The 144179-nt window shown below is 46.8% G+C and overlaps 1 pseudogene; it reads left to right on the top strand.

The window, feature by feature from the left end:
• Positions 1-24888: 24888 nt before the first annotated feature.
• On the top strand, positions 24889-131910 carry LOC142295599 (galactose-3-O-sulfotransferase 2-like; annotated as a pseudogene).
• The last annotated feature ends 12269 nt before the right edge of the window (positions 131911-144179 follow it).

Here is a 144179-nt window from a genome sequence, read left to right as displayed (position 1 = left end):
ATGTTTTTCCCATCCACTATAATCATGCAGGCTTCGCCCCCCACCTCCCCCCCTGTGCCACCCTGCGCCACCCTGCGCCCCCTGCACCACACATCTGGTCTTACCTCGGTTCCCGCTTCTACCATAAAGAACTCCAGGACACCTGGAGTTTCTTTCTGTTATCAGCCGCATTGTTGAGGCCCCGCCCCTTCTGATCACATGGGCGTGACGTCACCACAGGTCCTTTAGCTAGAGGGATTTACCATCAAAGTCTGTGGCCGCACAAGGGAGAAGAAGTGTCCTCCAATCATCAAAAGTAAAAAGCCCCCCAGCATGTGAGTGTGTGTCTGTGTGCATAGGATTGTGTCTGTGTGCATAGGATTGTGTCTGTGTGTATAGGATTGTGTCTGTGTGTATAGGATTGTGTCTGTGTGTATAGTATTGTGTGAGTGTATAGGATTGTGTCTGTGTGTATAGGATTGTGTCTGTGTGTATAGGATTGTGTGAGTGTATAGGATTGTGTCTGTGTGTATAGGATTGTGTGAGTGTATAGGATTGTGTCTGTGTGTATAGGATTGTGTGAGTGTATAGGATTGTGTCTGTGTGTATAGGATTGTGTCTGTGTGTATAGTATTGTGTGAGTGTATAGGATTGTGTCTGTGTGTATAGGATTGTGTCTGTGTGTATAGGATTGTGTGAGTGTATAGGATTGTGTCTGTGTGTATAGGATTGTGTGAGTGTATAGGATTGTGTGAGTGTATAGGATTGTGTGAGTGTATAGGATTGTGTCTGTGTAAAGGATTGTGTATGTGTGTATGTGTACAAATGAGGCATTTTACCATGTAAAGGGCACAGTGGTGGCATTAATATGTGGGGGGCACAGTGGTGGCATTATTATGTGGGGGCACAGTGGTGGCATTAATATGTGGGGGGCACAGTGGGGGCATTATTATGTGGGGGCACAGTGGTGGCATTAATATGTGGGGGGCACAGTGGTGGCATTATTATGTGGGGGACACAGTGGGGGCATTATTATGTGGAGGCACAGTGGTGGCATTATTATGTGGGGGACACAGTGGGGGCATTATTATGTGGAGGCACAGTGGTGGCATTATTATGTGGGGGACACAGTGGGGGCATTATTATGTGGAGGCACAGTGGTGGCATTATTATGTGGGGGCACAGTGGGGGCATTATTATGTGGGGGACACTGGGGGCATTATTATGTGGAGGCACAGTGGTGGCATTATTATGTGGGGGGCACAGTGGTGGCATTACTATGTGGAGGGCACAGTGGTGGCATTATGTGGGGGCACAGTGGGGGCATTAATATGTGGGGGCACAGTGGTGGCATTATTATTTGGAGGGCACAGTGGTGGTATTGCTATGTGGAGGCACAGTGGTGGCATTATGTGAAGGGCACAGTGGTGGCATTAATATGTGGGGGGCACAGTGGTGGCATTATTACGTGGAGGCACAGTGGTGGCATTATTATGTGAAGGGCACAGTGGTGGCATTATTATGTGGAGGCATTACTATGTGGGGGCATTATTATGTGGAGGCACAGTGGTGGCATTATTATTTGGAGGCATTACTATATGGGGGCACAGTGGTGGCATTATTATGTGGAGGCACAGTGGTGGTATTATTATGTGGGGGCACAGTGGTGGCATTATGTGGGGGCACAGTGGTGGCATTATTATGTGGGGGCACAGTGGTGGCATTATTATGTGGGGGTATTATTATGTGAGGGCACAGTGGTGGCATTATTATGTGGGGGCATTACTATGTGGGGGCACAGTGGTGGCATTATTATGTGGAGGCACAGTGGTGGCATTATTATGTAGGGGGACAGTGGTGGCATTATTATATGGGGGTACAGTGGTGGCATTATTATGTAGGAGGACAGTGGTGGCATTATTATGTGAGGGCACAGTGGTGGCATTATTATGTGGAGGCACAATGGTGGCATTATTATGTGGAGGCACAGTGGTGGCATTATTATGTGGGGGCACAGTGGGGGCATTATTATGTGGGAGGCACAGTGGGGGCATTATTATGTGGAGGCACAGTGGGGGCATTATTATGTGGGGGCAGAGTGATGGGATTATTATGTGGGAGGCACAGTGGTGGCATTATGATGTGAGGGTACAGTGGGGGCATTATTATGTGGAGGCACAGTGGGGGCATTATTATGTGGGGGCAGAGTGGTGGGATTATTATGTGGGAGGCACAGTGGTGGCATTATGTGGGGGCACAGTGGGGGCATTATTATGTGGGGGACACAGTGGGGGCATTATTATGTGGAGGCACAGTGGGGGCATTATTATGTGGGGGACACAGTGGGGGCATTATTATGTGGAGGCACAGTGGTGGCATTATTATGTGGGGGACACAGTGGGGGCATTATTATGTGGAGGCACAGTGGTGGCATTACTATGTGGGGGCACAGTGGGGGCATTATGTGGGGGCACAGTCGTGGCATTACTATGTGGGGGCACAGTGGGGGCATTATGTGGGGGCACAGTGGGGGCATTACTATGTGGGGGCACAGTGGGGGCATTATGTGGGGGCACAGTGGTGGCATTACTATGTGGGGGCACAGTGGGGGCATTATGTGGGGGCACAGTGGTGGCATTACTATGTGGGGGCACAGTGGGGGCATTATGTGGGGGCACAGTGGTGGCATTACTATGTGGGGGCACAGTGGGGGCATTATGTGGGGGCACACTGTAGGCATTATGTGGGGGCACAGTGGTGGTATTACTATGTGTGGCAGTAAGAGGAGCATGGTTTTGTGCACACAGCAGGTGCAGTAATAGGGACACACACGGCAGCAGCGGCTCAGTATTGGGGTGACAGCAGGATGAGGAGTTTTTGCAGGTTGGGATTAGATGGGGTACGGGACCGGAAGTGTGAGGAGTCGTGTCTTTGTGGTAATTTCTGTAGATGAGTTGTGGCTGGAAGAAGTTGTCATGTCGGTCTGGGCCAGATGGAAAAGACGGAAAAGGTGAACAATTCCATCTGAATGAACGTCAGCTGTAAGTCACCATCTATAACTGCACTGTGACCTCTTGTATGTGCTGCAGCACCGATATCTACCACTATATAGTCACCATATAGCGGTAATATCAGTGTCATCTGCCGAGGTTCCACTATACCCACGATTAGTCTGCGCCATCATAGTTATCATAGTTACCTGGTAAGGGGCCCACTCAGATGTTTTGCCCCCCCTGAGCTGAAACCCTAGCTACGCCACTGGGATAGGATCTTGGAGATGGAATACCCCTTTAAGTGCAGTTATCCAGCTGAATTAATGAATACTAAGCAACAGAGCTCGCTATTTAGATGTGTTTTCTTGTGGCGTATAACGGATTCTCATGTTTGGTAGTCGTTCAGCAGGGCAACTATAAAATCAAATGCCTCCATTTGGAAATGTAGTATATAGCTCTCCTGATCAACTATGTTCCTTACCTCATGAGCAGGGCATTGTAGATCAGAAGACAAAGCTGATCATTGCCTCCTCCTCAGCACAGCCAGCCCCTGCCAGAGCAGTAAGCCCCGCCCACCGGCAGTAAGCCCCACCCACTGGCACGGTGCTGCTGTGGAGTCTCAGTCCTGCGCAGTGTGTGCTGCAGAAATATGAGAGATGTCTGAGGAGAGTGAATCCCTCCCTCCTGCATGTCATCGCTCTGTAGTCGGCAGTAGCAGGAGAGGGAGGCTCCAGAGGAAACAATGCGACCAGAAGTGAGTACTGGAGCTCCCTGAATGATGTCTGTAGCCTCCGTATCCTCTTCTATCCTCCTATTTGCCCCTCACAGCAGCACTCTCTTGCCCCAATCCCCACTCCCCTATTCTCTCATTCACCTATCCTCCTATTTTCCCCCACAGTTGCACTCTCCTCCCCCACTGTCCTGTAGCTGATGATGCCTCCTTGCTGTCAGACATCCAACTTTCTTATTTCTTTGGGTATACAGTGTGTTTAAAAAATGCAGACATATACAGTATATAACATAAATATATAACTAATATAGTGTGTATGTCTGCATTTGTGTGAATAAGTGACTGTGTACATGCAACATTTTAGTGTTAAAATTCAGACATTAAAAAGCATAAATAATACTAAAAGCACCAAAAAAAAACCCACTTAAGGCCCTATGCGCACGCAGCATTTTTTGCCGTGTTTTGCTGCATGAATTGCTGCAGAAAATGTTCATAACAGTTCTGCAGTCCTTCCCCAGCAAAACCTATGGTAAAAAAAAATGCTGTGCGTACACTGCGGTTTTTTCACCTACAGGTTTTGCTGCAGAATTTCTGCAACAAAAAGAATGTGCATGTCACTTTTTTTCCACAGGTACCTGCGGTTTTTGCCATAGATAATGGTAAAAAAAACCGGACCCACCCGTGGTAAAACCGCATGCGGATTTCGGTGCGTTTTTTTGCAATTTTTGCGGAATTCTTTCACAGGGTGCGGAATTTTCTTAAGAAAATTCTATTTTCTAGTGCGCACATAGCCTAAAAACGGCAAAACTCGTGTAAAAAAAACAAATACTATTTTTAAATACTATTTTATACGTGTTTCGGACGTATGTGCCGACAGGGCCATTGACTGTAATGGAGCAGACTACGTTAGAACGTGTGCTCAGTTTTGCACCATTTTTGCACATACGTTTTCTGCAGACGGACACCCAAATGTAGTCGACTATGTTCGGGTGTCCGTCTGCAGAAAACGTATATGCACCAAAATGGTACAAAACAGAGCAGACGCTAACATAGTCTGCTCCATTACAGTCAATGGCCCTGTCGGCGCATGCGTCCGAAACATGTTTTGCAGGGTGGGGGAGGGGCGGTTCAGATGGATGCCCCGACGGGACTACTGAACGTAAGGCAAAACGCAGTGTAAAAGTAGCCCATGGCTCGTTCCCTCGTACCCAGATTCTGCATGTTTACTATACATTTGTCCCTGAACCCCACTTTCCCATGCTCTACTAAACATCTTTCCCTCAACACCCAGCTTTCCCATGTTCTATAACACATCTTTCCCTCAGCAAGCAGCTTTCCCATGCTCTGCTATACATTTTTCCTTCAGTACCCAGCTTTTCCATGCTCTGATATCAAGGGCAAGCTGGGTGCTGATGTATAGATGTACAGCAGAGCATCGGAAAGTTGAATGCTGAGGTAAAGATGCATAGCAGAACATCGGAAAGCTGGGTGCTGAATGAGAGAGGGATATCAGAGCATGGGAAAACTGGGTGCTGAGGAAAATATGTATAGAAGACCATGTGATGGCAGGGTGCTGAGGGAGTTCGGCAACCATACATTATCCCACTCAACACCTTAATCCCGGGAATAGGAGGCATTTGTATGATATTGGGTTATGAGCCAAATGTCCAGTTGCAGGGCCGACGTCAACACCCGGCACTCATGGGCAAATGCCGGGGTCCTGGACTGCTGGGGGGCCCACTTGCTGTCTTCAATCCCCGGGCTTAGTTCTGGGGACTGCAGAGCTTGGGCTGGTAGCCACACTAGCCACACTAGCCTGGATCCTTGATAGTGTGGTTGCCAGTCCTTTAATCCACACTGGCACACAGCATTCACTACTGAATGCTCCGTGCTCCTCCTGCATTGACGTTCATCATGGGTGGAGCTACCCGATGGTTTGCTCCAGTCCCACAGATGAAGAGGAGCCACAGCGCAGCTTCAGCCAGAACTCCAGCCAGCACACTGAGTACAGCGTATGACTTCCCGCACTGTATGGCTCCCCTCCACCTGAGTTGTATGTTCCACCCCCTCCCGATCTGTATGGGGCCCCCCTCCACCTGAGCTGTATGTTCCAGACCCCCAATCTGTATGGAGCCCCCCTTCACCTGAGCTGTATGTTCCAGACCCCCAATCTGTATGGGGCCCTCCTCCACCTGAGCTGTATGATCCCCCCTCCGATCTGTATGGGACTCCCTCCTGAGCTATATGTTCTGTGACGCCCTGAACCCCCAGGGGTCACAGAATAACACCACATACACACACATCCCCTCCCCTGGTTAGGTGACACCAGTCAAACAAAATCCTTGTTGCCACCCTCCAGGCTTGATGTCCACACCAGGTGGGGCGGAGTCAGGCGGTTGACCCCGCCCACTGAGGAGTTCACAGGCCTGGAGGCGGGAAAAGTAGTCAGTTAAGTGAGTGGAGTAGTTGAGAGTGGAAGTGTGAGGAGGAGAGACTGTGTGTATCTGGGTTGGAGCCCAGGCACAATCAGCAAGGTCGGCAGACGGTGGGGGCCGTCTGCAGGAGTTGGTGGAGGTCAGCAGAACCGTAGGATTGGGGTCGGGCGGTGGCCCGCCAGTACCGAACCAGGGAGAAGATTGAAGCCAAGCACCAAGGCAGGGTACTCAGACCCCGACTAGGCTAGGAGCCGCCGAAAAGGTCAAATTCTCTGATTGCGGTCTGGACCTCAGGGGTTCATTCCCAACCAAGTCCCGTCAGAAGGCAACAGCCCAACCCTTCCGGATAAGAGCCACCACCAAGGGCCAGAGATCCAAGGGTCAGCGCGTGCGGGCAAAACGGGCTCCCCCGACACGTACATGCCGGGAAGCGGACTACCCGTGGGAAGCCATAGGAGTCAAATACACATACATATGTGCAGGAAATGACAGCCACCATCAACCCGTCCGGGGAGAGTGAGAACACCACAGCCGGCTGTGATCCCCATCCATCCAGCTGTTTTTTTTTTCCAGAGACTCTGTCCTTCTGTGTCTGAGTGAGTACAACAGTGCCATCCGGCACCGCGCTGCATCGCAATATTGCACCCGCGCCCACGCTACCTCCCCACATCCGGCCCCTGCACCTGCACCTATACCTTCCTACCTTCCCTACTCCCCAACCGGGGCCCCGGGACCAACAGCCCATACCCACGAACGGGCCAACACCTCAGCTGCTCTCCGCCATCGCTCCTTGGAGAACCCCGTCATCAGCAGCGGTGGTGCCCACCATCATCACAACCCGTGGGTGGCATCACGACCGAAATCCCATCACAAACCTCCCCTTTTCACTCATGGGCGAGGAGGCGCTGCTCGAGCCCCGGGTCCGGCCCCGTGCTCGAGCCACCAAGGAGCAGAAAGCACCGGACCCGAGCACCAGTGATTCCCAGGCGAGCGGCGTTCCCAACCCCTCCACCCGCGACAACTTGTCACGAACAGGATACTACCCGTCTACTTACCAGTAGAAGTGCGCCTTGCAGTCCCCGCCGGTGGTGTCTGGCCGAAAAATTTGAAAATCCGCCATCTTGGGCACGAAAGTTCCCGCTCGAGTTGTCTTCCCCGAGCAGGGAAGGCGCGAAAGTGAAGCCCCGCCCCCAAGAGAAGAAGGTATCAGAGAGAACCAAGGGGGGGGCGAGTGAAGGCCTGCCTGATGTAACCGAACGGATAAAGGGCAGGGACACCAGGACTCTGCCACCCGTATTGTTCCTGGAGGCCGAGCAAGCAGGATGTCCGCCCCGTTAAGAAAACCCGCGCCCGGAACAGCGGCGTTGGTGGAAGCCCGGGTGGCGCAGCTAAGCCACAGGCTGCAGACCCGAATGCAGCTTCTGATATAGGGATGGGAGGCTGAAATGGCGGAAGTGGCGGCGGCCGTGCGGGCCCATGAGGCGGAGGCAGAGTTGGAGGAGCGGGTAAGTGACCCACGCCCCTGTGTCCTGGAGGGACCGGTTGCTGCGGCTGATGGGCCCGGTCTGCTCCCGCTCACCCGGCTGCGTCCCCCACAGCCCGTACCAGTCATCACTGCCCCGCCAGTCGGGCCGTTGCCCCGAAACTGGCAGCAGATATCACCGTACCCGCCTGTGAGGACCCGCCCGTGGACGCTGCCCGCGGACGACCGCTTGCCCGGCCGGCACCGATCCCGCTACCCTGGAAGGTGCCTGTACCCTGTGGGGAACCATCAAACCCAGGGGTGGTCACACCCGAAGAGGCCCCGGCAGTTCGCCCAGCCAGCAGCATGGTGGACGCAAACCCGAAAAGGGCCCGGAAGGTGCGGCTGGCTGCTCCCAAGCTCCAAGCCTCGGCTGAGGCCGCGGAGGGCTGTAGCTGCAAGGCAGCACGACAGGCCGCGACACAGCGGTGCTCCCCAACCCAGATGGTGCCAGTCATGGCCAGCACCGGGTAGTGCCAGCTGGGCCCAACCCCCGCGAGGAAGGAGCCGCCATTTTGGGAGCGGCAGCCAAACCTGATGGGCCGGGAGACCGAGGCTCGGGAGCAGGGAAAAGCCGCTGTATTGGCCCGCACCATCCAGGCGAAGGATAACCTCCGGAGGGCCCCTGTGAAGGCACGGGGCCCGACCTACGAAGGTCAGGTCCGGCAGTTCTGCCCCCGGCGTTGATGGGGGTTTGTCTACGAGCCGAGCCTGGGGGTCGAGGCATTCTTTTCCCGGAGGGATGTGCACCAGCAGTTGCCCCTGGGACACACGGACCGTGACCTGGAAGCTGGTGAACTGGTCACTTACACCTGCCACTATGGGGAGAGAGGCTGGTTTGCCCTGGATGTCCAGAGGAGGATGACCAGCAGCACTCCCGCACGGCCCCAGACTCCTCCCTCACCGTTCCGTCTGGATGTAGAGCTGGAGGAGTATGAGGAAGGTGACCTCAAATGAAGGCAACGGTCCCCCGTTGCAACAGACAGTTGTCCCCCGTTGGGACCTACAGTGTGGTAGCTCGTTGGCTATGAAGAGTCCGTCCCCGTTGGCACCCTAAGTTATGTGTTTTCCATAAAAGCCCTGCCCACATGACAAACTGCTCTTGAACATGGCCGAGAACTTGCAGGCCACCCACGAACTTGTGGGCTTGTAAATAATTCCGGGCTTGAGTCCCGTTAACCGCCTCCGGAGAGGCAGGTTGGAGGAAGGACCCGCAGCAGAGCAGGCTGGGGTCCGGTCACCACCAGGACCGATGACCGTCCTCCGGGATCAGGGGTTCCCCTGGACGTGGGGCCCCCTGAATGACAACCGGGTGCGAGACACCGTACCCGTTCCCTCTTGGGCGACCTGAACCAGGTTCTGTTTTCCGGACTGGGGAAAAGGGGTGCTGCCCGCTTCTTAGGGGCAGCATCAAGGTTTAGGTTGTTTGGGTGGGAAAGCGGAAGAACCGGGACCCGTCCGTTGTTATTAAAAGTGTTTTTATTACTGTTTGCAACATTTAAGTAACATGCCTCCCATCAGGGAAGATTTGACAAAAATGCATTCCGTTGTTTTTCCTTGTTATTTATCTTTTACAGAAAATAAAACCGGTGATGGACGGGCAGCCCACGGACGGTCTGCATTTTACCAAGGGGGAGTGTGACGCCCTGGACCCCCAGGGGTCACAGAATAACACCACATACACACGCCCCTTCCCCTGGTTAGGTGACACCAGTCAAACAAAATCCTTGTTGCCACCCTCCAGGCTTTATGTCCACACGAGGTGGGGCGAAGCCAGGCAGTTGACCCCGCTCACCGAGGAGTTCACAGGCCTGGAGGCGGGAAAAGTAATCAGTTAAGTGAGTGAAGTAGTTGAGAGTGGAAGTGTGAGGAGGAGAAACTGTGTGTGTCTGGGTTGGAGCCCAGGCACAATCAGCAAGGTCGGCAGACGGTGGTGGCCGTCTGCAGGTGTTGGTGGAGGTCAGCGGAACCATAGGACCGGGGTCGGGCGGTGGCCCGCAGGTACCGAACCGGGGAGCAGATTGAAGCCAAGCACCAAAGCAGGGTACTCGACCCGACTAGGCTAGGAGCCGCCGAAAAGGTCAAATTCTCTGATTGCGGTCTGGACCTCAGGGGTTCATTCCCAACCAAGTCCCGTCAGAAGGCAACAGCCTAACCTGTCCGGATAAGAGCCACCACCAAGGGCCAGAGATCCAAGGGCCAGCAACTGCGGGCAAAACGGGCTCTCCCGACACGTACACGCCGGGGAGCGGACTACCCGTGGGAAGCCAAAGGAGTCAAATACACATACATAGGTGCAGGAAATGACAGCCACCATCAACCCATCCGGGGAGAGTGAGAACACCGCAGCCGGCTGTGGGCCCCGTCCATCCAGCCGTTTGGTTTACCAGAGACTCTGTCCTTCTGTGTCTGAGTGAGTACAACAGTGCCATCCGGCACCGCGCTGCATCGCAACATTGCACCCACGCCCACGCTACCTCCCCGCATCCGGCCCCTGCACCTGCACCTATACCTTCCTACCTTCCCTACTCCCCAACCGGGGCCCCAGGACCAACAGCCCCTACCCACGGAGGGGCCAACACCTCAGCTGCTCTCCACCATTGCTCCTGGGAGAACCCCGTCACCAGCAGCGGTGGTGCCCAACCATCACCACAACCCGTGGGTGGCGTCACGACCGACATCCCATCACAAACCTCCCCTTTTTCACTCGTGGGCGAGGAGACATTGCTAGAGCCCCGGGTTCGGCCCCGTGCTCGAGCCACCGAGGAGCAGAAAGCACCAGACCCGAGCGCCAGCGATTCCCAGGCGAGCGGAGTTCCCAACCCATCCACCCAGGACAGTTCCATCCCCCAAATCTGTATAGGGCCCCCCTCCACCTGAGCTGTATGTTCCGCCTTCCCAGATCTGTATGGGGCCCACCTCCATCTAAGCTGTATGTTTCACCCCCTCGATCTGTATGGGCCCCCACTCCTGAGCTGAATGGGCCCTCTCAGAGCAGTAGGTGCCTCCCTTGAGCTGCATGAGATCCACAGAGCCATATGTGCTGCCACCCCAGAGCTGTATGTGCTGCCATTCCAGACATGTATATGCTGCGACTCCAAAGCCATATGTGCTGCCACCCCAGAGCCATATGTGCTGCCACCTCGAGCCTTATGTTCTGCCCCCAGAGCCGTATCTGCTGCCACCCCAGAGCTGTATGTGCTGCCACAACAGAGTCTTATGAGCTGCCCCCAGAGTCGTATGTGCTGCCACCGCAGAGCTGTATGCACTGCGACCCCAAAGTCGTATGCGCTGTCATCCCAGAGCCTTATGCGCTGCCACTCCAGAGCTGTATGTGCTGCCCCAGAGCTGTATGCGCTGCCACCCTAGAGCTATATGCCACCCCAGAGCCATCTCCACTGCCACCTCAAAAATGTATGTGCTGCCACCCCAGAGCATTATGTTCTGTCCCCAGAGCCGTATGTGCTGCCACCCCAGAGCATTATTTACTGCCACCCAAGAGTCATATGTGCTGCCACCCCAGAGCATTATGTGCTGCCACCCCAGAGTCGTATGCGCTGCCACCCGAAAGCCATATGTGCTGACTCCAGAGCCGTGTGTGCTGCCACCCCAGAGCCGTATGCGCTGCCACCCCAGAGCTGTATGCGCTGTGTGATACCAATGTGATATGACTGAAGAATGTGTGATTAGATAGGGATCATAATCAAAAGATAGGAGTGAGCCCAGATATTATTTGACCTATCAATAATTCAGTATCAAAGAGATCCTCTCTGGATAACCAATTTCACTATGATGACCAAAGAATACATGTCAAACAGATTTTATGATAATGAGGAAGTAACATTTACAGTTCCACTTACCGGAAACTTGTGCTTGGCTTAAAGACAGGTGTAAGGAAGCTTGCATATGAAATTTACGGCTCATTGCAATATTTCACTAACACTATGGTCAACTGTGGTCGGTCAGTTGTCAACTGGCAGGATGTACAAGTAAATGTGCAGGAAGCTGCTGGTGCCCACAGCAGTTTGTGGTCAAGTTACATGAACATGACTCAGCTGTCACATGCTGGTGACCATTTAAACACAACCTACAAAGTTTTCCTATAAAATTACACCGGACTCGCTTAATGTTAAGGGAAACCTTCCAGGACATTGAAGTGTACGCAATGTTCCTGTGATGCAAGATGCCATGTTGTTTCCTTATCATTAAATCGAGTTCCCTCCGATGTGAAAGGATTGCTACAACAAACGGTAATGTTGATGCATATTTCTGTTATTGTATAAGATTCTATGACTATAGTTCTAAATGCCTATGTACCATTAACTATTCATGTGCTATTAAAATAAATAGTATCTTGCTATAAAGAATATTAGTATTCGTGCCTGATTAGGATATCAGTGAGCGCTTCGTAAGTACGGGCTTTCAGCCCCCTTTTTAGTAGAATTTAGCAAGACATAAATTGGCGTAGTCGGCAGGATTACTTCTATAAGAAGTAATTAAACTAATTTTTGTAATTTAGAAATTAAAAACATATATTTGGCAAATTTCCAGATATATTTTTTCAATCTTTTTGCATAGTGTCAAAATGTTCAGAAAACGTAAGGATAATGTTAAGGAGGTTGTTGTGGAGATCCCCAGCTGGACTGAGGCTCCCTACAATCTTATAGCACATGAATTGGTCAATTGTGGATTGGCAGAACAATGGCAGAATAAGCTTAAGGGTTGTGTACCTACTGATGTTGTGAATGTACTCAGTGGTGCCCCTGTGAAAACAGGTGATGTAGTGTCTTGTGGATTGGCAGAACAATGGCAGGACAAGCTTAAGGGTATTGAAGCTACTGATGTTGTGAATGTACTCAGTAGTGCCCCTGTGAAAACAGGTGATGTAGTGTCTTGTGGATTGGCAGAACAATGGCAGGATAAGCTTAAGAGTAGTGAAGCTACTGATGTTGTGAATGTATTCGGTAGTGTCCCTGTGAAAGCAGGTGATGTAGTGTCTTTAGGACGGCGCATCTGGATTTTGGCAAGTGCATATAGTGTAATGCATGAGCGTAATCTAAAGATGCAGAAGAAAAGTTCCCAGATGGAACAAAAGATGATAGAATTAGGTTGCCTGAAAACAGTTCTGGAATGTAATACCAGACTGTTGAAGGATAAATTGGAACATTATCAGAATGTGGCACAAAAAGCTGCCATAAAAATTGCTCAAAATAAGTACAAGAAAAGAAGAGGAAAGGTAAATAAAATCCAAATTGCTCAAAATAAGTACAAGAAAAGAAGAGGAAAAGTAAATAAAACCAAAGCACCTAAAAGTATCGTCCCAGCTTCTATAAACTGGGATCCCGATACTTGGGATGGGGATGTGTGGGATTCATCTTCATCATCTGATGAGGAGGATTACCATAAAGGGAAGATTCAGGCTAACCCAGTAAGGAGGCGCCTAGAGAGGACAGAAAATGAGATCATCCGGGAACATGTCCGGGATGGTCAGGGGAATCTGCAATATGACGAAGATGGTAATGCCATCATAAATGAGAGAACGATTCCTCATGTAAAAAATCGAGTAACCATTGAAGATTACTCTCAAGGAGAAGTTGATAGCATTTTAACACAGTTTAGACAAAAACCAGGAGAAGGAGAAATTCCCTGGTTGGTCAGGGTGCACGATCTCGGAGGAGGTGGAGTGCACTTTGACGCCGGAGACGTGGCAAAATTTGTCACCATGTCTCGTGACCCAGAAATTCAGAGATCAATAAAAAATTATTTTGTTGATCATAATGAGCATGGTACTCAAAACTTAATCATGATCTTAGCCCATGCTTTTCTGGACAAATATCCATCAGAAGCAGACTTTCCTATCAATGATAAACCTTGGTATACCTTAAAAGATGGTATGGAAAGGCTGAAGGAAGAAGCAATAAGGAATGCTCTTCCTCTTTTGGGAATGGATGATGATTATCTCCAGTACCCATTGAAAGCCAGCATAAGAAATAGGCTGGTTAAACATGCTCCTCCAGCATACAAAACAGTTATTTTAACCTTAACTGTAGCGCTGACTGGAGAATCAATCGGTGTAGTTCTAGGGAGGATGAGGGAGTTACAGGATATGGGACAGTGGGATAAATCATCCCCTGGAGGCCATGTTGGTAACAGTAAGATAAACAATTCTGATTGGAAAGAGAAATCAGTAGGGGAGGCACCACGAGTGTCTCGCAAAGACATGTTCCAGGCTTTGCTTAAAGCCGGGATCAATAAGGAAAGGATTGATGGAAAGGAGACAGGAGAATTATGGAAGTTGTACAAACAGAAAGTTCTATCCACAAAGAAAGTGACCACTACAAATGTGGAAGGGGGTTCAAAAACCCCCAAGGTAAAGAAATCAGAGGGAAAAGGGGAAAAAACCCCAAAGAATGTGTCTTGGGAAGATTTTCAATCAGTTTATCCATGGGAAGAACTGGCTCCAGCCGTGGCCACAAAGGTCACGGAAGGAAGGGCTAATACACAGACTGAAGTCTGTGTAAATGAAAGTTCAGAAGGAAGTGATTTACCATAGGTAGCCAGCCAAGCCCCCCTATTGATAAAAAGGGACGAACGTCCCTACGTCAATCTTAGCATACATTGGAAAGGGGGAAATGTTCAAAGAGACCCAGCTTTGATTGACACGGGGGCGGAGGCTACTTTAATTCATGGAAACCCAGAAAAAATAAAAGGACCTCGAGTAAAAATTGCTGGACTAGGTGGTCAAGTGATCACCGGGGTTCAGACACAGGTAGCTTTGAAGATAGGTAATTTACCTATCAAGGAGTATACGGTACTGGTAGTACCTATACCAGAATATATTTTGGGAATTGATATCCTAAAATGGATGACTCTTAATCTAACCGAAGGAAAATTCTCCTTTGGGGTTATGTCTTGTCATAAGGAAATGCAGATTTCACATTATATCAATGATATAATGATACAAGGACAAGATGAGCAAAGTGTGAAAGATCAATTGACAAAACTGGTTGCTCATATGAGGAGTAAAGGATGGGAAATCAATGATGCCAAGGTTCAAGGACCGTCTCAGGTGGTAACATTTCTAGGGATTCAGTGGAACAAGGTGCACAGAGAGATCTTGCCCAATGCCAGACAGAAAATTATTAATTTTCCGGTCCCTAAATCCAAACAGGAGACTCAGTCTTATATTGGATTGTTTGATTTTTGGAGACAACATATCCCTCATTTGGGACAAATGTTGGCTCCTTTGTACAAAGTAACGAGGAAAAAATATGAGTTCCACTGGGGAGAGGAACAGCAAAATGCGTTTGAGATGGTCAGGGAAGTGTGGCAAGACATTGAAGGGATTATTCAATCTACCAAGACCACTGTATTTCATTTCGATGCTCATGTCTCTACTAACTCACTTGAACGTTTGTTTAATTCAGAAGCAGATAAAGCAGCAGCCATCAGACAAATCAGTCCAACAGTTGACAAGGAAAAAAGAGGCATGGTTGCAAGGTACAGCTGTTTGGGCACACCAGAAAGAGCGACACCTTATTCAGCAGGTTTAGACCTCAGTACATTGGAAACTGTCGTGGTACCCCCAGGTAAGGTAAAACCAATTTCAACAGGATTGGGTTGCCAGATACCAAAGGATCATTATGGTCAAATAGCCACTCCTAGTTTAGTGTTAAAAGGAGCCATAGTGGTGGGAGGGGTAATAGCTGCAGATTATCAGGGAGAAATCAAGGTACTGATGCTAAATTTGGGAAATGAACCTTTGATATTGATGAAACACCAGAAGGTGGCTCAGATGTTAATAATTCCAATAAACTTGTCTGAAATAAGAGAAGGAACTGCCCCGGCAGAATTAACAATACGGGGTACTAAAGGTTTTGGATACTCTAATATTACAAATGTAGGAGCAAAAATATGGATTCAAAATCTCCAAGGACCGCCCTCAGAGACAGAGGTAATAGCAGTCGGAAAAGATCTTACTCTCCTGATAACGAGACCAGGAGTGGAGAAGTGGGAATATGTCCCACAAGAAAAATGTTATTTACAAGAATAATAGTGTATCTTTATTTGCAGATGGTGTTGTAAATAAGCAGAATCCATGGTATCGGTTACTGGGAAGAGCTCGATAGTGATGAGATGGAGAAATTCCTGTGTTTGATGTTTGCCTCTCTGGTCGTTGGATGGACAAGTCTACATCAGGAGGAACCTATGGCGAATAAATTTCTGATGCACCATCACATTTTCAACACACAGATTGCTGGATCTGTACACATTCTTTGGTTACAGCCACCAGTATCCCTTATCTGGATGTCCCGGTATCGATGGAGGAAATCTTAAAGTAGAAAAGTTGTTCTGATCATCTTGCTGATAAAGACACTCGAAGTGTTCGTCTATAGAATACTACAGTACCCATTTCCATAGTGGGATGGATCAATCTTCCATGGTGGCAAGGCAATTTGAATGCAACAGTCACCAATTTGCAATATCTGGCTTTTAAGGGAGGAATTTGGGTACTAAGATATAAGACTGGACTGACTAACCTGGGATTCATCCCTATGGGGAATATAAAAATAAGTTTTGGGACAGCTATAAATACTGTAGATGCTTTTAAACCCAGCTTAGTGGAAAAGACAATTCATGATATGTTATGGCCTTATGCCAATATGTTCATAAATGGGACTAGTGAAACTTCTAGTAACATATCGGGAAATGTAATGTGTAATGATTCCTTTGAATATCGAGCAAATGCCAAAACACATGATATTCAAGGGAGCTTTTCAGATAATATTGCTTTTAGTTTTAATATACTGTACAAAGTAGTGAAAGTGATTATATTTGTGATTCAACGTTTATCTAAACAAACCAAGAAAACAAAATTTGTGGCAAACAATATTTCTTGGTCATGGTATGGTATATTCCGAGTGATCTTCCTCTAGTGGAATACTGATGATGGAAAATAATCCCTGGAATCAAGGACCGATTGTGATACCAATGTGATATGACTGAAGAATGTGTGATTAGATAGGGATCATAATCAAAATATAGGAGTGATCCCAGATATTATTTGACCTATCAATAATTCAGTATCAAAGAGATCCTCTCTGGATAACCAATTTCACTATGATGACCAAAGAATACATGTCAAACAGATTTTAAGATAATGAGGAAGGAACATTTACAGTTCCACTTACCGGAAACTTGTGGTTGGCTTAAAGACAGGTGTAAGGAAGCTTGCATATGAAATTTACGGCTCATTGCAATATTTCACTAACACTATGGTCAACTGTGGTCGGTCAGTTGTCAACTGGCAGGATGTACAAGTAAATGTGCAGGAAGCTGCTGGTGCCCACAGCAGTTTGTGGTCAAGTTACATGAACATGACTCAGCTGTCACATGCTGGTGACCATTTAAACACAACCTACAAAGTTTTCCTATAAAATTACACCGGACTCGCTTAATGTTAAGGGAAACCTTCCAGGACATTGAAGTGTACGCACTGTTCCTGTGATGCAAGATGCCATGTTGTTTCCTTATCATTAAATCGAGTTCCCTCCGATGTGAAAGGATTGCTACAACAAACGGTAATGTTGATGCATATTTCTGTTATTGTATAAGATTCTATGACTATAGTTCTAAATGCCTATGTACCATTAACTATTCATGTGCTATTAAAATAAATAGTATCTTGCTATAAAGAATATTAGTATTCGTGCCTGATTAGGATATCAGTGAGCGCTTCATAAGTACGGGCTTTCAGACCCCTTTTTAGTAGAATTTAGCAAGACACGCTGCCACTCCAGAGCCGTATGCACTGCCACCCCAGAGCTGTATGCGCTGCCACCCCAGAGCCATATGTTCTGCCACCCCAGAGCACTATGTGCTGCCACCCCAGAGCCATATGCGCAGCCACCCCAGAGCTGTATGCGCTGCCACCCCAGAGCCGTATGCGCTGTCACCCCAGAGCACTATGTGCTGCCCCAGAGCTGTATGTGCTGCCACCCCAGAGCTGTATGCGCAGCCACCCCAGAGCCATATGCGCAGCCACCCCAGAGCCGTTTGTGTACCGCCCTGCGCTCGACCGCAGCCGAGCCGCTCGGATCCGGGCTCGTGGGTTGGTGACTCAAGCGTCTCCGGACCGGGGGTCACGTCGCTCTGAAAGAGGGCTGGCGTGTTGATAAGGGGGATTTTGGATTAGATTAGAGTTTGTGACGCCACCCACGGGTTGTGGTAAAGGTAGGCACCACCGCTGCCGGTTACGAGGTACCCTGGGGGAGATGTTGGGGGCAGCTTGTGATGTTAACCCCTCCGTGGACAGGGGGTGGTGGCCCTGGGACTCGGTTGATGTGGTGCAGTGTCGATGCCTGGCCAGCAGGCACAATGGTACTCATTCGGACAAACACACAGGAGTCTCTGGTAAACCAGAGGATGGTCGGTGCCCGCAGCCAGTTGCTTCGGTCCCCAAAACGGTTGATGGTGTCCGTCTTTCTTCTGCATCTGTTTTGTAGATTTGGATAATCTCGCTTCAGCGACGGGAGTCCCGCTCCCCGGCGTGTACGTCGGGAGAGCCCGTTGCCCACAGGTGCTGGACTGTTGGATCTCTTGGCCTTTGGCGGTGGTCGTTATCCGTAATTGGTGGGCTGTTGCCTTCTCTCGGGACTTTGGGTGGTGAAAGGACCTAAAGTCCAGAACTCACTCTGTTAATTAACGGGGTCCGGTAGATTCGGGACCGCGTTTCAGGGTCTGAGTACCCCCACTTGTGCTCCGATTTCCAGCTGGTTCTCTGGTTCAGTAACGGCGGGCCACTACCCTGTCCCGGCTACCTACGGTTCCACTGGACTGTCTTCCCGTCTCCTGCAATACAAAAAATATATCCGGCACACCACAATGTAAGAGAGGAATCTTTGGTTTGGTTTGAAAAAATGTTGATTTATTGTGTATATACAGACAAGTCCGTCCAACGTTTCGATCCAGAAAAATCTTTTACAGGGACAATTGGACTAGTGAAAAACAAAAAAAGAAAAGACATACATAAAGTTAAAAACAGTATCAGTGATACACTGTTGTGATTACATGATCAAATAAATCATAATTATACAGAAAATGGCAGAAACTGCGCAAGCAGAAGCAACAAGAACACTTAAATCCATTAATTTCATAGGCACCAATGGATGAAGTATGGAAATCTCCATTAAGATATAAGTTAAATGACAATCTGTTGAGACATGAAAGAGACCATTAGAGGAGTGACCATACATGATAATAAGACACGTACCTAGAAGCATAAAGAGGATTGTCAAATCGTATCGGTACGGGTAATGATGTTCATCAAAAGTGTATCAGAAGAATGCGTAAGCAGTCTATGAAAAAGGTAAACAAGGAGATCAAGTTATACTTGAAAAAAAGAAGAGCAAAAAAAGTAGAGCAAAAAAAGGGTAGAGTAAAAAAAGAGGTCTGGTTACACAGGTCAAAAGGAAAGGGGGACATACCTCCGAATTATATTCAATGATATAGTGCTAAGGGAATGTCCATCAAGGACGTGTTGTGGTGTCGTGCACAACAGGGAGGAGTCCTAAAGGGGATAAAATAAGGAAGAAAAGAGAGATGAAGGATAATACTATGTTCCTAATTTATATGAGACACGAAATGTCAATATTATAGAGTATAAAAGGGACATAAAAGGAACCTGTATGTGTCAACCTACCGGGTCCGTGCTGGCCTGTTGGATCTCTTGGCCTTTGGCGGTGGTCGTTATCCGTAATTGGTGGGCTGTTGCCTTCTCTCGGGACTTTGGGTGGTGAAAGGACCTAAAGTCCAGAACTCACTCTGTTAATTAACGGGGTCCGGTAGATTCGGGACCGCGTTTCAGGGTCTGAGTACCCCCACTTGTGCTCCGATTTCCAGCTGGTTCTCTGGTTCAGTAACGGCGGGCCACTACCCTGTCCCGGCTACCTACGGTTCCACTGGACTGTCTTCCCGTCTCCTGCAGACGGCCACCACCGTCTACCTCCTAGCCAAAGTGCCCGGGCACCTACCCAGGACACTAACAGGTTTTCTCCTCCACTCCACTTCACTGTCAAAACTAAACTCTGTTTGTTTTCCTGCCTCAAGGCATGTGAGCTCCTGGGGGAGTGGCCAACCATCTGGCTCCGCCCCCATGGGGTAGACCTCAAACCCAGAGGGAGGTAACTAGGGTTTAATAGGTTGGCTGCTGTCACCTTATTTGGGGATGGGTGTAGTGCATGGGGCTAACTGTGACTACCTGGCTAGTCCAGGGCGTCACAGGGTCACTTGTGGAGATTTTCCACTCTTGAGGCACATAAGAGGCTCTACAAACATGACATGGCATCTGCTATCTATTCCAGACAATTTTACGCTACAAAATTCAGATAGCGCTCCTTCCCTCCCAAGTGCCCTAAAAGTAGTTTTCCACCCAATATTGAGTATCTCTGTACTCAGTAGAAATTGCACAACAAAATGTATAAATGTATGGTCCATTTTCCATTGTTGCCAATGTAAATTTGAAAAAAAGTGGGATTAAAATAACATTTTTGTGATAAAATGTATTTTTTCATTTTTATGGCTCACCTTTATAAAATTCTGTGAAGCACTTGTGGGTTCAAGATGCTCATCACACATCTAGATAAATTCCTTGAGCAGTGTAGTTTACAAAATGGGGTCACTTAACGTGACATGGTGACTGCTAAGGATTCAAGCCAACTTGTGTTCAAAAAGTCAAATGGTGCTCTTTCCCTTCCAAGCCCTGTCGTGCACCCAAATAGCAGGTTTCCACCACATATGGGGTATTGGTGTTGAAATTGCACAACAAATTGTATTGTGCAATTACTCCTGTTGCCCTTGTGAAAATGCATAATTGGAAGGCTAAAGCGGGCTTTTCACGCTGCAACATCGCTAGCAATGTTGCGAGCAATAGCACCCACCCACGTCGGTGGTGCGTCATGGGGTGATTGCTGCCGTAGCAAACAATATCGCTACGGCAGCGTCACACGCAATTACCTGTTCATCAACGTCGCTGAGGCCACCGAACAATCTCTCCTTTAAGGGGGTGGTTCGTTCGGCGTCACAGCGGCGTCACTAAGTGGCCGCCCAATAGAAGCAGAGGGACGGAGATGAGCGGTCGGAACATCTCGACCACCTCCTTCATTCCCATTGCCGGCAGCCGCAGGTACGATGTTGTTCCTCGTTCCTGCGGTGTCACACATAGCGATGTGCGCTGCCACAGGAATGACAAACAAGCTGCGTTCCAAACGAGGAACTATTTTTTAAAAATGAACGACGTGTAGACAACGAAAGATTTGACCCCTTTGTGCGATCGTTACTGATTGCAAAAAGGAGTCACACACAACGACATCGCTAACGAGGCCGGATGTGCGTCACCAACACCGTGACCCCGATGATATCTCGTTAGTGATATCGTTGTATGTAAATAGGCCTTAAAGTTGTCTTTGTGCAACTTGAGCCTTGCTCATTTTAGGCTTCCAATCTGGATAAATTGCCTGAGCTCACCACATACGCCTTGGGGATCTTGTCGTGTCCCGCAACCAGCGTTCTCTCGGAACGTGTCCTCAGTGCTGCTGGGGGGTTGCTGACAGATAAGCACACGCGTCTGTCCACAGACAATGTGGACATACTAACGTTCACCAAGATGAGGAAGTCATGGCTCTCAGAGGACTTTTCATCCCCTGTGTCATCCAGGGGAGGCGAAAGGCATGTGTATTTTTGAGAGTGCTTAATGCAAAGCATCTTTTTCATTTTGAAAATGGGGGTCAACTGATGCCAGTCAAGTGGGGTGTGTGTGGCCCAATTAGTGGAAACGAGGGAGACTGTGGTTGGAGTCCCCTCGCTTTTGAAAAAAGAACCAAGATGAACAAGTCATGGCTCTCAGAGGACTTTTCTTCCCCTGGGTCAGCCAGGGGAGGCGAAAGGCACGCGTATTTTTGAGAGTGCTTCATGCAAAGCTTCTTTTTCATTTTGAAAAGGGGGGGTCAACTGATACCAGTCAAGTGGGGTGTGTGTGGCCCAATTAGTGGAAACGAGGGAGACTGTGGTTGGAGTCCCCTCGCTGTGTTTTACATGATTTTCAAAGTGCATGATATGCCTAAGAGGTTTAGTTTCAGCATCTCAAACTTGTTAGCTACAGAAAGGCTGCCTTTACACCCTTTTGTCACCGAGGATTTTCGAGACCTTATGCCCATTGCAGTGCCCCAAGAGCCGATGGCCATTCGCCACTCCTTCTCCAAGAAGGAGTCTTGGTGTCTATCTCAAAACTCACCAAGTGTAAGGACTGCTTTTGACGCTGTTCCCACAGCAGAGTTGGACACTCCACACGATGCTGCTTTTGAGGCTGTTCCCACAGCAGAGTTGGACACTCCACACGATGCTGCTTTTGAATTGCAAAGACAAGTTTGACAAGCTGTGATCTTGTTAGTAATAGAGCTTGCAGGAGTTAATTTCTGAAAGTTTGTGGATTGTTGCTGTAGTCACATGTTGCAGAAGACCTATAACAATTGTCTCTGCCCTTTTTAAGATGGTGGAGCCTGTTCTCCCATGCCGATAATAGCTTAATGCAAACCTGGTCCTTGTGCTATGATATCCTGTTGCTTGTGAACTTCTGTGTGCTGTTTGGTGTGTTGTGGAAATACTCCTGTCTGATTATTTCCTCCCATTACTTTAGTTTCCTCATGATCACGTATTTTCTATACCCCTGTGAGTGATTGGTGTGAGTTTAAGTTTTGGGTTTTCGCAAGTCTGTTTATTTGTATAGGATTAATCACTCCTGGTGGTGGGAGGGGGGTCATTAGACCAGGGTTGTTCAGGAGCTAGGTTTAGGAAGGTGGCCCAAACATTATCACCTTCAGGGTCAGTAAGAGTTCTCCTAGCCTGAGGGTCAGTTTAGGCTTACCTGTTTCTAGTGATTCTTTTACACCCCATGACAAAAGTAATGTTTTCGTAAAAAAAGTCAAATTTTTAATTTTGTTGCTTCAGATTGATTTAGCTTCTGTGAAGCACCTGAAAGTTAATAAAAGTCATGGATGTGGTTTTGAGCACTTCGGGGGTGCAGTTTTTAGACTGGTGTCACTTTTGGGTATTTTCTTTCATATATGCCCCTCAAACTTATTTCAAATGTGATGTGGTCCCTAAAAAATTGTTGTTTTTTTTTTGTAAATTTGGTTGTAAAAATAACTATTCTAACTTCCTAACAAAATAAATTATATTAAAACATAGTGCTGATGTAAAGTAGACATGTGATAAATGTTATATTAACTATTTTGTGTGACATAACTCTGGTTTAAGGGCATACAAATTAAAAACGTCCATTTTCAAAATTCTCTACAAATTCCGATTATTTTTTTGCCTTTTTTTTTCCAAAAATGAATGCAAAACATATGATCCTAAATTCTGTCTTGAAGTACAATTTGTCACAAAAAAACGCTCAAAATTACTAGGATCTGTTGAAGCGTTCCAGCGTTATTATATCAAAGTGACACCAGTCAGAATTTTTAAGTTTGGCCTAATCAGGAAGGTGAATACAGGCTGGATGATAAAGTGGTTAAACACCAGAGAGAAAAAAAAAATCAAAACGACAAAATGTAGGGGTTATTTTGACATCACACTTCTCTTAAAAAATATAAAAGATGCAATCAAAGCATAATATCCACCCCAAATGGTGTCAAAAGAATTTGTTTGCCATGCAAAATATAAGCTTTCACAAAACTCCATAAGCAGAAAAATAAATGTTGCGGAATATTACAATAGAAACAATTTTTTAATTTCTTTTTGTACCATTTCAATAAAAAAAAAATTAAATAAGTTTCATATTGTTTTAATCATATTGACTTGGAGAATCATGATTTTTCGGGATATTATTACCACTCAATGAACACAGTACGACCAAAACTCAAAAAAACTAAGGTATAATTGCAATTGTTTCACTATTTCATCCTCTTGGAATTTTTTTCCCATGTCCCAGTTCATTATATGGTATACCCAATGGTGCCATTCAAAACTATGACTATGTCAACAGATAAAAAAGTTCGAAAGTGAGGAAAAAAAATTGGTCGGGCGTTAAAGGGATAATATACAGGGATGATCGAATACCTCAAATATTCGGCTTTGCGAATACTTGTCAAATAGGTCGCCACTATTCGACTATTCGCGAATATTCGATGCGCAATGTAAGTCTATGGGAAACCCAAATAGCAACTATTCAGAACTATTTGGGCTTCCCATAGACATACATTGCGCAGCGAATATTCGCATAGCGGCGACCTATTCGTCGGATATCCGCGAAGCCGAATGTTTGATGTATTCGATCATCCCTATTAATATGGTCTCACTCATAACAATATATACCGTAATCATTTTTACAGTTATATATTATGGTATGCCTAAAGCTGGGTTTACACACTGCAACATCGCAAAGGACATCGCTGTAACGTCATCGGTTTTGTGACATAACAGCGACCTCCCTAAGTCTCTGCTAAGTCGCTGGTGAGCTGTCAAACAGGCAAACCTGGCCAACAACTCAACAGCGATCCGGACCTGCAGAGCGACCTAGCTGGTTGTTGGGGACGTTGATAAGCAGCCTTTTGAAAGGGAAGTTGCTAACAAAGTCGCTGCAAAGTCTTCACACACTGAAACTTCATGCTGCACAGCGGGAAACAAAGGACCTAGGAATGGTCCTGAACGATTTGTAACGATTACAACTTCACAGCAGGGGCCGGGTCGCTGATAGGTTTCACACACTGCAACATCGCAAACAACATCGCTATTGCGTCACAAAACCGGTGACGTTACAGCGATGTCGTTTGAGATGTTGCAGTGTGTAAACCCAGCTTTAGTTTACCATGTATTTCAATATTTAAATTTCTCTGCATTGCCTGTGTGTTATGGCTCTTACCTGCTGGCAGACGTACAACGCCATACTCCCATAATATTCATAGGATTTGGCTAATTAGATCATTTGTGTTGGCAGTTCATCAACAGTGACATATTCAGTCTATTTTAGGTGTATACTAGTTTTTAATTGTTGATCAAATAGAAAAATTATTCATTAATTTAATATTGAGGTCCTGGTTGGGTGTTATGACAATGAGTAACCTTCTGACAGTAAAAGGGTGGAGTGATCCTATGGAAGATGGATATAGATAAAGGAATAAAGTATAGAAGAAAATGTTCAGCTCAATCAAATTTTCTGAAACAACAGTGCAAGTGGATGTGAATTTTCTAAGGATTCTAATATGGTGCCCAGATGGAAAACAAGACCCAGGTAAATTTACTAAATCCTTATCATATAATCACACTACTGCATTAATCTGAATGACGGCTTCAGAAGTCTATGTACTTCCTGCATTAACAACACAATTAAGATTTATGGAGAAGATTTTCAGTGGTTATAAAGATACATACAGTTAGGTCCAGAAATATTCGTGGTTTGGCCTCTGTATGCCGCTATTCCGCTATTTATGGTTTAAAATGAAATAACTGAGATGTAATTGAAGTGTAGACTTTCAGGTTTAATCAAAGGGGTTGAACAAAAATATCCTGTGAAACGTTTGGGAATTGCAACCATTTCCTACAAAATCTCCTCATTTCAGGGGCTCAAAATTAATTGGACAAATTTACCATACCATAAATAAATAAATTGTTTATTGTTAATTCTTCATAGAGAATCCTTTTCAGGCAATTACTAATTGAAGTCTGGAAGCCATAGACGTCACCAAACGCTGGGTTTCCTCCTTTGTGATGCTTTGCCGGCCTTTACTGCAGCTGACTTCAGTTGTTGTATGTTTGTGGGTCTTTCTGCCTTAAGTTTTTTGTTAAGTATCTAAAATACGTGCTTGTTGGGGTTGAGATCTGGTGATTGACTTGGCTATTGAAGAACATTCCACTTCTTTGTCTTTAAAAACTCCTGTAAAGCACCATCCAATCAACCTTGCTGTATTTGGTTGAATCTGAGCAGAAAGTATAGCCAGGTACACGTCAGAATTAGTGATGAGCGGACTCACAGATAACCGGGATCGGCGGGTCCGTGTTATCTGGTTTTTAAAATCTGGTTCCAAGCCGGATTCTAGTCCCTATATAAGCCCATGGGCACCAGAATCCGCAGATTAAAAACGTTGGTAGAAGGGAGAGAGGGATAGGAGCAAGCTCGCTGTACTTACCGAGGCCCTGGGTCAGCTGTATGCTGCTTCCAGGCCGAGCATTCACTTCCAGGCCCAATAATTTACCTTCAATGAATATGACCTGATTTCCCTGCCCACCGGTGTCTGAGATTGGTTGCAGTCAGACGCACCCCCAGCCTGTGTAACAGCATGTCTGATGCTTTCAATCACAGGCGTGAAGTGCAGGTCAGTATCGTACAGTAAAAATAAATAAATAAAATATTTGGCATACAGTGCCCCATATTATGATACCCAGAACAAATAAAGCATACGGCTACAATCTGCAGCCCCCAGCCGTGCACCTAGTTAGGCTATGGATCAAAATAAGAGGAACTGCATGCATTGTTTTATTTTATTTTTTTTAATTATTTAAAAAAAATAATTTTTAAAAAGTGGTATGCGGTCTCCCACAAATTTTGATACCCAGCCATGACAAAGCCTAAGAGTTGGGAGCTGGTATTCCCAGCCTGGGGAGTCCCATGGTTATTGGGACCCCCCCAGGCTAAAATAGCAGCCTACAAACACACCGGAATTGTTGCATCCATTAGATGCGACAATCCCTGTGCTTTAACAGCTCTTTCTGATTGCCCTGCTGCAGTGGAAATAAGTGTAATAGGGGTTGATAGTGCACATCTGTCATCAAGCCCAGAATTAGTGCTGGGTAGGGGTCTATGAGACCCCCCCTCACTAATCCTATAAGTAAAAAGAAACAAACACAAACACAGAGAAAAATCCTTTATTTTAAAGAAAATACAGCACCTTCTTTCCCCTCTTTATTAACCACAAAAATACCCTTGAAGTTTACGCTAATCCAGACAAAGTCCCAAGACGGTCTGGCTCTGCTACATCCAAGCCTGAAGAGATTGAAAACATGTCTGATCTCTCCAAGCTCTGGGAAACACTGACAAAGGGGACCCAGCTAGCAGAAGAAACATTGCTCAGTTCCTGACTGGTAAGACCTCCAGTGACCTGAGTACCGTACTCTGGCTTAAAGTGTGGGGCCAAGACCCGCACCCCCCAAGCCCTTTAACAGTGACAGATCTGGACAGGGAGTGCAGGGCAGCCATGAACTACCTGACTCCCGGCTAGAACTGTCAGTGTTAAAGGGCCAGTGGGGTGCGGGGCTCAGCCCTGACTTTAACAGTGACAGTGCCAGCCGGGAGGAGGAGAGTGCGGGACAGGCCAGCACTGTCAATGTCAAAGGGCTGGCGGGGTGCGGGGCATGGCCCCGCACTTTAAGCCAGAGTGCTTCAGTCACCAGAGGTCATACCATGGGAACCCGAGTATGACCTCCAGTGAACTGAGTGATGTCACTGCTGCCAGCCAGGTCCCCCTTGTCAGTGTTTCCCGGAGCCTGGAGAGAGCAGACATATTTTTGGTCTCTCCAGGCTCAGATGTAGCCAAGCCAAGACTGTCATCGGACGTCGTGTGGATACCGGCGTAAATTTAAAGGTCTTTTTGGGGTTAAGACAGCTAAGAGGGTGTTGCATTTTATTTCAAATAAAGGATGTTTCCTTGTATTTAGACCTTTACCCATCACTAATTATGGGCTTGATGACAGTAGTGCATTGTCATTAACCCCTATTACCCCGATTGCCACTGCACCTGGGCAATCAAGAAGAGCTGGTTGAAGCGCCGGGATTGTCACATATAATAGATGCAACAATTATGGTGTGGCTTTAGGCTGCTATTCTTGGCCTGGGGGTCCCAGTAACCAAAGGACTCCCCAGGCTGAGAATACTAGCCCCCAGCTGTTGGGCTTTATCATGGCTGGATATCAAAATTGGGGGGACCGCATGCAGTTTTTTAAAATAATTTTTTAAATTTAAAATAAGAAAAGCCACATGTGGTTCCTCTTATTTTCATACACAGCCAAGATAACCCCTATTACCCCGATTGCCACATCATACATTTTCATACACAGCCAATTAACCCCTTTTACCTTGATTGCCACTGCACCAGGGCAATCAAGAAGAGCTGGGTGAAGCGCCGGGATTGTCACATATAATAGATGCAACAATTATGGTGTGGCTGTAGGCTGCTACTCTTAGCTTGGGGGTCCCAGTAACCAAAGGACTCCCAAGGCTGAGAATACTAGCCCCCAGCTGTTGGGCTTTATCATAGCTGGATATCAAATTTGGGGGGGACCGCACGCCGTTTTTTTAAATTATTATTTAAATTTAAAATAAAAAAAGCCGCATGCGGTTCCCCTTATTTTCATACACAGCCAAGATAGGCGCATGGCTGGGGGCTGAAGCCCCACACCAATTGTTTTATTTATTCTTACACTGCGATACTGACCTGCAGACCGTGCCTGTGATTGGTTGCAGTCAGGCGCTGTCATACAGACTGGGGGTGCGTCTGACTGCAACCAATCACAGATGCCAGGACAGCCGGTGGGTAGGGAAAGCAGTGCATATGGATAAGCAATGATGAGTGGCCCAGGAAGTGAAAGAGAGGCCACGCGAGAAGAGTACTAGAGATGAGCGAGGACCATAATATTCATAATTACTATACTCGAAACGAGTACTTTGTAATATTCGTGTATTCGTTCCGAATAGCGAGTACAATGCAAGTCAATGGGAAATGCAAGTAATTTTCTGCTGGACCCAACAAAGAGGTCTGGGGGCCTGAGGAAAAGGCTGAAATGGATAGGAAAGTGATAAAACTGAATGGGGAGAGCCTGAAGAATATGCCTGCATGCATTTCTCACTCATATGGTTTCTGGAATCCCTAGAAGCCATGTGGCTTCAGTCTATCAAGCCCCTGCAGTGTATGGTGTACTGCCCTGGCCAGCCCTGCAGTGACTCACACAGCAGTGTGCAAGCAGCTGCGGGATGATGAGCGCCGACATCAGGAGGTTAGCTAAGATCATTACCCGCTATGATGATGTAATACTATTGTATGTTCTGAGGATTTCGATAGCGTTAGGGCAATGACAACCAGAGACGAGTTCTTGGTACAGAGATGTTTATAATATGTAACCACGATAGGTACACAAACGGAACAAACACAGTAAAACAATAACACACGAAATACCTTCCCGAATCGGAGCGAAGGGAATTCCCGGGGCCACGCACCGGACTCCCCCAGGGAGACCACCAAGAGCGAACCCCTATACAGGGACTGTCTGGCAATCACCCCGGAAGGCCTAAATGCGCAGCAGCCGGGACACAAGGGGCAAGTGGTAAAGTCCAGAAGTGTCCGTACGGGATGATAGTCCAGAGTGGTTACGAACCGGAAGGAACCGGGCAGAAGTGCTGACCAAAGACGGCAGACGGAGTCCGGGCACAGCTTGATGAAACCGGGTAAAGTCCAGAGTCGGTGTCGGTAGTCTTTCAGGAGGATCCAAATGGCAATCAGGAAATAGGAGCAGCAAAGCAGGAGCACACAGCAAGCAGTATACTCAGGCACTGGACTAGGCTTAGAGGCGGCCTTTTAAGCAGCTGGACAGGAAGTAGGGCAACAGAACAGTAAACTCCATGTTAACCGAGGGCAAGCTCTTTCAAAAGAGAACTGGAAATCCCGGAAACCTGACAGTACTCCCCCCCCCAGAAACGGCCTCAGGACGGATCAGGGCCTGGCTTGCCCGGGTACCGCCGATGAAACTGAGCAATCTTCCGGGGTGCCCGAATGTTACCCACCGGTTCCCAGGAATCGTCCTCAGGGGCGTACCCCTGCCAACGTACCAGATACTGAAGCCTATGACGATGGAGCCGGGAGTTAATAATGTCCTCAACCACGAACTGCTCCTCGCCGTCAACCATCACAGGCGGAGGAGGAGGCACGACACGACCATGGAACGTATTAGGAGAAACGGGTTTGAGGAGAGAAACATGAAAGACCGGGTGTACCTTTAGATGGTGCGGTAACCGTAGCCGACAGGCCACAGGGCTCACGATCCCGGTGATCTTAAACGGACCGATGAATTTCTGTCCCAGCTTCTGCGAAGGAACACCCAATCTCAGGTTTTTGGTGGATAACCATACTGAGTCCCCTACCTTATACATGGGTGCCGGTTTCCGGTGAGTGTCCGCCGACCTCTTGTAACGCTCCTGAGCCGTAGCCACAGTGTCCTTTAGAACCTCCAGATTTTGTCGTAGCTCTGTCAATCTGTCCTCCACCGCTGGCACCGAAACCGCAACCGGTGACCTAGGCAAAACATTCGGATGGTAACCCAAGTTAGCGAAAAAGGGCGTTACCTTAGTGGAGCTGCTCTGAGTGTTGTTATACGAGAACTCCGCCAACGGAAGCATCTTCAACCAATCGTCCTGCAGATGGCTGACATAACATCGAAGGTACTGTTCCAGGGTTTGATTAGTCCGTTCGGTTTGCCCATTTGTCTGAGGATGGTATGCAGAAGACAAACAGACATCAATCTGGAGTGCCGTACAAAACCCCTTCCAGAACTTAGACGTGAACTGCACGCCCCGGTCAGAGATGATCTCGCCTGGTACCCCATGCAATCGGAATATGTTCTGGATAACCAAATCCACTGTCTCTGCGGCTGAGGGAAGACCGGTACATGGAATAAAGTGAGCAGCTTTTGTCAACCGATCCACCACCACTAAAATGGTATTGTGACCGCCTGAGACTGGCAACTCCACAATAAAATCCATTGAGATGGATCCCCAAGGGCGAGATGGAACGGGTAACGGTTGGAGGAGTCCCGTAGGAGCCACACGAGGGACCTTGCACCGGGCACAAACCACACATGAGTGGACATAGTCCTTTACATCCTTTAAACAGGTAGGCCACCAGAAAAAACGGCTCAGAAATTCCTGCGTCTTCTGTACCCCCCTATGACCAGCCAACACGGAGTCATGGACCAACTTGAGAACCTGAAGTCTTACGGCCTCCGGGACATAAATGCGTCGCTCTCTCAACCACACACCATTCCGAAGAACAAGAGTTACATCATTCGGGGGGGCAGCAAGAAATACGTCACCATCATAGGCCAGCTTGATGTCCTTCCACAAGTCCTGGTCCTGGATTACTCCAACGAAATTGGCATCCGATAACACGGTCTGAGACGGGGTTCCAGGCACGGAGTCCACGGCGTGGATTCGGGACAAGGCATCGGCTTTCCCATTACGTGAACCTGGACGGTATGTAACGATAAAATTGAACTGGTTAAGGAATAAGCTCCAACGGGCTTGCCGTGGAGACAGGCACCTGGCAGACTTAAGAAATTCCAGGTTACGATGATCTGTGAGTACTGTCACTTGCTGCGCAGCTCCCTGTAAGTGGTGTCTCCATTCCTTAAAAGCTGAAATAATCGCCAACAATTCCTTGTCCGCAATGTCATAGTTCCTTTCTGCAGGGGACAACCGGCGAGAAAAGAAAGCACACGGATGCAAGAGACTCTTGTCCCCAGTCCTTTGAGAAAGGATTGCCCCTAATGCATAGTCGGAAGCGTCGACTTCCACAATAAAGGGAAGTGCGGGATTCGGATGTACTAATATTGGCGTTGAGGTAAAACAAACCTTGAGACGATGGAAAGCTTCCTGGGCCTGGGCGGACCACACAAACTTCTGTCCTTTCTTGGTTAACAGAGTGATGGGACGGACGATCTCTGAAAAGTTACGGATAAAGCGTCGGTAAAAGTTGGCAAAACCGACAAAGCGTTGTACCTCTTTGATGTTTCCCGGTTCCGGCCAGTCTAGAATTGCTTGTATCTTGCCAGACTCCATGTTCAGTCCCTGAGGAGAGATGACATAACCTAAAAATTGTATTTGTGAGCAATGGAATTCGCATTTCTCCAGTTTAATGTACAGGTGGTTATCCCTCAGACGGGTAAGTACTGTCTTGACGTGCTCCTGGTGTTCCTGTAGGGAATCAGAAAAGATCAGGATATCATCCAAATAAATCACCATGAATTGGTCCATTATATCCCTAAAAATATCGTTAACTAGATGTTGGAAAGCCGCGGGAGCGTTACAAAGTCCAAAAGGCATCACTAGGTACTCATAATGTCCATACCGACATCTGAACGCTGTCTTCCACTCATCTCCGGGACGTATGCGAAGTAGATTATATGCCCCACGGAGATCCAATTTAGTGAATATCTTTGCCTGTTGGACTCTCTCCAATAGCTCAGGAATCAACGGTAACGGATACCGGTTCCGGATGGTTATTTTATTCAGTTCCCGGTAGTCAATGCAGGGTCTCAGAGTCCCCTCCTTCTTTTTCACGAAAAAGATGGGTGCCCCTGCTGGTGAGGTAGACGGGCGAATAAATCCCTTGGCTAGACTTTCATCGATGTACTCTTTTAGTGCTTCTAGCTCAGGTGCCGCCAACGGGTAGACATGACCAAACGGGATCTCCGCCCCTGGGAGTAAGTCTATGGGGCAATCATACGGTCTATGCGGGGGAAGCCGATCTGCTTTTCTTTTGTCGCATATATCAGCGAAGTCATGATAAACCGGGGGTAAAACAGGTACCTGTACAGTGCCCTCCGCATTCGGTGTTACTGGAACCGGTACAGTTGGACTAATGGTCGGACCACTCTGCGGTGGGAAGGATATTTCCTTAGTCTCCCAATCGATGACTGGATTTGTAGACCGTAGCCACGGAATTCCTAAAATAATCGGAAAATGAGGAGAAGAAATCAACATGAAAACAAGGGTCTCCTGCTGACCTGGCTTCATCACGCATTCTAGAGGTACTGTTTCCCGATCAACTGGTCCAGAAACTAACGGAGATCCGTCTACCGTCTCCATGGTAACCGGTGAGGATCTTTGCTGAGTCCGGATACCGTGTTTCCTGGCAAAAGAAGAGTCCATGAAATTACCCCCTGCCCCAGAGTCTATCATTGCGGATGTAGGTATTAACTGTCCCTCCCACCGGATCTGAATGGGAAGCGAGCAATGGGTATCTTTCCCTTCTGAGTCCTTAGGTGATGTTGACATTACAGTCAAGGGAAATACCGCATCCAGGTGTCCACTTGCCTCAGAGATATCGGACTCTGCGTCCGTGTTGTCACACTCTGCCATGGCTGCCAATACCTTATTTGGGCGATTTGGACGTCTCGGGCAGTCGATCAAGAAATGGTCCGATTGACCGCAATAGAAACACAAACGCTCACGGAGCCGGTGTTCACGACGTTCGTTGGTCTCTCGCTTTTGCAGAGAGTCCACTTGCATAGGAACGTCCTCGGCCTCCCGTGGCGTCCTGAGAGCGGGTTCTCTGGAAGGAAACGCAAAGTTGGTTACCTGGTTTACAGCTGCCCATTTTTCCTGTCTACGTTCCGTCAAGCGGGTATCAATACGCACACAGTGTTGGAGAAACAGTTCAAAATCCCCTGGAGATTCGGAACGAGCTAACTCGTCCTTGATGGTACCGGACAAACCTTTTCTGAACACTGACAATAATGCATTGTTTCCCCAGTCGGTGTCTACCACTAACCTCCTGAACTCAGTGGCGTATTCAACGACAGACCGCTTTCCCTGACGTAAGGAAAGGAGAGCCGATTCAGCGGTCGCACGGCGATTCGGATCATCAAACATTTGTGCCATTGCGGTCAGAAAGTCATCCAGGTGATTTAAACGGATATCCCAATTCTCTATCATAGGATTAGCCCAAGCCAGTGCTCGTGAGGTTAATAACATGATTATACATAACACTTTTGACCGGTCAGAACGGTAATAATCAGCATGTACATCAAAGAATAGTATACACTGGTTGACAAAACCACGAAACTGACTACGATCACCATTGAAACGAAATGGGGGTAACCTAGGCATACCGGCAGCTGATACGGACGTAGTGGGGACGGCTTCCTGAGCCTCCACTCTGACTTGCAAATCCTGAATAGCCGGACCCAGTACCTGGTGATCATGGCCCAGCTGTGCCTCCACATCTCTAAGTTTAGTTTGTACCGCCTCCATCTCCTGCTGCAAGGAGTTGATCATGGAAAAGAGCTGATCTACTCGTGTCTCAGTCATTGCCCCAGCGAAATCCTTTTTAGGGCCTGAGTATAATGTAATACTATTGTATGTTCTGAGGATTTCGATAGCGTTAGGGCAATGACAACCAGAGACGAGTTCTTGGTACAGAGATGTTTATAATATGTAACCACGATAGGTACACAAACGGAACAAACACAGTAAAACAATAACACACGAAATACCTTCCCGAATCGGAGCGAAGGAAATTCCCGGGGCCACGCACCGGACTCCCCCAGGGAGACCACCAAGAGCGAACCCCTATACAGGGACTGTCTGGCAATCACCCCGGAAGGCCTAAATGCGCAGCAGCCGGGACACAAGGGGCAAGTGGTAAAGTCCAGAAGTGTCCGTACGGGATGATAGTCCAGAGTGGTTACGAACCGGAAGGAACCGGGCAGAAGTGCTGACCAAAGACGGCAGACGGAGTACGGGCACAGCTTGATGAAACCGGGTAAAGTCCAGAGTCGGTGTCGGTAGTCTTTCAGGAGGATCCAAATGGCAATCAGGAAATAGGAGCAGCAAAGCAGGAGCACACAGCAAGCAGTATACTCAGGCACTGGACTAGGCTTAGAGGCGGCCTTTTAAGCAGCTGGACAGGAAGTAGGGCAACAGAACAGTAAACTCCATGTTAACCGAGGGCAAGCTCTTTCAAAAGAGAACTGGAAATCCCGGAAACCTGACAGATGATCTCCGCTGAAGTTTTGATGTCAGCGCTCGTCACTGACTTCCATGACGCCGCATTCTCACATCAAGTCTCGTGGACGGCCCGAGACTGTGACTAGTGGTGACGTCATGGGCTCACGGGACAGTTCGCGTGAGAATGCGGCAGCCATGGAACTCAGTGACAAGCGCTGACCTCACGAGTTCATTACGTCAGCGCTTGTTATGCCCTGCAGTGACCTGGCCTGACCTAATGATGTTTGCTCAGTTCTCCCTCCTTGGCATTATTACAGGCACAGATAGCCCTTGCTAATGTCCTGGTTTATTGAAAATGACCCAGTTTGCGCTCAGTTTCCCCCCACCTCTGTTGGACATGGTGTTGGTGTGTCTCCCCACTACTACTTGGTGCTGAAAAGAGTCGATAACTCTACTGCCAGCGTTGCCTGAGAGTGATGTTTTCCTCAACTGCTCTATAATGACCCTCTTGAAGGATTCCATTGTGAACCCTTTGGTGACTCCAACAGGAGAGAAGGAAAATTCTCCTTGTACTGTGGGTCCAGAAAGGTGGCCAACCAATATAGGTTGTTGGATAAAATGTGTATCACGCGAGGGTCTTGCACAGACACTTACACATGAACTTCACCATGTGGGCCAAGCTGAAAACAGGCAAAGGTTCTGTTCCCCACCAGGAGGATCCATACCCATCCTTTACTCATGCTGAATTGCCTCCTCCTCCTTCACCTCCTCATCTCCAGCCCATCCATGCTGGACAGACATGAAGCTGGGGTTGAGAGTCGCCTTGTAGCATTGGGAGTCCCCTGGGTAGCACAGAAAAAAAAGTATTCTTCCTCCTCATCCTCCCCATCCTCCTAATCATCACCCAATGTTGCTTCAGAATATTGGCTGGGCTGAGTATTATCACCCATGGGGAAATCTGGCTCCTTAGCCACATGCTGGGCACTCAAAGCTTCCTCTTTGAGACTATGCATTGATTATTTCAACAGACACAGCAGCGGGATGGTTAAGCTGATAATAGCCAGATCACCGCTTACGAGCTTGGTGCTGTACTCAAAGTTCTCAAGAACCTCACAAATGTCAGCGATCCACACCCACTCAACAGTTGTTATATGTGGTGGCTGAATCTCATTCTGACAGGCATGTTGGAGCTGGTATTCAGCTAGTGCCCTCTGCTGTTCAGTAATCCTCGCCAACATATAGAATGTAGAGTTCCACTGCATGGGTAGGTCGCACATGAGTTGGTGACTTGGCAAATTAACGCACTTTTGCGACGCTGTAAGACCAACATAAGCGTTGGAGCAATGGCGGAAATGGGCACTAATACGGTGCACCTTCTCAATTAGGTACGGCAAGTCATCAGAGTATGTTTTCATAAATTTCTGTGAGCCATGCATGGCACGTGTACCAGCTTGCCGACCTTTAAAGCCGCCACCAGGTTATGTCCATTGTCGCAATCGACTAGTCCGCTTTGGAGGGGCAATGGAAGAGCCATTGATCGGTCTGCTCTTTTATACCTTGCCACAGCTCTACTGCAGTGCGTGGTTTGTGACCTAAACAGATCAGCTTCAGCACAGCGTTTTGTCACTTTGCCGATGCACTGCTGCACAGCTCCTAGCTTGGCAGTGACGGGGAGGATAATTCAGCAGAAGGTGTGGAGGAGGAGAAGGAGGAGGAGGGGAGACAGAAAGGGGCATATGATGAGACGGAAACACTGATGGAAGTTGGGCCCGCTATTCTTGTCATGGGTAGGATGTGTTATGTTACAGTTTGCGAGTTTGTACCAGCCTCCACCAGGTTCACCCAGTGTGCCATGACAGATATAGATCATCCCTGTCCACATGTCTGTTGTTAGGTGGACCTTCCCGGTTATGGCGTTGGTCAGAGATGGTTGAGATTGTTTAACATGTGGTGCCCTTGAGGCTCAGTCACCACAGGGTATTGCATCTCACAAAGTGCAGTACTCATCCTGGGTAAGGAAGAGGTTAACTACTGGTGTTCATTACTTACACAACGCACAACTTAGTAGCAAGCCCCTGGAACTGGGTTAGAGGTGGTTACCATAACAACGGGACTTTACCAGCCACTGGTGAGTCATCAGGAAGGTGGGGGCAAGCATGAGGGAAGTGAGGAACACACAGACTTTTACCTCAGAACAGTCTGAGACACAGGAGAAGTAGGTTCATTGAAGGGCATGCTTCAGAGTTCCTTCAGAGGGACTGACCGAGAGGGGTGCTTAAGAGCTCTCTCGGGGCCTACTGAAGAGAGTGCCAGAACATCAGGGACTCACAGGACCATGGCCACTGCAGGGAATGCTTTAGAGTTCCTTCAGTTAGGACCGAGCAGACTGAAGGAAGCAGGGGATGACCGGTGGAGCTGGTGAGACAGAGGAGCAACATGGGAGCCGAGGGGTGAGCCTAACAGCCCCTTTGGAACCAGTGCAGTCAGAGTGAAGAACCCTAGGGTTGCGTACAATCCACGTTGCACCATCAGAATCTGCGATGAAGGGGGATTTCATGTGCCATTGCCCACGACAAAGGTCCCGAGGCACAGCAGCACATAGAGTCAAGAGTCAAGATCACTGTCAGCCCACAATTGATTTGTGCTGCCTGCGAACGGGAAGGGAACCCAAGGACACTGGGGTCCCCAAGTAGCTTCACACCACGGGGATCCACACTACAGTACGCAAGGAAGGAAGGTCTCACAGCTTCACAATACCGGTAGTGGCCTCAGAATCATCCGGGATCGGCTGGGGCCCATCACGGCGGAAACCGACACTCCAAGAATGACAACCTGACAGTGAGTAAACGAACTTTGTCCGCAGTCCAAATGCCGTCCCATCATTGCCATCGCCGTCGCCCTGCGCTCCGGTGCCAATGGCCGCTACCCCCCACCATCGTCCTCCCTGGAGTTAAGTTCTATCTGTGGGGAGCTGGACCATCTGAGTTGCGTGACCATCCGCCCTGGAGGAGAGTAACATCTCACAGCAGCGGCTGATCATTGGCTGCATACCATGGGTGGCGCTGCAAAGCAAACCCCCATCTGTTATGATTCAGTGACCGATGAGGATCAAAAAAAGGCAAAAACAAGGAAATCCAGAGTGTCACCAGAGTGGTTGGAAATTCAGCTGACTGCAGACCTAACACTGACAACACAACTAGAAGTAGCCGTGGGATGAGCCTAAGATGACTTAGTTGCCTCGACACAGCCTGAGAACTAATTCTTCCTAAAGGGAGAAAAACACGAAAAGCTAATCTGCCTTGGAGCAGTTCCCCAAAGATATAGACAGCCCCCAAACATAGGGGAGACAAGATGAAGCACAGTACACAGGGAGAAAAAAAATTCAGCAAAGATGAGGCCCAAACTGTCTATATAGGAAAGGACAGAAAAGAGCACTGTCTGCAGCCCCGCAATACCCTAGAAAAAAACAACACACCTGATAGGAAAAAGATGAGCCCACACGGACTCTCCCCCACTATATCAGTACTCTGGTGTTAGTGGGATCCAAGGAAAACACTAATATAGAGGAAGGACTAACATTAATATAAGCATGACAAAACACAAATACATTGCAGAATATGGAGCAAGGTACACAGACATTCCCAGCAGGGAATGATCCAACTCCACCCAGGACTACACAGGCAAAATCAGGAGACCAGCCTTAATACCTCCAATATTAACAACAGAAAAATGGAAACAAAACCAGCAGAGGTACAAAGACCAAACCTATCTGTTTGGAGTTCTGGTAGAGACAGAAGATAGGGCAGGCTTCAGAATATCCACAGCACCACAGGAAGCAACATTGATCACAAGCCCAGACCAAGAGAAAACTACTAAGTTATATAGGCCCAGTCTGAACTACCTGATTTCCAATCATCATCAGCTGCCTGGCTTCTGTTAAGCAGACCAACTCCACTACCAGCACTGGCCACAAGAGGGAGTAGCAAACCAGAACCCAGTCCAAATGTGTTCACAACACCCATCATCCCCCATACCGGTCACCTTTCACCATTTTTTGACACCGACGGGGCCACAGAGCCGGGTCAGGCCATTCACAGCAACCACAAATACCACTGGCCCGGTGATGAGTAGCCCTGAGGCCCCATGGGCGCATCAAACACGTGCTTGTGTAATGCGGGGATGGCACAATGGGTAAAATAGTGTCGACTGGGAACACTGTATCGTAGGGCAGCCACAGCCAAGAGATAATGGAAACACTGTGTTCCAACAAGCCTAAACGGCAGCATCTCCATGGCTGGCAATTTGTCAATGTGCGAGTTTAGGTTTTGTGCCTGTCGGTGTATGGCTGGGTATTTACACTTCCATACAAGATCTCAGGCACGGACAACTGGGCGCTGCCTTAGGACAAGGAAGTGGCTTTGGTTGATGTTTGCTGTGTCTGTGAAATTGCACCTAGTGGGCAGGATGTATGAATGCCTGCTTCCAGGACAGCAGATTGTGAAGGACTTAGCACTGGCAACATGGCAGTGGTTTGACCAGCAGACACAAATTTGGTATCCTGTTCAGCCCACCTACTGGGGTGCTTGACTGCCATGTGGTTCCACATACTGGTGGTGCTCAGGTTGCCTTTGCCCTGGCCTATGCTCAACTTGGTATGGCAGATGTTACAGATTACAATGTTTTTCTCTGAAGGACTTTCAGAAAAAAAAATCCTGAATGCCTCCTTGCCCTGACTTGGGCCACAGTGGGGGTGCAGTTGATCCAGTTCCCAGTCTGGGCAAACCACTACCCCTTGGTGCCTGTGTTGGTGCTACATGTTCATCTTCCTCTGTGTTGCTGTGCTGGCTATGCATTTCAACAATCCAGGCCGGATCAGTGGACTTATCATCGACCACCTCATATTCCATCTCATCCTCCTTCCCACTTGAGATTGTATGCTGACTTGATAGCAACTGTGTCTCATCATCATCAGCCTCCACCTCAGGAGAAAGTAAATCAGGTTCCTCAAAATGGCTTTCTTCTGGCCGGAAGTCCCTCAAATACTTGCGCATCAACGCTTGCCACCTCCTCACGTCCCTCTCCCATGCTGCATGGCGAGACGCCAGAGCCAACCAATGGGTACGTACAAAACAGATCCTCAGAGTGGCCAAGATTGGGGTCATATGTCTCCTGTGACTAATGAAGGGGGGAGGAAGGAGGACTAGGTTGAGGATTGGATTGGCCAGCCTTCTGTCTATCCATAGTAGACTGTGTGGTCATGGAAGATTGGTTGCTGCTTGACAAATGCGAAGAGGCCTGACCTGCATCCGAGACAGAATATGCTCTCGCTCTTCTGGCTTCCACACACGTTTATGTTCCAGACCGGGAAATTTGGCAATATGACCTATGACTAAGGACGTTTTTTAATGTGTGTTGTCTGAAACGCGTAAGATGTCCTGTATGCCTGATGTCATTACATCTTGAGTAGAGATGAGCAAGCCTCTAGAGGCTCGAGTTCGGTTCGGTTCGTCGAATGGAAGCCGCGTTCGAGTTCGGCTCGACGAACCTCTCGAGCCCCATTGAAACCAATGGCAGGCAAACACAAACACATAAAAACACATTATAAATGTACACATACAGTTAATAAACATTGCACAGGTCTCTGTGACGCGTCCGCACTCTGTCGCCCGACGCTTTTCTTTCCAATAATCGCTGCATCCTCCCGGTAACCAGCACTAATGATAGGACCTTCCGTGATGTCAAAAAAGCATGTGACCAGTCACGTGTCTATTATTTCATTGGCTACAAACTGGTCACATGGCTAGACGTCATTGCTATGTCCTGCTAGTGCATCTCTCCGGTACGTGGTGGTCGTTTGTGCATCCCCGTGTACCGGCGAGATGCTCTGGCACATGGTCGGCTCCCCATTCTGCTTCCCCGTTCCGTTATTCATCGGTTGCCACAGCCGGTCAATAACGGAGATCACCGTTGCTATAGCAACGCGCCTGTCAGCGGTGACGTCACCGCTTACAGCCTGCAGCCTCTGCTACTCACTGAGTGATATAGACTGCATGGGAAGCAGCAGTGTCTTCCTCCCATGCAGCGCTGTCTGATGTAGCAGAGCTGCATGGGTTGAAGGAGAAAGAAGACAGAAGACGATGGATCGTGGAGGGATGCGAGGGAGTAATGAACATGGAGTCTCTAAGTGTGTCTGTGTATTTATTTCTATTAAAGTATTTTTTCTCTGTGTGGTGTCTTTTTTTTTTTTAACCCTTTATTGGAGATTCTTAATTGCCGGGTCAAACTTGCCTGACATTAAGAATCTGACTAAATACTAGCTAGTAAAACAAAGCTAGTATTAACTCATTATTACCCAGCAAGCCACCCGTCACCAGGGCAGCTGGAAAAGTTGGATACAGCGCCAGATGATGGCGCTTCTATGAAAGCGCCATTTTCTGGGGTGGCTGCGGACTGCAATTCGCAGCAGAGGGGCCCAGAAAGCTCGGGCTAACCTGTGCTGCGGATTCCAATCCCCAGCTGCCTAGTCGTACCTGGCTGGACACAAAAATGCAGCGAAGTTCATGTCGATTTTTATTTTTAATTATTTCATGAAATTCATGAAATAATTAAAAAAAGGGCTTCCCTAATTTTTTTGTTCCCAGATGGGTACAAATAGGCAGCTGGCGGTTGGGGGCCGCCGTACCTGCCTGCTGTAAATGGCTAGCATACAAAAATATGGCAAAGCCAACGTCATTTTTTTGGTGGGCAAAAAACTCCTGCATACAGTCCTGGATAGAGTATGCTGAGCCTTGTAGTTCTGCAGCTGCTGTCTGCTTTCCTGCATACACTAGTGAATGGAGCATGCTAAGCCTTGTCGTTCTGCAGCTCCTGTCTGCTCTCCTCCATTCAGACAGACAACAGCTGCAGAACTACAAGGCTCAGCATACTCCATCCAGGACTGTATGCAGGACTTTTTTTGCCTCCCAAAATAATTATGTGGGCTTCGCCATGTTTTTGTATGCTAACCAGGTACAGAAGGCAGCTACGGGCTGCCCCAAACCCCCAGCTGCCTATTTGTACCCGGCTGGGAACCAAAAATACAGGGAAGCCCTTTTTTTATTATTTCATGAATTTCATGAAATAATTTTAAAAAAAAATGACGTGGGCTTCGCCCAATTTTTGTGTCCAGCCAGGTACAACTAGGCAGCTGGGGATTAGAATCCGGAGCTCAGGGTGTCCAAGCTTTCTGGGCACCCATGCTGCGAATTGCAGTCCGCAGCCGCCCCAGAAAATGGCGCTTTCATAGAAGCGCCATCTTCTGGCGCTGTATCCAACTCTTTCAGCTGCCTTGGTGACGGGTGGCTCGCTGGCTAATAATGGGGTTAGGGCTAGCTGTATATTAGCAACTGGCCCTAAGGACGAAATTCATGGTGTCACGCCAATATTAGACTTGGCCACCATGAATTTCTAGTACAGACAAAAAAAAAAAACACAACACACAGAAAAAATATTTTTATTAGAAATAAAACACAACACAATTGGTGACTCCATCTTTATTGAAATAAAGAACCCCCTCCACAGTAATCCTGGGTCAAGGGTCCCATGCCGTCCAATCTGGATCATGTATCAGTGCAAAAAAAACCCCAAAAAACTACACACTTTAGTGCAGACTCCTGTCCGACAGCATCAGCTGATAGTTTAGCCGGCCGGGCGGTTAAAAGCCGGCCATACCGCTCGACTTATAGTGTCAGCTGATGCCGTCAGGTGACCACATCAGCTGATCATCGCCAGGTGTGAGAAAGAGAGAGAGAGAAAGAGAGAGAGAAGGTAGAGAAAAGAGAGAGGTGAGTGAGAGAAGAGAGAGAGGAGAGAGAAGAGACTTATAGTGTCAGCTGATTCCGTCAGGTGACCGCATCAGCTGATCATCGCCAGGTCTTAGAAAGAGAGAGAGAAAGAAGAGAGAGAAGATAGAGAGGAGAGAGAGGAGAGAGAAAGAGAGAGAGGAGAGAAGAGAGAGAAAGGAGAGAGAGAGAAGAGAGAGAGGAGAGAGAGGAGAGAGAAAGAGAGAGAGGAGAGAAGAGAGAGAAAGGAGAGAGAGAGAAGAGAGAGGAAAGAGAGAGGAGAGAGAACGAGAGGGAAAAAGAGAAAAAGAGAGACTGAGAAAAAGAGAGAGAGAAAAAGAGAGAGAGGAGACAGAAGAGAGTGAGGGAGAGAGAGAGAAAGAAAAAGAAAGAGAAAGAGGGAGAGAAAGAGAGAGAAAGAGAGAGAAAAGAGAGAGGAGAGAAGAAATCTGGCCCCATATCTGGAGAGGCTACGCCACCCCAAAACAGGCAGACCCTGTACCTGAGTGCCCACAGCCTAGAGGTGGAAACAGGGTGGCACCGACAAACATACAAGCCGCGGGAGACCAGACTGTGCCAGCACTGCCAGCAGGGGGCTCTGGAGGATGAGGCGAATTTCCTGCTGCACTGTAACAAATACTCAGCAGTGAGGGCCTCCCACTTCCAGAAACTTACCACTCATACCCCGGACTTTCCATCCATGGACGAGGAGATGAAACTCCGCATCCTACTGGGGGAAGAGGAATCAATGGTGGAGATTGCCGCTCAATATATCACCACATGTCATAAGCTGAGGGGAACATAAAGCCCCTAAAAAGACTTTCAGAGCCCAAATCGTGCCCCCAATTCCCCATAACCCTGATCCCCTCCCACCACACTTACTGTATTTCTCTTGCTTTGACAATACTAATTGTATTTTGGTCCTGCCAATAAAGCATATTTGAATTTGAATTTGAAAGAGAGAAAAGAGAGAGAGAGGAGAGAGAAGAGAGGAAAGAGAGAGAGAGAAGAGAGAGAGAAGAGAGACAGGAGAGAGAGAAAAGAGAGAGAGAAGAAAGAGAGGAGAGAGAGCGAGAGAAAGAGGGAAATAGAGAGACTGAGAAAAAGAGAGAGAGAGAAAAAGAGAGCAAGAGCAGAGAGAGGGAGGGAGAGAGAGAGGAGAGGGAGAAGAGAGAGGGGAGAGAGAGAGTGAGGGAAAAAGAGAGAGAGGGAAAAAGAGAGAGAGAGAAAGAGAGAGAGGAGAGAGAGAGTGAGGGAAAAAGAGAGAGAGAGAAAAAGAGAGAGAGAGAAAAAGAGAGAGACAGAGAGAGAGAGGAGAGAGAGGGAAGAGCAATGCAGCCTCATTCCGTGAACTGCTCTGATTCTAGAGGTGTGTCCCGCGTCTCACAGCTGATGTCTGGCTCCTCCCCTCAGTGCATAATTAAATTAAATTATAATTATAAATATATAATAATTATAATTTAAAATTAAAAATAAAAAAATAAATAAATTAAATTCTTTACCGGGACCGGGACTGGAACTCGTGAAGCTATGCTTCTTGGGCAAGCACTCTATCCACTGAGCTACTGACTCTAATGATAAAGATAGGCAGATTTGGTAATCTTGAAGTCTGCATTGCTGAAGTCTCTGCTGACCGCGCGATTCACTTCATTGCTACGTGGAGCTGCTAGAGAGCACTTGTGTTCTGCAGCAGAGCTGACAGTGTCGTGTGGATTACGTCGGACCTGGATGTGTATTTGGGGATTAATAAACTGGTAAAAGAGGGTATTTTTTTGTCTTTTATTCCAAATAAAGGATTTTTCTCTGTGTTTCTTTACTTTCACTTTCAGTTTAATCATGGAAGGTATCTCGGGGAGACACCTGGCATGATTAAACTCATTATTACCCCGATTGCCACCGCACCAGGGCAATTCGGGATGAGCTGGGTGGAGTCCCGGGACTGTCGCATCTAAAGGATGTGGCAATTCAGGACGGCTGCTGGGTGATATAGTTAGGCTGGAGAGCTCCCCATACCGTGGTGCTCCCCATCCTGACAATACCAGCCTCCAGCCATGTGGCTTTATCCTGGCTGGTATCAAATATGGGGGGAACCGCATTTTTTTTTAATTATTATTTATTTATTTTACTGCACGATATAGACCAGCCTGCCAGCGGCTGTGATTGGTTGCAGTGAGACAGCTGCCACTCATCGTGGGGGCGTGTCTGACTACACCCAATCATGGGCACCAGTGGGCGGGGAAAGCACGGAATACCTGATTGAATAATGCAGTGGAAGCCATTTTCTAAAGAGGAAAAGACGCCGCAGATTTCTGACAGCCATGCAGCGAGACGCGCGTGATCGGTGAGTAGGAAAGAGAGAGGGATTGTGCTGGGGACGCAGGACGCATGCAGATAGCAACGTGTGCACATAGCCTTACTGTGAAAAGCCACGTTTTTGTTGATCGAACCATTCTCAAACCTAACTCGAACTGTCTAGCTTTTAGCAAAAAGCTTGAGTTTGAGCTCGAGCTCGAACACCCCCCAATATCACTCGAACATGAAATTGGCAAACCTCGAGCCTCGAACATCGCTCATCTCTAATCTTGAGATTCCATTGTTTTAATGTATCAAATAAAAATGTTTTTCTAATTTTATACTTAATCTCTGGTGCTGGATCCATTTTTCCTTTTCCTGTTCTTCTGACCTGAGACAGACTTAGTGCCTTGTCGCCCACCACTGAAAACCACGTCCCTTAACAACTGCCTTTTTTGTCATTTTGGGTTTTGCTGACATATTTGCAGATGTTAATAGCCCAAGCCAAGAAAACTTTGACCCCAAAAATATTGTGGAGAGAGTACAAGTGAGTACTTTGTACCAGGCAACACAGAATGGTAGAGTCCTGCTTTATATTTGCAAAAGCCACTAGCAATGTATGAATGTGGCTTGCTATGGATAGACGGCACAAGTCAGGCTGTGAAACCCTAAATATTGTAGAAACAGGCACAGTGCTTTACAGTATCAGTCATGCTGATTGCTAAAGTCCTGCTTTGTAATTATTTGCAAAAGTCACTAGCATTGTATGAATAGGGCTTGCTGTGGACAGACAGCACAAGTCAGGCTGTGAAATCTTAAATATTGTGGAAACAGGAACGGTGTGTTTAGTGTATCAGGCAGCACAAAATCATAGAGTCATGCTTTGTATTTGCAATAGCCACTAGCAACGTATGAATGTGGCTTGCTGTGGACAGACGACACAAGTCAGGCTGTGAAACCCTAAATATTGTGGAAACAGGAATGGTGCTTTACTGTATCAGGCAGCAGTAAATACTAGATTACTGGTTTGTAACTATTTGCAAAGGCCACTAGCAAGGTATGAATGTGGCTGACGTGGACGGAGGGCACAAGTCAAGCTGTGAAACCCTAACTATTGTGGAAACAGGAACGGTGCTTTACTGTACCAGACAGCACTGATTGCTAGAGAACTGGAGTACTGCTTTGTAATTATTTGCAAAAAGGCACTAGCAATGTATTAATTTGGGGGATCTGGATGCCACAAGGCAGGCTGTGAACCTCTAAATATTGTGGAAACAGGTCCCAGTTCCCTACCTAATTCACAATCTCTGCCTCCCTGCTGTGACTTTATTCAGTGCTATCAGCGCTTGAAAGAGCTATTGTATTCTGGTTTCTGGATGGTAGGATGGAAGCAGTGATACACACAGCTTTAAACACTCTCCCAACTCGGAAATCTGTCCTGAATGCTACACTGACATGCTGCAGGCAGCCCTGAAAAGGGCTTTTTGTGTTATTAAAAGGCCTACACTCTCCCTAGAAGCTGCTTGCTCTATCCTTACACTGAAACAGAGCAGGCTCCAGATGTAGTATGCGCCAAATGGCGACGGAAGGTCTTTTAAAGACCCTATGACGTTGAGCGGCCAGCCAATCACAGTAACGCCACAACCAAGATAGCTGCAGCATTACTGTGATTGGTTAAGAAGCCCAGCATGTTTATTGGCTGCAAATGAGGTGCCAAAACGACTGGGTGGGACATCCGGCACTCGTATACATTTGAAACTTTTACAGTCCGGATCCGCCCATCACTAATCAGAATTCATCAGGCTGCTTCTGTCTTCAGTCACATCATCATTAAACACTAGTGAGCCAGTGCCATTGGAAGATATGCATGCCCATGCCATCACAGTGCTTCAACCATGTTTTAAAGAGGAGGGTCTGTGCTTTGGATCATGAGTCATTCCAAGCCACTGCATACTTTCTTCCCATCATTCTGGTACAGGTTGATCTTTGTTTCAAATGTTCATACAATGCTTTAACAGAACTGGGCTGGCTTTTCTAGATGTTTTTGACAAAGTCTAATCTGGACTTTCTATGATGATTAATGGTTTTTACTGTACCTTGTGGTGAACCTTCTGTATTTACACTCAGGAAATCTTCTCTTTATGGTAGACTTGGATACTGAAACATCTATTCTCTTGAGAGTGTTTTTCTCTTGGGTGGATGTTGTGAAGCAGTTTTCCTTCACTAAGGAAAGGATTCTGTGATCATCCACCACTATTGTCTTCCTTGGACATGCAGGCCTCTATGAGTTCCCATGCTCTCCAGTGTACTTTTTTTCCCCAGAATATACCAAATTGTTGATTTTGCCACCCCCAACATGTTTGCTATCTCTAGTAGATTTCTTCTCTTTTTCACCCCAATGATGTTCTGTTTGTCCTCCATAGAGAACTCTTTTGTCTGCATGTTGTAGGTTTACAACAACAGCTTCCAAATTCAAATGCCACATCTAGAATCAGCTCCAGACCTTTTAACTGCTTGAAGGGAACCTGTCACATACAATATGCGCTCTGACGTATCAGCAGACGCATGTGTGCCCTAATTACACCTCCCTACCCAAACCTGTTATGTAAAATTGTGTAATATGAAAGTAGAAAAAAATGTTTACTATCTTTAATAGTAAACATAGTTTAATATAGTTTACTATTTTAAAAACCCATACTATTAGATCAAGCGGGCTGCCAAACCATACTCCATCTTTGTGTCGCGGGCAGAGGGGCGCGCTCACCACGCTCGGGTCCGGGGCTTCTGCTGCTGCTGCTCGGTGGCTCGAGCGGTGGGCCGGACCCTGGGAATCGAGCAGCGCTCCTCACCCGTGAGTGAAAAGGGATGGTTTATTTGGGGAGATAGTTCGTGACGCAACCCACGGGATGTGGTGATGATAGCACCACCGCTGCTTGTGACAGGGATCCCGGGAGCGATGGTAGGGAGCAGCTAGGGTGTTGTCCCCTCCGTGGGTAGGGGTTGGTGTTGATGCGGGGAGGCTGGATAGCGGTGATGCAGGGCTGCAGAGGCAGCGCGGCGCGGTGCCGGATAGCACTGTTGTACTCAAAATCTCTGGTAAACCAAACGGCCGGATGGACGGGTCCCGCAGCCGGCTGCAGTGTCTTTACTCTCCCCGGACAGGTGATGGTGGCTGTCTTTCCCTGCACCTTGTAGGATGTTCTGACTCCTGTGGTTGCCCACCGGTAGTCCGCTCCCCGGCATATATGAGCCAGAGGAGCCCGTTTTGCCCGCAGGCTCTGGCCCTTGGATCTCTAGCCTATGGCGGTGGCTGTATATCCTCACGGTGTGGACGGTTGCCTTCTGTCGGGTCTTGGTTGTTAGGAAACCCCTGGGGTTCCGGTCACTCTCGGATTTGACCGTTGTCGGCGGCTCCAAGCCTAGTCGGGGTCCGATGGCCCTGCCTGTGTGCTTAACTTCACTCCATTCCCCGGTTCGGTATCGGTGGGCCACCGCCCAACCCCGGTCCTACGGTTCCGCAGAGATCCGCTAACTCCTGCAGACGGCCACCACCGTCTGCCGACCTTGCTGTCAGTGCCTGGGCTCCTACCCAGACACATGCAGTTTCTGTCCTCTCACTTCCACCTCCAAACTGAACTGACTGCTTTTCCCGCCTCCAGGCCTGTGAACTCCTCGGTGGGCGGGGCCAACCGCCCAGCTCCACCCCACCTGGTGTGGACATCAGCCCCTGGAGGGAGGCAACAAAGGGTTTTGGTTGACTGGTGTAACTATCCAGGGGAGGGTGTGTGTGTGTGGTGTTATATCTGTGACTACCTGGTTAGTCCAGGGCGTCACATTCCCCCTTGGTGAAATGCAGACCGTCCGCGGGCTGCCTGTCCATCACCGGTTTTATTTTGTTTCTGCAAAATATAAATTAAGATGTAAACATTCAACATAAGCATATTTTCATTCTTCCCTTATGGGAGGCTCGGCACTTTAACGTTGCAAACGGTATACATTTTTATTAACAACGGACGGGTTCATGGTCTTCCGCTCTCCCCACCCAAGCAACCTACACCTTGATGCTGCCACTAAGAAGCGGGCAGCACCCCTTTACCCTAGTCCTGGTCCAGGTTACCCGAGCGGGAACGGGCACGGTGTCTCGCTCCCGGCTGTCATTTCAGGGGACCCCACGTCCAGGGGGGAACCCCTGACCCCGGAGGATGGCCACCGGTCCTGGTGGTGGCCGGACCCCAGCCTACTCTGCTGCAGGCCCTTCCTCCAATCTGCCTCTTCAGAGGCGGCAACGGAACACAGCCCACAACTTATTTACAAGCCCACAAGTTCGTGGGTGGCCTGCAAGTTCTTGGCCATGTCCATGAGCAGTTTCTCATTTGGGCTGTTTTGGGTAAACACACTGATGGTCCCAACGGGGACAGCTTGTTTTACAATGGACGGCATAATCAACTGGTTGATGATCAGGTGATAAACTCAGGCGATTGGGGGCGTGGCCTGGACGGCAATGTGAAGAGACGTGTTTGTGGAGCTCTCCTGCAAACTCCCTTGATAAATCACTGAATACCGCTGTTATCACTGCCTCAGCCGGCTGTCAGGAAGATAAGGTGGTGAGGACTTATCTGGAGTGAGTCTGGTGGATGCAGAGAGGTGCCATGGTCCGTCACAGGCAAAAAGATAATGGAGGCGGGAAAGTCCCCAGCTCTCAGGATGGTGCCATGATAAGGCAGGAAGCTGAGAAAGTGAATGCAGCCTGTCAGGAGAGGATGCAGGTCGCGGCAAGGCTGGAGAAATTTGCCCGGACTTCAGAGAAATCACATCAGCATACAGATAACAGAGGTGAGGAGGGAGAAGACAATGCCAGCTCTGATGAGATGGGGGATGGTGAACAGCAGCAAGATAAGACAGGAGAAGTAGAGGAAGCACATAGTGCAGACCAGGCTCCAGAAAACCCCACTTTAAAGGACATTTTTGCAGTGGTGTCTTTTTGTAAAGAGGCTCTGACTTCCCTGACGAAGCAAGTTAAGGGATTACAGGCAGAGGTTGCTGACATTAAGAAAGACCTCAAGAAAGCAGACCTGAGAACAACGACTGTAGAGGAGAGAGTGGGGATAACAGAGGATCATATTACAAAACTACAAAAGTCTGAAAAAACATTTGCACAGCAGATAGCTGAAATCACGGCAAAAAATGATGATTTAGAGAACCGCTCTAGAAGAAATAACATCCGAATTGTCGGCATCCCTGAGAAAGCGGAAGGAAGAAACCCCACTGAATATGTAGAAGACTGGCTCAGGGGGAAAATGGGTGCTAATGTCTTATCCAAGCTCTATGCTGTGGAACGTGCACACAGAGTCCCGATGCAGCCACAACCAGCAGGCAGGGGCCCTCGCACTATGCTAGCCAAGCTCCTCAACTACAGAGACAGGGACACTATACTGCGAAAGGCAAGAGACATGGAGGATCTTATGATTGACGGCCAGAGAATTTCCATATACCCGGACTACTCCATTTCTGTTCAAAAGCTACGTATGACTTTTACAGGAGTAAAGAGGCGCCTGCGAGAGATGGGGGTGCAATACTCAATGATGTTCCCGGCAAAGCTAAGAGTGACGGCGTTGGAGCGGGTGCACTTTTTTACAACTCCAGAGGAAGCCATGCAGTGGTTGGACGCAAACGAAAAGCGGATCCGTTTGAAGGAATGAGCTGACTGTCTGAATCTGCAGTGTGTTGGAGAAGGCCGGCTGAGGCTCTACAACATCCTTAGGAGCTTACAGGGGACCCTTCTTGTTTTTTCTTTTTTTTTTTTTTTTTCTCCTTCCCTTTGGGATTGAGGTAGTATGCAGGGGGAATGCGAAGGGTTTGATGTGAGCTTCGCAGGACATGGGGACTGCCTAATTTGGCGCGGTGGGGGTATTTACAATTTGAGATTCCAGTTTAATTACTGTTCGCCATTTTACTGTTATATTGGTTGAATATTGAATATTGAGTGGAATATGATTATACATAGAAAGGGGGGGAGTGGAGAATTGTTGGAAAAGGGACGAGTTTTAAAATGTGTCTAAGAGGGGAAGGCGAGGGAGGTAGGGGGGAATTTAGTAGGGATTATGGACCAGGTTTGGAAAACCCGATGCTTCACGGGAGTACTCGAAAACAGGAAGTGGTGGGGAGTAGGAGGGGAGGGGAGCAGGGGGGGAGGGGGGAAAGGGGTAGGGTAGAGGCAGCATGGGGAGATACTACAAGGTTTGATGGTTTTACTGGGTGGGATAATGGGGGATAGAATTAAGGTGTTGAGTTGGAATATTAGAGGGTTATCAGATAGGTCTAGGAGAGCGGCAATAATTAAATATGTTCAAGACCAGAACCCGTCAGTAATATGTCTACTAGAAACGCATCTAACAAAGGAGACAACACATGTTTTAAATAGGAGATGGGTGCAGAAGGCCTATCACTCCACCTTTTCCAACTATGCAAGGGGTGTATCACTGCTGATCCATAACTCTGTGCAATATGAAGAGATAGAAGTGTATGTGGATAAAGAGGGACAGTGTGTGGCCGTCAAGTGTAAAATATTTGGCAGACTCATGTGTATAGCTGCAATATATATACCACCTCCATATAAGTGCACCAAACTAAGGGAGATAAGGGAGTTCTCTGAGAAGGGGGGAGTAATCCCTTTTTGACTTCAATAATGTGATAGACCTGTACTGGGATAGGAGTAGTAGACCTCCAGGTATTCAGGATAGTTGTATGACTTCGTTTGGCAATCTTATTGGGGAACTTGGAATGGTGGATGCCTGGCGAGTGAGGAATGGGAGGGTATCCTGCTTCTCTTGTTATTCGGCTTCACATAACACTCTGTCCCGCATTGACATGGCTCTAGCTAGTGATCTGATGGATGCAATGATAAGTGACGTGCAATATCTGACAAGAGTGATTTCAGATCATAGCCCAATTCTAGTGTCCATACGACGGGGAACCCTGACAGGGGGAAGGAGGGGAGAGTGGAAGCTTCATCCAGCATGGATCCGTCATATTAATATGGGGAATATAGAACGGGATCTTGGGGATTTCTTTATCCACAACGAGGGTAGCACTGGTCCGCTGGTGGTATGGGATGCGATGAAGGCATACCTCAGGGGGCTCCTGTTCAGGGATATCTGTAAACGTAAAACACAGACGAGGCAGGATGAGAAAGATAGGCTGGAGGCCTTAGATAAGGCAGAGCTGGAAGCAATCCGGAGTACTACTACGGACGCGAAGCAAAATCTTAGGCAGGCGCATGAACAGGTTAATAAGATGCTTTTGGAGAAGGCGGTAAGGAAGCAGGCATTCCAAAAATTGCATTTTTATGAGGAGGGGGAAAAAGTTGGTCATCTATTATCGGTCATAGCTGCAGCTCAAAGGAGTAGTTCATTTGTGCATGGTATGGACACGGTGGAGGGGACACAGGTCACTGAGGTTGAGGCGATCCTTGAGGTCTTTAAAGATTTCTATCGCACGCTATATTCTTCTAGCGGAGAGATGAGGGTGGAAGAGGTGGACTCATTTCTTGAGCGAGGTGAGCTTCCTGTGTTGTCTGTGGTGGATAGAGATAAACTGGAGTCACCTATTACTATTGATGAACTGGAGGGCGCTCTGCATGGCATGAGCAATGACAAGGCACCGGGAGCAGACGGGCTACCAGTTGAAATTTATAAACAGTTAGAAGAAATCCTATTACCCAAACTATTGAAAGTCTTTGAGGTGGCGGAGGGGGAAGGTGTATTGCCTGAATCTATGAGAGAAGCAATAATAGTAGTAATTCCTAAGGAGGATAAAAATCCGAGGCTTCCAGACTCATATAGACCCATCTCGTTATTAACAGCGGACGTGAAGCTTCTGGCTAAGGTGTTGTCAAACCGGCTGACTGGAGTTATATCTAACCTAATCCATATGGACCAATCAGGGTTCATGGCCAATAGGTCGACAGCTGCTAATATCAGGAGATTGTACCTTAATCTACAGTTGCCGCCTGACAACCCTGGCCGGAGGGTGATCGCTTCGTTAGATGCCCAGAAAGCGTTCGATAGTGTTGAGTGGGGGTATCTGTGGAAAGTGTTGCAGCATATGGGTTTTGGCCCACGGTTTGTAAAGTGGGTGCAGCTGTTGTATAATAGGCCTACTGCTAAAGTTAGAGTTAACGGTATGACCTCCTCAGCGTTTGAGTTGCACCGGGGAACGAGACAGGGCTGCCCACTATCGCCGCTCCTATTTGCTATTGCAATAGAGCCTCTGGCGGCGGCCATTAGGAAAACAAAGGAGATCCATGGATTTAAGTATGGGCATTTAGAGGAGAAAATAGCTCTTTATGCTGACGATTTATTACTTTTCTTGGGGGATCCATCAGCCTCATTGGATCATGCCATGCAGATAATAGAGAAATTTGGAGAAGTTTCGGGACTGACCATTAATTGGTCTAAATCGAGCCTCTTTAAGGTGGATGGGGAAGTAGCCTGGACAAATGAGGATACTGGGGCTAACAAATTGAAGAATGTGGACGAATTTAAATATCTAGGTATCCAGATATCTCTGCCAGTAGAAAAATACATACAGGTGAACTTATGGCCGCTCCTTAAAAAATTGAGAACCAAGGTGGATGCCTGGAACAAGCTACATTTGTCAGTTGTTGGAAGGGTTAATTTACTAAAGATGGTAGTAATGCCTAAACTCCTATACATACTGCACAATGCCCCTGTTTGTATTTCAAGGAAAAGATTTAAAGGGATAAACTCGCTGTTTAGGGACCTGGTGTGGGGTAAAAAGCAGCCTAGGGTGCGATTAGAGACTTTACAAAGGCCGAAGGATGAGGGGGGTCTAGCAATCCCAAATCCGGAATTGTATTATATAGCGGCGCAATGTCAACACCTCAGGGATTGGTCTGATCGAGAGAAAGATGGGGGCATTAAAGAAGTACTGGAATACATAGTGGGTAGAAGTCCATTGGTAATGGGACTAGAGGATGGTGCGGTGGGGCTCCTGGGTAGAACATCTCCTACAATGGCACTTATAAATAAGACCTGGGATAGGCTGAAAAGGGTGAGAGGGGTGACCCGGTTAACCAAGTTTACACCTATCTGGGATAACAGTAATCTCCCGGAGATTCAGAAAATGGGGAATATTGAGGAGTGGAGACGCAAGGGTGTAATATACATGCATCAGATATTGGACGGAGGAATTGTGAAATCGTTCCCGCAGTTACAGAGTGAGTTTCAGTTACCGGCGTCCGGCTGGCTCCACTACAGACAATTAAAACATGCGATTGCAGCCCAAGCGGCTAAACAAAGTGTGGCCATACAGACTGACCTGGTACTGGAGTATGTGTGTAAGGGCGGAGGAAGCACTAAAGGGATCATTTCTGGCACGTATAAAGATATACTACATACCTTTCTGTTAGAATACCCAATTAAAACTAAATCTAAATGGGAGGAGGAAGTTGGGCCGATAACGGAGGAGGTGTGGGAGAGTATCCTGGCGTATGTCCCTAAACTTTCCATGAGCGAACCGGCCAGACTGTCTCACCTATACGTGATTCACCGGGTATATAGGTCTCCTTTACTGATGTTTAAAATGGGGTTGAAAAGGAATTCGGAGTGTCCAAGGTGTCAGGGATCTGACGCAGGTATTTTTCACATGATGTGGTCTTGTCCGAGACTGGTCTCCTTTTGGACTAAGGTTATCCACAAGATAGGAAGAACATATGGGTGTGTCCTCCCCAGGGAACCAGTGATATGCCTATTGGGATATGTTGAGGAGCTTGGGGTGGAAAATACTATGAAAATTGTCATTGCTAGGCTGCTGTATGCGGCAAGAAAGCTAATCGCCAGGTCCTGGATTAAAAAAGACCCCCCGACCAGGGGAGAGTACATTAAAAGGGTGAAGTGTATTCTTCAGCTGGAACGGGGAGTGTATGAAAGAAGGGGGAATGTTAAAATGTTTGAGAAGCTCTGGTCTCCTTGGCTGCAATGCGGATAGGACGAGTGATGGACCAGTAAACTGATATGGGACGGGGATAGCCGTCTGAGACCTCTGATGTGTATGTTTTGTTTTATTTGTGTTACTAGTTGTTCCTCCTGCACAACGGGATGGTTCTATACTACAGTTGAAGGGTATTATAAGTGTGTACTATATGGGATGTAGTATCGGGGAGAAGTGTTGCTGCCGGGGTGGGGGAGGGGGCGGGAGGGGGAGTTAAAGGGGTAATAGATGTGATAAATTTAATTTGGATGCCGATTTGTTATTCTGTTGTATGTACTCTGTTTCAATAAAAAAGTATCTGATTTAAAAAAAAGATAAACTCAGGCGATTGGTGTTCATTCATTCAACGGAAACAAAGTGCGGAGGGTCCCAAAGGGGACAACTTGGTTGCAACGGTGGGCCGCTGCCATTATTTGAGGTCGCCCTCCTCATAGGCCTCCTCCAACTCAACATCCGGACAGCACGGTGGGGGAGGGGACGGGGATTGCCTTTGGGCACTGCGGCCTACCCTCTGCTTGACATCCAGGGCAAACCAGCCCCTCTCCCCGCAATGTCGGGTGTAAGTCACTAAGTCGCCCAGTTGTAGATCGCGACCAGGATGACCGGTTGGCAGGTGAGAGTTCACATCTCGGCAGGCCATGAATATCTCGGCCTCCAGGCCCAGTTCGTACACGAAGCCGTATCCCCGCCGATGATCAAACCGTCTCACCTGGCCTTTATACACCGGGCCCCGAGCCGAAAAGGTGGCGTTGCGGAGATTGTCCTTCTCCTTCATGACGCGTGCCAGCACCTTCGGCCTTCTGCTGCTACCTAGCGGCAATTTCATGGCCCAGCTGGCTCGGCTCCCTGTCCCAGTAAGGGGCGTTTGCATGCCCCTGCATGCGGGTCGGGCCCCGCTGGACTTCGCCCACACCGGCCACAACTGGTAATCTCTTGTGGGGGTCCTGCGGTGACGTGGCCTGGGCTGCTGCTTTGCAGCGATGACTCAGCGCAGCCTCAGCCGAGGCGTGGGGTGCAGGGACAGCAGGCCTCACCTGCTGGGCCTTCCGGTTCACGGCTTCTACCTCTCTAGTAGCCGGACGGACTGCCGGGGCCGGGACGGTCACGGGTGTGGACTCTTCCTGGGCCGACGGCTTCTCTTTGCGGACGGGCAACTCCCGTGGGATGTTCCATGGCAGCGGGAGGGACGCGGGCCATTCACGGACAATGCCCACAGGCTGGTCCTCCTGGGCAGAGGGGCAGGATTCAGCTGCCGGTGTCGGGGACAGCGAGCCTAGTGGCTGGGCGGCAACAGCCGGTGCGGGTGGCGGGGCAGGCAGCAGGGTGAGCGGGCGCAGACCGGGCCCCTCAGCCGCAGCGACCGGTCCTTCAGGGATACAGGGGCGTGGGTCGCTTATCCGCTCCTCCAACACTGCCTCCACCTTGTGTCTCCGCACGGCCGCCGCCACCTCCTCCATTTCGGCCACCCACTGCTCCATCAAGAATCGGACCTGGGCCTGCAGGCGACAGCACATTTGCGCGGTCCGGGCCTCCACCCACGCCGCTGTTCCTGGCGTGGGCTCCGGGATCTCTGCGTGGCCGGACGGGACGGACATGTCAACGCTTCTGCTTCCAGGAACCGGATGTGTCGCAGAGTCCTGGTGTCCCTGCTCTTTATACCCTCGGTTACATGAGGCAGGCCCTCACCCGCCCCCCCTTGGTTCTTTCTAGCACTTCCCTCTTCTGGGGGTGGGGCTTCACTTTCGTGCCTTTCCTGCTCGGGGAAGACGCTCGAGCGGGATATCTTCACGCCCAAGATGGCGGAACTTCAAATTTTTCGGCTGGACGCCGCCGGCGGGGACTGCAAGGCGCACTTCTACCGGTAGGTAGATTGTTTCCAATCCTGTTCGTAGACGCCAAGTTGTCGCGGGCGGAGGAGCACGCTCACCATGCTCGGATCCGGGGCTTCTGCTGCTGCTGCTCGGTGGCTCGAGCGGTGGGCCGGACCCGGGGAATCGAGCAGCGCTCCTCACTCGTAAGTGAAAAGGGATGATAGTTCGTAACGCCACCCACGGGACGTGGTGATGATGGCACCACCGCTGCTGGTGACGTGAATCCCGGGAGCGATGGTAGGGAGCAGCTAGGGTGTTGTCCCCTCCGTGGGTAGGGGTTGGTGTTCCCGGGGCCTGGAGTTGATGCGGGAAGGATGGATAGCGGGGATGCAGGGTTGCAGAGGCAGCGCGGCGCGGTGTCGGATGGCACTGTTGTACTCACTCAGACAGAAAGTCACAAAATCTCTGGTAAACCAAACGGCCGGATGGACGGGTCCCGCAGCCGGCTGCAGTGTCTTTACTCTCCCCGGACAGGTGATGGTGGCTGTCTTTCCCTGCACCTTCTAGGATGTTCTGACTCCTGTGGTTGCCCACCGGTAGAGCGCTCCACGGCGTATATGTGCCAGAGGAGCCCGTTTTGCCCGCAGGCTCTGGCCCTTGGATCTCTAGCCTATGGCGGTGGCTGTATATCCTCACGGTGTGGACGGTTGCCTTCTGTCGGCTCTTGGTTGTTAGGAAAACCATGGGGTTCCGGTCACTCTCGGATTTGACCGTTGTCGGCGGCTCCAAGCCTAGTCGGGGTCTGATGGCCCTGCCTGTGTGCTTAGCTTCACTCTGCTCCCCGGTTCGGTACCGGTGGGCCACCGCCCAACCCCGGTCCTACGGTTCCGCAGAGATCCGCTAACTCCTGCAGATGGCCACCACCATCTGCTGACCTTGCTGTCAGTGCCTGGGCTCCTACCTAGACACCTGCAGTTTCTGTCCTCTCACTTCCACCTCCAAACTGAACTGACTGCTTTTCCCGCCTCCAGGCCTGTGAACTCCTCGGTGGGCAGGGCCAACCGCCTGGCTCCACCCCACCTGGTGTGGACATCAGCCCCTGGAGGGAGGCAACAAAGGGTTTTGGTTGACTGGTGTAACTATCCAGGAGAGGGGGTGTGTGTGGTGTTATATCTGTGACTACCTGGCTAGTCCAGGGCGTCACATTTGCACCATACAGGGACAGGAAATCTAATATTCAAGGCCTAACAGAAAATGGCCTGGCTGTATCCTGTACAAAAAAAATAAGAGGTTTTAGTTGGTACTAAAATACTAGTTTTTGGCCTGGGCGAGGTACAACTGAAGCCCATCTTTGCTGTAAGTAATATGTCCAATTTACCAACACCATGAAGAATTCAGGATTAGAGATGAGCGAACCGGTCGTGGTTCGGCTCGAGTTCGGTTCGTCGAACGGAGGTCTCGTTCGAGTTCGGTTCGTCGAACGTTCGACGAACCGAACTCGAACCGCATAGGAAACAATGGCAGGCATTCACAAACATAAAAACACCTAGAAAACACCCTCAAAGGTGTCCAAAAGGTGACAAACAACTCACAACACAACACAAACACATGGGAAAGTGACAAGGACATATACTCATGCGAAAACAAAAGAGCTGGACAAGGAAAAAGAGGAGGACACACAGATATATGAGTATATGCAAGGAAACGTCGATGCCATTATTGTGCAACTTGAGCCCTGCTCATTTTAGGCTTCCAATCTGGATAAATTGCCTGAGCTTGCCACGTACGCCTTGGGGATCTTGTCGTGTCCTGCAGCCAGCGTTCTCTCGGAACCTGTCTTCAGTGCTGCTGGGGGTCTGCTGGCAGATAAGCACACGTGTCTGTCCACTGACAATGTGGACATGGCTCTCAGAGGACTTTTCTTCCCCTGGGTCAGCCAGGGGAGGCGAAAGGCACGCGTATTTTTGAGAGTGCTTCATGCAAAGCATCTGTTTCATTTTGAAAAGGGGGATCAAGTGATTACAGTCAAGTGGGGGGTGTGTGTGGCCCAATTAGTGGAAACGAGGGAGACTGTAGTTGGAGTCCCCTCGCTGTGTTTTTGTAAAAGAACCAAGATGAACAAGTCATGGCTCTCAGAGGACTTTTCTTCCCCTGGGTCATCCAGGGGAGGCGAAAGGCATGCGTATTTTTGAGAGTGCTTCATGCAAAGCATCTGTTTCATTTTGAAAAGGGGGATCAAGTGATGCCAGTCAAGTGGGGTGTGTGTGGCCCAATTAGTGGAAACGAGGGAGACTGTGGTTGGAGTCCCCTCGCTTTTGAAAAAAGAACCAAGATGAACAAGTCATGGCTCTCAGAGGACTTTTCTTCCCCTGGGTCATCCAGGGGAGGCGAAAGGCACGCATATTTTTGAGAGTGCTGCATGCAAAGCATCTGTTTCATTTTGAAAAGGGGGATCAAGTGATGCCAGTCAAGTGAGGTGTGTGTGGCCCAATTAGTGGAAACGAGGGAGACTGTGGTTGGAGTCCCGTCACTGTGTTTTACATGATTTTCGAAGGGCATGACATGCCTAAGAGGTTGAGTTTGATCATCTGCAACTTGTTGGCAACAGAAAGGCTGCCTTTACACCCTTTTGAGACCGAGGATTTTCGAGACCTTATGCCCATTGCAGTGCCCCAAGAGCCGATGGCCAGTCGTCACTCCTTCTCCAAGAAAGGCGTGCCCGCGCTACCACAGCAGGTCGCACACAATCTCACCGATTCCTTGAGAAACTCTGTGTGTGACAGGGTGCATTTCACCACAGATACTTGGACCAGTAAGCATGGACAGGGGAATTACATGTTGCTGACTGGGCACTGGGTAACTATGGTGAGAGATGGAGAAGGGTTTGCTGTACAAGTCTTGCCGTCCCCACGACTTGTGTGTCAATCCTTCCTCTGTATGTACAAGTTCCTCCACTGCTTCTGCCTCCTCAACCTCGTGTGGGTTCTCCACCTCGGCCCAAACCCTGTGTGGTCAGGCCACCCTTCCTTGTAACTGCGCCCAAGGAATCCCACACACCTCCTTACTATGCTGGCAGCAGAGCTCAAGGCCATCAGGCGGTCAAATGTTTACTTTGAAATGTAGGGGAAATGTGAGACACCGCTGAGGAATTGTGGACGGTTAGCTCTGGAGAGTGAGACCGAGTTTCATCAATGGTTGTCTACACTCAACCAGCAGTCAGGGAAGGTCGGGTGCGACAATGATGCAAACCAGTCTGGGACCCTTCTTTAGGGCAATGTGACACACGTGCCTTGTATGGCTCACGTGTTGAACCTGGTTGTCCAGCAATTTTTAAAACACTATCCCGGCCTACATGGCTTTCTGCAGAGGGCACGGTGTAACGCCTGCCTGGATCGACACACTCAGATGGGCTGTAAAGGATAGGCTAAAGGCAAGCCACTCACCAAGCTGGACACCCAGAACCCTGAAACCCTTTAACCCCTATACAGTGATTTGGAATTACACAGGGCCCAAGTTGATCAATACCTGTGGAAGGCTGCAGTTCCAGAGAATAGTAGTCATGCAGGGTCAAAAACATTAATTGAGGAAGAGGAACAGAATGGGATGGCCAGGACTTAATCAGAAAACAAGCAGAGGTGAAATGCGGATCGGCCAACGAGGTACATAAACAGCAAGCAGGAAAAGTAGTCAGGTAACAAGCACACAAACTCATAAAACTGAACTGGGGGTAACAGTAACAAGAGGTTCATAGCTTTGTCTGGCAGTGGTCTGCAGACAGGAGGGGCCTAAAAAAGGGTGTGGTGTCTTCTCATTGGTTGTAGCTGAATGATGGTACTTCATCTGTGAGATACCCACCACCTACATTCAGCCTGTGGTTCTGTATCTGTCAAGGTAACGCAACCCAGTGGGTGACCATAACCTGCGTCCACCTGCGCCGCAGGCATCGACTCCTTTCCCATCATCAGCACTATGCACGAAAGGAACACGTTGTCACCCGGCAACCGGAGTACAAATTGATTGAGTGGACTACGTTGGTGACTTAACAGCCGTGTGCGGCAATGATGCAAACCTGTCTGCGGCCCTTCGTCAGGGCAATGTGACACACGTGCCTTGTATGGCTCACGTGTTGAATCTGATTCTCCAGCAATTTTTAAAATACCATCCCGGCCTACATGGCCTTGTGCAGCGGGCACGCTGCTATGTGCTCACTTTCATCCTTCGCACCCAGCAGCTCAAAAACTTTCATTGCTCCTGAAGTCTTAGGGTCTGGCGGTTAAACGCCGGAAAAGCGATGTTCCGACACGCAGGAATTGGAATCTGCACATGTTGCAGCATGTGTGGCAGCACCGCAGAGCCCTGCTGAAATACGGTATGATGTATACCCTGGGCTAACTTGATCCAGAGGTGGTGCAGATCACGCTGCTGGAGTGGTGTCAGATCAAGGACCTATGCACCCTTCTACACAGTTTACAAATGTCGACGAAGATGTTTAGCACTGGCGATGCCATTCTCAGAGTGACAATTCTGGTCATCTACAAGATGGAGCACACTGTAAGCATTATTCGGAGTCAGGTGTTGGTCCAAGAGGAAGGTGAGGAAGTACATGAGGAGTCATATGCAGAAGGGATAATAAGATCTACAAGGTCCATACGGTGAGCGGCACCTAGGCGGCAGTCATGGTGGGGGATAGGGATTAACAAGAGCACATAGTATCAGCAAAAATTGTTGAGGAAGGTGCGGGAGCCCATGAAGAAATGGAGGACGAACTTGCGATGGGCATGGAAGACTCAACTGATGAGTGAGAGCTTGCTCACATTTCGGTTGTGCGAGGTTGGGGGGAGAGGGCAGAGGAAGGAGGCACAATTCTCACCTCTCTGCCACCAACACACCAAGGACTTGGTCCTCCTGGATGCACAAGACACATGAGCGCCTTCTTGCTGCACTACCTACAACATGAACCTCGGATTGTACGAATTCGAAGTAATGCTAACTACTTGGTTGCCACACTGTTAGATCCCCGGTACAAGACAAAATTTGGCGAAATAATTCCTGCCATAGAAAGGGATGTATGTATACAGGAGTATCTGCAGAAGGTGGTACGGATTCTTAGATCTGCTTTTCCAGTAAACACCAGTGCTGCACAGAGTGAATCTCAACGCTTTGTCATGGATAGGAGGAAATGGTCTTTTACTTGTCCACATCTGAGGGACCGAGGGCTGGCTGGTGTGCTGAGATGGCATTGAGTACGGTGTCCCTGCAGAGTTGCACTTTTGGTCATATACCAAATGAGTTGAAAAAGGACAAATGCTGGTAGAAAGGGAAACAGGTGTGTTGGAAAGGGGAAAAAAGTTTTTGTCCCTGGGTTTGTTGGTTAAGCAAAAGTAACATTTGATGAAGAAACACCATCTGTTACGGTGGGACTGGCAGATTTGGATAAGGTGGTATATACTATGTTACCGCTATATAACGAAAATTAATAAGAAAAGAAAGAGAAAGGTATATATCCCCATCAGCAGTCAATGTCCACCGTGCTCCCAGATGGAAAAGGAGAGGTTGGCAACTGGAAGGTTAGGTGGAGGATACAGATCTGTGTGGCTATGAAACTAATAGTTGCCTGAACCGAGTTAGACGTCACTCGGATCTTGAGACTGGGAGCCCTGTTAGCGTCACAGGGTCCACACGTCCACCCAGCCCAGGAACTCCCTGTTAACATCACAGGGGCCATTCAGTACGCTGACCGTGTGCATTGGGGCCACACCTGTGGACAGCAGGCGCATCAGCAGCAGCAGGCCTGTTAATGCCACTGGGCTGCACAAGCAGGACTTGGAGGACAGGAGCTGGTCTTAACCGTTCTGCGTTACCAACTGTGGTGGCGGCCTGCATCGACGCCCTATCCCTGCCTACCTCTGGCCTAAAGCCGCAATGGGTTCAACACATGGAGGTGTGCTCTTTCGGAGCATAATAGAAGACTGCGTACCTCCATGTTGGCTCCAGCCCGTTTTATAACCTGGGTCCGCCCCAAACCAGGGTGGACCATAATGCACCTCCTGGAGACAAAAGCAGAGTGACACGTCATGAGTGGCATAACTAGCGTCCTATTTGGAACCGCAACTTCAATAATGACCTCATAGCTGCCACGACACAAACACCTCACCAGTCATCGTCTGACCATCAATAATGAGGTGACAAGTCATAGGGGCGGGCCTCTGCAAGCAATTTGGGAGTGGCCTGGCCACATCGTCAGGACACCTGATGCCCTGTGGTCTATATGGGCCCCCCCACATCAGGGGCAGGGCCAAAGAGTTCATTACTGGACCTAGTCTCTGATGCAGTAAGTGCCTGAGCATGGTCACTTGCATGAAATAGAGTCTCTAAAAAAAGACTATCAGCTTTAGCATGGTGTCTAGGCACAACACAGGACTTAGACCCAGCACGGAGTGCAAGTACCTGTGCAAAGAGGCTTTTCGCACTAAGTGTGGGAGCATGTGCTATGTCCCGAAATGAAGACTTAGCCTCAGGAATGGCACAGTCAGGCTGAGCATACTCACTGGACGAAACACTGTAGTTAGGCTGCAGCTGGGGTAAATCAGCACACGCATGCGCACTAGCTGCCTCTCCACACTTACACGTGGAGGAGAAATTGCTCTTCGGGTGTGGACTTGGAGATGCTGTCTATGAACAGAAGGAAAAGCTAAAGGAAGCCTCACTTTCTATCCCTCCGAATTATCAAATGCAGCAATGAATTCCCTGAGTTTGCTATAACTTTAGCGTAGCAAAATGTGCATGAGGGTGTCATGCAGAGGTGCTAGAAATAGCTTGGCACCAGTGGGGCACTAATGGAGTACAACAACCAGTTCTATGATGCCACTAAATGGCAGTATTTTTTGCTATCATTATAGCTTATTAAAAACAGAGCAGGAGGGTGTTCTGCACAGGTGCTAGAAATAGCTTGGCACCAGTGGGACAATAATGAAGTACAACAGCCACTTTTAGAATGCCACTATGTTTACTCAGTGTTTGGTATTATAATGGCTTAGTACCAATGAGTTTGAGTGTGCAATGCAGGCAGACGTGCTGCAAATATCTTTGCACTAGTGGGACAATACAGAAGTCCAACAGCCACGTTTAGGATGCCACTAAGTTCACTCAGTGTTTGCTAGTATAATGGCTTAGTAACAATGAGTTTGAGTGTGCAATGCAGGCAGACGTGCTGCAAATATCTTTGCACTAGTGGGACAATACAGAAGTCCAACAGCCACGTTTAGGATGCCACTAAGTTCACTCAGTGTTTGCTAGTATAATGGCTTAGTAACAATGAGTTTGAGTGTGCAATGCAGGCAGACGTGCTGCAAATATCTTTGCACTAGTGGGACAATACAGAAGTCCAACAGCCACGTTTAGGATGCCACTAAGTTCACTCAGTGTTTGCTAGTATAATGGCTTAGTAACAATGAGTTTGAGTGTGCAATGCAGACAGACGTGCTGCAAATATCTTTGCACTAGTGGGACAATACAGAAGTCCAAAAGCCACGTTTAGGATGCCACTAAGTTCACTCAGTGTTTGCTAGTATAATGGCTTAGTAACAATGAGTTTGAGTGTGCAATGCAGGCAGACGTGCTGCAAATATCTTTGCACTAGTGGGACAATACAGAAGTCCAACAGCCACGTTTAGGAGGCCACTAAGTTCACTCAGTGTTTGCTAGTATAATGGCTTAGTAACAATGAGTTTGAGTGTGCAATGCAGGCAGACGTGCTGCAAATATCTTTGCACTAGTGGGACAATACAGAAGTCCAACAGCCACGTTTAGGATGCCACTAAGTTCACTCAGTGTTTGCTAGTATAATGGCTTAGTAAAAATGAGTTTGAGTGTGCAATGCAGGCAGACGTGCTGCAAATATCTTTGCACTAGTGGGACAATACAGAAGTCCAACAGCCACGTTTAGGATGCCACTAAGTTCACTCAGTGTTTGCTAGTATAATGGCTTAGTAACAATGAGTTTGAGTGTGCAATGCAGGCAGACGTGCTGCAAATATCTTTGCACTAGTGGGACAATACAGAAGTCCAACAGCCACGTTTAGGATGCCACTAAGTTCACTCAGTGTTTGCTAGTATAATGGCTTAGTAACAATGAGTTTGAGTGTGCAATGCAGGCAGACGTGCTGCAAATATCTTTGCACTAGTGGGACAATACAGAAGTCCAACAGCCACGTTTAGGATGCCACTAAGTTCACTCAGTATTTGCTAGTATAATGGCTTAGTAACAATGAGTTTGAGTGTGCAATGCAGGCAGACGTGCTGCAAATATCTTTGCACTAGTGGGACAATACAGAAGTCCAACAGCCACGTTTAGGATGCCACTAAGTTCACTCAGTGTTTGCTAGTATAATGGCTTAGTAACAATGAGTTTGAGTGTGCAATGCAGGCAGACGTGCTGCAAATATCTTTGCACTAGTGGGACAATACAGAAGTCCAACAGCCACGTTTAGGATGCCACTAAGTTCACTCAGTGTTTGCTAGTATAATGGCTTAGTAACAATGAGTTTGAGTGTGCAATGCAGGCAGACGTGCTGCAAATATCTTTGCACTAGTGGGACAATACAGAAGTCCAACAGCCACGTTTAGGATGCCACTAAGTTCACTCAGTGTTTGCTAGTATAATGGCTTAGTAACAATGAGTTTGAGTGTGCAATGCAGACAGACGTGCTGCAAATATCTTTGCACTAGTGGGACAATACAGAAGTCCAAAAGCCACGTTTAGGATGCCACTAAGTTCACTCAGTGTTTGCTAGTATAATGGCTTAGTAACAATGAGTTTGAGTGTGCAATGCAGGCAGACGTGCTGCAAATATCTTTGCACTAGTGGGACAATACAGAAGTCCAACAGCCACGTTTAGGAGGCCACTAAGTTCACTCAGTGTTTGCTAGTATAATGGCTTAGTAACAATGAGTTTGAGTGTGCAATGCAGGCAGACGTGCTGCAAATATCTTTGCACTAGTGGGACAATACAGAAGTCCAACAGCCACGTTTAGGATGCCACTAAGTTCACTCAGTGTTTGCTAGTATAATGGCTTAGTAAAAATGAGTTTGAGTGTGCAATGCAGGCAGACGTGCTGCAAATATCTTTGCACTAGTGGGACAATACAGAAGTCCAACAGCCACGTTTAGGATGCCACTAAGTTCACTCAGTGTTTGCTAGTATAATGGCTTAGTAACAATGAGTTTGAGTGTGCAATGCAGGCAGACGTGCTGCAAATATCTTTGCACTAGTGGGACAATACAGAAGTCCAACAGCCACGTTTAGGATGCCACTAAGTTCACTCAGTGTTTGCTAGTATAATGGCTTAGTAACAATGAGTTTGAGTGTGCAATGCAGGCAGACGTGCTGCAAATATCTTTGCACTAGTGGGACAATACAGAAGTCCAACAGCCACGTTTAGGATGCCACTAAGTTCACTCAGTGTTTGCTAGTATAATGGCTTAGTAACAATGAGTTTGAGTGTGCAATGCAGGCAGACGTGCTGCAAATATCTTTGCACTAGTGGGACAATACAGAAGTCCAACAGCCACGTTTAGGATGCCACTAAGTTCACTCAGTATTTGCTAGTATAATGGCTTAGTAACAATGAGTTTGAGTGTGCAATGCAGGCAGACGTGCTGCAAATATCTTTGCACTAGTGGGACAATACAGAAGTCCAACAGCCACGTTTAGGATGCCACTAAGTTCACTCAGTGTTTGCTAGTATAATGGCTTAGTAACAATGAGTTTGAGTGTGCAATGCAGGCAGACGGGCTGCAAATATCTTTGCACTAGTGGGACAATACAGAAGTCCAACAGTCACGTTTAGGATGCCACTAAGTTCACTCAGTGTTTGCTAGTATAATGGCTTAGTAACAATGAGTTTGAGTGTGCAATGCAGGCAGACGTGCTGCAAATATCTTTGCACTAGTGGGACAATACAGAAGTCCAACAGCCACGTTTAGGATGCCACTAAGTTCACTCAGTGTTTGCTAGTATAATGGCTTAGTAACAATGAGTTTGAGTGTGCAATGCAGGCAGACGTGCTGCAAATATCTTTGCACTAGTGGGACAATACAGAAGTCCAACAGCCACTTTTAGGATGCCACTAAGTTCACTCAGTGTTTGCTAGTATAATGGCTTAGTAACAATGAGTTTGAGTGTGCAATGCAGGCAGACGTGCTGCAAATATCTTTGCACTAGTGGGACAATACAGAAGTCTAACAGCCACGTTTAGGATGCCACTAAGTTCACTCAGTGTTTGCTAGTATAATGGCTTAGTAACAATGAGTTTGAGTGTGCAATGCAGGCAGACGTGCTGCAAATATCTTTGCACTAGTGGGACAATACAGAAGTCCAACAGCCACTTTTAGGATGCCACTAAGTTCACTCAGTGTTTGCTAGTATAATGGCTTAGTAACAATGAGTTTGAGTGTGCAATGCAGGCAGACGTGCTGCAAATATCTTTGCACTAGTGGGACAATACAGAAGTCCAACAGCCACGTTTAGGATGCCACTAGGTTCACTCAGTGTTTGCTAGTATAATGGCTTAGTAACAATGAGTTTGAGTGTGCAATGCAGGCAGACGTGCTGCAAATATTTTTGCACTAGTGGGACAATACAGAAGTCCAACAGCCACGTTTAGGATGCCACTAAGTTCACTCAGTGTTTGCTAGTATAATGGCTTAGTAACAATGAGTTTGAGTGTTCAATGCAGGCAGACGTGCTGCAAATATCTTTGCACTAGTGGGACAATACAGATGTCCAACAGCCACGTTTAGGATGCCACTAAGTTCACTCAGTATTTGCTAGTATAATGGCTTAGCAACAATGAGTTTGAGTGTGCAATGCAGGCAGACGTGCTGCAAATATCTTTGCACTAGTGGGACATTACAGAAGTCCAACAGCCACGTTTAGGATGCCAATAATTTCACTTAGTGTTTGCTAGTATAATGGCTTAGTAACAATGAGTTTGAGTGTGCAAAGGCCAGGAGGGTACAGTGCCAGGGTTGTGGGGCTCTGGGTAGAGGAAAGGAAGCCTGCCTTTCTATCCCTCCTAATGGGGAAATGCAGCGAGGAAATCCCTGACCTTAGCTACACAGACGCTGTCATCTTGTGTAGCTGTTAAACTCTGTTTTCACGGACCTGTCACCTATGGCTCTGACCCTGCCGGTATTAGCCCTTAAAATGACTGATAGAAAGTGCTATCCCTATGCTGTACAGCGCTGTGTATAGAGCGTACACAGTAGTATCGGAGCTAGGCGCTGCGTCAGCGCTGACTGACACCAAGGACGCAGAAGGCAGATAATGGCGTGCTGGAAGAAAATGTCAGTTTTTATAATGCAGGGACATGTGACATGGACATCCTATCACACATGCCGTTGCTTCTCTGGCTAAAAGTCCACTTAGCTGTGTGTGTGTCTGGGATTGGCTGACATGCTGGCCCGCCCCACTACACGCGCGCGCTTAGGGAAGGAAGACAAGGAAAAAAAAAAAAAAATGGCGATCGCCATTGTCCATACAGCAGTGATCTGAATGCGCTGTTTCCGCACACTATACACTGAAATTTCATAATAGTGTGAGTCACAGAGTGACTTACACTATTACAGCGGAAAGCCAGCTAGTAATTAGCTGGTCTTTTTGCTGCTAGAACCGTTCTCGAACGTATCTAGAACTATCGAGCTTTAGCAAAAAGCTCGAGTTCTAGTTCTATCTAGAACAGCCCCCAAAATCACTCGAGCCGCGAACTGGAGAACCTCGAACCGCGAACCGCTCTCAACTCTATTCAGGATGTGATAGCACATCCACCAAAACTACCATCATAGCCTATGAAACGTGTCACTCCCTTAGCTTTACTTTCATCATAAATGGGTAGTGGCTATAGTAATTATTTTAGCATCTAAATATTGTCGATAGACCTCCAGTTTTTCCCCACATCTCTTTTTGGCAATTGCAATGTTATCTTAAAGACACATGCCAGGCTTTGACTGTTGTGAAAAGTCAAATAGTCTGAAACTTATGCTAATCATTATCAATGGCATCTTACATAGTGTGATGCCGCCCCAGCTCCTTCACGCAGTAGTATGACCCCCTAAAACCTTAAAGGAAATCAGTCAGCAGGGTTTTGCTACCTCATGTGAGAGCAGGTTGATGTAGGCAAAGGAGATTGTGAATCCAACGGTGTATCACATAGATTACTTGCTGCAGTCGTATTGACAAAATCTGAATTTTTAAGTTTAGTCATGTAAATAAGCCCAGGGAGGTCTACCTGCCCACACTAGGATCTCAATACAGATTGTACATTGATAGTGAAGTGTCACAGGAGGGGGAGTGTCGGACTTCTCCGCATGTGAGTTTCTAGTCCTATAATGATAAGGGTTTGGCTGCTTAACACCTTCACCCCCAGCGATTTTCCGTTTGTTTTTGTTTTTTGCTGCCCTTCTTCTGAGAGCCGTAACTTTTTTATTTTTCCGTCAGTCTTGCCATATAAGGGCTTATTTTTTTGCAGGACAAGTTGTACTTTTAAATGAAACCATGAGTTTTACCATAAAGTGTAATGAAAAATGGCAAAAAAATTCCAAATGTGAAAAAATGCGATTGCGCAATTGTTTTTATTCACTGTGTTCACTGTATGGTAAACCTGATGTGTCATTGTGATGCCTCAGGTCATTACGAGTTTGTAGACACCAAACATGTGTAGGTTTACTTTTTTCTAAGGGGTTAAAAAAAATTCACAAGTTTGTCCAAAAAAAAGCGGTCCACTTTTTGCGCCATTTTATGTAACCCTCAGCATTTTCATTTTTTAGGATCTGGGGCTCAGTGACGGCTTATTTTTGTGTACCATTTTTGTGTAGATGCTACATTTTGAACGCCTCTAATTGCATTTTGCGCAAAATTTGTGGCGACCAAAAAACATAATTTGGGCGTTTGGAATTTTTTTGACGCTATACCTTTTTCCGATCATATTAATTGGTTTTAAATTTTGATAGATCGGGCATTTCTGAATGCAGCGATGCCAATTGTGTGCATTTTTTTTTATTTTTTTAACTCTTTCATTTTCAAAGGGGTGAATGGGGGTGATTTGAACTTTGAGGTTTTTTTGTTTGTTTTTTTAAATTTTTAAACCTTTTTTATTTTTTTTAAATTTTACTAGTCCACCTAGGGGACATGCCTGAAGTGTCTGTGTTAACGCATGCTGCATGATGGCTTCAGCTTACATAGTAAAAACCTGCTGACAGATTCTCTTTAACACTAGAACTACTGAGGTAGTCATTTTGATTACTTTGCACTATGTATTTCTATATAGGTGTCACGAGTCCAGTAGTTCTAGTGTTAAACTATATCATGACCCCCAGCCCATCACACAGTATGAGGTTCCCACAGAGACCCAAACAAAATGATGTTCCATAGTCCTTTGATACATCAAAATGCCCTAGAGTTCTCACATACTGTATGATGGCCCCCCAGACCACCACACAGTATGATTCTGCCAAGACTCACCACTCAATAAAATTACCTTCAGACCTTCACAAGGTATAATGGCCCCTAGAGCATACACATAAAATCATGCCCTCCCAAACAGTATGATTACCCACCAACGCCACACAGATTGATGCACCTCACACAGTATAATGACCCCGCAGTCCCCAACACAGAATGATGTTCTCACAACCCTCACACAGTATGATGTCCATTATCCCATAAGTATGATTCACGTCCAGCCCCTCTCATAGTTTAACGCATTTCCAGCCCCCTTACAATATAATACCCCCCCAATAGCTCCCCCCACACAGCTCCCGAACAGTGTGATGCATTCAGAGAATATGATCCTCCACAGCCTCCAAACACAATATGATGGCACCACAGTTCCCAACACAGTATGATAGTCCCCAGTCCACCACACAGTATAATACCCAATAGGCCAATTAGATAATATAACCCCCCTAAGACCTTCATACAGTATTATGGCCCCCACAGTCCTCTCACCACAGTATGATGTCTACACAGTTCCCCACACAGAGCATTATGTCCTCAAACTCTCCCACACAGTATGATGCATCCCCGGCCCCATCATACAGTATGATTCCTCAACAGCTTCCATTACACGATGTGATGCCTTCACAGTTTCTCCCTCAAATACTGCCTTACAATTTTTTTTAAAAAAAAAAGCTACATAAGTATCCCTATTTCTTCAGCTTGCTGCTCTGAGTTGTGTACTGCATGTACTGAGGATCTGTGTAGCATGAGCGATATAATAGCATTATTGCACCTGCTTGGATGATATTTAGATGTGCATGTTGAATGATGGTGCAGGAAGATGACAGCTCCCAATTCCACCATTGTGTTCAACGGTATTTGCATTCCCAGGATGCAGATATTGTTGAAATTGAGGGGCTGGATAGGAGGACTGTGGTGCTGCTTGGCACCAAGCTGCCCAACGCCTGAGTGGAACGTCATTGTTTCCAGGCCTCTGATGTTCCCACTCAAGGGTCAGATAGGAACAGCCAAAGGCCTGGATGTGGAAGTGTGCTATGGTTTGCCCAGCCCCAGTGTAAAGAATATAAAGTAAATTGTATAGAGTGCCTTGTTATAAATGTGTGATGAAACTGCTTAATACATTTTGGTTTGTCTTTCAGGTGTGTCCGCAGCAGCATTAAGTGCTTGAAAATCTATGGAATTTTTGCACTAATTACATTTGTATTTTGTTTGGCCTTACAAGTGATGAAAACATATATGTTAGAAAGGTGAGATACAAGTTTCTAACATTAAGATAATAATTAGGGATGATCGAATACCTCAAATATTCGGCTTCGCGATTATTTTCCGAATACCTCGCTGCTATTCGACTCTTCGATGCGCAATGTAAGTCTATGGGAAGCCCGAATAGTTCCAAATAGTTGTTATTCGGGTTTCCCATAGACTTGCATTGCACATCGAATATTTGCAAATAGTCGAATAGCAGCGAGGTATTCGGAAAATATTCGCGAAGCCGAATAATCGAAGTATTTGATCATCCCTAATAAAATCCTTGACAAACATTTGTTCTTTTCAATGAAAAGGGTTTAGGGTGGGCTCACTAGAAATAACGAGTGGAGGCATTGGATTAGCAACCAGTATTGAAGAACAAAAATGCAATAAAAACAAGCAATTGGAAGCACAAACATTACTATGATGCTTGAGTTTTAGTTTAGCATCAAAGCACATAAACTACTCTTGAATGACATCATAGACAATAATTTAAAGGGGTTTTTGAGTTAAGTATTTTATTTTATTTACTTTTGTTGCTGCTTTAAATATATTTTAGGAAGATATATTATACTGTGCAAACATATTAAGCAGATGTAGAAGAAATGCTAGATAGTAGAATGCTTTAAAAGATTAAAGTGTTCACCGTTTATTTTTTTATCAATTAACAAAATGCAAAGCGTGTGAACAAAAATTTTTTAATCAAATCAGTATTTGGCGTGACTGCCCTTTCTGTTCAAACAGCATCAACTCTTCTAGGTACACTTGCACACAGATTTAAAAAAAAAAAACTTGAAAAAAAAGCTTTTCTAAACCCAAATCTTGGGTGGATCTACGCTTGCCCACATCCTTCTGTATCATTGTGTAATTGACGCGCCCATGGGGCCTCAGGGCTACTCGTCACCGAGCCAGTGGTATTTGGGGTTGCTGTGAATGGCCTGACCCGGCTCTGTGGCCCTGTTGGTGTCAATAAAAGTGTGCAAGGTGACCGGTATAGGGAATGATGGGGGTTTGCTTTGCAGCGGCCGCCGCTGCGAGATGTTGCCCTCGGAGCAACATCTCGCAGCGGCGGCCGCTGCAAAGCAAACCCCCATCATTCCCTATACGGGGTGGATGGTCACGCAGCTCAGATGGTCCAACTCCCCACAGGTAGAGCTCGGCCCCAGGGAGGACAATGGTGGGGGGTAGCGGCCATTGGCGCCGGAGCGCGGGGTGACGGCGCCGACATTGACGGGATGACACGAGAAGCACAGGAGGCTGCTGGATCTAATCTGAGGTATGACACCAACCAAGACTTTTGAACAAAGTATTACATTTTATTAAGTGCATTCAATCCTTTTTCCCTGTGTCATTTCTCATTATTACACATCACTAAATTTATGGATATCTAATGTTTAATTCCTTTGTCTGTATGGATTGAATGCGTTGTTACCGACATCTGGTGAGAAATTCATGTCAATAGCACCTTTAAAAATGTATTTACCTAGAAAATTGGTGACAAGTTAAAAACTTATATGGCTTTTGATGTAGTTCTTCCATGAAGATCCCTTCTGATGACTTTTCTGAACAGTAGCTGGACCCCACTCATTGCTGCTAGTTCTGAGCTGTTTTGGATGTGTCTTTGACAGTGCATTTCAACGGTGATACAGCTCTGCTACATCCCTGTGCAGTCATCGCTGCACCGTAGCGCATCACTGCCTGCTGACAGCAGACAGAGACAGAACCGCGTGATGAGAATGAACTTGGATGAACTTCTGAGGTCAGTGCCAGGACACAGGCAGTAGTGCGGGGCCCGCAGCTGTGATGTCAGAGCTTCACCCGAGTTCATCGCGCAGCTCCGTCTCTGTGTCGTGGCCTGATTTGCTTTCACAGGAGAAGAACTTATCTGTGACTGCAAATCACCTGAGTGAGGGCACCACAGATCACGCGGCTCACTTCAGACACTCGGGCGACTTGCTGTCACAGGTGGAGAACTCCAGCTGTAGCTGAGGGTAACCTGAGTGACGTCATCGCTGGTAGCGCGATTCACTTCAGTTGCTGCATGGAGCTCACAGAGAGCGGTCATGCTCTATGGCTGCTCGCTGTCAGCTTTTGATGTAGCAAAGCTGAAAGCGTTGTGGGTCCTCGTCTGGATTACGTCAGACATGGAGGGGTGTTTGGGGTTTAATAAAGTGGTGAAAGAGGGTGTTTTTTTGTCTTTAATTCAAATAAAGGATTTTTTGGGTGTATGTGTTTATTTACTTTCACTTACAGATTAATCATGGGGGAGTGTCTTATAGATGCCTGCCATGAATAACCTAGGACTTAGTGCCAACTATGGGCTACCATTAACTCCTTATTACCCCGATTGCCACTGCACCAGGGCAATTCAGGAAGAGCCAGGTAAGGTCCCAGGATTGTCGCATCTAATGGATGCGGCAATTCCAGGCGGCTGCTGGCTGATATTTGTAGGCTGGGGGGCAGCCTAAAAACGATAGGCCTTTCCAATCTGAGAATACTAGCTGTTGTGACTATTGTCTGGTGGAGTTCTGCTCTTGGACTCCCTCCTGTGGTCATTTATGTTAGCGGGTTGGATTCTGCTCCTCAGTTCTACACACCTGGCTGGCAGCTCAAACCTTGATTTTGGATATAGGCGTGTGCTGGCTGTTTGTCTTTGCCAGTTGTCTGAAATTACAGAGACTAAAGGAATCTGTCTCTTGTCCTCCTGTCTTCCCCGCTATCAAGCTAAGCTAAGTTCTTGGTTTTGCTTCAGACTTTTGTGTGTTATTTGCTTATTGCTTCTGTGAATTATCTCTGAAGGTTTTTTGTATTGTATCGTGTTTTCTTTGTGCCTTCAGATAAGGAAGATTTATCTAGTCAGTCTATGCTATTTATCTTAGCGAGGGTTAAGGTACCGTTACACTAAGCGACGCTCCAGCGATCCCACCAGCAACCTGACATGGCAGGGATCGCTGGAGCGTCGCTACACGGGTTGCTGGTGAGCTGTCAAACAGGCAGATCTCACCAGCAACCAGTGGCCAGCCCCCAGCCAGCAGCGACGCGTGGAAGCGATGCTGCGCTTGGTAACTACGGTAAATATCGGGTAACCAACACGATATTTACCTTGGTTACCAGCGCACACTGCTTAGCGCTGGCTCCCTACACTCCTAGCCAGAGTACACATCGGGTTAATTACCCGATGTGTAGTCTGGCTATGTGTGCAGGGAACAGGGAGCCGGTACTGGCAGCGTGAGAGCGGCGGACGCTGGTAACGAAGGTAAATATCGGGTAACCAAGGAAAGGGCTTCTTGGTTACCCGATATTTACATTGGTTACCAGTGTGGCGCCCCGGGACCTGGTCGCCACAACAGCATTGCCCTCCCAAAAGGGTTAATGCTGAGCCTGGAGGTAATTGGGAGATCTATTGGCCAGTAAGTTAACACTCAACACAGTTCTCCCTCCGGCCAGCAGGGGGAGCTCTGAACCTGGAACTTCAGGGAGCATTCCTTAAGTCTGGCTGGAAGGAGGAAGTGGTAGTTAGTCTGGAGACAGGAGTGAAAGAGTGCAGACGCAGAGTAGTGCTGCCTTGTAGAACTGGGGCCTAGAGCTGGAATAGCTTGGCCCAGTGAAGCAAGGGGAGCAGAGAGGCACAGCAGAGACTCGGACATCGGAGTCTGTAGTTGCCAGGGCATAAAATCCATCCCTGGTAGCTGAATCCGGAGGGCAGGAGAGCTGTACGCCCCCTGTCCCAGAAGCAATCTGAAGGTACAACTGCATCCCAAGGGCCTGGTGTGAGCTCCAGCAGAGAAGCACCAGAGAGGGCCTGCGCAGTCTACCACACAGAAAAGGGGACGAACAACAAGTCCCAGCAGCAAGAGGGCAATTGCAAACCCAAAGTGCAGTGTCCTAAAACAGCAGAGAAAGATTAAGGAGTAGGCCTCATACTCAACTGGCCAAAGATCACCCCAGGCACTTCCAGGCCGGCCGGATCATCTTTACCATCTGTGACGGTCTCCCTGGACTAAGTTTCTGCCGAGTAAAAGAGGAGAAGGTAAAGAGACTACTGTTTGTGCCTGTTTCTTTCATTGCTTGTCGGCCCTGCACCGTGTTAGTCACACAGCACCATAGACTTCCACAAGCACCAACTGTGCCCCGGGCATTGCTCCACCTGTGGGGAGCAGTACCACCATTGCTGCCATAACACTATCCCGGAGGCCTCATACTGCAGCGGCGGCTTAATAGCCGCATACCACAGGTGGCGTCACGAACACAAACATTAAAGTCATCAGCCACATATTCAACTGACACCCACCAGGGCCACGGAGCCGGGCCCAGCCACCACTGACTACCACCGGACTAGTCCGGCCCGGCACCGGGTGTTCCACAGCCCTGGGGTGGGCGAGGCAATTTTTGGCGTCACGAACAGGATTTCGTGCCCGGTCACACCGGGTACTGTGCGCCTGAAGAACTGTGTAAAAGACTGTGTACTGGTTGTAAATTGCCGCCGCCATTAGCCGCGCCGAGCGCAGGAAGAAGGGGGGCGTGCCTGACAAAGAGCGCGAAGGGAGCGCGCCATCAGAGCAGAGCGCTGTTAACCCCGCGCGACCCGGAAGAAAATTTGAAAAGTGAACGGAGCCTGGTAAGGTTCACTAAGGGGGAGGAAGATGTCCGACTCCGAGGGAGAGCAGGTGGCTGCCATCGCCCAGGGCGCCGCAGCACCGGCCGAAGTAGTCCCAGTCGCCGTCGCCCCAGCCCCCACTGTAGCGCCGGTAATGCCGATCACCATGCCGTACATACCGGGAGCAGAATGGCTGCCGCAGTACTCCGGGGAGTCCCATACCTTGAGTGACTTCAGAGAAAGCCTGCACAGCTTATTCCGGGTGTATCCGCTGACTGAGAGCCAGAAGGTGGGCATAGTAATGGGACAGCTAGCCGGCGCAGCCCAGCGTGAAGCGAAGTCCTGGCCTGATACAGATAAAGGGACAGCAGCCCAGATACTGGCCAAGCTAAAGAGTACTTATTAGAATGTAAATAGTTATGCAAAATGTCTGTCATGTTGTGTACAAAATGTTTTCTTTTTCTTTGATTGCGAAAATGGACAATTGGGCCACTGGACTATGGGTGGCCAACACCTAAATTGTTCATAGTTAGCACCAGTGTGCTCAACACCCCTGAAGAAAAACCCGTCCGGCGTGCATAGAGTGGGGTCATCAATGCTCTGACGCACGCCCAGAGCCTACGTTGGGGGTTTGAACGCGGCGGGTCCCCCATGGAGCAGTGTAATGGACACCCGGCAGGGAGCCACACTGGACTCTTATAGTAATGTTTAAGGTTGTAACGTTAAAGTAATTGCGCCTCCCATAATGGGATGAAATGTTCTAACATGTCATGTTTGTTTCTACAGTCCGGGAGTACTGAATTTAACTAAGGGGGAGTGTGGCGCCCCGGGACCTGGTCGCCACAACAGCATTGCCCTCCCAAAAGGGTTAATGCTGAGCCTGGAGGTAATTGGGAGATCTATTGGCCAGTAAGTTAACACTCAACACAGTTCTCCCTCCGGCCAGCAGGGGGAGCTCTGAACCTGGAACTTCAGGGAGCATTCCTTAAGTCTGGCTGGAAGGAGGAAGTGGTAGTTAGTCTGGAGACAGGAGTGAAAGAGTGCAGACGCAGAGTAGTGCTGCCTTGTAGAACTGGGGCCTAGAGCTGGAATAGCTTGGCCCAGTGAAGCAAGGGGAGCAGAGAGGCACAGCAGAGACTCGGACATCGGAGTCTGTAGTTGCCAGGGCATAAAATCCATCCCTGGTAGCTGAATCCGGAGGGCAGGAGAGCTGTACGCCCCCTGTCCCAGAAGCAATCTGAAGGTACAACTGCATCCCAAGGGCCTGGTGTGAGCTCCAGCAGAGAAGCACCAGAGAGGGCCTGCGCAGTCTACCACACAGAAAAGGGGACGAACAACAAGTCCCAGCAGCAAGAGGGCAATTGCAAACCCAAAGTGCAGTGTCCTAAAACAGCAGAGAAAGATTAAGGAGTAGGCCTCATACTCAACTGGCCAAAGATCACCCCAGGCACTTCCAGGCCGGCCGGATCATCTTTACCATCTGTGACGGTCTCCCTGGACTAAGTTTCTGCCGAGTAAAAGAGGAGAAGGTAAAGAGACTACTGTTTGTGCCTGTTTCTTTCATTGCTTGTCGGCCCTGCACCGTGTTAGTCACACAGCACCATAGACTTCCACAAGCACCAACTGTGCCCCGGGCATTGCTCCACCTGTGGGGAGCAGTACCACCATTGCTGCCATAACACTATCCCGGAGGCCTCATACTGCAGCGGCGGCTTAATAGCCGCATACCACAGGTGGCGTCACGAACACAAACATTAAAGTCATCAGCCACATATTCAACTGACACCCACCAGGGCCACGGAGCCGGGCCCAGCCACCACTGACTACCACCGGACTAGTCCGGCCCGGCACCGGGTGTTCCACAGCCCTGGGGTGGGCGAGTCACCAGCGTCCGCAGAAGCCGGCTCCCTGCTCACTGCACATTCAGTTGTTGCTCTCTCGCTGTCACACACAGCGATGTGTGCTTCACAGCGGGAGAGCAACAACTAAAAAATGGTCCAGGACATTCAGCAACAACCAGCGACCTCACAGCAGGGGCCAGGTTGTTGCTGGATGTCACACACAGCAACATCGCTAGCAACATTGCTGTTGCATCACAAAAGTCGTGCCTCAACAGCGATGTTGCTAGCGATGTTGCTTAGTGAGACGTGGCCTTTAGTTGGCAGGATTATTGTTAGGTTTTTTACCTACAGTTTCACCAAAGTCTTGTAAGGATTGTGAACATGCGAGTATTAGATTACTCTTCCTTTTTGCACATTCCGTGTAGGAAATTTGATAGGGTTTTTTAGGCCGACCGCAAGAGTTCCCTATCCTGTCTTTCGTATTTAGTATAGTGTGGCCTCTCTTGCTCCATCTTGCTCTTTTGCTCTTCCTGTGAATGTCTTTTCATCTTTGCTCACAGTCTGTACATGTGGGAGGCTGCCTATTCTCTTTGGGGAAATCTGCTCTGAGGGAAGATAGTTTCCACTTTCTGCCTTGTAGGTTATATAGTCCTCCAGCTGAGTTTGAGGCATCTAGGTTGTTAGGCATGCTGCCCAGCTACTTCTAGTGTGGTTTTAAGGTCAGGGCTTGCGGTCGGCACTTTATTACCTACGACTCTAGTGAATTGTGTTCATGGTAGTCCTTGAACATCGGATCATAACAACCAGCCCTCAGCTGTTTGACTTTATCTTGTCTGGGTATCGATTGTGGGGGACCAAACGCCATTTTTTTAAATTATTTATTTATTTTACTGCACGATGTAGACCCGCCCACTGGCGGCTATGATTGGTTGCAGTAAGACAGCTGTCACTCAGTGTGGGGGCTCGTCTGACTGCAACCAATCATAGGTGTCGGTAGGCGGGGGAAGCAGTGAATATGAGATGGACTAATGAGTGTCCGGCACTTTGAGAAGCAGGAGAAGCCGCTGGAGCAATGTGACAGCTGCACAGTGCTAGTGATCAGTGAGTATGAAGGAGGGGGAGAGAGGGAAAGACCGACAGAAAGAGAGACCGACACCGACGGAGAGAGAGAGACCGAAAGTCCTGCGTTTTTGTTGACAAGAACGCATCCAAAATGCAACCAAAATGCAGTGCAAACGCACAGCTAAACATTTTGGTTAAGTTTTGACACACCTCATTCATTTCAATGGGTTGAAAATGCAATTGTATAAAGTACACATGCCTAACTTTATTTTCATAGATGACATTGCTCCAGCTCATCGAGGTTACATCACTAGAGAACAGCTGCTAGAGACTGGGGGACCTCAGGAGGAGTGTCCTGTACTTTCTCTGTGGCGCCCCTGAGGCTTCCGTCGCCACAGGACATTGCACCCCATCCAGCGGTGTGATGCCCCATTCTGGATGAGGAAGGGAGTGAACACCGGTCCCCTGGTAAATCTACACAACACCCATTGCTAGGAACACACTGGGACCAGGGATAGTGGCAGTTACCCTCCCATGCTGCATGCTGGGAGGGGCCGTAAGACCCATCCCTGCTCCTATAGGGTAGATCAGAGCAACTGGGGAGGTGGGAGGAGCCACAAGAGTGGAGACACAGAAAGGAAGGTCTAGTGTGGGGAGTTGAGGAGAGAGTGGGGAAGGAGAAGGAGGCCTGCAGGAGGCAGGCAAGGAGGAGAAGTGAAAGGAAAAAGAGCTCCAAGTCAGTCAGGAGCTGAGAAGAATAAAGAGACACTTCCTGGTGAAGATCCTGGGACTCAGAGGGTCCAGGTGACACCAAGCAGAGAACAGAAGGGGTCCCAGGGCCACAGGTAGCTGTAGTGCTGCGGTGGCCTGTTCCACAGGAACATCGGTGGAGGGATCAAGCTGCAACAGGGGACGGTCCCTCGAAACCGGAGGAGTGCAAAATCATCTCCAAACAGTAAAAACCGAGGCCCAGGGAAAGTTGTAAACTCCCCGGGCCACAGCCTACAGCAGCACCTCTAGAAAAGGGGTAATCAGCCGACAGGTGACCCCCCAGCCTGGAGGCTGTTGTGGAGGCCAAGCCAGGTTTACCCTACAAAAGGCAAGGCTTAGGAAGACAGCGGAAGACAGAGACACTTAAGAGAAGGGCACCGGGTTTTGCTCCAAGAATCACCCAGAAACGGCGGAGGTCCCTGACAGTGGTCCCAGCAGTCCAAGGGTTCCTGCCGGCCTTGACAAGAATTGTGAGTAAAGAACTTGAACTGCACCCTTGGAGTGGTCTCTGTTATTTTAGCTGCTTAGACTTCCACTACACCATAGACTCTCACGAGCACCAACAGTGCCCCGGGGCATTGCTCCACCTGTGGGGAGCAGTATCATCATTGCTGCCACTTCATCACCCCGGAGGCCTTACACAGCAGCGGCGGCTTAATAGCCGCATACCACAGGTGGCGTCACGAACACAAACTTTAATTCATCAGCCATATTTAACTGACACCCACCAGGGCCACGGAGTCGGGCCCCGCCACCACTGATTACCCCCGGACTAGTCCGGCCCGGCACCAGGTGTCCCATAGCCCTGGGGTGGGCGAGTCAACTTTGGCGCTGTAACAGGATTTCGTGCCCGGTCACACCGGGTACTGTGCGCCTGAAGAATCGTGAAATAGCCTGTGTTTTACTGTGAGAAACTGCCGCCATTGAAGCCACTGAGTGCGGGAAGAAGGGGGGCGTGCCAGAATAAAGGGCGTGAAGAGAAGCCCCGCCCCCTTGTCCAAGAAAAGAGCGCGAAGTGGTGCCCGCCATGGAAGGCGGAAGAAGAAGAGATGGCGACTAGAAAAGCTGGCCGGCTGGCAGCAAGAGTCTAGATGCGAGACCAGACAAGAGCCAAAATGTACCTCATCGCAAGCGGAGCGGTGCCGGCCGTGATGGGCTGGGCGCCAGTGTGGTGCCAGATACTAGTGCAGCCTCCGGCCCCGCCTCCGAGAAGGGAAAGGGTGCAGCCGAGTGGCGTGGTCGAGCACCCGAGCAGTGTTCCAGCAAGCGTTCCCCAGGTCGGCAGCATGGTAGAGAGGCTGCAGAAGTGCGCACCAGGGACCGGGAAGATGGATCCGGAGTTGGACCTGCTCAGGGAGGAGATGAAAATCCTGGCCCGGAGGCTGAACAGCAAGCAGACGGAGGTGGACCGGCGGAGAGAAAATCCGATGGTGCTGGAGAGCGTGGGCCACAGGATGGAGGCCGCCGAGCAGCGACCGGGTGAGCTATTTGAAACCCTGACCCGTCCGGACCCACTGCCCCACCAAGCGCCACCGCCCAGTCCCTCCATCGTCCCGCTGGCCTTCCCCGCCAGCCCCGCTGATGCCCGGTGGGGCACCGGAGGCCTGCCTGAAACCCCCGAAGACGGCGCCTGGGGAGGGGTGGAACCCGAGCAGTTAGTGGGCCCCCTACCGAGTCCCCCTGTAAGCCTCCTGGGAACAACATCCCCGGGAGTGAACTGGGACGCAGCGCTCATTGAGAGTGGGAGACTGCAGCAGCCACTGCGGCCCAAGGAGACTCCCCTGGCAAATGAGCTGACCTGCCAGAGATTGGTGAAGGAGTACCAGCGGGAGCGGGAGGCCCGGGAGGAGAAGCGGAGGGCCGAGGAGGCGTATATTACAAACCAAATGCAATTTTGTTGTTGACCAGTGTTATTTTTCTTAAGTGTTCTGAAATAAATTTATTTAATTTTCTGGTTGTACATTCAGTATACTGCAGGATGGGTGAGATTAGTCCATCACTTTTTGATATCTATGGCTCAATAATTGGGGATATGAGCTCACCCCCCTAGTGCGGGATTCTTCCTCATTTTCCAAACGGTGGAAATGTTTTTGTTGATTTTGTTGTGATTTTTCTCTCCTTATTTCAGAAGTGGGCATTTTTTTCTACAATGAAGGTAAGCCCTGCTCTCTCCCTTTTTATGGTTATTAACTTAGTAAAGGTTAAGATTTAAATTCTCACAATTTGCTGGTTTATGATTTGAATAGTGAATCTTAGGCTGGAGTCACATTAGTGTTTGGCATCCGTTGTGAAGTGCCGGCCAGGGGCTCTGCCAAGGCTGGAGGTTGTAGTCGTAGTACCTCCGACCGATGCACTCCATGAAAAAGGGGAAATGTCTGTAGGGGTGATAGGAGGGTGCCGGCTCCCAGGGGTGCTGTTGTGTTTACCTCTGGGTTCAGTTTCAGTCCCAATAAAAGAGAGGCAGACTACGATTTCTTGTTTAATTCCTCTGCTTTATTTACTTCGTAAACTTCTCCATCTTCCGGGACAGGGCACACTTTCCTTACCGGACACAACCACTCCTTCACTGTTCTAACCACCCCGGCTGTCAGAGTTTTCCATTGGTCTCCTGGTTTACTGGTCTCTCTCCCTGTGAATACGGGTGTTCTGCCATGCTGACCTCCCTCTTCCCGGGGAACCTCAGCAATCTTTCCTTCTACCAATCCTCAAACAACAGGGCGACTTTCTTTCCTTCAGGACCCGACTATCCTCCACTCCAGTATCACTCTTTAGCCTCCGTCTCTAAACTTCTCCTCTTCACTTCTCTTTGTGTCACCTTCTACAGCTCTTCCTCACTCTCTCTTGTGCCCTCCCCTAATTCCTCTAAACTCTTCCCTTCCCCCCTCCTGCAACAAACTAAGGGGACCCTGTGCCCTCCAGTGGGGAACTATGCAAACTACCCCCCAACCTACCCTTCTGTCTAGCTTCTATCACCCCCTTACAGATGCGAGAGCAACAGATGCGATATGATAAGGACTTCCAGCTCAGACTCTGCTGCAAGCATGAGCCGAGTGTCATGCGACTGTGACCCGATCTTGCAATCGGGTCACAGCGGTGAAGGAGAGGGAGGGCACTGCAGAGGAGAGGGAGGGGTTAATCTCCCTATCTCCTCCATTGTCAGCCAGTGCTTATATCGCACTGCACTTGGATGACATCCGAGTGCAGTCTGATGTTTTTCTCGCACCCATGGACTTGTATGGGTGCGAGTGACATAGCTCTCGCTGACAATCTTAGCATGCTGCGATTCTTTCCTCAGTCCATTTAGGGCTGAGGAAAAACACGCAAATCTGAGCTGCAGCATTGTCTTACATGGGGTCGAGAGCAATGCCAGATTTTCTCACATTGTACTCGTGCGAATCATACGCAAGTGTGACTCCAGCCTTATAAAAAACAAGGTTAGAGAAACAAATACTTCAAATTTGCTGTATTATACAGTATACTGCATGTTACTAGCACCTCATTTAATGCAATAGGTAATGTGGTGTAACTCAAAAATAAAGAGGAGTGGACTCATTGAAATTTAGTTTGGCGGGTTCAGCCGGACTTTAGATAAGTTCGGTTCTAGATCCCGATTTGACCTGAACCCCAGTGGAAGTCACTTATTGGGCGGTTCGAGTCTCCGCACACATACAACCAGCCATAAACAAAACATTTCCTGGAGAGGGTGGGCAAGGACCCCGAACTCCGAACTTGAACACTTGGTTTTATTACTGAAGTCCATGTTTGTTACAAACATTGAACTTTACTTTCGAGGTTTGCTCATTTCTACTCACAATAAAGGAATCAGTGGTGCGATTTGTTTCACTCAGTAGAGAAACATTGTTTTTTATTTGTTACTAAAATGCAGACACTGCAGTGATTATTAGCATATTTCTGAGAAAAACAGTTATTGAAAGCCAATTAGAAAACAGGTTTTGCTAAGAAAAGGTTGGGGGAAAGAATATTGCTTAATGAATTCCCTTTTCTTGCAACATACATTTTGTCCTGGTAAAGAAGCGTGCATGTTGGCTAGTGCCAAGGCCATCATCAGGGCATTACTTCCCTTACTGGTGTAAGGGACAGATGAGCAGAAGCAAACGGGGGGGGGCAGGATTGGGTGAGATACTAAGGCAGCGTGTCTCACTCAGTCCAGCTCTCCTTTCCTTTGCTTCTGATCACCAAGGTCAGGATTCAGCCATTTCAGTATTCAACTGAACATGTGTCATCAGGTGGATGCTCAGTTGAAATATATTCCTGCACGGCAAAAATTAACAGCCACCAGCCAATCAGAGGCTGGCAGCTGATGTCAGCCCGCATGTCGCCAGCATATGATGTCACTGCCATGCGGCGCCGTGCCCACGCTGCATAGATCAATTAGTAATGCGGGCGTCACACGGTATGATCTATCGTGCAATCGCACGAGCGATCGTACCCGCCCCTGTCGTTTGTGCGTCATGGGCAAATCGCTGCCCATGCCACACAAAGTCGTTAAACAGCTGTCATACGTACTTACCTGATGAGCGACCTAGCTGTGGGCGGCGAACATCCACTTCCTGAAGGGGGAGGGACATTTGGCGTCACAGCGACATCACACAGCGGCCGGCCAATAGAAGTGGAGGGGCGGAGATGAGCGGGACAAACAACCCGCCCACCTCCTTCTTTCCGCATAGCCGTCGGGTGCCGCGGGATGCAGGTAAGCTGTGTTTATTGTTCCCGGGGTGTCACACGGATGTGTGCTGCCCCGGGTACGATGAACAACTGGCGCCATTAAAATTTAAAAGATTTTTTGAAATGAAACGATGAGTACACGACTTACGATTTGTGAACGAGGCAGCGTCGCTCGGAGATGTCACACGAGACGATGTTGCAAGCAATACCGGATGTGCGTCACAAAAACCGTGACCCCGACGATGCATCGCATGATAGATCATCTTGTGTGACGCACGCATAAGAGGATACCTCTGTACCTTGGCCAGGTAAGAAAAAAAATTATTTGCTTGTACTGAAAAGCTGCAATAAAGGGAAAATATATTTTTGAGAGACATGGGGCCAGGATGAAGAGACACTAGAGCTAGGATGGAGATACATGGAGCCAGGATAGAGAGATATGGGGCAATGATGGAGACACAAGAGGTCAGGATGGAGACATGTGGCGCCCCTGAGGCTTCAGTCGCCACAGAGTATTGTATCTGTCTTAAGGTGTAATGCTTATTCCGGGTGGGGAGGAGGTTAACCACTGGGTTACACAATACACTTACATAAACACCTAGTTAGCCAGCCAGCATTTACATTTCTCAGGAAGCCAGGCTAGGGAATTCCCGGGCAAGATGAGTCATCCCAAGGGTCGGGGCTGCCTGGGAAATGAGCGAACACACTTAGTTTCCCTTGAGAAGGGTTTTTACCTGAAATAAGTCCAGGATGCAGAAGTGAGCAAACAGCCTTATGAGAGCAGAGTTTAACAGACTGGTCCTGGGGACGGGAGACTGGTGGAAAAAGTCCCAGAACCAGGGGCCACTGGCAGACTGAGGGAGAAGCAGGAGATGACCGAGTGGAGCTGTGGGACACAGGAGCAACTTGGTAGCCGCAGGGTCAGCCCCCAACAGCCCCTCCGGGATCGGCGCCAGTCAGGGTGCAGAGTCCTTGATTAGGGAAACATTCATGGACTTTAATAAATCTGCAGGGAAAGGGGATTTCACATCCCATTGCCCACCACCAAAAGTCCTGGTTCACAGCAGCAGACAGAGACTGGAGCCACAGCCATGATCGGGCCTATAACCAGTATTGCGCTGCCTGCGTACGGGACGGCAACTAAAGCCAAGGACACTGTGGTCCTCAAGTAGCTTCACGCCACGGGGATCCACACTACAAGGTGCAAGGAGGAAGGTCTCACACGCTTCACAACACCAGTGGTGACCTCTGCTTCATCCGGGATCAGCTGCTGCCCATCATGGCAATGACTGGTACTCTGTGGGCGCAGCACACGAACTCTAAGTAAAACACCTGAAACCGCAGCCCCTGTATGAGACTCTGATTTGCCAGTGCCGCCGCCCCACGCTTCGGCACCATCAGCCCTTCTCCCATCACCACTGTCCTCCCCGGGGCTCGCTCCACCTGTGGGGAGCTGGACTATCTGAGCTGCGGTAACATCAGCCCTGGAGGAGAGCGACATCTCGCAGTGGCGGCTAATCCCTGGCCGCATACCATGGTTGGCGCTGCAAAGCAAACCCCCCATTCCCCCTTTTGACTCTCTCTTTGCCTGTAGCTGACAGGGCCATGGAGCCGGGTCAGGCCATTCACAGCAACCCCACAAAACCACTGGCCCGGTGATGAGTTATGCCCTGCAGGTCCCATGGGGTGCTACATTTGGCGCTGCAAGCAGGGTCGCGAGCCCATGACAATGGGTACTGTGCGCCTTCATGTACTTTACAAAAACTGTTTGCCCGCCATTAACCATCCGGTGTGGGAAAAGAAGGGGCTTGCTATCGTGGGCGGAACCCAAAAAAAGCGCAAAAGCGTGGGTGGAGCCCAGAAAGAGTGCGAAAGAGAGCCCCACTGCCCGAGACTTACTGTAAACAAAGACTTGTCATTAAGCTACCTCCGTTGCTGATGCTGCAGCACCATCACCAGCTCTGGTGGTGCCATTTGTTATGCCATACCTTCAAGGAGCAGAGTGCCGTACCTTTCGGGAGCATTATGGTTGCGACAGCACACCAGGGAGGAGTATACTCATACTGACTTTACCATTGGACTGGACTCTTGATCTGTGGTCACTGTGGAAAAACTGGACACTATACCAGAGGATGTCGCATAGTGTACAGAACCAGGGGGGGCCGGGACCGGTCCTCTGGTACTACCAGTAGCGGCTCAGATAGAAGTGTGAAAGTTAATGTATTGTAGATAGCTGAATAATGCTACAGTATAATGTGCAGAATTTTTTTTTATTTTTTGCTTTATTTTCCTCCTTTTCCTCTCTCTCTCTCTCTTTTCTTTCTTTCTTTTCTATTCCATGGTGTGACGTCTGTGGAGTTTGAAACGTTGAAATGATATTGCCTCCCATAAAGGGAAGAATGTTAACATTTGTTTAAGGCACACAAAAATATTGCGGTGTACTAATTTTGTTTAGTTGCAGCCCGGGAGTGCTGCCATTTGATGAAGGGGAATGTGGCGCCCCTGAAGCTTCAGTCGCCACAGAGTATTGCATCTGTCTTAAGGTTTAATGCTTGTCCCGGGTGGGGAGGAGGTTAACCACTGGTTTACACAATACACTTACATATAGCCAGCCAGCACTTACATTACTCAGGAAGCCAGGCTGGGGAATTCCCTGGCAGGATGAGTCATCCCAAGCGTGGGGGCTGCCTGGGAAATGAGCAAACATACTTAGTTTCACTTTAGAAGGGTTTTTACCTGAGATCAGTCCAGGAAGCAGAAGTGAGCAGACAACCTTACTAGAGCAGCGTTTAACAGACTGGTCCTGGGGACTGGAGACTGGTGGAAAAAGTCCCAGGACCAGGGGCCATGACACCGCACTGATAGAGTGAGGGAGAAGCAGGAAACAACCAAGTGGAGCTGTGAGACAGAGGAGCAACTCGGTAGCCAGAGGGTGAGCCTCTAACAGCCCCTCCAGGATCGGCGCCAGTCAGGGTGCAGAACCCTCGATTAGGGGAACCTTCATGGACTCTAACAAATCTGCAGGGAAAAGGGATTTCACGTCCCATTGTCCACCACCAAACGTCCCGGGGCACAGCAGCAGATAGAGACAGGAGCCACGGTCGGGTCCATAACAAGTTTTGCGCTGCCTGCGTACGGGCCGGCAACTATAGCCAAGGACACTGGGGTCCTCAAGTAGCTTCACGCCACGGGGATCCACACTACAAGGCGCAAGGAGGAAGGTCTCACACTGCTCTTCCCCCGTCACAACCGTCCTACCCGGGGCTCACTCCACCTATGGGGAGCTGGACTGTCTGAACTGCAGTAACATCAGCCCCAGAGGAGAGAGACATCTCACAGCAGTGGCTAAACCCTGGCTGCACACCACGGGTGGCGCTGTAAAGCAAACTCCCCCATTCCTTCATTTGACTCTCTATTTGCCTGTAGCCAACGGGGCCACGGAGCCGGGTCAGGCCATTCACAGCAACCCCACAAAACCACTGGCCTGGTGATGAGTTATGCCCTGCAGGTCCCGTGGGGTGCTACAGACACAAGGGGCCAGGATGGAGAGACCATGGGGCCAGGATGGAGAAACCATGGGGCCAGGATGGAGAAACCATGGGGCCAGGATGGAGAGACCATGGGGCCAGGATAGAGAGACCATGGGGCCAGGATAGAGAGACCATGGGGCCAGGATGGAGAGACCATGAGGACAGGATGGAGAGACCCTGGGTCCACGATGTAAAGACAAGGGGCCAGGGTGGAAACACATGAGGCCAGGATGGAGAGACATGGGGACAGGATGGAAAGACCATGGGGCCAGGATGGAGACACATGGGGCCAGGATGGAGACACATGGGGACAGGATAGAGACACATGGGGCCAGGATGGAGAGACACAGTGCCAAGATGGAGAGACATGGGGCCAAAGGCTTAGAGGCACTTCTGTGTTAGGGCACACTGACCCTTTAAGAATAGGTATGCGAGTGTGCGCACCTTAAGTGTGTGCTCCCAGGAAACCTGTGCGGCCTGTGCATGCCCTGGGAGCTGGCAGCAGGAACCAGGGACTGAGGAGCCACCCCCTGAGCAGCCAGAAAGGTGAGTGTACTGTGTCCCCACTGAGGGAGAAGGGCAGGACAGTGTGCAAACACCAGCAGTGGCGCTACAATTGTAATACACTATACACTGTGTATAGTGTCACTGGTGATCACTGTTTTGCCTGTACACTATACTAAACACTATATAAAGAGCTCCAGGGTATAATGTCACTAATGAATCACTTTTTTAATTACCATAATTATATGTAGTCTGGCCATGGTGTGGTGGTATTCATCCCTTGTATGTGGTATTATTGGTCATGTTAAAAATAATGTATGTGACACATTACCCTAAAGAAAAATAAATAATAATAAACTTAAAAAGATTATTAGATATTTTAAGAAATTTTTAACAGGGTAGAGGCGAACAGGGCCCTAACAAAAGAATGTACCTTGTCGTGGAGGAAGGCTTAAAAGATCTTTTGGGCAAAACAAAAGCTGATAGCTAGGTATGTGATATGCTGTTAGATGGGAACTGTTAGGCTGCATGACCACAATCAGGGTTCACACTGTTTTGCACGCAGCGAGTTAGGATGGTATCCCATACCCACTGTGCGTAAACTGACATGCGGTGCAGCTTTCCAAGCTGCAGCATGTCAATTTATTGCTGCGGAGCCACGAGTGTTCTCTGTAGGGAGAACAGAGAGAAAGACCGTAGCTGCCCAAACACTGATCATAGGCACAAGCATCTGCAACCTCATGCAGAGAGCACTCATGGCCCCACAAGACAGCTGACACTGTGTCCAGGATGCAGCGTCTCCGCACCGTGTATACATACCCTTAAGCGGGCTTTACACGGGAGTGATATCGGTGACGATATCGCTATCGTGCGTACCCGCCCCCTCTTTTGTGCGACACGGGCATATCGCTGTCCGTCGCGCACAAAATCGCACTCCCCCGTCACACTACTTACCTGCCCTGCGACGTCGCTGTGACTTTCTAAGGGGGCGGTTCGTTCAGCGTCACAGTGACGTCACAGCAGTATCACTGAACCGCCGCCCAATAGAAAAGGAGGGGAGGAGATGAGCGGCCGGAACCTCCCGGCCACCTCCTTCCTTCCTCCTTTTTCGGTGGATGCAGGTAAGGAGATGTTTGTCGTTCCAGCGGCGTCACACACAGCGATGTGGGATGCCACTGGAGTGACAGACAACATCGTACCGTCGCTGCAGCGATATTATGGAAATGAGCGATGTGACAACGAGCTACGATATCGCACATATTCGCGCTTGTTGATCGTCGCTCATTTGCGTCACACGCTGCAATGTCGCTACCGGCGCCGGATGTGCGTCACAACCGACGTGACCCCGACGATATATCGGTAGCGGTGTCGCAGCGTGTAAAGCCCGCTTTAATGTGTGATTGGTGAAGACGTGGCGCAAAAGTGTTTTTCCAACGGTGGCTGGTGGGACTGTAAAAAGTTTGAGGGGTGCAGGGGGAGCAGGGATGGAGCCTGGGCAGAGTCTCAAGGGCCAGAAACAGGGTGAAAGAACCCACATAGGGGTATCAGGGAGTGCAAGGTACAGCCGTTGGTGAGTGCAAGTGGTGACCCTGCTCCACTCTCTCTGGCACCAGGGCCCTCCATTGTATCATGACCCATGTGTGCGCTGTGTGTTGTGACACTTGCTGGGGCTTTTTCTGATATCTGGTAAAACCTTGTTAGTCACCGCGTGACAGGCAGTCATATTAAATATTGATTTTATTTAGATTTCTGTTTTGTTGATTTACTTTGCACTTGACTAATTGGTAAAAATAAGCATGTCTATATTGACTTTCTTACGTTGCAGCATTTTTCCTTTTTTTCCTCTCCTAAAGTTCTCCTCCCAATCAATACAGCTCTCTATCCTTTTTTTTGCCACTAGACTTCACAGCAGTGTGCACAGACACATTAGCCCTTACTTTATTGAAGTGTAATTATTAGTGATTGGTTCGATTATTCGTCTCAAATATTTTGTACTATTCGTGTATTTGTTATGAATAATGAATCTAATGGAAGTCAATAGGAAATTTGAATTATTTTCCAGCGGACCCACTGAGGATGTCTGGCGGAGCTGTAAAAATGCTGCAATGGATGGAAAAGTGCTGAAATTAAATGGGAACAGCATGGGGAAAATACGTGGATGCATCTGTCAAACACAGATCGCTTCTGGGAACACTGTTGTCGCACTTTGACGTGCGGTCCCCGGCTTATTTGTGATAACCACCACAGGTAAAGTAGACAGCTGTGGGCTGCAGCCTCCAGCTATGTGGTTTTCCTTAGCTGGTTATAAAAAAAAAGATGCTCCCAACAATGTTTTTTTTTACATTATTTAAATAAATAATAATTAAAAAAAAAAGACTTAGGTTCCTGCCCATCATCAGCTCCCATCAAGCCCTGCATTGGTAATTGAGAGGTGTCTATGCAACTCCCCTCCACATTACCAACCCTGTATGTAAAAATACATAAACACGAAAATTCTTTATTTTAAATAATAAAAAACACACCCTCTTTCACCAATTTATTAACCCCCCAAAAACTCCCCGGCAGGTACGACATAATTCACACAACGTCCCATGAAGATCGCGGCTCTGCTACATCCAGAGGCCATTGTGAACTGTGACATTAGAAATATCACGTGGTCTCCGGGACACACTAAAAGCAGTATGGGGGCTGGCGCAAGTGACATCTGGTAAACTCAGTGCCGGACTGTCTGATTGCTTGTCATTGCAGTAGCGCAGTCTGAAAGTACGGCATTAAGTTCACCTGAGGTCCCTTCTGGTGGCTTTCACGGTACCCTTGTGTGAACTGCCGGCCATGACTTTAAGTGAATCCAGTGCCGGACTGTTGAACTGTGTGTCACGTCACAGTGGTAGCACAGTCCGACAATCCGATAGCTGTGAAGCCCAGAAACCTTAAAGGAGCCTTTAAGGTAGACTTTAAGTTTCCTGAAGTTCCCAGCTGTTGGGACATCTTAAGGCTGTGAACTGTTACTAGAGTTCATCGCCTCCAGATGTCCCAGCAGCTGGGAACTCCAGAAACCCCAAAGTCCCCTTTAAAGGCTCCTTTAAGGGAGCCTTTAAGGTACCTGGAGTTTCTAGCTGCTGGAACATCTGGAGGCTGTGAAGACTTACCAAAGTTCACAACCTACAGGTGTCCTGACAGCTGAGAACTCCAGGAACCTTAAAGGCTCCCTTAAAAGCTCCTTTAAAGTTTCTGGGGGAAGGGGTTCACAGCTGGAAAGACACCTTGTGGCTGTGAGCTCCAGTGACCTTTTAGCTGATGATCCCTGTGTCTGTCATGAAGAACATCCTGTGAATGCCAACTGCGAGACAGTATTCGAAGGATATTATGGTTTCTGTTGTACAGAGCAATGCTGATGCTTATGCTGATGCACTGCTCTGTACAGCACAAGTGATTGGATAAGTGCAGATTCAAGTCCCCTAAGGGGGCTAGGAAATACAGTTAAAAGTGGGGAGGAAAATGATTTTAAAAATATCAAAAAAATGTAAAAACACAAAACATCAAATCACTCCTCTTTCGTCCCATTGAAAATAAAACAATTAAGAAAACCCCCACACACATATTTGGTATTGACGAGGAAAAAATGCCCAATCTATCAAAGTATAAAATAAATTTATCCCGTCGGTAACACCAAAATGGTATATTTAAAATTATTAGCTCAGGGTGCAAAATATAAGCCATCACACAACCCCAGATCCTGAAAAATCATAACGTTACGGGTCTTTCAAAATGGCACCAAAATTGCCATTTATTTATTTACAAATTTCTGAGAAAAAAAACCACATCACCACTTAAATGAAAAAAAAAAATACAGTACAGACCAAAAGTTTGGACACACATTCTCATTCAAAGAGTTTTCTTTCTTTTCATGACTATAAATTGTAGATTCACATTGAAGACATCAAAACTATGAATTAAAACTTGTGGAATGAAATACTTAAAAAAGTGTGAAACAACTGAAAATATGTCTTATATAGTAGGTTCTTCAAAGTAGCCACCTTTTGCTTTGATTACTGCTTTGCACACTCTTGTATTCTCTTGATGAGCTTCAAGAAGTAGACTGGAAATGGTCTTCCAACAGTCTTGAAGGAGTTCCCAGAGATGCTTAGCACTTGTTGGCCCTTTTGCCTTCACTCTGCGGTCCAGCTCACCCGAAACCATCTCGATTGGGTTCAGGTTTGGTGACTGTGGAGGCCAGGTCATCTGGCATAGCAACCCATCACTCTCCTTCTTAGTCAGATAGCCCTTACACAGCCTGGAGGTGTGTTTGGGGACATTGTCCTGTTGAAAAATAAATGATGGTCTAACTAAACGCAAACCGGATGGAATAGCATGCCGCTGCAAGATGCTGTGGTAGCCATGCTGGTTCTGTATGCCTTCAATTTTGAATAAATCCACAACAGTGTCACCAGCAAAGCACCTCCACACCATCACACCTCCTCCTCCATGCTTCACGGAGGGAACCAGGCATAGAGTCCATCCGTTCACCTTTTCTACAAAGACACGGTGGTTGGATCCAAAGATCTCAAATTTGGACTCATCAGAGCAAAGCACAGATTTCCACTGGTCTAATGTCCATTCCTTGTGTTCTTTAGCCCAAACAAGTCTCTTATGCTTGTTGCCTGTTCTTAGCAGTGGTTTCCTAGCAGCTATTTTACCATGAAGGCCTGCTGCACAAAGTCTCCTCTTAATAATTGTTCTAGAGATGAGAAGGTGTGTCCAAATGTTTGGTCTGTACTGTACATGTTTGGCATCTAAAAACTTGAACTGACCCTGGGAATCATTGTAACATTATATCCCCCCAGCCTGTATCATATTGCAATCAGGCTTCAGCAGTAGCTATTGTCCTTGATTTGGTGGGGGTTGCATATATATTGTTCTCCTCTGCAGGGGGCTTCCCTAGTACACAATCTCTGGAGACTGTGTCTAGGAACTTCTGTCTAACTAGTAGCTACAAGTAGCAAATGTTAAGGGGGTGGATCTAAGGAGAGGTGGGAGATTCAGCCACATGTTTTTTAGTTTAGTTATGCTTTGTTGGGTGAAGGGCGAGGACCTGTGCTCAGGCCAGCTCCTTTTTGCCCGTACATGGACGATTGGACATTGAGGATCAGCTGCCACGCTGCTGGATTTAGGGAACGCATTTGAGGACTGTTGCATTCTCCTTGGCGTCGGATTGCCCCAGATCTGTTTCCTTTGTGTGGACTCTAAAGAACCATTTGGATAGTGGATGTTTTATGCTCCCTGCCTCATTATATCTTCTTGGATTGTTCATCGGTCTGGTGTTCCTTACTGCTCTGTCTCATACCCCGTCACAAACTGGTGGCAGCAGTGGGATCAGAGCAGAAGAAATGGAGGACAACGGCCCATCAACGTCTGAAACCAGAACCTCAGGATAAAAGAACTGGACTGTGGTGAGCCTACAAACAAAGGCCTGTGAATTAGGAGTCGGCTACAAAGGACTCTCCAAGGAGCAACTAATTGAGGCATTGGAAAACGCTTGCCTGCAAGATGGCACTGAGGAACAATTTCCACAGCAAGGGGAGGAAAGATGGGAGCTGGAGGTAAATACCCAAAAAAGTCAATGGGTTGTGTAGTATGAGGAGGAGATGGCACTGCTGGGAGATGAGGTCACCATTGAATATAAGATGGATGCCATTCACAGAGCTCAAGAGAGGGCATTGCTGGAGAGGAGGTTTGCTGTGGAAGCAGCTAGAGGCTCCAGACAAACTGTAACCACAGCACCCACTATGAGGGAATTCTCCAGAGTGTCCCACAAGGACTTTAAGCCATTTAATGAAGCTGCAGGCGACCTTGAGGGCTTCTTCCAGGACTTTGAGCATCAGTGCCGATTAATGGAAGTCCCAGAAAGAGAGCGAGTCAGGCACCTGGTTGGCCTCCTGGAGGGTGGAGCTGCCGACGTCTATAGACTCAGTGGAATTGTGAGTACGGGGAGATAAAACAGACCATTCTGGAACATTATGCCATGACCCCAGATACTTATAGGACTCAGTTCCGTACGTTAGCCTGTGATGGAGAAGTGTCTTTCAAGATGTATGCCCACAAACTGAAACAAGTATGCCATCGCTGGCTGGAGAGGGGGGCCTTAACTTGGGAGACCTTCCTCCAGGTCATCCTGAAAGAGCAGTTCTATGCCAGGTGCCCTGCTGAAATCAGGGAATGGGTGCGTGAGAGAAAGCCGTCAACTGTGAAACAAGCTGCCACTCTAGCTGATGAGCTTCTCACCATCAAGCCTCAATGGAAAAGGCTACTAGTCAGTGAGAAAAAAACTAACAGCTCCCCAACATCAGTGCTCCCCTGTCCTTTGGCCTCCAATGTTCACCGTCCCACTAGTTTACCAACACATGCCGGACCCCGTGTGAATGTGCCTCCTATTACTCCTGGCTCCTCTTTGGGAGTATAACATGGAAAAAGACTCATAGAACGCAGATGTTATGGATGTGGGCAGCCTGGTCATCTGCAAGCTCACTGTCCAGGTGTTCGGAGGCAAAACAGTTACAGACCCCCTTTGCCTGTCCATTATCTACAGACACCCTCAACAGGAGAAGAGCTGGATTCACTCCCTGATGATTTGCCAAGTGACTCTGATATGTTGACTTCCCTACCAGGAGTCTATGGGGTGCGAGCCACAGCCACCCATTCTTCTGATCGTCAGCATAAACATCTACAAGAGGTTGTGCTAGATGGCCAAAAAGTTGTTGGCTTTCGTGACACTGGGGCTTTTCTCACCATAACAGATCCCCGAGTAATTCAACCAGAAGCAATGCAAAAGGGACCAGGAATTGCCATTGAATTGGCTGGAGGTACTCAAAGATATATTCCAAGAGCGAGTGTGACCCTGGATTATGGCTTTAGGGCAAAACAATGCATGATTGGTGTGATGAATGGCCTTCCTGCAGACATTCTTCTAGGGAATGATGTGGAGAATCTTCAATGCCACTTTGTCGGTGCGATAACCAGAAGTCAAGCCAAGAGAGCAGCAGATGTGGATGTGTTCAACCCATCAATGGAAATGAGGCCACCCGAACTACCGTCACAGCCGGTGAGTGATTCTTCTTGTGGGTCTCATATGAATGTCACTTGGGATAAAGTTCAGTTTAGACAAGAGGTAGAAATTGACCCCACCCTGGCTAGCTTTAGAGCTCGGGCTGAAGTAGGGCAGTTAGGAGAAAATGAGGAAAAAATTATCAGAGAAAATGGACTTCTATATCGGGTTACCAACGCTGACTCCTTAGATAAGCCCTGGACTTATAGCAAACAACTGATTGTTCCTCAGAAATATAGAATTTCCCTATTACACATTGCTCATGACATTCCTACTGCTGACTATCATGGGAAAACCCGCACCGAGAGACGATTGACTCAAATTTTCTATTGGCCTGGAATTTCTCAAGCAGTGGCGCATTTCTGCCGAACCTGCGACATATGTCAGCGTAGAGGGCGACCTGGAGATCACCCAAAGGCACCCTTGCAACCACTCCCTATCATAGAAGAACCCTTTCAAAGAGTAGCTGTCGATATCATTGGACCTCTGACTAAACCAAGTAAATCTGGAAAGCAGTACATTCTCACTGTTGTGGACTATGCCACCCGATATCCAGAAGCCGTGGCCTTGTCAAGTATTTCTGCAGCTAAGGTGGCCAAGGCCCTTGTTACCATTTTCACCCGAGTAGGATTCCCAAGTGAAATTTTATCGGACCAAGGCTCCCAGTTTATGTCAGAGTTGGTGCAGTGTCTGTTGCGCACCTGTGGAGTACGAGCAATTCGAACTACAGTATACCATCCTCAAACCAATGGACTTTGTGAACGGTTTAATCAAACACTGAAAAATATGCTAAGGGCCTTCACTGACAGGGATTCAGACTGGGAGAAGTACCTACCCCATCTCCTGTTCGCCTATCGGGAAGTTCCCCAGGAGTCCACTGGGTTTTCCCCCTTTGAACTACTCTATGGAAGAAAGGTCAGAGGACCCTTAACTCTGCTAAAGGAATATTGGGAGGGGCAAGTTGAAGATACAGGAACCCCTGTTGTTCCATATGTCCTCAAGCTTCGTGAAACCCTGGCTCAACTTGCTAGTTTGGCTCAGAATCATGTGCGGATGGCTCAAACCACACAGAAGACATGGTATGACCGCAAAGCACGCTATTGAAAATTTGTAGAGGGACAACAAGTCTTAATGATTGTTCCCCATCGGCAAAATAAACTCTAGACAACATGGGAGGGTCCCTTCCGGGTTCTCAGAAAACTAAACGACACCAATTACCTTCTTGCTTTAGATGATCAGGGTCTAAGACAAAGGACTGTCCATGTGAATATGATTAAGGAGTACCATGATTGGACATTACCTATGATAGCAAGCTGTCGGCTGGCATCAGAAGATGGTCAGGAGGATGGGGACCCATTACCTGATCTTGTTGAAGCAGCCAGAGCCCCATCCACTGTGGAACAGGTTCCTCTGAGAAATCACTTAGATTCCTTGCAGAAAAAACAAATGCTGGGAGTGCTCCATCAGAGACAGGCTGCTTTCTCATCCCGACCAGGTCGAACCACAGTAACCCAACATCATGTGGACACTCAGGGCATTCGTCCCATACAGCAGGCTCCCTACCGGGTACCAGAATCAGTTAGAAACACCATGCAGCATAAGCTGGAGGAGATGTTACAGCTTGGGGTGATTCAGGCCTCCCATAGTCCTTGGGCCTCTCCTGTTGTGTTAGTACCCAAGAAAGATAGGAGTACTCGATTTTGTGTCGACTACAGGCGACTAAATGACCATACCATCAGTGATGCTTACCCAATGCCCCGCATTGATGAAATTCTAGACCGTGTAGCTGGGGCACGATACGTCACCACCTTGGATCTCAGTAAGGGATACTGGCAAATTACCCTGACAGAGGAAGGTAGAGAAAGGTCAGCTTTTATAACCCCCTTTAGTCTGTATGAATTTCTAAACATGCCTTTCGGAATGAAAAACGTCCCTGCAACCTTACAGAGAATGGTGGACCAGATCCTCCAGGGATATGGTGACTTCGCTTGTGCCTACCTGGATGATATCGCCATCTTCAGCCACACATGGGAGGAACATCTGAATCAAGTAGCTGTTGTTCTTGACCGGATTCTCGCCGCAGGCCTAACTATTCGACCTGATAAATGCCAATTGGGGATGGGTGAAGTCCAATACCTAGGGCATCGAGGGAAGTTACGTCCTGAACCTGCCAAAATCCAGGCTATTAGAGACTGGCCTGTACCCCAAACCAAGAAACAAGTTATGGCTTTTTTGGGCACTGCCAGTTATTACCGAATATTTGTTTCTCATTTCAGTAGTTTGGCCAAGCCCCTTACAGACCTCACGAAGAAAACGATGCCCTGGCTGGTGATCTGGACTCCAGCCTGTGATGAGGCTTTTAACCGGCTGAAGGACGCCTTGGTCTGCGACCCTGTTCTGGCTGCTCCAGACTACAAGAGGAGATTCATTGTGCAAACAGATGCCTCTTCTTATGGACTGGGAGCTGTACTCAGCCAGGTGAATGCAGCCGGGAAGGAGCACCCCATTGCCTACCTCAGCAGGAAACTGCTGGACCAAGAAGTGGCCTATGCAACTGTTGAGAAGGAATGTCTGGCTGTAGTATGGGCCCTTAGGAAACTAAGGCCGTATCTGTATGGGCGAGAATTCACTGTGGTTACTGATCACAATCCCCTCACCTGGCTGAACAGAGTCTCTGGGGACAATGGACGCTTACTACGATGGAGCCTGGCTCTTCAACCCTATAACTTTACAATACAATATAGAAGGGGCAGCCAACACCAAAATGAAAACGGATTGTCCAGGCAAGAAGAGCCCTGAGTCAGGTCTGCCACGTTTACGTGCACTTGACAAGCGACCTGTTGAGGTCACTAGTCCGTGCACAAATTGAGGGGGGAAGGGGTTGTCACATTATATCCCCCCAGCCTGTATCATATTGCAATCAGGCTTCAGCAGTAGCTATTGTCCTTGATTTGGTGGGGGTTGCATATATATTGTTCTCCTCTGCAGGGGGCTTCCCTAGTACACAATCTCTGGAGACTGTGTCTAGGAACTTCTTTCTAACTAGTAGCTACAAGTAGCAAATATAAAGGGGGTGGATCTAAGGAGAGGTGGGAGATTCAGCCACATGTTTTTTAGTTTAGTTATGCTTTGTTGGGTGAAAGGCGAGGACCTGTGCTCAGGACAGCTCCTTTTTGCCCGTACATGGACGATTGGACATTGAGGATCCGCTGCCACGCTGCTGGATTTAGGGAACGCATCTGAGGACTGTTGCATTCTCCTTGGCGTCGGATTGCCCCAGATCTGTTTCCTTTGTGTGGACTCTAAAGAACCATTTGGATATTGGATGTTTTATGCTCCCTGCCTCATTAAATCTTCTTGGATTGTTCATCGGTCTGGTGTCCCTTACTGCTCTGTCGCATACCTCGTCACAATCATATTGCTAGATCAGTTTTACATATAGTAAACATAGCAAACAAAAAAAAATTGTAGAATTGATTTTTTTTTTGCAATTTCACAGCACTTGGAATTTTATTCCCGTTTTCCAGTACATATGGCAGAATGAATACTGTCAATCAAAAGTACAACTTGTCCAGTAAAAAAATGAGCCCATATGGAGTAAAAAACGAAAGCGCAAAATGGAAATAGGAAAGCCGGGGAGGGGTTAAATAGAATTGTCAAATCAAAATCTGAACCTAGCCTTATTATAAATAAAAAAATAAATGAGCCAGAGCATAAGTTGGTATATGTGCAATAGGAGCACTTTCACACTGTGGCCATTTAATAGACAAAACTCAAAAGAAAAAACACAAAATGATCATATACCCTAGAATAAAGTAAATATGTAAATAATAGTCCATTTAAATAACATAGGTTACTTGGTTAACACTGATCAAAAAGCATAAAAGCCAACCCACCATGAGAAGGCGTACCTCGTCAAGACGTCTAACTCTAGTATTAAAAACCTTAGCTTATGTCAGACATAAGTGTAATTAAGGGCAGAGAAGGGCAAGGCCTGAACTACAGCAACCTGTCCATGGGAGGCTATATAAGTGCAATGTCTATCTCAGAAGGGAGGGCACACCCGATTTTCTGCAAGTACAAAAAAACACAGAAGAAAAATGAGCCAAAGCGTAAGTAGGTATATGTGCAATTGGAGCACGTTCACACCATGGCCATTTCACAGGCGAAACCCAAAAGAAAAACACAAAATGAGCATATACCCTTTAATAAAGTAAACAAGTAAATAGTAGAACAGTGGAATCTTGGTTTACGATAATCCGTTATGGGAGTGTAAACCAAGTTACTCGTCTAGCAAAGCAAAATATCCCAAAGGAAATAATGGAAGCTCAGACAATTTGTTCCAAAACTTGTGCCATGTCCTATCCTGGTTCTCTATTGTGCCATTCCACACACGTACACACACACATAAACACACACAAACACATACAAACACACACACACATATTATGCTCACCTTACCCTCCGTTCCCTAGGCGGCCTCCTGGTTCTTGTAGTCTGCAGTTCTTGTAGTCTGCAGTTATGTGTATCTGGTAACCATAGCGATGATGCAGGAGCTTCCGCTGTCAGCATCAACGTCATACGCAGGAGCCGCTGGTCTCTCATTGGCCAGCGAGCTGACGTCAAAGGCATGGGCCGCTTGCCTCTGATTGATCAGCGCACTGCTTTTCAGAAGTGCTGACAGCGGAAGTTCCTCCATCGTCGCGATGGTTACCCGATACACATACTGTACCTGCGGACTACAAGAACCAGGAGGCTGCGGAGGGAACGGAGGGTAAGGTGAGCATAATTTGTGTGTGCGCGTGTGTTTGTGTGTGTTTGTGCGTGTTTGTGCGGACTGCAAGAGCAGGTCAGAGTGCGGTGTAAGTAAGGAACCGGAAGTGTGTGCAGTGAGTATTTGCTCATACAGCAAAAATTGCACTTAAACCGAGTTACAAATTTACAGCAAGTTTTGCTCATATAGTGAAATACTCGCACACCAAGTTACTCGTAAACCGAGGATCCACTGTACATTTAAATAACATTGGGTACTTGGTTAACACTGTGTGATCAAAAAGTGTAAAAGCCAACTGACCATGACAAGGTGTACCCAGTCAGGACAATCCTACTCGAGTAGTAAAATCTTATCTTGTGTCAGTGACATCAATTTAAATAAAGTAAAACTGTTTTCCAGGACCTTTCTAAGGATATGAAATCAATGTTAGATTATTGTCTTAGAATTGACCTCCATTATCAATCAAACCGACATTGATCAACTCATGGTTAAAGGGAATCTGTCAGCAGGTTTTTGCTACCTCATCTGAGAGCAGCATGGTGTAGGCAAAGAGACTCTGAATCTAACGATCTATCACTTAGCTTACTAGCTGCAACCGCTCTGAATTAATTTGAGGTTTTAGATTTAGCAAAATAGCAGATAGATAAATATTTGACCAAGCACATCATCTAGACATTTAAGATGAAAATAAAACACTCCATCATAAACATAGGAAAGAAAGAAACCAGGTGCATTAAAGCCTAAATGTAGATTTTTATTTCTCAAAACTTCAGTTAAAAACTAAGACATCACACTATTATACAAAAACTACAAAAAGTGCTGATAGATGATTTTTTTGTCCAAAAAGAGTCCAAGGGAGCCTATATAGCTAGATCAAATCAAAACCACCACGTAGTGTATCATAATTCAAAGTGGTCAGCCATTAATACATTACATGGTAAAAGTGGTCGTTAAATAATATTAAGATATCCTAACAGCTTACCCATGTGTGAATGCACCTCCCTTCTGCACCTCACATGTATGAAAAACCCTCCAATGCGCGTTTCGCGTGAATATATGATTGCTTCCTCAGGGAAGGTTAGCTAATACCTCTATTGCGGGACCTTAAATAGCGAGTCATGTGACCGCATTGGTCTGGATCTTCCAGAACCTGACATAAGTGTTCAGCCAATCCATGCCCGCTATAGCGGCGCATAAGCATTGTGTGGTGCGCGTCCACCATCATCAGGGGGAGTAAGTGCATAGCGACCCCTTTAACCAAGGACGCCAGGCATTCTCCTGCCCCCATGAGGATGCCGAGGAGGATAAAACAAGGCAAGGAGCAGGCGCACAGCAGACCGGGGGAGACCGAACACCACATAGAAGATCAGACTCTGCAAATAATTATAACCCACCACATTACAGATTCTAAAATCAAAATAGGGAAAACAAAATCAATGTCAAATATACATCCATCCTAGCAATACAACCTCCAATGATAAGATAGAATACATAAGGTTTATTGTAAATAAATCCACCAAACTCTGTGCCATAGTCATCTTAAAGTAACAGTGCATGAAAATCCAAATACATACAAGGAAGTTGTAACTGGAGGATATAGCAAGGGTTTTTCAACCAAGTTCATAATTAAATATATCAGCAGGATGAAAGAAGGTCCTACAAGAGTAGCAAAGATATAGATAACACCTCTTATACCACAATGGATTACATCAATTCCTTTCACCTTAAAGGACTTTGGATCGTGACACGCCCGCCAGGTCCGTGGGTCTACTCGGAAACTGAGCCGGTTCTGTTTGGAAGGATGTCATGGCGGCAGGACCCGACTCCGTAACCCTGGCGGTGTTGATTAAAATGATGCTGGGGAAATATTTACATGGGATGATAGTTCGTGACGCCATCCGTGTTATGCTGCAAGATATGGTGCCGCCGCTGCTATTAAGCTCCTTGGGGGTCGGTGGTGATGCACCTGAGTTAGTATAGCTCTCCACGGGTAGAGCTGGACCCCAGGGCTGTCAATGGAGTTGAGATGTAATGGCGGTGTGCAGGGTCGGAGGCACAGGCAATAACTCAGCAACACAAGGATACAGTCACAAGTTCTTTACTCACAGTTGGCAGTTCCAGGTTATCACGACTAGTCAAATGCTGCCCTCGGAGTGCTGAGATCTGCTGTAATGGGCCCAGTCGATTCCCGGTTAGTTCGGAGGCACAACCCAGCACACATTTCTGTGTTCCTTCCCTGGTCTTCTCCCTGTCCTCTCCCGCCTGCCTCACACACAGTGCCCTGGGCCGGTGTCCGTGGATCCTTTTGATGGGTGGCTATCGTGCCTTGTCCCTTGGTCCTATGTGGTTACCTTTTCCGCGAGTTATATGCGGTGGTGGCTTTGGTACTTGAAGTCACTTCAGCCTCCGGTTTACTAGCTGAGCCTTGTAGTTCTCCACTAGTCTAGGGACTGGTTCCCCGATGCGGCCAAGTCCCTCCACTCCAGCATACCGGCTGTGGATACGAGCCAATGGGTGGATAGCTCACTTCCCGTAGCTCTAAGACTCTTTCTTTCCTGATCCTGGGACGAGCTGCACCAGCTACAGACCCCAGGACCTCTCTCCTCCGCGTCCTCTTCCTTACTGACGAACGTTCTACAGTCTGCTCCCACTAACTAAACCCCACTTCCAGACTGACTTCAAGATTGTGCTTTCTCTAAGGTGGAACTTGGCCTAACCACGGTCTAATGGAGTGTCGCTAAATTAAGAGTGTGTGTGTGTGTGTGTGTATGCATGCAACGACTTGTGACCTCCTCCTTACCCGGGAATGGGATACCACATCTCTGGCTGAGATGCAGTACCTCTGTGGCGACTGGACCCTCAGGAGCGCCACAATTGCACCCATGGAAGTTTTTAAAGTGGCATGGGATAGTTTTTAATTCAGTCTCGTTGGTCTCCATCTTCGCCGCTCCAATATCTCTCACATGCTCTCTAACTTTAACTCTAAGCTCTCACTTTAAGGGGGGGCTTTACACGTTGCGACATCGCTTCCGAAATATCGTCGGGGTCACGTCGTTAGTGACGCACATCCGGCACCGGTAACGACATTGCAACGTGTAAATCCTAGATGCGCCGATAAACAATAGTAAAAGCGTCAAAAATCGGTGATCTGTGTAGCATCAGTCATTTTCATAATGTCGGGTCAACCGCAGGTACGATATTGTTTGTCGTTCCTGCAGCTCCACACATCGCTGTGTGTAAACCCGCAGGAATGACAAAAATCACCCCACCTGCGTCCCGACGGCAATGCGGAAGGGAGAAGGTGGGCGGGATGTTACGTCCCGCTCATCTCCACCCCTCCGCTTCTAGTGGCCGGTCGATTAGTGACATCGCGATGACGTCGCTCTGACGCCGAACGCACCTCCCCCTTAAAGAAGGGATAGTCTGGCAGTCACAGCGACGTCACCGAGCAGGTATGTGCGTGTAAAGCTGCCGTAGCGATAATGTTCGCTACGGCAGCAATCACCACATATCGCATGTGCGACGGGGGTGGGTACTATCGCGCTCGGCAACAATAGCCAATGCTAGCGATGTCGCAATGTGTAAAGTACCCCTTAGAGTTGAGAAAGATGTCCTGCCCACACCAGGCTCTCAATAGATATTGTTTTTGTCTATTGACTGAAATGTGTCAATCACAGTAGAGGGCATGCTGGACAACATGGTATGAGACACCTAGCCACAGCAATGATAATCACTAAGTGATTAAGCCTGTAATTTAAGTAAACAACAGCACAGAGAAGCATAAGAAAAGCATAGTTAATTTTTGAATTTTAACCCCTACTGCATGCTGTCTTCAGCTTACATAGCAAAAAGAATCTCCTGACAGATTCCCTTTAAGTTTAGGAAATCAATTGCAGAAAACTCATTTTACAATCCTCATATGTCACATATCTAATAGTCATAATAGATTTCACCAGTGATGTTACTAAAGTCTGCTTGACCCCAGTTCAAAATTTGGACCTGGCCCCCCTGTATGTTGGCCAAATGTATGGGCATTTGTTGCATTTTAAATCCTATACAGACATAGGTGTTTCCCTCTCACCTTCATTATGTAGTAATGTCCCCCATCCTCTACTAATATTTCCCATCCTTTGCCCTTTCCATATATGTATTTCCCCCTTTCCGGACCACTTTCAGGTACAGTTAGGTCCAGAAATATTTGGACAGTGACACAATTTTCGCGAGTTGGGCTCTGCATGCCACCACATTGGATTTGAAATGAAACCTCTACAACAGAATTCAAGTGCAGATTGTAATGTTTAATTTGAAGGTTTGAACAAAAATATCTGATAGAAATTGTAGGAATTGTACACATTTCTTTACAAACACTCCACATTTTAGGAGGTCAAAAGTAATTGGACAAATAAACCAAACCCAAACAAAATATTTTTATTTTCAATATTTTGTTGCGAATCCTATGGAGGCAATCACTGCCTTAAGTCTGGAACCCATGGACATCACCAAACGCTGGGTTTCCTCCTTCTTAATGCTTTGCCAGGCCTTTACAGCCGCAGCCTTCAGGTCTTGCTTGTTTGTGGGTCTTTCCATCTTAAGTCTGGATTTGAGCAAGTGAAATGCATGCTCAAATCATGACTTGACGCCCAGGCCTTTTTGAGTTCCCAAGCTCACGAGTCAATTCCTTTTTTCTCAGAATGTACCCGACTGTTGATTTTGCTACTCCAAGCATGTCTGCTATCTCTCTGATGGATTTTTTCTTTTTTTTCAGCCTCAGGATGTTCTGCTTCACCTCAATTGAGAGTTCCTTAGACCGCATGTTGTCTGGTCACAGCAACAGCTTCCAAATGCAAAACCACACACCTGTAATCAACCCCAGACCTTTTAACTACTTCATTGATTACAGGTTAACGAGGGAGACGCCTTCAGAGTTAATTGCAGCCCTTAGAGTCCCTTGTCCAATTACTTTTGGTCCCTTGAAAAAGAGGAGGCTATGCATTACAGAGCTATGATTCCTAAACCCTTTCTCCGATTTGGATGTGAAAACTCTCATATTGCAACTAGGAGTGTGCACTTTCAGCCCATATTATATATATATAATTGTATTTCTGAACATGTTTTTGTAAACAGCTAAAATAACAAAACTTGTGTCACTGTCCAAATATTTCTGGCCCTGACTGTATATATGTCCCCCATACTGGCCCCCTTCCAGGTATATATGTACCCTATCTTTGAATATATGTCCCCCATCCTAGGATTCATCCTGTTATATATGTCCCCAATCCTGGTGTATATGTTCCACATCCTGGCCCCTTTCTGGTATATATGACACCCATCCTGGTGAATATGTCCCCAATCCTGCCATATACTTTTTCCATCCTGGGTCCTTCTTGGTCTTCTTGTCGTCCACCCTGGGCTTATCCTGGTTAATAATCTCCATCCAGATTAAAATGTCCTCATTGTAGTACTTTATATATGTACTCCAGCCTGAGCCCCTTTCTGGTATACATGTCCCCCATTAGGGACTATCCATATTTCTAAGATCTAAGACTTTTCTGTGTACACAAAAGGCCTTTTTCTCTCAAAATGTTCACAAATTTGCCTAAACCTGTGTTAGTGAGAACTTCTCCATTACGGAGATAATCCATCCATGTCACAGGTGTAGCATATCAAGATTCTGATTAGACAGCATGATTATTACACAAGTGTGCCTTAGGCTGGTCACAATAAAAACACTCTAAAATGTGTAGTTGTACAGTATTGGTTGGGTCTGGGGGAGTCAGAAAACCATTAAGTATCTGATGTGACCATCATTTGCCTCACAATACAGCACATCTCCTTCACATAGAGTTGATCAGGATGGTGATTGTGGCCTGTATTATGTTGGTCCACTGCTCATCAATGGCTGTGCATAGTTGCTGGATATTGGTAGGAATGTGAACACACTGTTGTATATGCTGATCCAGTGCATCTCAAACATGCTCTTTAGGTGACATATCCGATGAGTATGCTGGCAATGCAAGAGCTGGGATGTTTTCAGCTTTCAGGAATTGCATAAAGATACTTACAACATAGGGCCATGCATTATCATGCTCCAACATGAGGTAATGGTTGTGGATGAATGGCCCAACAATGGGCCTCAGGATCTCGTCACAGTATCTCTGTGTATTCAAAATGGCATCAATAAAACTCAGCTGTGTTCGTTGTCTGTAACATATGCCTGCTGATACCATAACCTCACCGCCACCATGGGCCACAAGATTCACAACGCTGACATCAGTAAACTAGTCACCCACATGACGTAAAAATAGCTAGTCTGCCATCTGCCCTGTACAGTGAAAACCGGACACCAATGTAAGTTTTTCCCTCTCAAGTCAGTTACAACAATAAACTGCAGTCACGTGGAGACCCCGATGGGGACCATGAAGAGGCAGATGATCTTCCATGAGACGGTTTTTGAGAATTTGAGCAGAACTTATTTGGTTATGCAAACCAGTTGTGGCAGCATGTGTCTGGGTGGCTGGTCTCAGACAATGTTGGATGTGAAGATTCTGGATGTGGAGGTCTTGGGCTGGTGTGGTTACATGTGGTCTGCGGTTTTGAGCCCAGTTGGATGTGTGCCGCCCCCGTACCAGCAGCCGGGCTGCTGCTCGGATCCGGTTCCCCCGTGGCTCGAGGGGTCTCCGGACCCGGGGGTCGCGTGGCCACTCGATGAAGGGGGGGACTATATACAGGGGTTTTTTGGAACGATCGTAATGCCACCAACAGTACGTGGTAATGTGAAGGACCACCACTGCGGTTAGGGAGCTCGGTGACGATGGTGTGGCAGCCTGATGTTTTAACCCCTCCGTGGGTAGGGAGTTTGTGTCCCGAGGCCTGTCGGATGATTGGTGAATGGGTGCCGCTGGGTTAGGAACAGGGGTATCTCAATGTACTCACTCAGTCCAGGAATAACCACACTGACAGCTTGTAAATCAGAATTCTGAGCACCACTGCAGCTTGTAGGGAGTACGCTTGGGTCCGTGCCCTTGGTGTTGCTGTTATCCTGTGGCCCCATCCTTGGCACCTCTGTTTCTATTGGACCCATGGGTATAAAACTCTTCGGGTCCCGCTCACCCGTATGTCTAACGGAGTGAGCTTCCTCTCAGGGTTCACGTGTAGGATTTCTTTGGACTGTATTGGGAAAGTCCTATCCCATCGGTGCGCTAGTACCCTGATTTTGGAGCGGGTTGGGGATGACACTTGAAGTCTTCACCCCCGTCGGGTAAATTACCAGAACGCGTGAAGCTACTTTCCAGGCTAGGGTCCACGTACCCTGTCGTGCCCTGGCCCCTGCCCGTTGATAGCTCAAGGCCGCCAGCCGCCCTCCTCGGCAGCCCATGTCCCTTGACACTGTCCCCTGTGACTGGGGTTCCAGCTCCTACCAGGCCCAGACCAACGTCTGCCACCTAGTACACAGGAGCTCTCCTCCGTGGCCTCTCCTCACGAGAGCCACCACTACACCTCCTCTCCTTTCACTCTCCACTGCTCAACTCTCCAAGCTCAACTGTCACTTTCCTCACTTTACCCTCACCAACCCCCCATGTGGGCTGCCCTAATCCCTTCATGCCCCCCAATGGTGTGTCTGGTCGGTTAAAGTGGGAAGTGTTCCTAGGATTTTGATTGGCCAAGCTATTAGCAACACCAAAAGACCAGGATCCATAACCAAGGAGGGTGGATACTGTGCAGAAGGGCAGATTGCACAATACCCTGTGACGACCTGATAGGCCAGGGCGTCACAGATGTCCTGCCAAATTCTCTGAATTCTCTTTGGAGACAGTTTATGGTAGAGATATAAACATTCAATTCAAAGGCAACAGCTCTGATGGACACTCCTGCTGTCAGCATGCCAATGGCAAGCTCCCTCAAAACTTGTGACATCTGTGGCATTGTGCTGTGTAATAAAACTGCACATTTTAGAGTAGATTTTTATTGTGACCAGCCTAAGGCATACCTGTCTAATCAGCATCTTGATATGCCACACCTGAGAAGTGGATGGATTATTTCGGCAAAGGAGAAGTGCTCACTAACACAGATTTAGACAAATTTGTGAATATTTGAGAGAAAAAGGCCTTTTGCATACACAGAAAAAGTCTTGGCCCTAGGGTTCAGCTCATGAAAAATGGGAGCAAAAACAAAAGTGTTTTGTTTATATTTTTGTTCAGTATGTTTCCCAGAAGTAAAAGTCAAATCAGATAAAACTCAGTGTCTGATATTCTAGAGATCTAGCAACTGATAAAGTGGATTTAGTTTTTATAGTATATTCAATTCAATGTCTAAATGTATCAGACGTATTACTAGAGCGTATGTCACCAGTGACCACTGTTATTTTTAGAATGTGCCTTAAAACTCATTTTATTCTCCCACAGGTATAACACAAATGAGACTGCTGCAAATCCAAATCTGTTACATTTTAATAATACAGATGGATTGATCTACCAAGTTGAAAGAATTGATAATTGTGTCAGAGAACAAGATATTGCATCTGAAGTGTTGCATTATTTGAAAGAAGGTCAATTGTCTGAGAAGTTAAAAGGGCCGAGGTGGAAGGAAGTGTTAATGGCTTTAAAATCAAGTATAAGAAGCGAAACTGTTTTAATCCTGGATTCTACTGTCAGGAGCGAACAAGACACAAAATCTTGTCAACCCAAGAACAACATCTTCTTCCTAAAAACTCACAAGACGGCGAGCAGCTCAATCATGAACATTCTGTTCCGCTATGGAGAATTTCACAACTTAACCTTTGCCTTCCCTACTGGTCATGATTCTCGTTACTCATATCCCAATTTTTTCAAAGCCCCTTTTGTGAATGGGTTCTCTGAACAATCCAAAAAAAAATTTAATATTATGTGTCATCATATGCGATTCAAGATTACAGAGGTGAGTTAACAATCAACAGTAATTTAATGGAACAGAAATAAGTAGACTTAGAATCAATATTTAATCTTTTGGTTTTAGTTGCTTGCTGTGTAACAAAAAAAATCTTTTTAAAGTGTTTGTCTACTAATCCGACAATTCCTTCTTTAATACTACGAGGGACTGTTGATAAGTCTTTGGCTTTACCCAGAAAGAAACGAGATATGATGTTGATGATACTTTACATTTATTCCACACACTCTCCACTGGTGTCAACACACTTCTTATATCGGTATTCCAAGTTCTGTAAGCCTAACAAAAAGAAGGATTTCGGTTGTGCCTCAAACCAGGCATCCGTAGCAGCCATGGCATCAGAAATGGTGTGAAATTTGGTACCCTAGAGGTGTTTCATCAGGTTTGGAAACAGATGATAGTCAGAGGGAGCTAAATCAGGTGAATAAGGTGGGTGGTCAACCAGCTGGAAGCCCAGCTCTACCAGTTTTGCTGTGGTTGCTTGTGCAGTGCGAGTGGAGGCGTTATCTTGCAGGAACAAGATTCCATTGGACAGCTTGCCACACTTTTTGGCCTTCAGAGGTGCCTTCAATTGGTCCAAAAGTTCAATGTAATACCTTGAATTGATGGTGGAACCTTTTTGAAGGTAGTCCACTAGCAGCAAGCCCTCCTTAACCCAGAACACAGATGCCATCACCTTAGTGGCTGATTTTTGCACTCTGAACTTCTTTGGATGGGAGCACCACTGTGCCTCCATTCTTTTGACTGCTCCTTGTTTTCAGGGCCATACAACTAAATCCAGGTCTCATCCATAGTGACAAGTCGATCCAGGAGGATCTTATCAGTCTGGCAATGCAGACAAATAGACCAAGACGTTTTCAATCACATGCTTCTCTGATCTGTTGTCAAACATTTGGGGACCCACTCTGCAGATAGCTTCCTCATGTCCAAATGTTCATGGATAATGACAAACACATTCACGGGAAATCAACATGATATCTGCTATTGTTTTAGCTGAAATTCGTGGTTTCTCCAGTATGAGGTTGTGCACAGCAGTGACAATCTCCAGAACAACAACCACTCTTGGTTGTTCAGTATGTTCCTCATCATTGGTGCTGAAGTGGCCTGTTTTAAATTTGGAAACACAGTACTTAACTGTGGAATATGAAGGGCATTGATCCCCCAATGTCTGCAACATATCACCATGAATATCCTTCGCGGACTTTCCTTGCAGAAACAAGAATTTTATCACTCCTCTGCTTTCAGTTGCTGTGAATATCACATTAGACTCCACCATTTTATTTTCCCGCAACACACTCAAAATTTTGAAAACATATAATCATATAAGGCTTTCATGTGATGTAACATTCGTTACCATAGAAACAAAAAATAGATCACAAAGACTTATCAGCAGCCCCTCATATAGTCCTTCTTGTAAAATTAAAACACCTTATACTCACTTCCAGTACTGGCGGTAGTTCAGCAATGTCAGTGTAGTGCCCCTGAATAGGGTGCTACAGGGAACTGCATCCTGTCACCGAGGGTGCAGGGCCTACACCCATGGTCCCAGGTTCCCAACAACTGTGTCACTAACATCCGCACTACAAATCCCAACCACACCTCACATCATGACCTGTACAGACACACCAGTGGGTTGGTCAAGTTGGAGCAGGGCCACCCACAAGGGGGTCGGGCAGACTGGTGGTTGGGGAGACAGGGATTGAAAGTTGGCCCTCAAAGAGTGAGGAGCTGGGGAGTTGTAGCTCCCAGGAAGGCGACAGGTTGGGTCGCAGATGATGGTCCAGGACCACAGGAGTCGGGGACCGGTACTAGGAAAACTGCAGAGGGGTGTGAAGGACGTAGTCTAGGAGGACTGTCGGCACCAGAAAGCCCAATTACCTTATCGACACCGAGCAAGGCGGGGTACAGGACCCTGGATCAGGGAATAGGTTCAGGCGCCTTGATAATTAACCTGTGGAGGATTGTCTCTTTATGAACTTTCCCCAAGAGCTGATTGAAGGCATCAGCACAACACGGGGGATAGGATTCTCCAAAGTACACAACCCACTAAAATCCCAAGTGCCAGCCATCAAGAGCAAAGCTGCCATACACATGGGTAGCGGGGCCCTGAAAGCTTCAAGCCGAAGGGCCACAACGGTCAATCAATTTGTGCATGGAGGCAGGGCTGCGGACCCACCAAGTGACACAGTTGGGAGCGGGACCTGGACAAGCTCCCCCGCAGAGACTGCGGTACCTAGAGACTTTGGTTTACCATATATGTGAGTGTCTGCTTATTCCACCTAATACAGCACCAAGACTACCGCAGTGAGTAACCTGACCCCTGCATCCTACTTTATTATAATAGCTACTGGACAGTATTCACTTCAATAGATAGGCAAATAGCTATGTGAATATGCAATAAATACGCCTTAAAAAATACCTTTTAATAATAATCCACTAAAAAAGGTCCAGGAAGACCCTATGGTTAAAACAGACAAGAACAATTACATAAATAACAAGTCAGAAAATAAGTGACCTCAGGTACAGATCGCCCCCTCGGGTAGGATCTGTTCGTCACCATACAGATTAAATGACCCTATATAATAAAAGGGATCACCTGCTGTTTTATTACAGCTCCAGTAGAAGGTAAAAAGAAGGGAACGGTCTTACCCAATCTGCCGTAATAACCCCTCTTTGTTGTGAGTGTACCAAATGCTGAGTGATGTGGTTCAGTCAGAATCGGATAACCTGATCCTCTTCCTCATGACTCAGGATCCACCATGCCATATCACATAAAATGCACTGTCTCCCAACGCGTTTCCAAATTCATCAGGGGAGATATACAATTAATGTTTATGGTCAAACATGACCCCTATGCATAGCACATACTGTAAACAAAAAGCATATAGACCTCATGTCAGGAGTCCATTCTAGCGGAGAATAAATAATCATCTGGTGAAGGACACACCAACTTACCCTTCAGGACCGCGGGATTATCCTGGGCAAAGCGCGTCCACCATGTCGCGGAGTATAGTTTTAAATGTGCCGGTCACCCTGTGCGGCGTCTGACGTCACGTCCGCCTGCCACGAGGGACCCACCCCCAGGTCACATGATCGTGGTCAGAGCGAGTACGTCATGAGGTAAGGATCTCAGCGTGCGCAGGACAGCGCCTGCGCGAACACTGACATAATATCCATAGACAAATGGCTGCGTACAGTGCCAATCTAGGCACAAAAAGCGCCGCAGTATCGGCTCATTAGGAATAAGGAGCTATATCAGGGCTACACACTCAGGGTGTGAGCAGTCCAGATAGGGTAGACAGGCAATAATTTCCTACAATAACAAAACGAGGGCTCTGGTGGCGGTCCCCTTTCTATATCGTTATTGACCAATGGCCATATTGTTTAATTACTAAGGGATAGGGGGTCTTCTCTACTCTCATATGGATACTCCTTCTCCACTTCTCCAGATCCGACTGTGTTTTTGGTACATTTTCATTGTTATGGCTGACTATCATCATAGCTAACCTTTGGGTGCTAGTAGACTTTTTTCTGTCCCCTTTCTTTTGGAATGTACATTTTCTGGTTCATTTTAAAACCCATCTCGTTTTGTTGTTGTAGGAAATTATTGCCTGTCTACCCTATCTGGACTGCTCACACCCTGAGTGTGAAGCCCTGATATGGCTCATTATTCCTAATGAGCCGATACTGCGGCGCTTTTTGTGCCTAGGTTGGCACTGTATGCAGCCATTTGTCTATGGAAATTATATCAGTGTTCGCGCAGGTGCTGTCCTGTACACGCTGAGATCCTTACCTCATGACGTACTCGCTCTGACCGCGATCATGTGACCTGGGGGTGGGTCCCTCGCGGCGGACGGGACGTCAGACGCCGCACAGGGTGACCTGCACATTTAAAACTATACTCTGCGACATGGTGGGCGCGCTTTGCCCAGGATATACCCGCGGTCCTGAAGGGTAAGTTGGTGTGTCCTTCACCAGATGATTATTTATTCGCCGCTAAAACGGACTCCTGACATGAGGTCTATATGCTTTTTGTTTACAGTATGTGCCATGCATAGGGGTCATGTTTGACCATAAACATTAATTGTATATCTCCCCTGATGAATTTGGAAACGCGTTGGGAGACTGTGCGTTTTATGTGATATGGCATGGTGGATCCCGAGTCATGAGGAAGAGGATCAGGTTATCCGATTCTGACTGAACCACATCACTCAGCATTTGGGACACTCACAACAAAGAGGGGTTATTACGGCAGATTGGGTAAGACCGTTCCCTTCTTCTTACCTTCTACTGGAGCTGTAATAAAACAGCAGGTGATCCCTTTTATTATATAGGGTCATTTAATCTGTATAGTGACGAACAGATCCTACCCGAGGGGGCGATCTGTACCTGAGGTCACTTATTTTCTGACTTGTTATTTATGTAATTGTTCTTGTCCGTTTTAAGCATAGGGTCTTCCTGGACCTTTTTTAGTGGATTATTATTATTAAAGGTATTTTTTAAGGCGTATTTATTGCATATTCACATAGCTATTGGCCTGCATCCTACTTTCCCAAAGCTGAGCCACCCGATCACCAAACCTCCTCCCCCCCCCATCCGGGGCCTTACCTACCTGCAGAGGGACTAACACCTGGCTGCCCCCACACCATCTGCCCCGGTACTCCTTTCGGCAGCGTCGGTACTCCCCTTACCGCAACCCACAGGTGGCGTCATGAACCCCTTCCCCTGTAAATACCCCCTTAAATTTGAGTGACCGCAAGCCCCCGGGTCCGGAGACCCTCGAGCCACAGCAACCCCAGATCCGAGCAGTTTGACTGCTGCAAGGGCGGCACACCTCCAGCAGATCTCCCAAGACTCACGTGATATTGTTAATGCCACGTGAACTCGGCAGCCAATCAGCAGCTGCTATTGATCTGACGTGCTCTCACTTCCTTCAAATGAATTCGGGGAGGTGTAAGCACCATAAGCTCATTAGCAGCTGCTATTTGGCTACAAAGTTACCTTTGCACAATGTCCTTTGATCAGGATACCTGGCATCAACATAACTGGAACCACGCCAGTACTGAAGGTGTAGAACACACTTGGCACTCTAACAGTGTTGAACAAAAAGATTGTTTTTATTAACGCAGTCCAAGACAGAAAAAGAGGTATCGTATTGACCCTTAATCACGGGTCTACATTGGCCCTTAGTATGGCATATTAACATAGTGTATGAGTGTAACGCCCCTGAAACTGGGTCGTTACAGGGTATTAAATGTTACCCCAATTTTTCCCGGGCAGGAGGAGTGAAGTCCACACACACACTCACATCACACTGGCAGGAAGGAGTTAATAGCTTTTGCTGCATGTAGTTTTGAGCCTCATGACTCATCCTGTCTCCTTAATGAGCAGGTGGCTGCACACAGGCAGGTTTCCATGACAACCCAAGGGGAGGGGGGCCTGAATAGGAGTGAGTTTAGTGCAGAACACACAGAAAGTTTTGCAGAATGTCAGAGGCTGCTAGAGAGTGCAGACATCCACAGTACAGCTCCCTGCTGAGCAGATGCCACGAGACCAGGGCTGATAACATCTGAGGAAGGGATGGAGCTGAGGACTGAGGATCTTTGGAGAGTGTTGTACTCGGTAGCGGTTGGTGTTGTGCGCTACCGGGCAAGAGAGAGATAGAGAGGCGGCGAGTTCCCAAGATGCTCCATGCCACGGGGACGGCCAGAGGTTACAGGCGGCGAGGACCAGCACCCGGGTGCGATGTGGAATGGACTTTAAATAAAGAAAAACTGGAACCGTACTCTGTGACTGGTGTGAGTAATGCCGTCGCCCTGTGCCCCCGGTGTCCCTGATGACTGTTGCCCTGGGTCTCATTAACCTCCCGGGGCTCCCCCGCTCCACCCGTGGGGAGTGATTCCATCCGGCTGCCTGTAACACCTATCCCGGAGAGAGACTGTGCAGCGGCTGCTGAACACCTGGCCGCACACCACGGGTGGCGCTGCTAGCATCACCCATCCCCATCCCATACCGTTTCCTGGGGGAGAACGGTGGCAGAGGAGGCCGAGACCGCAGTGGCCGCCGTGAACGATGGCGTGCTCCCCAGGAAAAAACAATTTCAGTATGGCCGGATTGAGTTCAATATATAAACGGAAAAAAACTCAAATTCCAATTAAAATGACTATCTTTATTGATATATATTAAAAATGAACAAAACACCCAGTGATATTGCACACATAGGGTCACATGAGAGGAGGAGCTGAAATATATGGGGTCCCTACAACTCCCTATGGGGGACCTTGCTCCTACCTGCCAACGGAGGGTTTGACACCGTAACTGTTTTGGGCGCCCCCGTTCCACGTCGGCTAACCCTCACTATGCCCTAACTAGTTAGTGAATTAAATGTTAATTACACTCCTGATGGCCACACAATGATAATCATGCATACAAGGTATTGGTAACTTTCAATATCTGTCAGACTACAAAATACTTCCAGAGATTTGAAGGGATAATTTCCAATATGTCAGACTACAAGTTGCTTCCAAGGGATTGAAAACAGCTATACAGGACAAAATAGGGGAATCACACCTGAAAACAATGTGCACCATTACATCAAACGATTATTTTACGCCCCCTCTTGTCCTGATATATTATGGCCATCATGCATGGAAAAACTTCATCACTAAATAAATATATTCTCTATCAATAGACACTGCATAGCCCCAATCTGGGCAAAGTGCATGCAAAACAGTGCAGTGTCTAAAGACAATCAGATAAACGCTTAAAAAGCCAAGCATATAAAGGTGAACAGGATACACCAAGGGGGAAAAAATGGTTACTTCCCTTTAAATAATGCTTTGTATCGCCTCGACGCGTTTTCCCTTCCAGGATACAAGGATCATCAGGAGGCTGAAGGATCATGAATATAAGATGTGGATGGAGAGGTAATCCATGGCTGTGCGCCCAGATCACAGGATGTCCGGGGTTTAAAAACCGGCGCCAATCATGGTCACATGGACCTGGCAACCAATCGAATTCTTTGGCTACTCTGTCTCCAAAAATCACACTGCGCATGTCATTTCTGATCCGGTCATAGGAGGTCCTCAGTTAATCACTGCGCCTGCGTGCGCTCGTTCCAGCTTAACTATCAATACAGCCTGTGCGTCAGGAGGCGGTAGCCAGACCAATCGGCCGCTCCACCCACACAAACCACCACAGAGACGCCGTCCAATGAATACCGCGCCGCCCCCGGGGGCAGGAAACCAAACACCGGAGCTCAAGAGCTTCACTGCGCATGCGCGCTCAGTTTCACAATAGCAATATGCAAACCAGAGGTGCGATAATAAGAAGGGAAGATAGACAAAGATGCCAAATAGCTACCAACCATGTCACATTCCCCCATCGTCATAAGGATCCTGATAGAGATCACCATCTGCTATATTAAGAGGGGCTGATACCGGAGAAAAACCCCCTCATAGGTATCTACACACCATCTGTTTATCGGTGTATACAGAATGGTTTACATGAATAAAGAGTTTCTATAAGACTCCTATTATACCAACCCATCAGACAGGCCCATCATTAAACAAAAACCGGCGACCTGTTTGAGGGGGGAAGGAAAACACAACTGAGCGCTGATCACTCCACTGAAACTATTAACCCTATATTGACCAGACCAAAAATTCCTCATAATGCGAGGATCAAATTCATGGGTTGATTTAAAAGACAGACTATAATTACCAAAGAAAATAACCTAATGATAAAGGTATTTATAAACCGTGTACCCCCTTTTACAGGGCAATGACGGAGGGGTTTCCACAAGGATCATGTCAATTATAATTTATTCTCTTTAACAATCAAACGACATCAAAGCTAACTGAACCCAATTGTAAATGTAAGTGTAGAGAGGAACCTTTTAGAGTAAGGGAGAAAATGTCAATCTATCATTTAGCCCCAAAGGAGCTTGCGTTTTGAGATAATAAATCCAGCGACATTCCCTTTGCAAAATCTTTTTGTCCAAATCACCCCCCCTAGGACCAGGCTTAATGACCTCCAATATAACAAAGGAGATTGATTTATTATCCCCCTGATGGAACTCCCAGACGTGTCGGGCCAGGGGTGTATCCCTCTTATGTTTGATATCCCCCAGATGTTCACCGACACGTCTGCGCAGTTCTCTTGTGGTCTTACCCACATAGTTCAATGGGCATTTACATGTAGCCATATATACCACACCACTGGTCTTACAGTTTGAAAAATCTTTTATAGGGTATTTTCTACCTGTGTTTGCACTAAGAAAACTTTTCGAAGGCATAATCCAATTGCAATATTTGCAATCTCCACATCTGAAGCAGCCTACTGGTCTTCTATCAAGCCAGGTACCAGGGGGGGTAGGTCTCTGATAATGACTGTGCACCAATTGGTCCCTGAGTGAAACACCCCGTCTATATGTAATAGATGGGTGAGGGGCAATATCTTCACAGATGTCAGGGTCTGCCAGGAGAATCCCCCAGTGTTTCCGGAGTATCCCGTGGATCCTTTCTGATTGGCAATCAAAGGTGCCTATGACTCTAGTGATGTCCTCACTTTTTTCTTTTGCCCTTGGCTGAAGGAGAAATTCCCTATCGCTACATCGGGCATAGTTAAAGGCCCCCCGTAAAACCTCATCAGGGTAACCCCTTTTCCGAAACCGTTCTTGTAAATCTCTTGACTGGTCAAAAAAATCATTCTTATTAGAGCAGTTTCTCCTCATGCGGAGATACTGCCCTTTTGGGATACCACGTTTCAGGGGGGTTGGATGGAAACTATCCCACCTCAAAAGACTGTTCGTTGAGGTGGGTTTCCTATGTGTCCTAGAGGAGAGATGTCCACCGCCATCAACGGAAAAGGAGATGTCCAAGAAAGAAAGTGAGGATTCATCAATTTCACTCGTGAATGCCAAACCAAATTCATTGCTGTTGATCTCACTAATGAACCGGTGGAAGTCCATTTTACTTCCTGACCAAATAATAAAAATGTCATCGATGAATCTCCCCCAGAAGTGGATCAATGGGATCCACCAGGGGGAGTCATCGGAAAAAATGACGCTTTCCTCCCACCAGCCCAGGAGCAAATTTGCATACGATGGGGCACAAGAACTCCCCATCGCGGTGCCCCTGTGCTGGTGGAAGTACTTACCATCAAAAACAAAATAATTGTGCGTCAAAATATAGGTCAGGAGTTCCAACACCAAGGTGTTATGGGCCTGCAAATACACTGCCCTCGAACGCAGGTAATGTTGTACCGCTGCTGTTCCCTTTAGGTGTGGTATTGAACTATAAAGGGCCTCCACGTCAATGGATGCCAAAAACATCCCAGGCTCCACAGTAACCCCGTCAATTTTTGAAAGGAGGTCCGAGGTATCCCGGATATACGATGGCAGGGTAAGAACAAAGGGTTTAAGGATTTTATCGATGTAGATCCCCACATTTTGGGTAATTGACCCTACCCCAGAAACTATGGGGCGCCCCCTAAGTGGGGGATACCCCTTGTGAATTTTGGGGAGTGCGTAAAAAGTTGCTACTGTGGGTTTGATCGGTAGCATGAATTCATGTTCATTTTTTGAGATCAGATGTGTTTCCAAAGCCTGATCCAAAATGACCGTAAGTTCGAGTAAAAAGGAACTGGTTGGATCAGCTTTGAGTATCCCATAAGTAGTTCGATCACCTAGAAGAGATCGACACATAGTACGATAAGGCTCATGATCCATAACTACAAGATTCCCACCTTTGTCTGAAGGCTTTACAATGATGGTCTGATTGTTCTTAAGTAGTCGCAAAGCCTCCCTCTCACCCTCATTGAGATTGTGAATATCAATGTTACCGTGAATTCTAGAGATGTCATCCTCCACTACTTTCAAAAAGATGTCAATGCTTGATAGCTCATTAGATGGTGGTAACCTCTGGCTCTTATTTTTTAGTTCAGTGAAGGGTCCCCATCCCCTATGACGTTCACCCTCTTCCAAAAGGTCCGTCAGGATATTCACCCCTTCCAAATCTGAGACCTCAATCCCCAATTGCCTACACCTCTCTTGGTCATTGTTTTTAAAGAATTTTTTCCATTTTAGTTTCCTACAGAAGAGGTTGATATCTTTCGTCCAGGTAAATTTATCAAAGGATTGTGTGGGCACAAAAGATAACCCCCTTCTGAGTACAGAAACCATTTCACCCGTGAGTGTACATGAGGAGAGGTTTATCACCTGGGTGTCATTCAAGTTCTTTGATTGGACTGTTCCCGACTCCTGAGGTTGTAGGAATTGGGAACCCCCTTCTCTAAAAAAGAGGAGGAAGGAGCAACCGACGAGGAGGGCATATGAGATGAAGTGGAGCCTATAGAGGACTGCGGTGGACCATGGAAAGTTCTTGAATCCATATTTGAGCCATAAGAGGGATAATTTCCCCTTTGATTCCGCCATCTCTGTCTCCGTGGCGGTCTATTCATAAACCCCCTTCCTCTACTGCGATCTCCAATGAAGGAAGATCCCGTTCTCTCAGTATCAGAGTATTCTTAATCTGAGGAAGAAACGTCCGTATATGGTTTTGGCTCAGTGGTTACAGTAAAGTTATAAGCTCTTTTGTCTTTGAAGTCATTAAAGTCACGCAGGAATTGCTTATGCTTGCGTTTCTTCAAAGTGGCTTGGTATTTTTCAATGTTGTTCTGTAGGGAGGCCTCTTTCCTCCCAAAGTCAGGGTCCCCCTTCAATTCAAGGGCCTTTTTCCTCAAGATGTCAAATTTAGTCAATGATTCGTTATAATTGAGTTTTTCTTTATCAAGGAGCAGTTGCATAAATTTAAGCGAGGACGCTATTGATTCCCTCTCCCAATTGGACAAGAACTCGGGATCATGTAGTCTGGGGGCGGGGTTGATGTTTATTCTTAACCCCCTAGGAACAATATTTTGTTTAATATAATTTTCCAGGGCTTTTACCTCCCACCAGGCCCTCAAGTTCTCTGAATAGAGATCCTGTAAATCTCTAAACGTATTCCTTAAGGATGGTAAATTTAATCCCGAGCTGCTGTCCTCGGTAGAGAAAGCTTGCACTGCGTCCTCCAGCCAATTATCTGCCCCAACAGATCCAGACAGGAAACCCGCCATAGAACAATTAGAAAAAACAATTTCAGTATGGCCGGATTGAGTTCAATATATAAACGGAAAAAACCTCAAATTCCAATTAAAATGACTATCTTTATTGATATATATTAAAAATGAACAAAACACCCAGTGATATTGCACACATAGGGTCACATGAGAGGAGGAGCTGAAATATATGGGGTCCCTACAACTCCCTATGGGGGACCTTGCTCCTACCTGCCAACGGAGGGTTTGACACCGTAACTGTTTTGGGCGCCCCCGTTCCACGTCGGCTAACCCTCACTATGCCCTAACTAGTTAGTGAATTAAATGTTAATTACACTCCTGATGGCCACACAATGATAATCATGCATACAAGGTATTGGTAACTTTCAATATCTGTCAGACTACAAAATACTTCCAGAGATTTGAAGGGATAATTTCCAATATGTCAGACTACAAGTTGCTTCCAAGGGATTGAAAACAGCTATACAGGACAAAATAGGGGAATCACACCTGAAAACAATGTGCACCATTACATCAAACGATTATTTTACGCCCCCTCTTGTCCTGATATATTATGGCCATCATGCATGGAAAAACTTCATCACTAAATAAATATATTCTCTCTCAATAGACACTGCATAGCCCCAATCTGGGCAAAGTGCATGCAAAACAGTGCAGTGTCTAAAGACAATCAGATAAACGCTTAAAAAGCCAAGCATATAAAGGTGAACAGGATACACCAAGGGGGAAAAAATGGTTACTTCCCTTTAAATAATGCTTTGTATCGCCTCGACGCGTTTTCCCTTCCAGGATACAAGGATCATCAGGAGGCTGAAGGATCATGAATATAAGATGTGGATGGAGAGGTAATCCATGGCTGTGCGCCCAGATCACAGGATGTCCGGGGTTTAAAAACCGGCGCCAATCATGGTCACATGGACCTGGCAACCAATCGAATTCTTTGGCTACTCTGTCTCCAAAAATCACACTGCGCATGTCATTTCTGATCCGGTCATAGGAGGTCCTCAGTTAATCACTGCGCCTGCGTGCGCTCGTTCCAGCTTAACTATCAATACAGCCTGTGCGTCAGGAGGCGGTAGCCAGACCAATCGGCCGCTCCACCCACACAAACCACCACAGAGACGCCGTCCAATGAATACCGCGCCGCCCCCGGGGGCAGGAAACCAAACACCGGAGCTCAAGAGCTTCACTGCGCATGCGCGCTCAGTTTCACAATAGCAATATGCACACCAGAGGTGCGATAATAAGAAGGGAAGATAGACAAAGATGCCAAATAGCTACCAACCATGTCACATTCCCCCATCGTCATAAGGATCCTGATAGAGATCACCATCTGCTATATTAAGAGGGGCTGATACCGGAGAAAAACCCCCTCATAGGTATCTACACACCATCTGTTTATCGGTGTACACAGAATGGTTTACATGAATAAAGAGTTTCTATAAGACTCCTATTATACCAACCCATCCTTTGGGGCTAAATGATAGATTGACATATTCTCCCTTCCTCTAAAAGGTTCCTCTCTACACTTACATTTACAATTGGGTTCAGTTAGCTTTGATGTCGTTTGATTGTTAAAGAGAATAAATTATAATTGACATGATCCTTGTGGAAACCCCTCCGTCATTGCCCTGTAAAAGGGGGTACACGGTTTATAAATACCTTTATCATTAGGTTATTTTCTTTGGTAATTATAGTCTGTCTTTTAAATCAACCCATGAATTTGATCCTCGCATTATGAGGAATTTTTGGTCTGGTCAATATAGGGTTAATAGTTTCAGTGGAGTGATCAGCGCTCAGTTGTGTCTTCCTTCCCCCCTCAAACAGGTCGCCGGTTTTTGTTTAATGATGGGCCTGTCTGATGGGTTGGTATAATAGGAGTCTTATAGAAACTCTTTATTCATGTAAACCATTCTGTATACACCGATAAACAGATGGTGTGTAGATACCTATGAGGGGGTTTTTCTCCGGTATCAGCCCCTCTTAATATAGCAGATGGTGATCTCTATCAGGATCCTTATGACGATGGGGGAATGTGACATGGTTGGTAGCTATTTGGCATCTTTGTCTATCTTCCCTTCTTATTATCGCACCTCTGGTGTGCATATTGCTATTGTGAAACTGAGCGCGCATGCGCAGTGAAGCTCTTGAGCTCCGGTGTTTGGTTTCCTGCCCCCGGGGGCGGCGCGGTATTCATTGGACGGCGTCTCTGTGGTGGTTTGTGTGGGTGGAGCGGCCGATTGGTCTGGCTACCGCCTCCTGACGCACAGGCTGTATTGATAGTTAAGCTGGAACGAGCGCACGCAGGCGCAGTGATTAACTGAGGACCTCCTATGACCGGATCAGAAATGACATGCGCAGTGTGATTTTTGGAGACAGAGTAGCCAAAGAATTCGATTGGTTGCCAGGTCCATGTGACCATGATTGGCGCCGGTTTTTAAACCCCGGACATCCTGTGATCTGGGGGCACAGCCATGGATTACCTCTCCATCCACATCTTATATTCATGATCCTTCAGCCTCCTGATGATCCTTGTATCCTGGAAGGGGAAACGCGTCGAGGCGATACAAAGCATTATTTAAAGGGAAGTAACCATTTTTTTCCCCTTGGTGTATCCTGTTCACCTTTATATGCTTGGCTTTTTAAGCGTTTATCTGATTGTCTTTAGACACTGCACTGTTTTGCATGCACTTTGCCCAGATTGGGGCTATGCAGTGTCTATTGAGAGAGAATATATTTATTTAGTGATGAAGTTTTTCCATGCATGAGGGCCATAATATATCAGGACAAGAGGGGGCGTAAAATAATCGTTTGATGTAATGGTGCACATTGTTTTCAGGTGTGATTCCCCTATTTTGTCCTGTATAGCTGTTTTCAATCCCTTGGAAGCAACTTGTAGTCTGACATATTGGAAATTATCCCTTCAAATCTCTGGAAGTATTTTGTAGTCTGACAGATATTGAAAGTTACCAATACCTTGTATGCATGATTATCATTGTGTGGCCATCAGGAGTGTAATTAACATTTAATTCACTAACTAGTTAGGGCATAGTGAGGGTTAGCCGACGTGGAACGGGGGCGCCCAAAACAGTTACGGTGTCAAACCCTCCGTTGGCAGGTAGGAGCAAGGTCCCCCATAGGGAGTTGTAGGGACCCCATATATTTCAGCTCCTCCTCTCATGTGACCCTATGTGTGCAATATCACTGGGTGTTTTGTTCATTTTTAATATATATCAATAAAGATAGTCATTTTAATTGGAATTTGAGGTTTTTTCCGTTTATATGCGTGCTCCCCAGGAACCCCGTCACCCTCTTTCCTTCCCCCCTTGTCACACCGGACTGACTGTTGGACTTTTCCCTTTTATTGAAACACGCCGGGGTCACGGAAGCCGGGTCGGGCCACTCACAGTCTGACCCCGAATACCACCGGCACGGTGGCCATGCAAGCCCTGCAAGCCCCGGCGTGGGTGTTTCATGAGCACCCTGGAGAGGAGTATAGAATATTTTTATTTTCAAAGAGGAAATATAGAATCAATTGTGAAGTTGTCTGATAAATGGAAACCTCCATTAAGTGTTTAAAAGGGTTATATTATATATATATATATATATATATATATATATATATATATATATATACAGTTAGGTCCAGAAATATTTGGACAGTGACACAAGTTTTGTTATTTTAGCTGTTTACAAAAACATGTTCAGAAATACAATTATATATATAATATGGGCTGAAAGTGCACACTCCCAGCTGCAATATGAGAGTTTTCACATCCAAATCGGAGAAAGAGTTTAGGAATCATAGCTCTGTAATGCATAGCCTCCTCTTTTTCAAGGGACCAATAGTAATTGGACAAGGGACTCTAAGGGCTGCAATTAACTCTGAAGGCATCTCCCTCGTTAACCTGTAATCAATGAAGTAGTGAAAAGGTCTGGGGTTGATTAGAGGTGTGTGGTTTTGCATTTGGAAGCTGTTGCTGTGACCAGACAACATGCGGTCTAAGGAACTCTCAATTGAGGTGAAGCAGAACATCCTGAGGCTGAAAAAAAAGAAAAAATCCATCAGAGAGATAGCAGACATGCTTGGAGTAGCAAAATCAACAGTCGGGTACATTCTGAGAAAAAAGGAATTGACTGGTGAGCTTGGGAACTCAAAAAGGCCTGGGCGTCCACGGATGACAACAGTGGTGGATGATCGCCGCATACTTTCTTTGGTGAAGAAGAACCCGTTCACAACATCAACTGAAGTCCAGAACACTCTCAGTGAAGTAGGTGTATCTGTCTCTAAGTCAACAGTAAAGAGAAGACTCCATGAAAGTAAATGCAAAGGGTTCACATCTAGATGCAAACCAGTCATCAATTCCAAAAATAGACAGGCCAGAGTTAAATTTGCTGAAAAACACCTCATGAAGCCAGCTCAGTTCTGGAAAAGTATTCTATGGACAGATGAGACCAAGATCAACCTGTACCAGAATGATGGGAAGAAAAAAGTTTGGAGAAGAAAGGGAACGGCACATGATCCAAGGCACACCACATCCTCTGTAAAACATGGTGGAGGCAACGTGATGGCATGGGCATGCATGGCTTTCAATGGCACTGGGTCACTTGTGTTTATTGATGACATAACAGCAGACAAGAGTAGCCGGATGAATTCTGAAGTGTACCGGGATATACTTTCAGCCCAGATTCAGCCAAATGCCGCAAAGTTGATCGGACGGCGCTTCATAGTACAGATGGACAATGACCCCAAGCATACAGCCAAAGCTACCCAGGAGTTCATGAGTGCAAAAAAGTGGAACATTCTGCAATGGCCAAGTCAATCACCAGATCTTAACCCAATTGAGCATGCATTTCACTTGCTCAAATCCAGACTTAAGACGGAAAGACCCACAAACAAGCAAGACCTGAAGGCTGTGGCTGTAAAGTCCTGGCAAAGCATTAAGAAGGGGGAAACCCAGCGTTTGGTGATGTCCATGGGTTCCAGACTTAAGGCAGTGATTGCCTCCAAAGGATTCGCAACAAAATATTGAAAATAAAAAATTTTTTTTGGGTTTGGTTTATTTGTCCAATTACTTTTGACCTCCTAAAATGTGGAGTGTTTGTAAAGAAATGTGTACAATTACTACAATTTCTATCACATATTTTTGTTCAAACCTTCAAATTAAACGTTACAATCTGCACTTGAATTCTGTTGTAGAGGTTTCATTTCAAATCCAATGTGGTGGCATGCAGAGCCCAACTCGTGAAAATTGTGTCACTGTCCAAATATTTCTGGACCTAACTGTATATATATATATATATATATATATATATATATTTATATATATATGGTACACTCACCTCTCAACAAAATGCACATATAAAATTGTGCAGATTCTCAGCTAGAAAAGTTAGCGAGTCTCATGCTGGTGTCATGCGTATGTCATTCCATATGTCATGTGACTGCCATGCCATTGTCAGATTTTTTTTATTTTTTTTTCACCTAGTATCTGTATGACATGAATATGACATCCATATGCAATGCGTTTTTAACATTATCTTTCACATAGCTAGATAGGCGTAGTAATAATAAATTTTATTTATTAGCGCCAACAAATTCTGCAGTACTTTACAATTCAAAGGCGACATGTATGGACAAAATCAAACATTACAGAACACCACAATTGAACAGATACCAAGAGGAGAGAGGTTCCTGCTCTTAAGCTTACAATTAGTGATGGGCGAACCCCCAGATTCTCGGGATTGGGAGACTCGCCCAAGCTTTTTGTAAACTCCGAGTTCGGGCCGGAGATTATGCGAACTTGCGTCCAAATCCCGTGTGTTGTGAATGTTAGTTATGTTTTGGCTGCTGGGAGGCTCTCTCTGGTGGCCAGGAATGGTTTGGACTTGGACCAGGTGTGTTGTGCAGTGGGTGTTTCCTTTGCTAACTTTCTGCTTATTTATATCCTGGTCTGATTGCAGGCTGTTCCCGGATGTCAGTTGTTCTTTGTATCTCCAGCCTGCTTAATCCTGCTGTACACCACATCTTCCCCAGATAAGTGCTTGCTCTTTATTTATTGTCTGGTTCTTTTGTTTATCTGGGTTTGTCATTTGCTGTGGTTATTTTCAGTTTATTCGCTTGCAGGCATTTTCCCCCTAAGTGGCTTGTTGGGGAACTCCCTGCAGTTCTGTGTGGAGTATAGCTCCTTTGGGTCTATGTGTTTGTGGCTTGTTGACTTTGTTATGATTCTTGTTTTCTGTTCATTGGTATGACAAGGGCACCTGGTATAGGACGGAGTTCAGATCGTGTGATCTGAGGGCCTTTTTGTACTATCAGGAAGTTGGTATTTTGCAGGGTTTTTCTCTGGCCACCATCAGTCCCTTTCCTGTCCTTTCCTATTTTAGTCAGCGGGGGCCTCACCTTTTGCTAATCCTGTCATCTCCCTGTGTATTGTGTTTTTCCAATATCCCCGCAGTCTTTGAATGTGGGGGGCTAGCTATTCTTGTCTCTTTTCTGAGGCAGAGAGTTATTCATCTTTCCTACATTTAGGATAGTTAGTTCTCCGGCTGGGTTCGCGGTGCACAGGATGTTAGTTCACCCCTCGGCTACTTCTAGTTGTGATGGTTAGTAAGGGGATGGCGGCCAGATTAGTTGCCAATGCTCTTGTCACCTTTTGCCAATGATTTGTGGTGGTCTTCCATGGTTCCGGATCATAACACCCGTGCTTGGACTTTACAGTTATGGGATGGGGCGGGGGGATTGTAAAATAAAGAACATAGTTAATAATAAACATTGTCATTATACTTACCGATCCCATGACGCATACTGCAGACCCGCTGTCTCCCGGCCGCTTCTGCTTTTTGGTCTGATCATTAACTTCCGGCGTTATTCACTGCTCGTCCCTTAGCAGTCTTCGGCTTTTTCCGACCATGTTTGCGGTGACGTAAGGGTTCATCCGAGTCCATGGCTAAGCCATGGACTCGAGTGAACTTTGACTGTCACTCTCAGTGTCAGCCTGCTTTTCACTCTGTAGAGCTTGTTTGTACAGAGCGATGAAGCAGAGCTGATATTGCTCTCCCTGTGGACTACATCGGACTAATGATTTTTTTCATAATAAAGATGGTCTCGAAAAACATTTTTGTTTTATTTATAATCTAAAAAGGTTTTCTATGTGTTGTGAGGTTTTTTTTACCGTTTACTAGAAATTCATAGTGGCCATGTCTAATTTTGCATGACACCATGAATTTTGGGCTTAGTACCAGCTGAGAATACAAAGCTGGTATTAATCCCTTTATTACCCAGCGTGCCACCGCCATCAGGGCCGCTGCATGAGCCGGGTACTAAGCCCAAAATTCATGGTGTCACGCCAAATTAGACATGGCCACCATGAATTTCTAGTAAAAAAAAACACAATTTTTTTTTATTAGAAATAAAACAAAAAAAACATTTAGAGACTCCATCTTTATTATAAAAAAATCCCTAGTATGACGTAGTCCACAGGGAGAGCAATGTTAGCTCTGCTTCATCGCTCTGTACAGACAAGCGTCTATACAGAGCGAGAAGCAAGCTGACAGTGATAGTCAAGGTTCAATCGAGTCTATGGCTAAGCTATGGACTCGGGTGAACCCTGAAGTCACCGCAAACACAGCCAAAAAAGCCGAAGACTGCAGTGTGACGAGCAGTGCAGTGAATTTTGCCAATGATGATTCTGAGAGTGATTGGGAGAAGGTCAGATGAGACAAAAATTAATCTCTTTGGCCTTAACTCAACTCGCCGTGTTTGGAGGAAGAGAAATGCTGCCTATGACCCAAAGAACACCATCCCCACTGTCAAGCATTGAGGTGGAAACATTAAATTTTGAGGGTGTATGGACAATGGATGGAGCCATGTACCATAAAATCCTGAGTGACAACCTCCTTCCCTCCACCAGTACATTAAAAATGGGTCATGGCTGGGTCTTCCAGCACAACAATGACCCAAAACATACAGCCAAGGCAACAAAGGAGTGGCTTGAAAAGAAGCATATTAAGGTCATGGAGTGGCCTAGCCAGTCTCCAGACCTTAATCCCATAGAAAACTTATGGAGGGAGCTGAAGCTCAGAGTTGCCAAGTGACAGCCTAAAAATCTTAATGATTTAGAGGTGATTTGCAAAGAGGAGTGGACCAAAATTCCTCCTGACATGTGCGCAAACCTCATCATCAACTACAAAAAACGTCTGACTGCTGTGCTTGCCAACAAGGATATTGCCACCAAGTATTAAGTCTTGTTTGCCAGAGGGATCAAGTACTTATTTCTTTCTGCAAAATGCAAATACATTTATATAATTTATACAATATGATTTTCAGGAATTTATTTTCAATATTTTGTTTTTCACTGTTAAAATTAACCTACCCTTAAAATTATAGACTGTTAATGTCTTTCTCAGTGGACAACCAACAAAATCAGCAAGGGATCAAATAATTATTTCCTTCACTATAACTACAACTAAAATATATAATCTCGATCCTATTGTACTAGGGTATATCAGGGTACAGTAGGGTCAGTCAATGTGGAGAAGGGGCACCACATCCATCAATAGGGTGCTAACCTCTGCTGGTAGATATATCTGATTTGGGTATTTTTTAGGGCTAATACAGCCCCCCCCTACTTATCCCTTGACATTTCGATGGTGACATAATCCTACCACTTTACAAGGAATATTCAGTTCAGTTCTTAGCACCAGTTCATAGAAAGGATGGCCTGGAACAAAAATACAAACAAAAACTTAGGGGGGCATGGCCTCTGGAACTGCTTACTCCTGGTCATTGCTGGAACTATTAATAGTTTCAAAAAGGCTTGGATGTCTTTTTAAGCAGAAAATAACATACTGTAATTGCTTTGTGTGAGGCTGCACTCACAGAATGTATTGGAGGACACTCACTTGGCTGCTATAACTACACATGAACACTTTTTCATTTAAAAGTCCAATTGGTTTATTTAATGCTGCATAAACCATATTGCAACTTTAACACAAATCTCTTTCTTCAAAAAAAGGGACACACGGCTTACTGGCTGTCACACTCACGTTTTTACAGTCCGTTAATTCAGTGGTTCGCCAGCACAGGTTTGGATTCACTTTCCTCAGTGGCATCCAGAGGGGCCTCAATACCTTCATGCACTGGAGCAGCCGCTCCACACAGGCTTCTGTTCACACACACTCTGCCTCCTGGCAGTTTCTCTCAGTCCAGCTTCTGCCAGTTTCTCAACACAGGCTGACTTCCCTCAGCTATGTTCAATGCAGAGGGTTCTACCTCTAAGAGATTAGCAATCTCTCCACACATTCACTGATGTGAGTCCACACACCTCTACATGAGTTTTTTTTATGGAAGCCTCGCAGCTTCCTCACACAGGATCTCTCCCAGGGGCTCCATTAACAGCCCAGCACAATCCCTGCTGCAGCCTGTCAGCGGCTTCTCACACACAGCCTCTTCAGACTCCACACAGTTTGCGATGTGCCAAACAACAGACTTCATTAAAGAACCATGTGGCCTGTCGGCCACATGTCAAACACACCAATAAGTGCGATATGTGATTATCCATACCTGTCAAGCACACTGGCTATTCTTACAGGGAACCAGACCCTTAAATAAAATACCAAGACTTGTGGAAGTACAGGTCCCATAGTAACATTTTCAGGTTCATTTTGCAAGGGACCTTCTCCACTGCGACACATAGCGACCATTTACAACATTTGTCGTCGATAGCTCACATTTTGCTAAATGTGGAAAGTTCCTTTATGAATGTTTGGGCCCAGTGGATTGACAACTGGGTTTTACATGTGTCCTTTCTCATTGTTCTTTTCAATCCTTTGACTGACCTTGATGGATATTTAACTTTTTTCAATTGTATTAACTATTTAAGCAAAAAAAACAGGATTTGAATTAGTAGAATCCACAATGACAAAATCCATGGAAAATTTGGTTTCGGAGTTGCTTTAAAATAGATTTTATTTTAATTCTTTGCATTACAAAAAAAAGGAAGAAAAATTGAAATATTGATTGGCAGCATATGATGACATACAGTGGATAGAAAATCCACAAAAAAAGGTACATTTGCGCTGAGGATTTTGCCCAGGGTGTGGATGAGATTTCATAAAATCGTATCTATAGTGCTGACACTAAGAAACAGCAGATTTTCTATCTTCATACTTTTTACCTACAGAGTTAACCTAATTGTAATTGATTTTACTAAGAAGTATTGTTATAAGGAATTACATTAATTAATTATTTCATGAATTTTGACAGGTAGAAAAAGTGATGCCAGAGGACACGTTCTACTTCACCATCCTGCGAAACCCAATCTCTCAAATGGAATCTTCTTTTTCCTACAACAAGGACTTTGGACCTTTCAGAAAAGCTAAAAATCTGGAAGACTTTTTAAAGAATCCAAAACTATTTTACAAAAATGCAGATGAACACGTCAATTTTGCTAAAAATTTGCTGGCTTTTGATTTAGGTTTTGAGCTTAATGGTTCCCCTGAGCAATCAGCATTAGCATGGCATGCTATGGATAATATATTTGATCTGGTGCTGATCACAGAATATTATGATGAGTCTCTTATTTTCCTGAAGGACGCTCTCTGCTGGTCTTTCTATGATGTCCTGTCTTTCCCTCTAAATAGTAGAAGTAATAGTACTAAAAAAACACTAACTCTGGAAACTCAAGAAAAGGTGAAATCATGGAATAGTTTGGACTGGGAGATGTATACCTACTTCAATAATTCTTTCTGGAAACGTGTACAGACATTTGGAGTGGAACGTATGGAACGTGAGGTTAAAGAGCTCAAGAGAATGAGGACTGTAATGTCTGAGAAATGTCTGGAGGATGAGGTTGACCCCAAGAAACTAAAGGACAAGTCAATGATGCCATATCAATCTGGGATTGCCACGATCCTTGGTTACAACCTAAAGGCTGGACTATCTGAGGATGATGAGCTGTTGTGTCAAAGACTGGTCACTCCAGAACTACAATACAATAAAATGCTACAAAAAAAAGCAGAAAAATAATCCCATACAAGGGACAACAGCTCTGCAAAATTCTGGAATCCCAATGGAGAATGTTACTAGGTCAAGATTGAAGAAATGAACCTGAATGAATGAATGAATGAACCTGAAAACATGAATATTTTTTTATAATAATTGAAGATTACAGTTTTGTCCACTTCTTACACCAGTAAAGCTTTGCTCGGAAACACGGTGAGGACAAAGATACTCGACTTTCTAATTTGTCCCATAAAATGATAGAAAACAGACGCATCTTTTTATAACGAATATGATCTGTTTGGTGCTGCTGCAGTCTGGTATTTATTTTCTTTTTACTTCTGATTCTATAGTGAAAGATAAATAAAAATGCAGATGTGAACAGAGCATTAAACAGCAAATTTTGAACAATATCATCGGTACTGACACTTTGTATGACTCCAGAAATGTATATAATGTGTATGGGACACTGCACTATAAATCCAATAGTAGCTTTAGGCTATGTGGCCACGCTGAGTATATGGTGCAAAAAAAACGCACTGTGCGCACAGGGCCTGAGGGTGTGCAGAAGTAGCAGTCACATCTGATTCCATAGCCACATAAGAATATGAAATCTGAGTTTCACATCTCGCACACAAGTAGCATAATTATTAATGAAATCCAAATGTTATGAATAAAACCTATTCCATATTTAAATTAAAATCATAAATGCAGTTTCTTCATTTTTTCCTTTCAGCCCCTTCCCAACGTGTGACGTACAGGTTTGACATGTCAGGTTTCCTTTTCCTGATGCACGCTCAGAAACAGCCTCTAACAAGAATTGCTGAGCTGCGCCCTCAACCTCAAACAAAAAAACACACTAGAAAGTTTTAGAAGTACAAACAAGCAGAAAAATCAAAATAACTCCTAAAAATTCAATTTTATTTCCATTATCTAATATATAAAGCTGAGTGTATGTGTGTATATATGTATGTATGTCCACTAAAGGAATCCGCACCGTCGCATTTACAATCATGAAATTTTGCCCAGACACCCCATGTAACTCAGGGAACGTCATAGACTATGTTTTGATGGGAAAATGTAACCCCGCGCTTTACAGTTACTCTCCAAAAAACTTGCCTCCATTAAAGTGAATGGAGCTACGAGCTAAGGGTTAATAATAGCAGCTGTGAGTGGTTGCTATAGGAACAAAATATACTGTTAGTATAAGAAGCTTATGTGTGAGGTAATAAGATGTTGGTGGATAGATTGATAGAGAGAGACAGAAGGAGACAGACAGACATAGGCACAGACAGAGTAAGAGACAGGGAAAGAGACAGAGAAAGAGACAGACAGTCAAAGAGACAGACAGGGAACAAGACAGGGAAAGAGACAGACGGGGAAAGAGACAGACGGGGAAAGAGACAGACGGGGAAAGAGACAGGCAGAGATAGAGAGAGACAGAGATAGACAGAGATAGACAGAGACAGACACAGAGATAGAGAGAGACAGACAGAGACTGATACAGGGACACACAGAGAGATAGACACAGACAGAGAGATAGACATAGACAGAGAGATAGACACAGACAGACATGGATAGAGACAGACACGGAAAGAGACAGAGACAGACACACAGAGACAGACAGACACAGACAGACAGGGGGAGACAGATGGGAAGACAGACGGGGAGACAGAGACTGGGAGAGACAAACAGAGACAGACGGGGAAAGAGACAGACGGGGAAAGAGACAGACGGGGAAAGAGACAGGCAGAGATAGAGAGAGACAGAGATAGACAGAGATAGAGAGAGACAGACACAGAGATAGAGACAGACAGAGACTGATACAGGGACACACAGAGAGATCGACACAGACAGAGAGATAGACACAGACAGAGAGACACAGACAGACATGGATAGAGACAGACATGGAAAGAGACAGAGACAGACACACAGAGACAAACAGACACAGACAGACAGGAGGAGACAGATGGGAAGACAGACAGGGAGACAGAGACTGGGAGAGACAAACAGAGACTGGTTGAGACAAACAGAGACTGGGAGATACAGACGGACTGAGAGAGACAGACAGAGACTGGGAGAGACAGGCAGAGACTGGGAGAGACAGGCAGAGACTGGGAGAGACAGGCAGAGACTGGGAGAGACTGGGAGAGACACATAGAGACAGACAAACACTGGGAGAGACAAATAGAGACTGGGAGAGACAAACAGAGACTGGGAGAGAGACAGAGAGACAGTTACTATCCCAGGCAATGCCTGGGTACTACAGCTAGTATCATAATAAATTGGGAAAAATCCCCCAAATAACACGCACCATACACCAACAAACAAATTCTTGTGGTAACAATAATAACAGGGAAAACTGACCCTGGTACACCCTGTTCCTTGCCCCGCGGAGGTCGGCACCCGAATCCTGCGCAAAGGTGCCCACACTCAACGACGGCTTACCCTACTGGCCCTGTAGAGCCCTACTTGCAAAGGTCTTGGGAGGAAAAAATTACCACTATAAGAAGCACCACCACCAATACACAAATGAGATAAAAATACCAAAGGCCTAAATCCTGGAAAATATGCGTAGGCTCAATCACTCACACAAATGAACCACTTTGTCAACATGGTCATAAACCACCCGACGTGTTTCCCCTCGAGGTCAGAGGTTCTTCAGGAGTGGAAAGAGTATTATCAAAGTGCTATACTATTACTAAACAAGATGTAAATGCTTACAAAGCCAGGCAGTGCATACCTCAAATGGATTGTTCTAGATATTGCCAAAATATATTAATTATCCAAATGATAACTTATAGAGTAAACATATGTTATTTCAATATATATGAATACAGATAGCTGGCGCATTCAAACAATTTTAATCGTCCACATTAAAAATGGTTCCCATCTCATGTTATACTCTAAAGGCCGCTTTACACACAACGATATGGCTAAAGCTATGTCGTTGGGGTCACGCAATTCGTGCCGCACATCCGGCCGCTTTAGCGATGTCGTTGCGTGTGACACCTACGTGCGATCGAAAATCGTCGCAAACACGTGCAAAATCGCTAATCGTTGACATGCTCCCCTATTCCCAATTATCGTTGCTGCTGCAGGTACGATGTTGTTTGTTGTTCCTGTGGCAGCACACATCGCTATGTGTGACACCGCAGGAACGAGGAACCTCACCTTACCTGCGGCCGCCGGCAATGAGGAAGGAAGGAGGTGGGCGGGATGTTCTGCCCGCTCATCTCCTCCCCCTCCACTTCGATTGGGTGGCCGCTTAGTGACATTGCTGTGACGCCGAACAAACCGCCCCCTTAGAAAGGAGGTGGTTCGCCGGTCACAGCGATGTCGCTAGGCAGGTAAGTAGTGTGACGGGTCCGCGCGATTTTGTGTGCCACAGACAGCGATTTGCCCGTGACGCACAAACGATGAGGGCGGGTACACACGCTAGCGATATCGGTAATGACATTGCAGCGTGTAAAGCGGCCTTTACACAGGTTCAGGGTCATACAAGAATAACAATAGACCCCCCTTGTGTCTATCCAGCTGTTAAACAACAAATGATAGAACAGTCACAAACAATAAGTTAATTCGACCAGTTATAGAGATTTATGTCACTTAGCTCATGATGTACTCTGAGGCATAGTGCTGTATGGTACCAGCCCAAAAGTTAGGTCCCTATCTTGATATATAAATGTAGAGAGTCCGTACCTCTTCAGTCTGTAAGCGTATGATACTTAGACCTTGATGTAGTGGTAAATTGACCCTATGACCATTTTTCCAGGAATTAGGCCTTTGGGCTTTGGTATTTTTATCTCATTTGTGTGGCAATTTTTTTCCTCCCCAGACCTTTGCAAGTAGGGCTCTACAGGGCGAGTAGGGTCAGCCGCCATTGAGGGGGGGCGCCTTTGCGCATGATTAGGATGCCGACCTCCGCGGCTAGGCTGGGGCAAGGAACAGGGTGTATCAAGGTCAGTTTTCCCTGTTAATGTTACCACAAGAATTTGTTTGTTGGTGTATGGTGCATGTTATTTGGGGTATTTTTCCCAATTTAATATGATAAAATTGAATTTTTAGGAGTTATTTTGATTTTTCTGCACCCTCAACCTAGTTACATAGTTACTTAGGTTGAAAAAAGACCTAGGTCCATCTAGTTCAACCTTCCTCCACCAGTTCTACATTTGGTCACTAAGTCATTTATAAACAACAATGTTTTGTGTACTGAGGAAATCATCCAGCCCTTTTTTAAAAGCTGTTATAGTATCTGCCATTACTACCTCTTGTGGTAGGGCATTCCACAGTCTGACTGCTCTAACTGTAAAGAACCCTTTCCTATTTAGCTGTCGGAATCACTTTTCTTCCACTCGCAGTGAGTGCCCCCTGGTCCTTAGTATTGTCTTTGGAAGAAATAAGTCATGTGCCAGTCCTTTATATTGACCACACATGTATTTATATACAGTTAGGTCCAGAAATATTTGGACAGTGACACAATTTTCGCGAGTTGGGCTCTGCATGCCACCACATTGGATTTGAAATGAAACCTCTACAACAGAATTCAAGTGCAGATTGTAATGTTTAATTTGAAGGTTTGAACAAAAATATCTGATAGAAATTGTAGGAATTGTACACATTTCTTTACAAACACTCCACATTTTAGGAGGTCAAAAGTAATTGGACAAATAAACCAAACCCAAATAAAATATTTTTATTTTCAATATTTTGTTGCGAATCCTTTGGAGGCAATCACTACCTTAAGTCTGGAACCCATGGACATCACAAAACGCTGGGTTTCCTCCTTCTTAATGCTTTGCCAGGCCTTTACAGCCGCAGCCTTCAGGTCTTGCTTGTTTGTGGGTCTTTCCGTTTTAAGTCTGGATTTGAGCAAGTGAAATGCATGCTCAATTGGGTTAAGATCTGGTGATTGACTTGGCCATTGCAGAATGTTCCACTTTTTTGCACTCATGAACTCCTGGGTAGCTTTGGCTGTATGCTTGGGGTCATTGTCCATCTGTACTATGAAGCGCCGTCCGATCAACTTTGCGGCATTTGGCTGAATCTGGGCTGAAAGTATATCCCGGTACACTTCAGAATTCATCCAGCTACTCTTGTCTGCTGTTATGTCATCAATAAACACAAGTGACCCAGTGCCATTGAAAGCCATGCATGCCCATGCCATCACGTTGCCTCCACCATGTTTTACAGAGGATGTGGTGTGCCTTGGATCATGTGCCGTTCCCTTTCTTCTCCAAACTTTTTTCTTCCCATCATTCTGGTACAGGTTGATCTTTGTCTCATCTGTCCATAGAATACTTTTCCAGAACTGAGCTGGCTTCATGAGGTGTTTTTCAGCAAATTTAACTCTGGCCTGTCTATTTTTGGAATTGATGACTGGTTTGCATCTAGATGTGAACCCTTTGTATTTACTTTCATGGAGTCTTCTCTTTACTGTTGACTTAGAGACAGATACACCTACTTCCCTGAGAGTGTTCTGGACTTCAGTTGATGTTGTGAATGGGTTCTTCTTCACCAAAGAAAGTATGAGGCGATCATCCACCACTGTTGTCATCCGTGGACGCCCAGGCCTTTTTGAGTTCCCAAGCTCACCAGTCAATTCCTTTTTTCTCAGAACGTACCCGACTGTTGATTTTGCTACTCCAAGCATGTCTGCTATCTCTCTGATGGATTTTTTCTTTTTTTTCAGCCTCAGGATGTTCTGCTTCACCTCAATTGAGAGTTCCTTAGACCGCATGTTGTCTGGTCACAGCAAGAGCTTCCAAATGCAAAACCACACACCTGTAATCAACCCCAGACCTTTTAACTACTTCATTGATTACATGTTAACGAGGGAGACGCCTTCAGAGTTAATTGCAGCCCTTAGAGTCACTTGTCCAATTACTTTTGGTCCCTTGAAAAAGAGGAGGCTATGCATTACAGAGCTATGATTCCTAAACCCTTTCTCCGATTTGGATGTGAAAACTCTCATATTGCAGCTGGGAGTGTGCACTTTCAGCCCATATTATATATATAATTGTATTTCTGAACATGTTTTTGTAAACAGCTAAAATAACAAAACTTGTGTCACTGTCCAAATATTTCTGGACCTAACTGTATATAAATGAGATCACCTCTGAGACGTCTTTTTTCTAAGCTAAACATATCTAACTTTTTCAACCGGTCATCATATGGGAGGCCTGCATTCCTTGTAGTAGTCTAGTTGCCCTTCTTTGAACTGACTCTAACTTCTGAATGTCCTTTAAAATGTGGAGCCCAAAACTGGATCCCATATTCCAGATGTGGCCTTACAAGTGATTTAAAGAGGAGTAACAATACGTTGGGATCGGGGGATCTAATCTCTCTTTTTATACACCCTAAAATCTTGTTTGCTTTAGCAGCTGCTGCTTGACATTGAGTGCTGCTGCTCAGCTTATTTGTAATAAGAATACTCAAGTCCTTCTCCTGTTCTGTAGTCCCGAGTTTACTTCCATTTAATGTATATGCAGTTATAGGATTACTCCGACCTAGGTGCATTACTGTACATTTATCAACATTAAATCTCATTTGCCAAGTATCTGCCCATTCTGACATCTTATCCAGATCTTTTTGTAATATTGAACTATCAAGGTCAGTTTTTAATATCCATTGTCATCAACAAAGACTGACACTTTACTATCAATCTCATCCACAAGGTCATTAATAAAGAGATGAAAAAGAATTGGTCCTAGCACAGATCCCTGCGGCACCCCACTGCTGACTATGGCCCATTTAGAGAATGTTCCATTTATGACTACTCTTTGTTTCCTATCTTTTAGCCAATTCCTTACCTAGCTGCATATAGTTTCCCCTAGTCTTTGCTTCTGGAGCTTTAGTATAAGGCTATTATGTGGTAGAGTATCAAATGCCTTTGCAAAGTCCAAATAAATCACATCAGCTGCATTACCAATATCCAGGTTTGCACTTACCCCCTCATAGAACCCCAACAGGTTGGTTAGACACGATTTATCTTTCATGAATCCATGCTGTTTGTCAGTTATTATATTATTTTCTGCAATATATTTTTGCATGTCATCCCATAAAATGCCCTCAAAAACTTTGCATACTACTGATGTCAGGCTTACTGGACGGTAGTTGCCTGGATCTACCCTCTTACCTTTCTTAAATATCGGTACCACATCAGCAATTCTCCAATCCTGAGGCACCAACCCTGTTACAAGAGAATCTAAAAAAATGAGATACAGCAGTCTGTCGATTACGGAGCTCAATTCCCTCAATATTCGTGGATGAATGCCATCTGGCCCTGGGGATTTGTCAATGTTTAATTTACTCAGACGTAGGCGTACTTCATCTTGTGTTAAATTAATTATATCGGGTGGTGGACTTTGATTTTTCATTTGTTGAATGATCCCTGGTACAGTCAGTTCCTTGGTGAATACAGATGAGAAATGCCTATTTAATATCTCAGTCTTTTGTTGGTCCTCTATAACTAACATGTTATTATATTTTAAGGGGCCAATACTATTCTTTGTTTTCCTTCTGGCATTAATGTATTTATAAAAGATTTGGGGATTTATATTAATATCATTGGTGATTTTTGCTTCAGTAGCTAGTTTTGCTTGTTTGATTTCTTTTTTACATTTCCTATTGATATCTTTATATTTCTGAAATGCTATTTCTGTATTCTCAGCCTTTAAGATTTTAAACGCCCTTTGTTTTTGTTTGATTATACTTTGTACAGTCTTATTTATCTCCTAGATGCCGCTGTCATTATCAAATAGCGGTATTTAATGCATAATAATGAGGGGGCATGCCATTCCACACGCCCATTTTTCACTGCAACACGTTCATGGGGTGATGATGATGAGTTGCTGTAGCAGCTATGGATCTGCTGAAGATCCAGTGCCTGCCAATACAATACTCTTCTAAAGGTCAGTCTGTGACTAGCTTTAATAGAAAACTGATTTTTACTAAATATTGCAATACTGTAGTAATGAAGAATATACTACATGCAATTAGAAGATAGCAAGTTCAAGAAAATAAGAAAATAAACTGAGAAAATATAATAGAAAAATAACTATGTGGTATCTCTGAGTCAATAAAAGTCTAATCTATCAAAACTGTCATCAAGTAATGCAATCTACAGTTACTGTAAGAAAAAAAACACCAAAATACCAGTATAATGTTTTTTAGTTACTGCAAAAATAACACTACAAAAAAAAAAAGCTCTCACATAGTTACATTGATGAAAAAAATGAAAACTTTATTAGTCGCAGAACATGTTAACATGATGATCTCATGGTTCAAAAAACTAGAACTCGGATATGATTATAGAATCGCTGCCATTTGACCATTAGCATAATTTTTAACTACTTCAAGGCCACCCACAGATGATTAATAACTAAGTGATCCCCATTCTACTCAGCAGTGATGTTCTAAAAAGTCTAAAGGCCGGTGTACACGCTGCGATCTCGCTAGCGAGGTCGCTAGCGTGCGTACCCGCCCCATCGGTTGTGCATCACGGGCAAATCGCTGCCCGTGGCGCACAACATCACTCGGACTTGTCTCACTACTTACCTGCCTAGCGACGTCACTGTGACCGGCGAACCGCCTCCTTTCTAAGGGGGCGGTTCGTTCGACGTCACAGCGACGTCACTAAGCGGCCGCCCAATAGAAGCGGAGGGGCGGAGATGGACGGGACGTAACATCCCGCCTACCTCCTTCCTTCCTCATTGCCGGCGGCCGCAGGTAAGGTGAGGTTCCTCGTTCCTGCGCTGTCACACATAGCGATGTGTGCTGCCGCAGGAACGACGAACAACATCGTACCTGCAGCAGCAACGATATTTGGGAACTGGACAGCGTGTCAACGAGCAACGATAAGGTGAGTATTTTTGCTCGTTAGCGGTCGCTCATACATGTCAGACGCAACAACGTCGCTAACGAGGCCGGATGGTCACGAATTCCGTGACCCCAACGACATCGCGTTAGCGATGTAGTTGCGTGTAAAGCAGCCTTAAAAGTTTATACACCATAAAAGTCATCCTAGTACTACATGCTTTTGTGGGCCCCATCCACACCTAGACACGGACATACACAGATACATACAGGCATATGTACAGATGCATCCATCTATTGTGGCTGTGATGACTATCCATCTATTGTGGCTGCGATGGATTAGAACCTGAAAAGATCTTCCTATATAAATTATGCGGTGATATGTATGTTGTGCATATATGTTGTTTTTTGATATAGTCCAATATTAAGTGATATATCGTATATAGCGCTACTTTAAAGCATATATGGAGTTTGAAGATATCTTTCCATGCAGCATGTATGATGTTATAGTGCACATGCCCAGCATTGCATAGATGTGTGTGTTGTTCTGATATGATTTAATATTATGTGAAAGCATCTATAGCATTATATTGTATCCTAATAATGTGCTAAAGTCTGGCCGCATTGTTATTTATAATCTCCGATATAACAGTGTGATGGCGTCCTCATGGGAATTAAAATGAAAACATAGTCATGTATTTATATATCCATTCATTGCTTGTATATATATATATACAAAGCGAGAAGGCCTGCGGAGACACCATCACATGTTTCTCAACGCTGGCAGGAAACTAGCCAGGTCTTTCACCGGGAAGGAACAACCACGGGAAAGGCAGTCTCCAGTCAAGGAGACCACCTTAGCCAAACATGGTATCCATCCACAGACAGCCGTTTCGGGGTATTTGCCCCTCATCAGTGTGGAGTAGGAATCTGGCATAGGTGGTGCCATGTTTGGCATAGGTGGTCTCCTTGACTGGAGACTGCCCTTCCCGTGGTTGTTCCTTCCCGGTGAAAGACCTGGCTAGTTTCCTGCCAGCGTTGAGAAACATGTGATGGTGTCTCCGCAGGCCTTCTCGCTTTGAATATTTCCCAGGGGGCATTGCTCTAGAATCACTGCGTTGAGAAACACGTGATGGTGTCTCCGCAGTGGTGGATGTTGATCTCCCTAAGGTCAACCATCCTTGCTCACATATATATATATATATATATATATATATATATATATCCTGATTTTGATATTAAGAAGTGTGTTTTTTCATGTGGACATAATCCCTTTTTGTACTATTGATGTAAGCTCATAAATTTACCGCACACCTGAACGCACAGCTGTCACTGGTTGCCGACGCTTGTGTTGACCCGGGTAAGGTGATCTGTGACGCGGTGGCTGACCTCGCGTCGGCAGGTTGCCATGACGGCGAGCGCGTCATCTTTGGTGATATGTGGTGATTGGAGGTGGGTGGTATTTAAACCTCCTCTCCGGTCAATTTGGCACGCCCCTTGATGAAGAGATCGAATCACGTGTCGGGTGTCATCTTCTACCTAATGGTAACTGTTTAAACTGATGTTTATATGTGTAATTACTCTATCGTACTGCTGTAACTTCACTGTGAGTCTGTGCGGACCAGTTCGCTTGCGATACAGAAATTATGGTTTGAGTCTATGTGACTAACAGGGTAACCTTGTTGTTTAATGTAGAAATAGTGACCTCTAGTGGTCCTGACACAATTATTTTATTTTGTGTCTGTTATATATCGGTCAAACATGAGATTTATAATATACCCTGATCTCTAATGAATGTTCGATATTTGATACACTGTGCCCTGATATTGAATAAAATGATTGATATTTGACAGATAGTTTTCAACAGCTCTGTATATATATATCGATATTTGACACACAGTTCTAAATAGTATTATACATATTTATCTCTATTCAGATATTATTCTGGAGAGTATATATCTGAGGTTAATGTTTACAGTTCCGTTTTATATGTATATATTTATGATGCATACCAGTTGTCCGAAGAAGTACTTGTATAATTTAAAATAAATATATGTGATAATGCAATAAAATCAATTTTTGATATAACTGAAACCATCTTGTATGACTGGGCATTTTTGATCGCTTTTCTTTCTTTTTCTGGTTGTTTAGTTATGCGATTTTTGCCCATATATATAGTCCTTGCAATTATTTGATTAATAATATAATGTACACTATTCAGTGAAATAATATGCATATGAAATCACTGATTATAAACCTCTAGGTCCTAGATTGGTAGCATGTAGCAAGAGTCTCCCTGGGCAATGGACAGTCCTCCTTCTTATACCCCTGAGCTCTCCATTCAGACCATTGGGGTTTTCACGATTGGTGGAAAAGACTGGGCTCTTATTGGCTAGATTTCAAGCCATATTCAAATATCCAGAGACAAGGGTGAGACAGGTAAGTTACATCACATCTAGCAGTTCACTTAGTAATACAATGGGAAGTTCGCATAATTGATTTATCTGTGTGTCTGGCGTTCATTAGCCAAGGCAATTACATGAGTCAACAAGAGTCTTTTAAAAACAATGAGGGCTTATCCCCCATCTATAAACAAACTATCTTCATGTCTGGCTGGATTTTAAGAAATTTAACCCCTGCTAAGCACTGACAGAGTCCAGGTCATCACATTCCTCCCCCTTCTTAATATTAGCCAGACATGATAGGCTTCCAATCATCCTTCTCCACCTGTTGGGAAAGCCCATCCGCATTTCCATGGTTCTTGCCTTGGTTATGGGAGATGGAAAAATTGTAAGATTGTAACGCCATACTCCACCTGAGCAAGCGTCCATTGTCCCCATCAATGCGATTTAGCCAACTCAATGGATTGTGGTCAGTGAGGACTGTGAACTCATTGCCATAGAGGTAGGGCTGCAATTTTTTCAGGGTCCAGACAATGGTCAGGCATTCTTTTTCTATAGTGGCGTAAGCCCTCTCTCAGTCCAACAGTTTCCGGGAGAGGTCAGCTATCGGATGTTCCTCACCGTTGTCCCCCACTTGGCTAAGTACAGCTCCTAGTCCTGTGTCCGATGCATCTGTTTGGACGATGAATCTGCAACGGAAGTCAGGAGCAGTCAGTACTGGCCTCTGGGCCAGGCGGGCTTTCAATTGGAGGAACACAGTTTCACATTCTGGGGTCCAGATAAGGTTACAAGCATATCTTTTGGTTGTGAGGTCAGTGAGCGGTTTTGCTACGGTACTGTAATTGGGGATAAACCTTCGATAATAGTTTGCGGTTCCTAGGAATGCGCAGACCTGTTTTTGGTTGACCGGGCGTGGCCACTGGGTAATGGCTTCTACCCTTGCAAGTTCGGGAAGAATGCACCCACTTCCCACTCAATGTCCCAGGTATAGCACTTCGGCCATCCCCATTTGGCATTTGTCAGGTCGGATGGTGAGCTGTCCTTTGGCTACCCTCTGCAGCACCTGGGACACGTGCTGAAGATGCTCTTCCCAAGTGTCGCTGAAGATAGCAATGTCATCCAAATAGGCCTGGGCATACACCTGACATCCCTCTAGTAAATGGTCTACCATCCTCTTGAAGATGGCTGGGGCATTTTTCATCCCAAAAGGCATGCTGATAAACTCAAATAGGCCAAAAGGGGTTATGAAGGCCGATTTGTCTTGAGCGTCTTTTGTGAGTGGGATCTGCCAATATCCCTTGCTCAAATCGAGGGTAGATATAAACCGAGATCCCCCTAACCTATCTAGTAGTTCATTCACCCGGGGCATGGGGTAGGCATCTGTAATCGTGACCTCATTGAGCCGTCTATAGTCCAGACAGAAACGAGTACTCTTGTCCTTTTTTGGCACCAACACAACACTGGCAGCCCATGGGTTATGGGAGGTAACTATGACTCTCATATTTAACATGTCATCCACCTCAGCCTTCATCATTGCCAACACAGGGGTAATCACCCGGTAGGCGGGTTGTCTTAGTGGCGTGGCTGCCCCTGTATTGATATGATGCTGGACCAGGGGAGGTTCTACCAGGCTGATTCATGAACAGAGTTTCATATGTTTCGAGTAGGTCTGATATATGTCGCTTCTGTGAAGGACAAAGCTGTTCCCCCAGTGATACATCTTTTACCCCCATTTCCCTTTTGGAGTCTACTAATAGGTATGGGATCTGGTCCAACTCTGGGTCAGTTAAACTCTGGACAACAAACTGCGAAATTAGTGACCTCTCGTTCCCCATAAGCTTTTAGCTTGTTGATGTGGTAGGTACGCTCACGAACACCTGCTCGATCCAGGGCCACGGTGTAGTCAGTATTGCCACACTTCTTGGT

This window comes from Anomaloglossus baeobatrachus, chromosome 3 (genome assembly GCF_048569485.1).
Source record: "Anomaloglossus baeobatrachus isolate aAnoBae1 chromosome 3, aAnoBae1.hap1, whole genome shotgun sequence".
Taxonomy (NCBI): Eukaryota; Metazoa; Chordata; class Amphibia; order Anura; family Aromobatidae; genus Anomaloglossus; species Anomaloglossus baeobatrachus.
The sequence above is the reverse complement of the archived record's forward strand: the minus strand, read 5'-3'. Positions and strand labels throughout refer to the sequence as shown.